General features: G+C 36.9%; 1 protein-coding gene across 4 annotated transcripts; it reads right to left on the minus strand.

Annotated features, from left to right (window-relative positions):
• Nucleotides 1-627: 627 nt before the first annotated feature.
• On the minus strand, nt 628-99,657 carry LOC121368954 (kinesin-like protein KIF12). Of its 4 annotated transcripts, XM_041493723.1 has the most exons (20): nt 98,741-99,657; nt 68,386-68,463; nt 66,907-66,985; nt 61,286-61,407; nt 59,259-59,334; nt 48,415-48,552; nt 47,055-47,190; nt 31,541-31,699; nt 30,096-30,179; nt 21,592-21,710; nt 20,335-20,439; nt 19,560-19,640; nt 17,245-17,332; nt 15,847-15,901; nt 14,555-14,662; nt 12,968-13,124; nt 10,199-10,335; nt 9,234-9,337; nt 7,733-7,783; nt 628-1,433 (listed from the first exon to the last, which is right to left on the minus strand). In XM_041493723.1, exons 1-20 carry the CDS (start codon nt 99,088-99,090, stop codon nt 1,303-1,305), a joined length of 2,358 nt encoding a protein of 785 aa, XP_041349657.1. In that variant the 5' UTR covers nt 99,091-99,657; the 3' UTR covers nt 628-1,302. The 4 variants fall into 4 exon arrangements, with proteins under 4 accessions (XP_041349657.1, XP_041349655.1, XP_041349654.1 ...); XM_041493722.1 differs by lacking the exons at nt 47,055-47,190; nt 48,415-48,552; nt 59,259-59,334; ... (2 more) ...; nt 68,386-68,463; nt 98,741-99,657 and adding exons at nt 6,802-6,872; nt 38,382-39,965 and having other exon boundaries at nt 1,332-1,433; XM_041493721.1 differs by lacking the exons at nt 47,055-47,190; nt 48,415-48,552; nt 59,259-59,334; ... (2 more) ...; nt 68,386-68,463; nt 98,741-99,657 and adding an exon at nt 38,382-39,965 and having other exon boundaries at nt 12,980-13,124.
• Nucleotides 99,658-130,301: the final 30,644 nt, after the last annotated feature.

Genomic DNA, 130,301 nt, shown 5'->3' on the forward strand with positions numbered 1-130,301 from the left:
CAGTTACTTTCTGCACCCTTGTTTTGGCTTTGTATTCAACAAATATAACATATCCAACGGTAATTTTTGTATATGATATATTTGACAAAAGGTACTTTTTATTTCTTTCATCTTTTAAAATTTTGACAGGGGTCAAGGTTAGTAGACCAGTTTTTATTTTAATGTAGTGAAGCATTGTAATAATACAGCTAATTATGAATTTAAATGACGTCAGTATTCCAATGATGTCACTTTGCATCTCCTTACAATAACAATATGTCGTTTCCGTTTTAATACTGGGAAAATTACAATGCAAAATTGCTGTTGAAAATTCTTTGATTGAACATTACTAATGCATCTTAATGGGTTTGAAGAATATCTTGTGATTAAAAAATTGTGCTATTTATGAAATATGGACTTCAAGTGAAATTATGTTACAATAAGTGAAAGAGATGTTATATTTATTGTGTACGAAGACAAAAGAAGGAGGTGAATAGTGACTATCATCAACCTTAGCATTCAGTCATTAGATATATTTTAAAACAACTTGTATAATAAATGGTATCCAATGGCCACTTATGTAGTATTTTCTGTATAAAGATGCCCCCCCCCCCCCCCCCCCCCCCCCCCCAGCACTAGGGAGCAGTTTTCACCCCACCAGCTCCTGTCTGATAGGCTTATGTCTTCAGAGTTACCCAAGAGATATATCCCAAACAAGTATGATCAATTCTGGATCAACACTGCCATAAGAGGTGATACAAAGAGCAGTACATTTAATTGTATCGATGCATAGTTCAGAAGTGAATGCTCTAGGAATATGTTACTCTTAACTGTGTGCCTCTCTGGTACAGCTTCTTGTGTGTCTAAACTGAACACCTTGACCTTCCTTTCCACTGGTGGGTCTATTTGTATTTTTATAAACATACCAGCTACATGTATTTAAGTATTCAGACTGGCACAAAATTATGCATAGAAACCATCTTATTATTTCAGAGGGTAATAAAATGTATATATCCATGTCCATTTTATCCATTTTTGTATGTTTGAGATTTTTTTAAAAGTTTTTTGTAGGGATGAAAATAACCTTACACAAAAAAAAACCTTTAAAACTTTGCATAGTCTTGAACTGTTTTCATTCAAGGAGAGAAAACATTTCAGGGTGGCATGCAGATTTATAATTCCAGAAAAATGTGGAAGATTTTAATCTCTGCTCGTGGTAATGCAAATGTTGGAAATGAGTAACAAATGCTGGAGTATTTTGAAAGATTTGGGATTTTATAAACTTTCAACTGTGAAGAGTCAGTAGGGATGCAGACATTAGGGTCATCTGATAGTTCCGTTTTGTTGTTGCCGCGGAATGGAACGTCGTTGTGTGAGTTGATGCTGTTGTTGAATTTCCCCTTCCAGCTCAAGCACTTCCAGCCTGAGTCTCTCATTCATATCACGGATTGAGTCTAAAATATTGAAAATTGAATATGTATTGCAACAATTCATAATTCAAATTTCATGTGCATCACACAAATGGAACATGAAACATTTATTTTTAGACCGTATTATTGAAATGATAATTTTTATAAAAATATCTTTAATATGGAAACAAATCAACCAAAAACTAATTTTATTTATAATAAACTGAATGGTACATGTACATTGAAACCCTTCAAAATTTGACACTCTGTAAACCAGAATTCCATCAAAACTGGACGTTTTTCACAGTCCCTTTATAACAATCAGTACAGAACAGAACCTGTCTAAACTGAATATCCCTTAAAAACTGACTTTATATGTGGTCCCTAGGGAGTCTTGTTTAAAGGGATTTCATAGTATATCATCATATCAATTGAAACATTTTTTTTTTTTTTTTTTACAAATTATTTACATTTTTTTTTTTTTTTAAACAACAAGACCAATTGCTAAATATTCTTTTACAGAAAAAAAAAGCAAATATATTAAACAAATCAATATTACACTCTAAGATGCTTGATGCAAAGACAAATTACTACTTTGACAGCAAAGATATTTGTCTATTTGCTATATTCTATAGTTACAAAACTTGAATCAATATTACTTACGGTTACAAAACATATATACATGTATATATATTTGTGTAACATCAGTGCAGTGTGAAAGTGTCCTCAGTACATTTAAAATGTTAATGTTCTAAATTTGCTATATCACCTTGCTCATCTGCATATCAAGAAGAAATATTTAATTTTCTGTTGTTTATGACTGATATTTCATTCAGTGAAATTTGCAATCATATGACATGAATTGCACATGTGTGATGAGTGTTGTTTGAAACTGTATATTTTACTTAATTACGAGATAACCATATGGAGTTTTTAGAGTTGTGGGTATTATTGTCTATTTGATTCCACAAATATCATTTTTGACTGAAGGCGTTAGCCTGAGGTTAAAAATGAAACATTTGCGGGCATCAAATAGACAATATCACCCGCAACTCTAAAACCTCCATATGGTTATGTCCATTGTAAACTGAATTGATTTTCTATGAAACTAACTGTATATTTGGTATTTCGTGAAAAAAATACCTAGCTACAATCTAGCTGTAGACCACTGAACCATCAACTTGGCCTGTTCCAATTTGCTAATGATGTCAGTTTCTAATGACGTCATTAGCTTTCCGGGTGTTATTTTCATTTGATCCCAAGAAAAAGAATGTAATTAACCAATCACAATAGAGAACACACTCGCCATCAGTTTACAATATATATTAATGAGATTTGACTGAAAACATAAAATATAACTTTTTTTTTCAATTTGCATTATTCTCAAAAACCTACCACTAGTTTACTGCTGCCATTTTAGTGCAAATTATGCGATGTCAATGATGCCAAAGCAATGTCATCTACAGTGGTGATAACACTTTTTACAAAGTTGGTAACACCAAAACTCGCTAGTCATTAGTACCTAACACTATTATTCAAGATAATTTAAAGATATTTCACTATATGTTTTAATGGAAAATTAAAGCTTGTTTTAATGATCTTAATGCAGACAACGACAGAAGTATATTTAAATAAATAAAAGTGCGTGTCTTTACAAAGAAAGAAAGAAATGTTTTATTTAACGACGCACCCAACACAATTTATTTACAGTTAAATGGCGTCAGACATATGGTTAAGGACCACACAGATTTTGAGAGGAAACCCGCTGTCGCCACTACATGGGCTACTCTTTCTGATTAGCAGCAAGGGATCTTTTATTTGCGCTTCCCACAGGCAGGATAGCACAAACCATGGCCTTTGTTGAACCAGTTATGGATCACTGGTCTGTGCAAGTGGTTTACACCTACCCACTGAGCCTTGCGGAGCACTCACTCAGGGTTTGGAGTCAGTATCTGGATTAAAAATCCCATGCCTCAACTGGGATCCGAACCCATTACCTACCAGCCTGTAGACCGATGGCCTAACCACGAAGCCACCGAGGCCGATCGTGTCTTTACAAAGTCAGGGAGTTTAAAACAATTAATTGCAGCTAGTCAAGATTACAGCCAATAACTTGTCTGGGAATGGTCCGTAATGTTATCTGTAACTAAAAAAGAAACTCTTGGGACATTATTAACAGAGGATTCTAACTACGGTAATTATATGTTCAAATTAGAATATTTAGATCTTAATTCTTATGTTAATGTTACATGTATATGGTGAAATCTCCCTTCAAATAAGAAGTCACCAACTGGTCAGTTATTAAAGTTGGTTTTGTTTAACGACATCACTAGAGCAGATTTATCAATCAATCATCGACTATTAGATCTGAAACATTTGGTAACTCTGACAGTCATAGAGAGGAAACCCGCTACATTTTTGCATCAGTAGCAAGTGATCTTTTATATGCACTTTTCCACAGAAAGGAAAGCACAGACCATGGCCTTTGACCAGTTGTGGTGCACTGGATGGAATGAGAAAAAACCCAATCAGTTGAATGGATCTGACGTAGGTCGATCCTGTGACGCAAGCACCTCAAGCGAGCATTCAACTGACTGAGATAAACCCCGCTCCCTGGTCAGTTATCTGCCAGCCAAGTGACAGATATACTTGATATTAGCATTATGATGACTTAAGCAATAAAGCAAACTACAATATCTAATTTTCCAAATTTTAGTCCATCTTTATTTCAACTAAAAATGTTAAATCATTTTCAACAGACTAATAAAATATTATGTACATTCCTAGTGATTAAATAACTATAAGCACTAATGTATAACAAATATAAATGCTTGGACTTGTTAAATAATTATAAACTTACTGCTAAATATTATATCCTAAATTATATTCTGTATTTGTAAAAATAAGTAAAATTTCTTATTACAAAAATTCTCAATTTACTGTAAAACATGATGAAAAAAGTCAAATTAATAACACCTATGTCATAATTTAAAGTAATTAATAAATGTTAAATATCTAAACTAGGTATAAAAGTCATGAAACTATACTGATTACCAATAACTTAGTGAACCTGGCCGCGGTATCCTGTAAAACAACATATGCTGTATAGTGCTGTGGAGTGAACTACATGCACAACACATGACTACAACCCTCTACATTGCGACCGTTTTGGTTGCACATGCGACCATTTTTTTTTTTGGTGACTAAAACATTTCAAACTATCTATATAAAAAATAGAAGTAGGTGCTATCCTTGATGGAAAAGTTAATGTAGAGGGCTGGACTACTGACTCCCAAGAAATAACATATTTCTATTGATGTTAACATATTTTCTCACTGATCTGTAGTTATAGATAGTTTCATTTTAATAACAGACAATTACATTTTCTATCTACTGTTTAATTTTTTTAAGGCAAATTATTGCCCACCCACCCCAAGTTTTTAATCCCAAAAGATTGTTTGTACATGATCCCTTGAACTCCCATTGGTCATGCAATTGCTGGTATGCTGATTCTGCTGCTGGTTATAGTGAGTTAACTATTTTTATGGATAAAGTAAAATTCTGGGTTACGTTCAATGATGATTCATTCCAACAGCCTGATCACATGTATATACCCAGCAAAAGAAGTTAATTGGTTAATGGGAGAAAATTAACATGTGGCCACAAATATGATTTTGTCACAGACTGGGTAATATGCACCCAAAAAGGGGCTTTTATATCATTTTGTCACAGATTAGATAATATAAACAATGACCTTTGACATTCCATTCATAAAGCAAAGCTTTAAAAAAAATATTTGCACTTCAGTCAAATACTGTACCACTGAGTAACATCCCCTCCAAAAACTTGATTATAAAAGGATGCAATGTCAAACCTAAAGTCTCATTTCTTAAACTAAATATTAAGCTTAATTAAAAAACCCATAGTGGATATTAAGATACTTTCTTATTCTTTAAAATGCTTATACCATAGAAAAGACCAGTCTACAATATTAAAATATAGCATACTTTTAATACCATATTTAAATTCTTATACCAGAAGACCAGGCTGCCATATTAAAACATATAATTCTTTTTACCAAGTAAATCCTTATACCAGAAGATCTAGAGACCTGTTAGTATTTAAATCTGTATAACACACAGAAGACCAGTCTACCATATTAAAATATGTACATTTTAAAAAGTATATTTTATATCCTTATACCATGTAGAAAACCAGTTTATTAAAAAAACCTTGTGCTCAACTAAGAAAATATACTTCAAGTAGTGATGAAAGGTTGTCAATTAGAGAAAAACATAAAATGATGCAGCTGAAATACAGTGTATATGTGTGTGTCATTTAAAGTTGTGGCTTGAAAGAGCTGAAAAGCAAAGAAACCCAATAGAAGACCCTTCACAAAATCCATCAACAAAAGTAGAACATGCAAGTAACATATTTTGCTGTGAATTTCCATCATTTCTGATTTTTGAAATTTATTCTTAAAATGTTTGGTTCATCATACATAATTACTTTAAAAAAAATTCATCAGATTGCTAGATTTGTATGCAAATAGAAATTACATATTTATGATCAATTATTTATAATAAACTAAATATAAATTATAAATATAAATAAATTATTTCTTTGTGTGTCAAAATACCCTTTTGACTACCTTGTGCAGAGATACAGCTTTAATTACAGAAAAACTTTTTGTCGTTTAAATTTCTATCCACTTAAGTTTTACTCTGCACATTCTTCTTAAGGCTAATAGCTTAACACTATATCACCATGGCCAATGTGTGATTAATTCTCTAAATCAATCAATATATAATATTATAGAAATCGAAGGAAGCCCCTTTCTCTACATGGACTACCAGTACTGCTACTGATTAAAAGATTTCTTGGATGCACTTTTTAGACAGAATACCATATCTTTGATATACCAGTTGTGGAGACCTTGTAAAAGGTCTACAGCACTTGGTTTTCACAGACTTGTTACACATCTGTTTGTACTATAGTAACACAGTCCAAAGTGTTTTTACTCTGGGAGCAATAACTGGTGTTTCAACATGTTATACACTTATAGTCAAATAAAATAAAATAAAATTAAAAATTAAATAAAGTCAAATTAAAGAATCTTTCTCCCCCTAGTTTTGGTATGCTTGTGAAAATAATTACCCTCCTCAAAGCATTTAGGTTTACTGAAAATAACCGGACCATCTTTTAGTGAAAAACTAGTTATTCCTGAGAAATCTGTAGTCCATTTTCATTTTTTTAAAAACCCATAGAAAATAAAAATATTTTTAGCAATAAATGAAAAATAAAAAATGTCCAAATGAAACTACATATTCTAGAATAAAAAATATTCACAGTAAAATATGGTACCCATGTGCCATGCATTGAAATACATCTACAAAATCCCAGTCCTGCTCACTTGATGTTCATGGCAACGCTTCCTTAGAATCCACTAGTTTCTATTTTTATTTTCTCGTTTTTGTTTGTCACCTTAAACATGAAGAATTATTGAATATGAACCACAAATTAAGTGTAAAATCTATCACTAGTACTATTACAGCAATCAAACTTGTCAGAGCGAGTCTTGAAGGGACCAAAATAGGTTAATAGTACTTGATGCCATTGATACCAAGGCAAATTCTGACTTGTACAATACAAGGCTGTTAGCCAGACCACACTTCAATACCAGGCACATATTATCAAAGCTATTTTAGCACTATGTCATAAAACTGTTATAAGCGATGGTGCTTGTCATAGTAACACCATAGTCTACACTGTCTTTATATTATTGTAGCCCTAAGATAGCTTCGAAAATATATGGTAATGACATGTATATATATGTACAGTTTTAATAAAATAAGAAAGTCAGTATTTGTATTTTATGATTATTCCCATCTTTCATTTCATTTTTTAAAAAACCCAACATTTTCCTTATTAATTTCTGACCTGCAGTTTAACCTCTATCAGTTTAACCTCCAGAAATATATTTAGCTTTAACTTAATCTTAATTTTAAGGTCAGTCTTAAATATATTTTAACAAAAAGTAGAAAGTTATAGGAATCAGATTTCTGTCACCGGATGCAAGAAACACAATAACATAAATAAACTAATAGAAAATAAAAGATAATATAGATGTTTTTTTTAAATCATGTCATTGGAAGATTATTTTTCACATGCGAGCTACAACAACTTATGTACTTAACCAGCTAATGCTAAAGCATTTTTTGTAGCAGGTACAAATAAAGTAAGCTTTTAGTTTTTTTTACCATGCTGCCATTCTAGTAAAACTGTTCATGCCATAAAATAATAACCACATTTCATTAAAAAAAACCCCAGAAAATGTATTTTACCTGAATTTGAAACTTGTGAAACTCTTCTGTCCAGTGGTCGAGTTGGTGAAACTAGAATAAAAAGGTTTAAATCAATAATAATAATAATAAAATTTTTTATTTAATGAAGGTAACACAGTTAGCAAAAGCTAATATTCCCTGAGGCCCTCAGGTACAAACAATACAGAATTACAATGCATACATTTATGAACAAATAGAAAATACATACATGGCATAAACATACGTACAAATGATATTATTTTAACAAATATTTCTTGAATCTATATTTAAAAACAGCAGTATTGGCAATGATTGGATAGCTTTAGGTAACTGATTCCAAAGTAATGGTCCAGAGTAACTGAAATCATGTTTAAATAAAGACATTTTAGGTTTTGGAATAAATATATTTCCATCCTCTACATTTCTAAGGTTATAGGGATTGTTTTCTCCAACATATATTAATAAGTTTGAAAGATAGTTTGTTGATTCGTTGCATAAGGAAATGAACTTGTAATAAACAAACAATATTGGACTGTCTTGTCAGGGCTAGCTCTGGCACTCTCTCCAAATTTGCCAGTTGTGAATTTTGAAAACATTTGGCGAATTTTATTTTGATCTGGCAAAATAATTTTATGTAATAATTGATATTTTGTTAGAAAATAACTGGGTTTCTGCAGTTTATTAAGTTTAATAGATAATTTTGCAAAATTTTCTACTCACCCAGATGATTTAGCAACAAATTTAAAGTTTGTTTTGTTTAACGACACCACTAGAGCACATTGATGTATTAATCATCAGCTATTGGATGTTAAACATTTGGTAATTTTTACTCACAGACATCAGAGGAAACCCGCAATATTTGTCCACTAGTAGCAAGGGATCTTTTATATGCACTTTCCCCACAGACAGGATAGCACATACCAGTTTTTGACCAAGTGTGGTGCACTGGTTGGAATGAGAAAAAACCCAATCAGTTGAATGGATCCACCGAGGTGGTTCGATCCTACGATGCAGGCACCTCAGGCGAGCACTCAACCGACCGAGCTAAATCCCATCCCCTTCATTTAGCAACAACTGCAATCCGACATAAATTTTGTTTTTGCTCATTCTGAATGACAAAGAACATTTGCCAGAGGTGTTTTTGTCGTAGGATCGAACCACCATAATGAACTCATTCTTTGATTGGATCTTTTTGTCCCCATCAATAACCCCACAACTGGTATATATACCATAAGGTTGTGGTATGTGTTGTCTCACTAATGGAAAAAAGCAGCAGCTTTCCTCTAGGACTATTTCAGAATTATCAAATGTTTGACATCCAACAGCAGATGATTAATAAATCAATGTGTTCTAGTGGTGTCGATAAAGAAAACAAATTTTAACTTTTTGAAGAAAAAAACCCCCTAAATTAAATATTTTCAATTTTAAAGTGACAGTAACCTAATATCCCAATTATATTTTTTGCAGTGAAATAAAATTAACAGTTATTAACAAAAGAAATCACGCCAGGTGATTAACTGACTTTGTCGTATATGTGCATTCGGTGGACCTTGTCCTATTGGTCTTCCTATTCTCTGGGGAATTCCACTGCTGTCTGGCCCTCCATTCGTTACAACTTCATATGGCCTGGGAAGAAAAAGAGAAAAAATTATTTTAGTGTTAAAACTAGAATTAACAATAACTCATGAGTATATTTTTTAGAGTTAAAACTAGAATTAACAACAACTGATGGTTATTTTAGCACAATCTAAATACTGAGAGAAAACAGTTTTCAAATATGCTACACCTACATGTACATGTAATGAAGCGGCTTTCCTCTCTCATTATTTGTGTGGTCCTTAGCAATATGTGAAATGCAATAAAATCATAAATTAAAGTGTTGAGTGCATTGTTAAATAAAGTAAAACAGTTCTTTCTTCCTTCTTGTAGTTGACTTTTTTCTGCATTCACCCCTATGTGTCCAAATAAATTTGCACTCTTTACTTACACACTAATGGAAAAAAAGAAGATAAAAATGAAAAGAGTTGGTCCCTTTTTTGTAGGTTCCCAGAAACAATTTTTTTAAACCTTATATATTTTATTTGACTAACTGAAACTAGAATTTGGCAAACGTTTTTCTGACAAAATTTAACCATTTGGTAGTAAGGTTTGTTGAACAGCTTAAACTCTGAAGAAGTACTGTCAATAAAGTATAATAATTCTTTATTATCTACATTATCAATATTATTATTTTTATGAAAAATGGACCATTTTAAACATATTTAGAAGGGGACGACACAACAATGTCATTTTCAGAAATGACGTCATTTTGGTAAGTGATTACATATCACTAAGACTGAGGAAGGCGCATTATATTATTACATAGCTTCCCAAAATTACATCATTCATTGTGCGAAATGAAATCATTATGACACACGTATGTCATACTGGTTATATTTCCCTGTGTACTTCGAGCTATGTGGATAATAAGTTAAAATATCCTCATACCCAGGAGCAGCTCTGATAACAGGTTCCGACAATCTGTGAGGTGGTCTCATCGGGTGTGGTGGTACACCTGGGGGCAGTGCATTCCTAGGAGAGTTACCTGGCAATCGACTAGGATCAGGATGTGGAAAGTCCTGTGCCTGAAAATGGTTTTTAAAAAATGATATCCATTATCAATGTTATTAAAATTTTAATATTTCAGAAATATTTTGAAAATGTACAGAAAATGATGTGGATTAATTCACATACATGTATATATGAATAAAGTAAATTATTCATGGTACAACTGAATGATGGTAAAAAAAAACTAAACAAAAAAATCTTAATACTGACATTTATAAGCTGGCCTATTGACAAACATATTTTTATTGTTTTTAAATACAAGTGAATTGGGTGCAAGTTTTGTAACTTATAATAGGCCTTTTCCATAAAACATCTATTATAAATGAAAATTATATGATATTTACAATCTGGAACAAGAACAGAATAGAATATTTCCCAGTGGGGAAAAAGAAAAACAAATATAATGAATTTGGTTATTTGAAAGAATTTGCCTCAAACATATTGTATAATAAAGTGCAACCCCCCCAAAAAAAACCCATCCCCTCTTCCAAACCTGAACAAACCATATGGCATTACACGTATATGTACATAAAAATTAATGTCAACTAATTAATACATTTATATTACTTTTAATAAGATATAATCTTGTATTATAATTATTATGTTTTAACTTACTAACACAACAAAAGCCAAATACTGTGGAACACTTTGAAGCAAGTGGACATGCATGTGGAATTATTTATTAATGCTAGACAGCTGTGTTCAGTGTGTGTGTATGTGGTGTTTGTAGGGTAGAACACAACTCTTGCTATATACTGGCAAACACAAGGGAACATGGGATGGTGATGGCAAATTTGCATTTAATATACATATTAGCCAACTTACTACTGTTTAATGTTGGGTTTTGATCATCCTTCAATGACTTGAGTGGAGATTGGAATGGGCGGTCACTATCAGTTATATGACCAAAAGCACCTGAACTAATACCAAGCTACACCTCACTCCTAATGTCACACAGGGTTCTTGATTTTTAGTTGGTAACTTGCAATAATAAAGTTTAAAGCTAAAATTTAAATCAGTTTATTTTTTGCTTAAGCGATGACATGGTTGGTCGCAAATAAAAGTGGTATAAGGAAGAACTATTGTCATAAAATAATCAAAGATTAAAGAGGTTTTGTTATCCTTTCCGAGAACTGATCCAACTGACTTTCTTGATCTACGTCATCAGTTCTGACATACTGGTTTCTGTTCTTGTAGACAGCTTATTGGAATCAGGCTACAGATCTCAGCTGAATCTCAGCACTTCATTTTGACATGATGTTCCACACCTATCTATTACATTTTATCACAAACAGGCTTATTTATTTAATATTCCAGTGTCAACTCAATTAATAGATTTTCCATACATTGCACTTTGTTCCTGATCCCAGTACTATATGTTTTGAAACACAACATTATACTTATATGACGAGAAATCGTAACTTTTCAGTGTATCTTTTTCCAGATGCTATAATGAAACCACTCTATTATCAAGATCTTTTCTGCCTGATTTCTGTTTTAACAGCTTCTTTTTCATATATCTCATCATATATTTCACCAGCTGTACATTCATAATCACTTGGTTTGGGCCAAACAAGAAACCTGCTAGCGAGTGACATTATTGCATACACATATCGTACCGTCATACAATTTCGATCGACATATGTTTTTGATACTTTGTTTGTAACTGCATGTATCGTGAGATTATGCGATATATTACATCACTATCAGCCTGAACATAAACAACGAAGTGTCTTTTTCCTCACAATATTAAAAATGCTTCAAGTCAAGCTGCCAACTTCATGTTTTAATTATAATACCATAAATAGTGTGCATGTTATCAGTTTTTCGTAATGCAATATTTTGGTACTAATGAAATGCTTCACATAGAGAAATCCAGATATCACAAATCCCTGCAAAGTTATCGTCTGTAACACTGACATCTGACCTGCCAAAGTTAGACGATATACCACGTGATCATTACACTGAACAATAAAATTTATGGAAGGCTGGTTGGGTTACCTCTTATGTCATTCACAGCAACGTTCTTTTCAGTAATTTCTGGTGGGGGCATGTTTACATGTGCATTTAATACAAATAAAGGTGGTTTGGTGGAATTAGATTTTTTGAAAATATATAGTTCTGTATCTCTGTCAGAGTACTTAAGGTTACAATCAGAATTTTGGTGCCGTTGATACGTATAACAAGAGGATTAGACATTAGCCTATGACGAAAACATAATGTAAATATGTTTTCAGTAAACACTGTCTATTGGTCTGAAGATTATTCAATATTTTTTACAAGTTACAAACATTTTATGATTTTATTTTCAAATGAAGATTTTAATGTAAATTATTGCATGGAGTATAGACCCTTCACTGCCATAACAAGGACAGAAATAGACAGCCAATGAAACTATCGAAAACATACGACGTTTGTGAAAATATAGCGGAAACACCTGTACGACTTAGCAGCTAGTTTTTTTGGAGGAAAATTTGGCATTCATGGTTTTTTATAATAAACTAATGTGACTTGAGAAAGGTAAAGTAGTATTGTATGTACGAAGTATTGTTTTTATTATATTTTATTTTTTTGCTTATCGTATCGAAAACATATGACGCCAGGATAATATTATACTTAGCAAAGCAGTGCAAAACAGCAAGCATATACCACAGTTCTCACAGGTAATCTTGGAGGCACACTGGCTTTGCGTGGGTTACCCGCCGGAGACATGCGAGGTGACGTGATGTCCGACTGTCTGTAGCCTTCATACTGGGGGTGTGCCGCAGCTGCTTGTTGCCAGGTCGACGGGCTCTGTGACACAACTCTGTAATCAAAGAACTTAATGACATGAACATGATACACAAAATATGTAATTTTATTCCATTTTACAATCCAAACTGCAATTTAATTACATTAAGTTTAAAAAAAAAAAGTTTATCTTTAATTGTTGATTATATTATGAGGGTTAGTATACCTATTTTTTTTATGTAAAACATTTTTAATGAGTCTAAATAAAAAAAATATTGTTAACTTTTTAGTATGCCTACAACCAATATTGCATACTACTATATGTACGAAAGCATACATCACTAATTAAGAGAGTGACGAAAACTAAAAATAAAGTTTCTTTTATTAAACGACGCCACTAGAGCACATTGATTTTTTATCTTATTATCGGCTATTGGACGTCAAACATATGGTCATTCTGACCGTTTTTTTGAGGAAAACCTGCTGTCTCCACATAGGCTACTCTTTTATGACAGGCAGCAAGGGATCTTTTATTTGCGCTTCCCACAGGCAGGATAGCACAAACCATGGTCTTTGTTGAACCAGTTATGGATCACTGGTTGGTGCAAGTGGTTTACACCTACCCATTGAGCCTTGCGGAGTACTCACTCAGGGTTTGGAGTCGGTATCTGGATTAAAAATTCCCATGCCTCGACTGGGATCCGAACCCAGTACCTACCAGCCTGTAGACCGGAGAGTGATGAATTTACTCACCTTGTAACAAAAATGTCAATACATTTTATTTGAAAGTTCATGTGATTGCTCGCCTAGCACCATTTAAGGGAAGTGATCTTCAGCTCGCCTTGATTTTGCTCATGACAAAGATTGTACAGAGTGCATCAAGTTGTATAATTGTAAACAGGAAAACTAGACAGCAGTGGTGACTGCAATAGCCACTGAAAATTGTCACATGTCACCCACTAATGAAAATTTAGTTTGTTTTGTTTGATTACACTACTAGAGCACATTGATTTAGTAATCACCGGTGACTGGATATCATTTTGACTCATATAGTCATCATAGGAAACTGATACATTTTTCCATATGCAGTAAGGGATTTTTTATATGCACTTTCCTACAGACAGGAAAGTACATACCACGGCCTTTGACCAGTTGTGGTGCACCGGTTAGAACAAAAAAAAACCCCTCAATCAGTTGAATGGATCCACTGAGGTGTTTTGATCCTGTGACACTAGCACCTCAAACGAGCACTCAACCAATTGAGCTAAATCTAGCCCTTTTATATGCACCATCCCACAGACAGGATAGCACATACCACAGCCTTTGACCAGTTGTGCTGCACTGGTTGGAAAAAAAAAAAAAAAAACACCCTCAATCAGTTGAATGGATCCACTGAGGTGGTTTGATCCTGTGACGCAAGCTCCTCAGGGGAACGCTCAACCGACTGAGCTAAATCCCACTCCTCCTACTGATGGACACACAGCGTGGATAGATGGAATAATCTACCTTTCCAGTTCCTCCACTCTCTTCATCAGCTTCTCATTCTCTCTGTACAGAAGCTGCTGTTCTCGGCGGATTCTATCCCTTGTTGAATGCAGGTCGGAATTTTCACCTCTGTAAAATATAATATTATTTAAATTTAAATGAAGAAGAAGAACAAGTTTGTTTTGTTTAACGACACCACTAGAGCACATTGATTTGTTAATCATCGGCTATTGGATGTCAAACATTTGGTAATTTTGACATACAGTCTTAGAGAGAAAACCTGCTACATTTTTCCATTAGTAGCAAGGGATCTTTTATATGCACCATCCCACAGACAGGATAGCACATACCACAACCTTTGATATACCAGTTGTGGTGCACAGATCGAAATAAGAAATAGCCCAATGGGAATTGAACCAAGTCTAATAAAAGACATTCAAATAAAAGACATTGTTTTAAGTTATACAAAATTAAGATAAAAATATTTTTCTGTTTTGCATACAATGTATTTGGAGCTACTACAAAATTTTGGATGACCAGAAAGATATTGAATTTGACCATTTAATGAAGCAGTTGTAAGTATTATATAACTGAACTGTAAGCAAGATGTGACAGATAAAATTATTTTTGCACTAGGTTCATTGCTGTTTAATAGAAAAAACATCATATAAATAATCTTCTACAAACGAAAGATCATTTGTCATGATACACATTCATATTTTCAGGGTCTAAAAAGTAGCTAGGTATAAATAACACATTTCTTGGACAAATGAAAAACTGAATATAATAAGTGTGTTGTAACACTTAGTTAAATGGACTATTCTGAGTTTCATCCTTAGCGTGACTTCAGTTTGTTCATCCTAACAAAATAAACACACATCCTGCTTTTTCCTGATTTTTAAAACACTGTCTTACCTTAAAATTATTTAAATTTAAATACATTTGGAATGACCTTTGGTAGAATTATTTCAAACTTGATTTGACTGTCCGGTGCTAGTTTTGATTTAGTCTGATAGTAGCAGTCCTCTTTGTGGCTGTGCATGAGGAATGTAATCTGCAGTAAAAGTTTCTCCTTGGAGTGGCTGTCCTCCTATAGACAAGACACTAGATAGAGATTCATGGAATCAACCACCATTTTTCAAATGCCAAATTGACTCTACACTGTGCAGAGATTCGGCCTGATCACGTATTACGACTTTGTCGTTCAAATTAATCATGTAGAAATATTTTATTTGCCAAAAACCTTTTAAAATGACTACAAACTTGAAATAGTCCCTTTAATAACAGCTGATTGTTTTATAACATGCAGTCACCTCAAGGCTTCATTTTCCACCATGTATTCCTGCAGCATTTCATTCAGACCACTCTCTGAAAAAACACAAAAACACAGAACATTTGATTCAAATGTCTTTCTTTCTATATCAGTAAATTTGTTAAACTATCTAGAGTAACTACCAGTACAATTTAATGTTCCTTAAATACTGTAATTTTATTTTTATAGTTTCATGTTGACAAAAAAATCTGTGACAAATTAAATGCATGTAATTCGAAGCATTACTGAATTTTGACAGAGAAAATTAATTTTTTTCATTTTAAATATATTGACAGGATGATACTGATGATTTTCACAAAATTAACAAGCATTCTGAGAGTACTGCTAAAGCAATACATGTCCCCTACTGGGCTCCACAAATATTTTACATATCCTATGTTCAAGGACCATAACTCTGTCAAAATTGAGATTAATTCTATTTTTGACAGAGCTATGGCCATTGAAAAAATTATCATGAAAGTCAAACTTTAATCTGGCCATTGGCCTCAGTGGCACAGTGGTTAAGCCACTGAACTATAGGCTGGTAGGTACAGGGTTCGCAGCCCGGTACCGGCTCCAACCCAGAGTGAGTTCTTAAGGGCTCAATGGGTAGGTGTAAGGCCATTACACCCTCATTTCTCTCACTAACCACAAACCAACTAACAACTAACCCACTGTCCTGGACAGCTCAGATAGCTGAGGTGTGTGCCCAGGACAGTGTGCTTGAATCTTAACTGGATATAAGCAAGAAAATAAGTTGAAATGAAAATGAATGATCTGGCCATAACTGTCAAAAATGGGTAAATCATCCATGTAAGTCAAACTTGATCTGTAAAGCTATATAGAAAATTTCAACTCTGTATTTTGAGGCATTAAAAAATATATGTGTGGGACAAACAGACAGAGAGACAGACAGACAGAAGGACTGAAATGCATCCTATAGTCCCCTCCGGTTCCTCTTACAAAATTGTGCAGTAACTAACACTTTCTTGCTTACAATATTTCTTTCTGTAAATCCAGTGTATTCTTGGCGTGAGCCAATATTTATACACAGTCAAGAGGATATGCGTGTTTGGTGTGCCAAACTTTTGTTTTTGAAGTATTGTTTACAAATGCATCCTATTGAATCATCAGAATGTTTCAAAATTCTTTGTCTGGTCACAAATATAAACATGTACTTGTTTTTCAATATGATAATAAAACAACTTTTGGCTGAGAAATGCTGAAAGAATTTATAGCCGGTTATGCATTCAATTTTATGCGACCAAATGTGAAGAATTTAATATTTAAAGCAAGAAGCTAGGTTTAACCAGAAATATCCTACACTGATGTGATTGGAACAGGTAGTTTCAACTGTTTCAACTATTATAAAACTAAAAAACTAATTATCACTACTCACCTTTTTGCTGTTGTTCTTTTATAAATTTCATAAACTTCTCATCATTTTCTTTCTGTAACTGTCCTTTTGGCTTGGCTGGAAATTCCAACTACAAACACAATTAAACCATATTTGTCGGTGTGGAATTAATAAAGTAGTTCAGTACTAGAATGGTCGCTTGATATGTGATGGTAACACCCACCACCACCACCCCACCACCCTGCACCAACCTATGCCATTCTCTGATTGTTTTTTCCCCATCCCAACCTATGCCCCATGGCTATGGTCATGCTACGTGCTGACCTATCTATGAAAACGTTAAAGTCAAAGTTTGTTTTGTTTAGTGACACCACTAGAGCTCATTGATGTTCTAATCATTGGCTATTAGACAAGTCTTCAGAGAAAACCTGCTACATTCTTCCATTAACAGCAAAGATCTTTTATATGCACTTTCCCACAGATGGGACAGCACACACCACAGCCTTTGATATATTTCAGTCATGGGACACTGGTTGGGATGGGGAAACAAAAACAATCAGAGAATGGGTCCACTGAGGTGGTTTGATCCTACAGCGCAAGCACCACAGGTGAGCACTCTAACGACTCAGCTAGATTCCAACCCATGTCTATGGAAAATGTATATAAAAGTCCAGTGGGAGTAGACTATGTTTTGTAACGAGCTACTCTCGGCATACTAAGTTAAAAAACATATGTAGCTCCCCTTTTTTAATTTTCGGTGGACCGGCCAAAATACAACCAATTTCCTTCAAACTGTGCACTTTTTCCCTTTGGCATTAATCCTACGGAACATTCCAAATTCCATAACACAAAAACTAACCCCCGGCCTGTTACTGACCCCGGTCAGGCTGCTGGTGCTCTCTTGCACCTGCCAGTGCAGGTGGTCCCCTCTCCCACCCAACCCAACCCTTTCCTGTCCTGGACGAAAGAGCTGGCTGAGGCCGTCACCTGCACCTATGACAGGCATGCACTACAACAGCTTACTTTGAATTTGCACATAAAACCCTCTGACCTGACCTGACCTGACCTGACTATGTTTGAATAGTGGAATTCTATGTTTGAATAGTGGAATTCTATGTTTTAATAGTGGATTTCTATGTTTTAATAGTGGATTTCTATGTTTGAATAGTGGAATTCCTCTCTCACTACCTAGACCAAGTGTTGAAATAGGCACAATGTTACACACTTACTAGTCATAAAGTTTATGTCTGGAGGTACTTGGTGTTACACAAATATTCATTTCCTTTTTTTTTAATGTCATGCCTGTTTATTAGGACCACGATTACTAGTTAATATTTTGAGAGAAAATCTGCTGATGCTATATAAATTACAGTAAGTATACAAAGATAATATATTTTTTTAGCTATTTGGTAAATATGCTTAAATAAAAGAAAACTCATGACTTACAAAATGAAATCAGACATTGGATTTAACTGATGCATCATTTCGTCAGTTTAAATAACAGGAAATTTTCAATACAAAATGAAATATGTAACTGTCACTTCATTGAATGTAGTTTGTGTTTTAAAGTACAATGCAGTGGTACCAAATTTCTAAACCTTTTTGTCCTAGTATATATGCTTTCCAGCACATATGGACTTTGATACACCAGGGGCCTTATTCACTAAACTCTTGGAACTTTGCGATCTCGCAGTGCAATGCTAAAAGACTTGCAAAGAGGATGCTTTGTTGTCTAACACAGCCTAAGAGACCTTTGTGAATTAGGCCCCAGTTGTGCAGCACAGGCCACCAACATAAGTCCCCCATTAGCATAGAAATGCACTCATTCTGGCTTGAAGCCAGTAATTGCACAGGAAACCCATACTTACTCACCTTGTGACATAACCATCAATATTCTTGGTCTAACGGTCACCTGTACATAATGGTCATCTGCCTGTAATGGCCAATATAAATCACCCAATGCATTTCCTTCCTTATTTCACCTGTACATAACGGTCACCTGTCCATAACGGCCAGCGGTCACTATTTTTCACCCAAAATCACAGGTATAACGGTCACAAGATGATCGTCATGAAGACATTTTTTTGGTTTATTTTTTGTCTCTGGTTATGTCTTTACTTTTTCAATCATGTTAAAAATTATAAATTAAATGTGCTTATATGGCCATGTCTATAGCTTTGGGTTTATTTTCTGTCAAAGTAAAGTTCCATTGTGATTCGCCAATCGAACCTGTATATAAGGGTCACCCTTCAATAATGGACACTTTTGTCAGGTCCCTTGGGTGGCCATTATATACAGGTTTGACTGTATGTCAGTACTGGGTTACTGAAACCATGTGGGAGATGATCTAGTCTTACCTGTTGTCTGAGGTAGTGATTTTCATTTCTGAGTATTTTAATCTCTCTCTTCAAACTCAGTATTAGCTTCTCCCTAGGATCCTACAATTAAAAAACAAATTGCAGCACTTAGATTAATTACAGAAGTGAATGCTATAGCCTTTAATGGGTTTGTTGCGTGTTAAATCAAGCGTCAGACCTATTCCCAATATAGCAGGTGATAGATGATCTTAAGTCATTAGGTTAAAAGCTGTACAAAAATTCAATAAGTGAGTACAAAAAAAAAAAAATCTCTATTGTGTTCTGCAAAAGGTAGCTGGGTATAAAAGATATCAGCTTTGAAGTGGCAACTATTTGACTGAAGTTGACAGGTGAGAGCATGTTGTTTGTAAACATGTATAACTTGTTGACATTGAAGACTTGTTTGTGGTAATTCTGGCCCATGCAAAAGTAGTGTTTTTTGTGTAAAATGGGTGTACTCTGGCCAGGTTTAGTGAGCGTGTTTGTTTAAACCAATATCCTGGGAGAAAGAGCTAGACAACAGGGGTTTTCCTTTTCAGGGTATGTTTTACCCATGCAGGCAAAGGTACATACAAAAATCCATGGGCCTGCTGATATTAATAAAAATGTTATATCCACTAAGGCTATATAGAAACATATATAGCATAATTAATTGTGGTCTGTGGCCTGCTTAGAACTTAGGAAGCCATTTTGTTTTTACCTGTTATTTTAATAAATAACAACAGGCCATATTTTACTTCCTGTTTTAGACCCTGTCTATTCTATTTCCACTTACCATTTTGATAGCTGGTTTTGTTTTGATTTTCTTGGCTCGACTGGCATATCTCAACGTATTCATTGTTTCGGTGACATTGTAGGACGATGGTGTTATACATGTTATCTGAAACATAAGACACATTTATCAGAAAATAATACATTATACTTAAGCTAACATAAATGTAGTTTAACAGTAATTGTTTCATAAACAGGTTACCGGTAATATTGCTCTAATATGAATAATGTAATGGAAGGCTGCCTTGAGAATTGAATCTGCTAAGTCTGAAATGTAAGGCGACTGATCACAATGATACATGATCATCTAATTTCAGTTTCAGGTAAATAAAGTGGGAGCAGGTCAACTCACCCCTAAACCAACTCGCCCCCCTACTAACTGACCCCAGCCGTTGGTCAACTTGACCCACACTGTTTACTCAACTCATATCATTACCGTTTTATTAATTAAATATACTAATATTTTAAGCAATAATGTGCATTAAATATTTTTGAATATGCACATGCACCAGTCGGAGTCCAAAAGCCTGATCATTCCTTTAAGGATATAAGGGACAAACTGACAAACGTCGTTAAAATAGGCTCGACATTTCATTGTAATTGATTATTGGATATCCTCAATATAAAACCATTTTAATAAGTGCTCGTAATAGATGAGTTTCACTGTAATATTAATAAATAAAATGACACCAAAGTTGTAGACGTCCATTTTTAATTTCGTCACAATTATTTACAGACAGTAATGTTTGGGACGAGTTGTCCAAACACTGGGGTGAGTTGGTGGGGGCGAGTTGGTTTTTGGGGCGAGTTGACCAGCATTCAATAAAGTTCACCCACCTAACTAGTAATAACCTGCTTCAAAAATAGTCTTCAGTGTCATATCATGGCAAATAAAAGTCATGAACATTACAGTCACATGTACTAAATTTGTTCAAACCATTTTCAGAGCTTATAAAAGTTAAGACTGAGATCTATAATGATTTCACAACACATGCAATTTGTATAGCATTGCCATGAAATTAAAATCTCAGATCTAGACTTTAACCACTGAATTTACAAAGCCTGTAAGCATATCATTACAGTAAATGCATCTATAATGGTTAAAGACCTGCATTAAGATATTAAAAAAAAGCTTTGTAAATTTGGCCAGGATTATTACAGCAGGTGTATCCATGTACATGCATGTGGATTAATTCCACTACTAAAATTAAAGAGTGCTAATGAAATACATGTCCATGTATAATACATGAAGATAAATTACCATCAAGGTAACACCATTGCCGCCCAGACTGTCTGCTAGAAGCTTGGTCAGTTTGCTGTCTCTGTACGGTATGTGGCCATGTCTTCTCTTGGAATCTCCTAGGTGAGAGATACAGTTACCTGTAGAGGAAAAAACAAACACCAATATATTAGTGATGGTTCGATTGTTTGGTCTAGGCTATTGGAAATTATTAACTGTGTTACTACAATACACAGGGCATTAAGCAAATTTTCTGTGACGGCTAGTGACTTCTTAAACATTTGTCAAACACTGGATCAGTTTAACCCCCCCTCCCCTCAAAAAATCAAAACATGACATACATCTTAATAAAGATAGTGCAAACCCTGACACTGTCATTAATCTGGGGATAATAAAGTTTAAAAATTAATGATAAAAAGAAATAATAATAAAAAAAGAGAGTGCAAACAAAGGAATGTAATAACTGAAACCTTGACTACGTGGTGCCCAAAATATTGTTATTTTGTCACTAGAGAGAGGACATTATTTGTTGACAAATCAATTGAGGGTGATCAGTGGCAAGACAATCCACAGTTAAATATACTTGATGTGAAAACATTTTCCCATAAAATGTCCTGTGCAAGATACACTATACTAATAAACGATTCTAGTCATAAATGATAGACAGATTGGACTAAAATGTAATTATGTACAGTATAATATCTGAAATATCAACCATGTTTCATAAAATGTTCAAGTGAAAAAACAGCTTGATCAGTTAGGATGTATATGTGTGTATATGTAATGGAACAAAATTATTTAATTACCTCTTTTGTTATGTACACCCCATGTGAAAACTATCACTATATTATCACTGTATTATATCTATTTGGCAAAAACGTGTTAAGAAACAAAACTGAACTAAGTTTCATGGCAATCTTGGATTTACATCAAGGCTTGAAAATGACAGAGTAGGCAGAACATGGTATTTAAAATTCACAATATGCTTTCTGATAATCTGTTTCTTAAGCAGTCTTGGTAGTTAAGCCATCGGACATACAGCTGGTAGGTACAGGGTTCACATCCTGGTACTGGCTCCCAACCAGAGCGAGTTTTAACGATTCAATGGGTAGGTGTAAGACCACAACACCCTCTTCTTTCTCACTAACCACTAACAACTAACAACTAACCACTAATCGACTGTCCTGGCCAGACAGCCCAGATAGCCGAGGTGTGTGTGCCCAGGACAGCGTGCTTGAACCTTAATTGGACATAAGCATGAAAATAAGTTGAAATGAAATAAAAAAGCAGCCTTTGCTTTCCATCTTATTTTTGACAATTAATGTTTTAGACATATTGAGAATTCCTCACTTTGAATAGCAGTAGTGTAACTTTATCCATGTTTGTCTCAAACATCCTAAAAAATGCCAAACACATATAGTGTTTTTCCTAGCTTGTTTTAGCATGGTGCAGCACCATGCCTCAATAGTCTGGCACCATCTTGCCTCATTCAGCACCATGCTGCCCTGAGATTAAAAAAGCCTTTTTCAATAATTAATTCTAAAATTGCCTTTATAAAACACCGAAAAAGGTATTATTAATTAATAAAATATGCCTTTTATATCTTTTGCGATTCATTTATTAAAGCAAGCACATAAATTACATTAATGTTTATTTTAATTAATTGTTTTTGTATTTTTAATGAAAAACAAGTGCCCCGAAAATGGTGAAAATGCCCCAAAAGTGTTTGGTCTACCATTCCTTGTCTAATTTCTAGGGAAATCACTAACATATTTTGTACTTCCCCCTCATTTTTACCCTTTTCCACATATTACTGAACCTTTCAATTCATCTTATTTTTGTGCTTATATTGATTTAAGGTCCAAGCACACTGTCCTGGGCACACACCTCAGCTATATCTGGGCTGTCTGTCCAGGACAGTAGGTTACCTGTTAGTCGTTAAAACCCGCTCTGGATGGGAGCCGGTACCAGGCTACAAACCGAGTACCTACCAATCTTATGTCCGATGGCTCAAACACGACACCACCGAGGCCGGTTATTACTGAACCTGCTATAAAAACACTTTATATACCAAACATAGTAAATATGCAGGCTTTGAAATTAACAATGACAATCAGCAGTACTGATTCAAAAGCTACAGTAAAATTGATTTGCTAAGTATTTAAATAATTATTGGATATAAAACTACATTGTTGTTTTTTGTACTAAACAGCCACATTGTCCAGTGTTCAAGGCCTGAACAAGCCTGGAGTGTATACAACAAGCCTGAATGCAAAAATAATGTCAACAGTAGTACTTACGGTTAGCAGTAAGTAGCTTATTCACTGTACCATAGCTAATCGTTAGGACTGGACAAACATGATACACTTATAAGTTATAGGTATAAATTTTAAAATATACTGAAGTAAAAAGATTGTTTTCCAAAATGTTATATAAAAAGGTAAACATTTAAACAATTTTTTTTTTGAGTGAATATTTTTACTATTAAATATTTTCTAAACATTAAAAAAGTTTATTTTCTGTGTGTTGTTTTGTATGAAGTTTTTGCTTTCTTCATCTACCAGTTATGTTACCACAGTAATACATGATATAAATCCTAATATACATATACAAATGTATCAGGCTGATGTATTTTTGAAACACATTTAAGTGGTGTAGGAAGGTGCCAAAAAGCGGAGGGGTGGGGTGTGTGTGTGTGTGTGTGTGTGCACACTTTTATATTTACACACTTTTACACTATTATAAAGCAAATATAAAGCAAAATATCTTAAAAGTGTGGGTAGGCACATGCCCCCCTTGCCTCCCCCCCCCCCCCCCCTGCTTCCTACACCAGACCATGATTATTCAATTTAAGCAAGAGTGCTACTAAAATGCTGATGTTGACATTGATAGCACATACATGTAGGGCTTCATTTTGAAATTTTTTAGAATGAAATATTTTATGTAGAAATAAATGTTGTTACTTTTTAAATGGATGGGCAGGACAAACAGCATGGTGTAACTATGCGCCCTCAGTTATAAACCATTCAAAACAATCACTCATCCAAAATCAGAACATGTTCAACAAGGAGAGAAGGAATTATAACATTAATACACCTGCTGAAGTTTTATTTCATTTACTATATACAAACTGAACACAGCTATAACATTTCACTTCAAACCCTCACCAACCAGTTAAATTTAAAAGAACAGACCCTAGGTTTTAAACACTACAACATATTTTTCACTAGTAGATCCGTTTATGATCACTGAAATCAAACACTAGTTACATTTTATTGTTTAGATTATCCATTTCCATAGAATCGAAGTGTTTCTGGTCATCCTGGTATTTCTAATATCACAAAATGCATTTTTCATATTTAAAAAAAATGCACATGCGTCTGAGAAGTAGCGGTTATTGATTCAAGTTCTGGTCTATTTTTAAGGATATTTTCCAGTTATAACGCCAGAGACTCTTATTTCACTCTGTTGTAACTTTATCCCAGTGTGTTACAGGTTTGTAGATTAACTAAACTTAGTGTCCATTTTCTACGTTTAAATTAGGGTCTGCGTCTTTAAACTATAACAGAAAGAGTATCTCAAAGACGATTGAAAAACTTACCATACCCAATACAGAAATATTTCCAAAGGAAAAAACCAGCTTTAAGTACTTCCTACTGAAACCACCACATTAAAAATACTACACTTTGTCAACCAGATATATTGGCATCCTCACAACAAGGAAAATAAACTGACTGAAAGGTGAAACTAGCTAAGAAATGTTTCTAAAAAAGAAAAAAAAGAAGAAAAAAAAAGAGGAAAAATCTTTTACCTTTCTATAATTTGATCCGTGACTCCATCAATAAGTATGTGGTTTGTTTAATAATAGGTCAGACTGGGTCTACAGTATTAAATTACCCAAGCTCTCACAACAGACAAAAGCCTTCTCGCCTGACCTGCAAATAGCTTTTTTTGCCCTGTTTGTTTTGTGTTTTCACAACCAATGTTATTACTGGTGACAATGCCACAAGGACAATGCATTATTTGCTTGAATGGGAAACATGCTTGGCTCCATGTTTCAGTACATGACTTTAGATATTAACCAGCTCTGCCCCGTCTTACATTAAAATGGGAATTGAAAGTTTAGAGTTTGTTTTGTTTGTTTAATGACAGCACTAGAACACATTGATTTATTAATGACCAGCTATTGGATGTCAAACATTTGGTAATTCTGACATATAGGTTTAGAAAAGGAAACCCGTTACATTTTTCCAATGCTATAGAAAGGGATTTCTTACATGCACTTTTCCTTTTTAACACTTTGTTTAAACCCTTTTAACTTCTTTGTAAATAAAGTTTATTTAACCATCAATTAAGTATTTTTAACTTTTAGAACTTTTTTTTTTAACACTCCCTCACCTCTCTCGTTCTGAGTACAGTTTCTGGCTCTAGTCAGAAATTGTGCTCGAAATGAGCATGCTTGAACATTAAATTGATATAAGCACGTTAATTCCTGACATCTGACCTGACAGTAATTTGTGGGCATACAAACATACATACATACATACATACATACATACATACATACATACATACATACATACACTTTTCCACAGACAAGATAGGTAGTGTTTGGTGTCCAACATTAGTTATTGTGATACTTGGTAAAGAGAGAAAAAACCTGCTATACCTTCCAAAATGCTGTGAGGGATCTTTTATAAATACAGTGAAAACCCTCTAAACCAATAAAAATGTCCGGTATTAAGAGGGATCCAGTTTAAAGAGGTTAAGTTCTGTACTGGATTTTTAAACAGGGACTCTTCAAAATGTCTGCTTTTGAGGGAATTCCGGTTTACAGAGGGTCTGGTCTTGAGAGGTTTCACAGTACATGTTTCCATAAACAAGACAGTTCATACCATGGCTTTTGATGTACCAGTTCTCGGGCACTGGCTAGGGCAGGAAAGGACAAAACCCCCCAAAAACCCCAAAAGAATAACCCAGAAATAACACACACTCCCACCCCTACATAAAACAGACAAACAAGCTGAATATTAACTAAGCCATCACCACTGCACAGTGATTGGATATATTTGAAATAAGTTCTTTTCTTTTACTGTCATATTTCTACTATCAATTTTTTTTCTACAGGAAAATAAAGGAAAGTAAAATACTTTGTTCCTTAATGTTTTGACTGGAATCACTTTGTATACTAATTCACTAAATTCTCGCAACTTTACGATCTCGAGTGCAATGCTAAATGACTTGCAAAGAGGATACTTAGTTGTCTAGCACAGCCTAAGAGACTCAGAGCTTTGTGAGAAACTCCAGTAATTGACTGAGGTCGCCATACAGTTGATAACAACTGTAAATATCTTATACAGACTAAGCATACTGCTTTTAATGTAGATTCAAAACATATCTCCCTTTGCAAAATCCTATACAGACTGAGTACATAACAAACACAGACTGAGTACACAACAAAAATTTCAATATATAGGCATCTATGGTAAAATGAGTGCAGGTTATGTATATTATGAAATTTCTGCCAGAAAGTGTCTGTCAAACATTGAATATTATACACTGAAGAACGTCAGTCTTTCTAGAACTCCTCCAGAGAAATTGACTACACAAACTGAGTAAGGACTATTATTCCAATAATTTATGTTTGGGATTTATTATATTTTTAAATCTTATATACCCGGTAGTCTGTTTGAGTCAAATGGAGCCGATGAAGTGACATTGAAAGTTGATATACTAAAATATGCTAAATCTCATATAGAAACATTTTATTAAGTTCTATACCAATACCAAAAATGTTATATCAATGTACATAAAAAAAAGTTTCTTAATTAACAAATTACCATTAAAATTGTATATGTAACATGTAAATCTTTTTTTTAAATACAAGGGTGAAGGAAAAATGCTAGAACAGTCAACTTAGGCAGTTACAACTGACTTGTTACTAGTAATTAAATGGGTAAACAAGACGTAAAGATTAAAACAAAACTACACAAGCAATTATTTTATCCTGTTTGTTCTAGCAGTTACCGTCATCCATTGATCAAGTTTAATAGTATATTTAATGCTGTACATGCGTGAATTACAAGTATGTATACCAGAATTTTAAAAATTAATTAATTAATTAATTTATTTATTTATTTATTTGGATTAAATATAATGATTCCCCAATTTTAAATATATAAAATTTCTCCCACATGTAAATATAAAGAAGCTGACGCCTAACATTTGTGCCACCCACCACTACAAGCTCATATAGACTGTATGCGGCATGTGCTTGTTGTTCCACTTCAATGAGAGTATCTAGACCATGAAGAGTGCGACCAGCCACAATGAAATAATTGTAAATGGTGTATATGCCTAAAACACAAAGCATCAGACGTGACAGTCAGACAGCACGCATTCACCACATCCAGTCTATATGAGGCTTAACACCATCACCCCCACCCCCTCCCCCACTATCACCCCCACCCCCTCCCCCACCTGCATCCAATGCCTGTAGGGGTGGGACGTAACTCAATGGTACAGCGCATGCTCGATGCGCGGTCGGTCTGGGATCAATCCCCGTCGGTGGGTCCATTGGGCTATTTCTCGTTCCAGCCAGTGAACCACGAGTGGTATATCAAAGGCTGTGGTATGTACTACCTTGTCTGTGGGATGGTGCATATAAAAGATCCCTTGCTGCTAATCAGAAAGAGTAGTCCATGAAGTGGTGACAGCAGGTTTCATCTCTCAATATCTGTGTGGTCCTTAACCATATGTCTGATGCCATATAACCAAAAATAAAATGTGTTGAGTGTGTCATAAAATAAAACATTTCCTTCCTTCCTTCCAATGCCTGTGATAACAAATTACATTTTTATTCTAGTAACCAAGCATGAAACTTTGGATTGTACATCTCCCATTGCAAAGAAGAATTGTCATAGTAAAATATTTGGACATGTTCTCTCATACCTGTTAACTAATAAATTCCTTTCAGGTGTACAACAACAAAGGCTTTATGGTTGTGACAGGTAAGTAATTACAGGTATTTCAGCCGTCTTTATTACAGTGCGAAGCTGAATACAAACATAAATATTTTGTGTTCCATGTTTTATCCGTTGGCTGAGCAATGCACTCAATACAGGGATACAGTGTAATGTGTACCAGGTACATAAATATTCATGATTCATTAATCTGTTGTTCACATCAAATGAACGGTCTCACAGACAATCTGCGGCTCAAACAAAACTGGTTATTTTATACCCTGTTACATATCTGCCATTATGTAAACAGATAAAACCACTATTAATTTCCAGTTAGTTTAACTTTAATCAGAAACTGAGTACTTCCGTTTATACATCAACTGAAACTATACTTATAAATACAATAGTTGGGGCTTGGGTTGTTTAGGTGGGTTTTTTCTTTTTCTTTTACAAATGCATCATAAAATAATTTAAAGTTGCTTAAATGTAACTGTTTTATGTTTTAAGGATTGACTTACATATTATGACTTTTACAAACATGTAATAAAATATTTCAAGTTTGTACAAACTGTCATATATTTTTAAATCAACTTTATCAACACAGAGTTGAAATAAAAATTATTCAGAAACACTAAAGGAAGGAAATGTTTTATTTAACAATGCACTCAACACATTTTCAGGAATGTGAGAGAGGCTGGAACAAAAAAGCATACTCTAGCCGGGGTCCAGAAAAATTGGTGTTTGCAACCCCTGGAACTGCCAAAAATTGCATTCATTGCTAACAAATCTAAACTGGTTATAACTTATAATATAATGAACTTATAATGTAATGCACACATAAACTTGAAACCATGAAAACATGCAAATGAACCTTGTGTGGTCAACAGTATTGAACATCATGTTTTTTTTTTTTTTAGACAAAATAAAAAAGCGCATTTCCGCGTAGCTCTCACATCCCTGCATTTTATTTACGGTTATATGGCGTCGCAGAAACACTAGAGTTCTAATTTACACTTGTTTTCACCCACTCCCCAAACCTAAAACAACACCCACCAATTTGAAACAAGGTTAAAGTTTCTTTTCGTGTAATGGCCCACTAGAGCACAATGATTTATTAATCAAAGGTTACTGGTTATCAAACATTTGGTAATTCTGAGTCATCTTTTTAGAAGAAATCTTCTACAATTTTCCATTAGCAGCAAGGAATCTTTTATATGCACTTCCCCACCGACAAAAATGCACATACCATGGACTCTGATATAACAATCATGGGGCACTGTTTGGGATGGGGAAAATAATAATCAGAGAAAGGATCCCCCAAGGAGGTTCGATCCTGTAACGAGCACTCTACCGAGTAAGCTTGATTCAGCCCCAGTTTGAAACAATTAACAACAAAATTGTCCAGAAATTTTTATTTAGTATGAAAAAAACCCCCAGTTATGCATTATTACTGTATTTTAAGTAGAAAGTGGTCCAAAAGAAGAAACATATAAATTACACAACTGTGAACTAAAATATTATACATACTAATTATGCCCACATAATTGTGTAAGATTAACTCACCTAAGACAAGCAAACTCTTGTTGATGCTGTTTGATTCAGACAAGACACCTGCCCCAAGGTTCTGGTCCTTTACCTTTTCACTGCCTGCAAAATAATAAAAGAATCCTTCATATGTGTCCATGTGGGACAGGGCTATTTCACCGAGGATACATAATTTGTTGTCAGGGACAAGGCTTGTCGAGTCCCTAACATCATATTATGTATCCGAGGGTGGAATAGCCCTAGTAGATGAAAAACAAGCATTTTGGGAAAATGTGAAAATACTACATTTTTTAAAAGTATAAACCAAAAATGATAGTATAATTTCATTATGACAGCAGGTTTTCTTGTTTTTATGAAATATAAAAAGCATTTCTTGCATTATTTTGCAATTTACGTGACATCACCCAAAGTTAATATCAGCTCAAACAACAAAAGTCATGTGGTCACGCAAGACCGATTTATTCCGCATGGGCTGAATATGCCATTCGGTATTTATGATAACACTACATGTACTTGTGGTAGTGTTGTTGGTATAAAATGCACCTACTGGCAGTAGCTAGTGGGAATTTCCCTATTAGCTCAGTTGGTAGAGCGCTGGACTCTCATACTAAGAGTTCATGGTTCGAATCCCCTCAGTGGAGGCTGATTTTTATCTGCTACACTTGCAGCCGACATAAGGACTGGGTGTGTTCTTTAATTTAAGAATATAATCATAACCCAGTCAAGACCCATAACAGTTCAGTTGCCTTTGGTCCAAAGCTCCCCGACGTAGCTTCATTTGAGGGGGGAGTATGTAGTAGAGTTGGTATAAAATGCTCCTACTGGCAGCAGCTTGTAGGAATTTCCCTATTAGCTCAGTTGATAGAGTGCTGGACTCTTGTGGCTCGAATCCCCTCAGTGGAGGTTGATATTTATCTGTTGCACTACTACACTAATGACACATATACGTGCAATAACAATTTAAAGACAGATGATTGGCTATTCCTAGGTGACAACCCGGTTGCAACAACCCTATAAACCAATGGAAAAAAACAACCCATTATTGAAATAGATTGATCCATGATGTATAGGTTAACAGTACATGAAAAAGGCATTGTGAAAAAAACCCCGCCCGGAAAACTATATATGGAACAGACAGACAGACAGCCAGACAGACAGACAGAAGGACAGAGATGAAACCTATAGTCCCCTCCAGTTAGACCGGAAGAGGACTAATAAGGTAAATTATCAGTAGGTGGGATGTCAGGTCAGGTCAGGTCAGGTCAGGTCAGGTCAGGTCAGGTCATAGGCTTTAACATGTACATTCAGAACAAGCTGCTGTAGCACACGGCTGTCATGGGTGCAGGTGTCGACTTTCGCCGGCTCCTCTGTCCAAGAAAGGAAGTAGGTGGAAGCCAGCATGTGCACTTTATACCAAAACTACAACAATAACGAAAAAGAGATAAAAGGACTACACTACGTACCAGCCAAATCGACAAAAGACAATTTCCCCCTCTTGGTGATATAGAGATTTTCATCATCAGGGTCGGGATACTCCGAGTCGATGGTGACGGTCAACATGCTGTGACTTCGACTGGAAAACTCATTCAGCCCATGTGACCCCGTCTGGCGATTACGCAAACCTAAAACACACACAGAGATTTGTTTTTTAAATAATAATATGAAATATCAAGAAGAAACAAATTAGTACACACATGTTTAATAGCACTGGGCAGCATTGAAATTTCAGGAATGGTTATCAGTATTTTTGGGTCGATTTATCTCAGTATCGGTATGGTATTGACAAATTAAGTACACATGTTTAATAGCACTGGTCAGTATTGAAATTTTAGAAATGGTTATCAGTATTTTTGGGTTGATTTACCTCAGTATCGGTACGGTATTTGGTGTTGACACAATATCAATACCAGTACTGAGTGGTATTTTTGGTATACTTGACTTTAAATGCATGCCCGAGTTAAGGCTCATCTGGGGGGTTTTGTCGATTCTGAGGAAGAACGATGTCCATCCACTCTTCTTTTCAGCCATTTTTGCAATCATCTGATATATTGTTAGTGCTTTACTAAATGGTAGGAAACATTTTTCAATACTGAAATTTCAGTATTTTGATATTTGCTTGGTACCGTAAATCTGTATTAACATACCCGGTAATACCGATACCAAATGGTATATACAATATACTACCCAGCTCTTATGTTTAACAATATAAATACTTACCAATATCTGTATTAAAATGAAAGTTATATTAATAATGACTACTAATTGTGCAAACATAAAACATCACACAAACAAAATCATTAAGAACGAAACATACTGAGAACTGTACACACTCAGTAGATAAATATTTTTTTATCCAAATTTAAATAATGCAGATACAGATACCTATCATTGCAGTGGTATTGGTATTTTATACAAAATGACTAAGCTATACATTATATATATATATATATGATAATTTATTATTCATCTATGGTTCAAAATAAATGGTGCTGTAAATATATGTCAAGCAGGTTATAAAAGCATTATATATTGTGGACAATGAAACATTATTTGTTTTGATGGACATCCATATTCTAACATATGCTGGGGTGTCGTTAAACATTCCATTCATACATTCGGGAGGGGGGGGGAGGGGGGGAGAGGGTGAGATGTGGTAAAGCACGGTCGGTTTGGGATCGATCTCCGTCAGTGGGCTCATTGGGGCTATTTGTCACTCCAGCCAGTGCATCACAACTGGTACATCAAAGGCCGTGGTATGTGCTATCCTGTTTATGGGATGGTGCATATAAAAGATCCCCTGCTGCTAATCGAAAACTCTCCACCTGCTACCAACCTTGATTGGACTGCTGGTGCTCCCTTGCACCTGCCAGTGCAGGCGGTCCCTCCTTCACCCCCCCCCCCCCCCCACACTTTCCTGTCCTGGACTGTGCCCAAGACAGGCATGCGCTACAACAGCTTGCTCTGAATGTGCACATTAATTCTTACTCTACTCTCTACTAATCGAAAAGAGTAGCCCATGAAGTGGCGACAGCGGGTTACCTTCCTCAATATCTGTGTGGTCCTTAAGCGTATGTCCGACGCCATATAACCGTAAATAAAATGTGTTGAGTACGTCGTAAAATAAACCATTTCCTTCTTCATTCATTCCATATTCTAACAATAAATATATCAACCCAATAATTGGCAATCAAATGTGTGCTGTGTGGAATTGACATAACATGCTGAGAATTGTATTACTGACTAAGTGAGGGCAGTTTGCTTTTACATCTACTCTTATAAAATGTCTATATACATGTGGCCTAATAATGTATTTGATAAACATTTTGTATCTAGTGCTCGACTGGATAAACTTAATGAACACTTCAGGAACCAGTCAAAATTAAATGTTAATTACAGCTAAAATCACGCGGTAGTCAAGATAAGTGTTGGTAAGACTGAAATAACTTTTGACTGTTATTTTGAGTGCATAGAAATATCCCTTCATGCAAGTTCATCGAAATAAAAATATACATGCAGTCGAACTTCAGAATTGTTATCTAGTTAAGGTAGAACTATGTCAAATAGCAATTAGGATAAATCAAAGTAAAAATAATCCAAACAATTAACTCAGCAGTTAATACATGTACCGGGTACTACCAATCCAGCTATTGGTGATAAATGTGACAGTGGTTATTGTTAAAGGAACATTATTTCATCTGGGCAATCAATGCATGCAATTTTATTTGCTCCATAGCCAAATTTTTTTATGCTAGAAACACATTAAGTATTTATATAAAAGTAAGCACTAGGTGTGTTATAAGAGTCCTGTTATATTAAAAATGAGCCACGTAACATTCCACTTTCTTCAGTTAATACTCTGTGGGAGTATTTATCATTATGGTTCATAGTTTGGTTGATACGTTAGCTAAATTTATATTTTAACACCAAACATGTGAACTTTGTCGTCTATTGGGCTCTATTTGGTTTACTGGGTAACCAGTGTTCAAGATGAACGGTACCCTGATATCCCGGGAATACCAGAATTTAATTTTAGATACCAGACTTCAAGAACCCAGTATCCCACCGGGATGCCATATAAGACTAAATTCTCAGGTAGGATACCAGATTTTGAAATGTTAGTATCCATCTGGGATACAGTCCAAAAGATTTAATCTCGAACACTGGTAACCAGAAGCAACAATTCTTGCCTACTACAGATACATGCACTGTACACGAAATTGCTAAATAGAAGTTGCCACTTTTTAATATTAACATACATGTAGGGCTTAAAGGGACAGGCCTGAGTTTGCTACAATTTTTAAGATGTTATCGACTATCGAGTAATTACATATCAAATATATTTTTCTACATGAAATATTAGTGACTGTATATTAAATGTGTTTCTGATCGTTAAGTATTTATACTAGGTTAAATTTCATTTTATTTAAAAAAGCTATTTTTTTTTCAAACATACAAAATTATTTGAAGACAAAATCCAGTTTGGACTTCTTACAAATATTAAGACGACCAGAAACACATTGAATATACAAACACTGATATTCTAAACAAGAAAATATATTTAATACATATTTTTTAGACGTTAAAAGATTTTATTAGTCGGAAACATCTTACAATGCAGAAAATTCAGGACAGTCCCTTTAATATTTCTGCTGTACATACCAGTTATATTTAATACATATACACATATATGATATTTAATATATAATTCACATGTACACCTACGAGCATAATGTTTATTGACAACCATGATACGAATCCTGAAATATTCATAAGCAAAGCACTTAGATGGTATTAAGTGCCTCTTGTGGCGATACTGACCCACATCACAGCTAGTTCCATAAACCATTAATGGCTTATGTAAATTGTGAGCACTCCATTATTGATAGGGGCAAAATGGATAGTTATTTAAAAGATACCCGATACTGAGCTAATATGATCATGTGTACAGGCTGAAAAAAGGGCATCGAAAGGTATACATATGCTTCGTGATTTCTCAACCTAATTTTTAAATCAGTATATACACTAAACAAACATATATTGTGTTCATTGTGGAACATAGTATAGAATATACAAGTGAGGAAACCTGCTGCCTCAATATACATAATGTATATCAAAGGCCGTAGTATGTGCTATCCTGTCTGTGGGATGGTGCATCTAAAAGATCCTTTGCTACTAATAGGAATTATGTAACATGTTTCCTCTCTAAGACTATATGTAAAACTTTACAAAGTGTTGACATTCAATAGCCATTGATTAATAAATGAATGTGCTCTAGTGGTGTCGTTAAACAAAACAAACTTTAAGTTTTAAGTCACTGGACTTGAGGCTGGCAATAACTGGGCTTGCATTTCCCATCTTTGATACATCCACCAGAAAATTCCAAGGAAGTGGCCAAGACAGACATGCTTGAACCTTCGATGGATGTAAGCGTGTGTCAAATGGTTGATTGATTGATTGGGTACTGCCACTAACTGAGTGAGTCTGTATTATTAGCTGTGTACAAAATATTACTTTTAAAACTGGCCTCAGTGGTGTTGTGGTTAAGACATCGGACATAAGGCTGGTTGGTACAGGGTTCACAGCCTGGTACCGGCTCCCACACAGAGCAAGTTTTAATGACTCAATGGGTAGGTGTAAAACAACTACACTCTCTTCTCTCTTACTAACCACTAACCACTAACAGCTACCCCACTGTGCTAGACACACAGCCCTGATAGCTGAGATGTGTGCCCAGGACAGCATGCTTGAACCTTAATTGGATATAATCTCGAAAATAAGTTGAAATAAATAAATAGATTTTTTTTTTTTTAAATCTGTTTAGACTAGTATTAAACAATTTTACTTACCAGTAGGTTTAAAGTTATGATTCAAATTAGATCTTTACATTTTAGTATTACCCTTTTAGTTTTAGATTTACTAGTATGAGTCTATAAACAGAATAAAAAACAAACACACACAAATGAGTGTGTAACTGAATTTTCTGATTCAGTTAAAGTTTATTTTGTTTAACATCACTACTAGAGCACATCGATTTATTAATTATCAGTTATTGGATGTTACATATTTGGTCATTTTGACATATAGTCTTAGACAAGAAACATGCTACATTTTTGTATTAGTAGCAAGGGATCTTTTATATGCACCATCCAGAGATTTTGCTAACAATATATTTTTTTTGTACCTATTCATACATGTAGTTCCATAAACTGAAAAGAAATATATAATGGCTAACCCTTAAATAAACTTTGTATGTGTATATAAACCTAGTCCTTTGCAATTATGGTTATTAGCATATTCGATCAGCTATATGGCTCATTGTGGCTGGAAAATCGGTCATATTAATTAGAAATCCATAAAGAATTTTGACAGTTACTAACACCGATCTGCCATAATACCCACATTGTGAGTTTGCCAAAACTGAAAGGATTTGTGCTAAATAAATGTTAATACAGTAAATATGGTACATGTATATTAATAACAGTTGATAAAACACTCAAGTCTTACTATGCCCACTGGCATGTATATATACATACAAGTGGGTACAGTTATATCTGTATATATATCTAACTATGTAACTATAACCATAACTGTTTAACGTTTCTTGAAAGAAGAGCAGTAGAAACAATACATGTTAGTGTACAGAGCTTCTAGAATTTTTATAAAATCCATTAACCATGGGATCAGTTATTTAAAAAATTTACTAGCCACAATTAAAAATTCACTAGCCCTACTTTACTTTAAGTTAATACAATTTTACTAAATAATAGTAATAATCAGATATGTTACCTAAAGAGGGAGATAGAGCTTAAAAACACTAACATCGGTGGGTTGGGGTGGGGTCAGGATATTCATATTTACAAAATAAATTTAATTGCTGCACCATTTGACAAAAAAAAAAATTCACTAGCCGTTGGGCATGGCAATAGTAGTTATTTACTAGCCCAACATTGCATATCACTAGCCATGGGAGTGGGACTACCATAATCTAGAAGCCCTGCATTGGCAACTCTTTTCAAGTAGCATTACCAGGGTTCAATTTATTTATTATTTAAATATATGTACAGTCAAACCTGTGTTAAACAGACACCTATTGAAGTAATGATGTATAAAAAGTGGTCTCTTAGGACATTGACTGTTTAATACAGGTCAATACAAACTATATTAGCCGATTTTGGTCACTTAAGACAGGTGATGACTTGACCTGGTTTGGCAGTATTTCATTAACTCTATAAATAATAATAATTAAAGAAAGACAAAAGATGAAAGAGACTTGGGAGAGAAAGCTGTCTCTCTTCCATTTCTTTTTTCCTTTATCTGTCTTTCTTTTGCTCACTTTTTTGTTTTTGTTTAATGACTAGATCACATTGATTTCTTAATCATCGGCTAATGGATGTAAAACATTTGGTCATTTTGATGTAGGAAACCTGCTACATTTTTAGAACCACATAAATCACAAAACGCTATTCTGCTGCCTTTCTCCCATTTCTGGAACAGTTAACAGATAATCAAATGTATTCATTTCATTTGAACTTATTTTCGTAGGCTGTCTGTCCAGGACAGTGGGTTAGTTGTTAGTTGGTTAGTGGTTAGTGAGAGAGAAGAAGGTGTAGTGGCCTTACACCTACCCATTGAGCCCTTAAGAACTCACTCTGGGTTGGAGCCGGTACCGGGCTGCGAACCCTGTACCTACCAGCCTGTAATCCGATGGCTTAACCACTGTACCACTGAGGCCGGTTCAAATGTAGTACCGAGATGATAGTATATAATGATGTGAGTATAGATTGTAAGACACTTCAGTGAGATTAAACCCCAGCTGTTAAGAGATACAACTACATAGGCATAAAGTGGGACAAGTAGCTTTAACAATTGTATTGCTTTTGATAGGGCTAATTGGTGATGGGTAAGGAAGATATATATAAAAAAAAAAAATCAGTTTAATTACCAGTAGTTTAAAGAGAAATCTTTCTTACTTTTTAGTTCACAAAAAACATGTATTCAATAACGATATTTGTGATTTAAAATAATGTTTAATATCACTCTTTATATGGATTTATGAAGTCACCAATAAACCACACTAAACAATTATTTTAATTTTAACAAAATGTTATCATTTAATGCAGTAGCTTAATTCCTTGAATATTTTAAACATGAAAGTGAATATATTTAAACATATGGGCTTATTCTGAAATAAATTATTGAGTTCACTAATCATTTTAAAGTAATAAATACTAGACATTTCATATATATATATAAAAAAATATAAAAAAATCCATATTGCAGTCCTGACAATAACTAAAAATTTACCTTCTTCATCCTCAGTAGTTTTGGTTTGTTTCATACCAGGAAGGCCCATTTCAATATCATCGATATCCAACCGCATGGGCCCAATGGCCGCACCACTTTCGGTAACCAGGTAACACAAGTAAATATCTCCCCCTTCGTACTCCTCCTGAATATTAAACTCATCGAAATGATCCAACAGCTCATCATCAATCTTCTGTCTGCGTTCGCTGTCACTGGACGTGTTGCGTGATGTCTGTGATGTCGACGATGGGTGCCGTGAATCGGACCGCGTCTTAATAACGTACTCCGTCTTTCCGTCCGTCATGTCTTTCCTCGGGTCCCACCTGTGGCCAGTCTTCAACACGTGGGACTGGACATTCGCGTCGGGTAGCGTGGCCCTGCGCAGTCGTCGTTTCTTTTCCAGATAATGCTTTGCACTGAGTTCCTTGAGATCGTCTGTGTCGAAGTCTCTTTTCTTTTCATTACTGCCTTTCCACTTTGAATGGTCTCGATCCAACTGCTCGGGTGACTGGTCTAATCCCAGAGATTGCGGCTTGTCTTGCTGTGTCTCCTGGGCTTGGTAATCACTTGTGTTTGTTTGCTCATGTCCTCGCTGGTAGGTGGAAGCCTTTCTGTTGGTGGCCTCACCGCGATACACACCCCGAGTCGCCACCGACGATCTCCGTCGGTTCTGTACTAAGTTAGGATTGTATAACTTACGCTGTTCTTTTTTATCAGCACTGTCATTATCAACACCAGTTGAGTGGAAGTCGTGTCTTTTCGCCTCATTGTATCTGGCCAGTGCATTTAATGGGTCAGTTAAATCAGCTGAACCTTCGTCAGACAGATTACCGTCTGTTGTTAGAGGACTTGTCACCTGAATTCCGCGGTCACAGATTGGTTTAAATTTGTCAGCTTCCTCGGTGTCCCTGTAACTTCTGCTATTCTTCATCTGACTGGGAGGGGTCTGGGGGTCGACTTTCACAAAGTGTGGTTCCGTGTAGGTGTTTGTAGAAGCATTAGCGGTCTTGGGTTCAATCTCTCTGTCACAGAATCGTGGATCCGTTCCAACACTGATGGTCTTCGCTTCACCAACGTCAGATTTTTCTTTTGGCTCTTTGTCATCATCTAACTTCCAATCGAGATCACCGAACACAATTCTATCATTGTGGGCGTAATTAGTCAAAGGTCGTGGCTTTCTTTGTCTCCTCTTCAAATCTGATGGCTTAATCAATGACTTTGATCTGTCCAACTGCCCAGGAATGGACGCATCATCTGGTTCTGGTGAGAACAGAAATCCATCTGGACCAAAAATCAACCCAGTAGGTGGTGAATAGTCATTCTTGCCACCAGCGGTGTCTTTCCTTGGATACAAAACTTTTGACTGACCATAGTTCGGTTCCACAAAGTCATACTGTCCTGGGTAGATAAATTCTGGGTACACAGAATGTCCGGCAGTGCCTCGTTTCCTGGGACCCAGGTCCCAGTGGACGGTTTGAGAGTGAGTGTGTGTGAAAAATGACATATCGGTTGGCTACACGTCAAATGAGGCTTGGCAATTAGGGAAAAAAATCAATGCACATCACACTTTGCTTTCTGCCTGCTAAATGAATATTCAGTGAAGAAGAAAGTATACATCCTAGCTGCTAGATTTTCAAAACAGATTCATATTTATTGATGCGAGCCACAAATGGAATAAATGCATGCAATCTCTGTGACTGTTTTATAAATGTAGTTATTCAACTAGGCCAGTTGAGGTTTTCAGTTACGATTTCTCCTGGGTGATACATACATTGATTATGCCATGAAAATCAATCATAATATCACTATAGATCATACTTTTTTCTAATCTGCCATTCCACAAAATATCCATATTCTCTATGGTTAAATCGTTAAATTGTTTTTTATGTGGCCCTTTTTTATAGTAATCATACATGTACTTCTGAAAATTATTTCTCAACAGAAATTATACATAAGAGTAAAACTGATGTTTGTTAAAAATCTAGTTGTTCTAATCCATGTTTTAAATACTGTCTTTTAAAATATCAAACATTTTTATACATGTATGTATTTGAATACTAAAATAACAGTAAATGACATAGGACCTGACATTTCCACATGATTAAAGATGTTGTTTTGACTTTTCATACTTTTCTCGCACTCATTTATAGCCTTATAAAGTCTATATTGATTTGTAATTATCGGTGTAAACACTGAACCACAAGATTATTACAATCCAATAATACCCAGGATCAGCAAATATTGTTTATTAAAACAGACACATTATCCTGAGTATTAGAAAACCATTCTTAAAATACTCCTGGGGTCAGAAATAACTGAATAGCTGGAATATTTTTTTTTAATCCTCCAATCAGAAGTTATACATGTGGCATTTTTTAAACACTCAAGCATAATCACAGAATATGCAACATTGTTCATCAGAATTTTAATTACAATTCACAGAATTTTCCCAGAATTTTAATCTTCTCAAAATCCTTGAAACATTTTGGTAAGAATTCTTCAAACATTCTATTCTTGTCAGAATTCATAGAATACTTGCACAATATTTTAATCCTTCAATCACTAATTACAGCATTCTTAGAATATTATAATTTTGTAGGTGTATAATCCAACAAAATGTTAAGACATCCTCTCAGTTTAAAATGAATTAAGAATTTAACCAGTAAAATATTAAAATGAAAACTCCACTTCACATAAATGATACAAATGGCACCTTCCAAACTTATTAAATGTTTCACTCCCACTCCCGTAACATACACACATGGAATAACAACTAAAGATACAAATGTGATCAAAACAAAATGTTTTATTACTGTTAAGTGGCCTATCATATTAACATAGAGTCCTAGTCAGCTGAATGAAATGGATTTAGACTGGATACAAACAGATCTGTCTTCAACTGTGGGCAGCACACAATAGGATCACCCTAGGTGTGACAGAGTGAATTGAAGGCATGCATTTCTCTCAAACTTAATGTTCACGTTTTGTATAGTGGTCTCTTCACAATTGTCACTATGGTACACTGTGGTACAGTATGGTAATATACAGACATAAGTCTGTAGGAGCACAACATTCACAAGCACCTGAACAGAATATCTTTGAAGCTGTATTTATTTATTAGTCATACATCAAGGGAAGAATATATTTTATATATTACATCACAATGAAAATAATGGTTACTAGCCAATAACCTTTCTTTTTTTAAATACAACTTAATAACAGATGGTATATTTAAAGCTTATTGTTATCAGTGCTCAGTAACTGGTATAGCAAAGGTCATGGTATGTGCTGTGTTAATGAATATAAGTTTATAACAAAATCATAACTCCAACTCGTAAATAACAGTACTTTATGCAGGGCGTGACTATTTATTGCATGGCATAATGGGAATTCTGGTTACTTTACCAACATGACCAAGCTAATGCTCCAGTGGTAAATTATCAACAGCCATCTGTTAACATTAAAAATCTGTTATCAGTGCTCCAAACAAATACACAGTACAGAACAGACTGTTTCGTAGGGTGAATCCTGGCACTGAAATTACCAACAGCTGCCTTTCAGACATTCTCGTTTCACTAACAAACACTTGAATTTAGTATGAAAGTATCAATAGTACTTGGCACTACACAAGGGGTGGGATTTAACTAAGTGGTAAAGTGCTCGCTTAATGCGCGGTTCGGTCTGGGATCGATCTCCGTCGTTGGGCCCATTGGGCCATTTCTCATTCCAGCCAGTGTACCACAACTAGTACATCAAAGGCTGTGGTATGTGCTATCCTGTCTATGGGATGGCACATATTAAAGATCCCTTACCTTAATGGAAAGATGTAGTGGGTTTTCTCTGTAAAATTAACAAATGTTTGACATCCAATAGTCTACATGTATGATTAATAAATCAATGTGCTCTTGTGGTGTTGTTAAATGAAACAAACTTTTTCCTTAAAAATCTTAAAAACAGACTGTTGCACGTATTGGAGGGTGAATGCTGGCACTGAAATTACCAACAGCTGCCATTTCAGACATTCTCCTTTTGTTGACAACACTTGTTCATTGAAAAATTGGAATAGATTTGGCAACTAAGAAACCCCATTCCAAAAACTACATATATCAGGGTATTCAAAAATATACCCTCAAACCTTTTGGGTTTAATAACCCCCCCCCCCCCCCCCAGCTCTTGGACTAATTGTATTTAGTATGAAAGTATCAATAGCACTTAGCACTACACAAAGTAAATTGACTAAAAAGACTGAGCATGCCAGATCACCTTTATTTTGTAATCTGGAAAGTTAAAAGTTTGTTTTGTTTAACAATACCACTAGAGCACATTGATTTTTTTTTATCATAGGCTATTGGATGTCAAACATTTAGCAATTCTGACATATTCTTAGAAAGGAAACCCTCTACATTACAGTAGCTAGGCCCCTTTTATATGCACTATCTCACCACTTCGATATACCAGTCATGGTGCATTGGCTGAAATGAGAAATAGCCCACGAACAGGAATCGATCCTAGACTGACAGTTTATTAGACAAGCGTTTTACCACTGGACTATGTCCCACCCCTTTGTAATCATGAATGAACAGAGGGCAGACTTGGTGTTTTTGAGTCAAAAGATGCGTGATTTTTTGGTGAATATGACATGAAACCTAGTTCCATGGCTGACATTACATGGTATAGGTAAAATGATTGTCATTCTAGGAATCAACAGATACAGATTTTGTGGTGTAAATGTCTTCTTTTAGTTAATAACTATGATTTTTAGCAAGTGGGAGTCTGTGTTTGATTGACGTTTGTTTCTGACCTTTTCTAAACATACAACACAACACAGCATAGTGCATAGGCATCAAAAGATGTTGGTAACTGGAGGTGGGGGGGGGGGGGGGGATGGGTGACAAAAACAATATACATAAATAATTTAGAATGCTTGTAAATCAACTCTCCTCTCCTCCTCTCTTCCTCTCTCTTCCTCCCTCCCTCCTCTCTCTCTCTCTCTCTCTCATAAATAGTCTTTCTCTCACTCTCTCTCTCATAAATTGTCATATTTTCTAACATGGAAATTATGAACTCCATTCTTGTGAAATATCAGGGTAAAACAATATTAATTGAAATCCATATAAATTTGAGATCACCATTCAGGCTCAATGGGGCCCATGCTTCAGACGCCTATGTAGTGCGTTTGACTGATTTCATCCAGTACTAACTCCAAACAAGACCTGAATGTTTATCTTTACAGCTCTATTTGTACTGAACATTGTAAATAACAGAATTGTTTTATAAGCCTGATTTGTGAATTACAGTACTAACTGCAAGCAAGACCCAAATACCCGTGTTTACAGCACCATTTGTATTGAACATTATGAATAACAAAAGGTTTTATAAGCCTGAGTCCTAAATTACCGCACTAACTCCAAGCAGGATCCAAATGCCCATGTGTACAGCACCATTTATTCTGAACCTTATGAATAACAGAATTGTTTTATAAGCCTAAGTCATGAATTACAACACTTAACTTCAAGCAAGACCCGAATGCCCATGTTTGCAGCACCATTTGTTTTGAATGGTATGAATAATTAGGGTTGGGTACCGCGAAAAAAACCGTACCGCGGTATACCGTGGTTTTTTGTAATGTACCACGGTATACCACGGTAATGACAGCATACTAATCACTGTGATTCAGTGATACAATAATTGCTCAACATACAATGTCATTTATGTGCCTTTGAACTTAGTGGTCAAACACATATGACATACTACAATGATATACCTACCAGTAAAGATTTTGACTGATTCAGTTTACACTCTATTTTCTCTAAAGTTGAGTAAGCATTAAGCAGGACTAAAAATCTCATTTAGAGAATAGCCAATACTTATAGGTAGAACATAGTTGTAGAGCCTTGTTGTATTTTAAGACCTTATAATGTAAATGAAATAAACATAACAGATGAATAAATTCCCTAGTTATCATTTCAGTGAACTGGAAAAATAATGAAAATGACAAAGTTTAAACGAATGTATTCTTTTATCACCATTTTAATTATACCAGCAGCTATTAACTACCAGTAACTTTTATATAGCTACTTTTATTTCAGGAGATGACCCAGGCAAACAGGTCCCTTTATGTTTTCAGTTTTCTATAATTATTATTGTTCAAGTTAGTTCAAGTTAAATCGTCTTAACATCAATTTAGTTTTAAGAATAAAAAAATTCATAAACCTATATTTGTCTGAATAAACCATGTAGTGTGTCAATTTCAGTCATTATTATATAGATTACTAAATATATTTTATGTTCTTGTTTACAAACATTAGTGCATTAGTGATTAATATGTGAAATATTTGTTATCGCGAACTCAAATATTATCAATGTAATGGTATTTAACGTCAAACAAAGAATTATTGTGGTATTAGAGTGGGAATCTTTGCCTGGCCGGTGGTAGGCAGAAATTCTGTGTATTTGTTATCTCCGACTGAGAGAGCGGCTGTAACTGTCCAAATGTCCGTCTAGCTCTAGAACAGCAGCGTAGGCCTTCTTGGGCTAACCACTTATGATGGAATGAGTTACTTGAGAACAGGTCCAACCAAACCATCACTGCCTACAGAGTGACAATCGGACATTTGGGACATACGTTTTAAGGTAAGTTTACTAGCATAAGTATTTCAAATCGATTTATAATAATTGTTTTGTGTTTCCAACTAGCTATTACTACCTACGTTAATATGTTATGGTTAAACAGTGTTGCCGTTACATAGCGTTTATGACAAAATAAATAAATAAATAATAATAAAATAATTGTTTTAGTAATAAAACATAGTGTTTTACGTAACGCTGTTCAGTACACTTACCCACCACCTGTAATGCTACAAAACGTTTGGACATACACCCACCCACTCCTCCAGCACTACGTAATATTTGAATGGCCCTTGATGTCTAGGCCGGGCCGTAGCCCAGTGGTAAAACACTTGGTTGGACACGTGGTAGGTCTAGGATCGATCCAAGTCGGTGGGCCCATTGGGCTATTTCTGATTTATGTATGTGCATCACGACTGGTATAGCAAAGGTCGTGGTATGTGCTACTAATGAGAAAATGTAGTGGGTTTCCTCTCTAAGACTATATATCAAAATTACCAAAAGTTTGACATTCAGCAGTCGATGTTTTTGTTCTGCTCTATATAAAGAAAAAAAATGTAACCTGTGCCACCCCACTAGAGGCTCTGCATACGTCCCCAACCCTCCAGATATCGTGCCAATTCTACAGGCCCAATGGGCCATATATATAAGCTATGTGCTATGGGTCTGTATCTTTAATCTCTTTGGTAATTAATTCATGTTTATAAAAGAAAAACAATTTAGAAACAAAATAGCCACACTGGCAGTATTTTATTTTATGAATGCAAATGAGATAGGCTTTCGTAGTGTTTTTTTAAAGTACATAACTCCCTTCCTCCTAACTTATATGTATGTTTTAAACTGAATACTGTTTATAATTGTTTTCGTATCCAACTCAAGATTATAGCCAGTCACCCAAAACAAAGACAAAGAAAACGTCATTATATGTTATTGTTCTCAAAACATTGGCGTGTGAGTCTTTCAGACTTTCACAACTGGAAAAAAACGTTTTCAGTTTCATAAATTCATTGCAACATGATCCGAGACTTTTGTATGTTTATCTACCAGGGGCGGAGGGATTATCATGCCTGTCCTAATATTATATAAGTAGACATAGCATCAATAAATTATAATTCCCCCACTGAATATGTTTAACATTAAATCTGTAAACTTTGAAAATTTCAACTAATAATGATTGTGTATATGTGAGAAACAATATGTAATCCTCATCAACGCACCCACTTCAGTAAAATGAACTCAACCACGTGACCTAGATTTTACAACATTATCTGATACGACAAAACGCTAGAAACGTGACAAATAAAATGTAAACCTTGATGTAGCTAGTAATAAAACATTCAGTATCAACAATGCAACATGTTTTGAACAGTATTTCTTATAATTTGATAGCATTTTGTACCTTTATGAGAAGCAGTTCACTATTGAATAGTAGACTGTCACCCGGACATGCAAATGGCACTTATGCATACCGCGCGGCATATCTGTCGAACAAAATTGGTTGAAAGCATGTTTGGTGACTAAAAATCGACATTATAAAACTTTCTTAATTTTTTTTCGCCAAATTGAAAATTCTTTTACCAATTTTTATAAATTTTTTGTAATTTGCGACTTTGACGAACAACAGAGCGAGCCCTGCAAATGACCAATATCGCACGTGTGTTGCACGAACAACAAACTCGTCATCTACCATGTTTTTGTTAGTGACAACGTTTTGAGATTCTAAATACTTTGGGAAATACCGTTATTTTTTCAAAGATTTGTTAATGGAACACAAACAATCATTAACATTGGATGCTTTTTAAATAATTTCTCGAAATTATGTATTTTGTTTTATGACACTGATAATTTATTTCTCGGAAGTTTCCGTAAAGTCATCGTCCACGGAAAGTCCCGAAGTATACCGGTACAGTAAAAAACGTACCAGTACGTACCACGACAGAAAAAAATACCGGTATACCGGTAATACCGCACACCTCTATGAATAATAGAATGATTTTATAAGCCTGAGTCGTGAATTTTGTGTTCAATACATTGTGAAGTACTGACCTTCCTCTAGCACTGCCATCAGATCGTCGAGGGTCTCACACTGCACCTGGAACAAGTTCTCCACATAGAAGCCCTTGTTCTTGGACCAGCGCACGGCAAGGTAGCGTCGGTGGGACGGGTTCAAGAGATCAATAACCTGAAACATTTAACAAATGAAGTTAAGAATCTCAAACCTGTTGTTGGACATTCACATTCCAAAACAAAGTCCAGATATAACTGGGGGAAAGGGAAAAGTTAAAATCTGTGTGTGTGTGTGTGCATTTAAATGAGAGAGAGAGAGAGAGAGAGAGAGAGAGAGAGAGAGAGAGAGAGAGAGAGAGAGAGAGAGAGAGAGAGAGAGAGAGAGAGAAAAGAGAGAGAGAGAGAGAGAGAGAGAGAGAGAGAGAGAGAGAGAGAGAGAGAGAGAGAGAGAGAGAGAGAGAGAGAGAGAGAGAGAGAGAGAGAGAGCAAGAGAGAGTCTGTATGTCCGTCTGTGTATGAATTACATACATGTTAATTTTAAATTTAAACAAAAATTATTTGCTAAATCCTAAATGGTGTAGCCACATTGTTATAAAATTAGTAGTTGGCTAATCTGGCAATGGGCTGGGAAAGTCCTATATCAAACCTCATTATGCTAAACAAATACATGTATAACTATATATTTTTGTAAATGAACTGTCCTTGAAGAGTTGTCTCCCTTGAAATAATTTAAATCCCAAGATTTTACCATCGTTTATGGTGTAGCAGGGAACATGTGGTTTTCAAAATTGATTAGCAACAAGTAGTTAAGGTTACAGAATGGTGTAGTGATTTCCCAACCATGCAATACCAGTATTCAGTTGAATTAAATTTTCCCTCTGTCAAGCTGTATCCTAACCGGACGAGACTGACGCAAGTGATGTGAATGATAATTATTTTTAAAATCAATGATTTCTAAAATAATCACTCGTGTCTGGTTAAGATACAGCTTAAGGGTGGTAGATACTGGTTCACATCCAATGGCTTAATGGGGAGGACAGACGGCCCAAATAGACGAGGTGAATGCCCTGAACAGTATGCTTGAATCTTAAGCATAAAAATTAAGTTAAAATGAATTATATAAAATTAGTTAACAATTTAGTTTCTTCTAGAATATCGGATACATAATATACAGATATTTAACAGAGCAGATTCACAGATCACTAAATATGTCTTGCTCATCCAGTATAATTTAATAATCTAGAACTGTAACTAGATTATAAGCACAAAAAGATACTGAAATTAAATTTGTCAGTATATTCGATAGTATACTTCTGAACAAGACAGAAATGAAGGGTCATTTCACATGAAATTTTAAAGATAAATGAAATTTGTTAAATCATAAAGCCATCTGGCCTACCTGCTCATTGTAGACTTCAAGATACGAGGCCCTGAGGACCTTGTTCGTGCCGATTGCCTTCAGCTGTTTATACAGGTATCGGAATGATCTCTGAATCAGTCCAAACATCTTAGGGTTAGGCTCCAGTCCATCTAAAAACTGTAAGTCAAAACAAACAAAATGTTTCAAATATCAAACATTAAAAGACCTACAAAAAAAGAGAGAAGAAAACATAGCAAAAACTTCACGAATGAGTCTAGTTTTAATTGTCATATCTGTATCCTGCAGTTGCTCTTTCTATTTCTATCTGTTTCTCTTCCCCTCTCTTTTTCTCTCTCTCCCTCTCTATCTCTCTCTTTTTCTCTCTCCCCCTCTCTCTCAATATGAAATAATAATTTCTTAAAAATATCAGCAATATAGCAGTTACCAATAATATGTTTTTTTAAATTTCCCATTTTTTGCACAGCTGACCATTAAGGTTGACAATGGTTACTTTTTGCACCTTGTTTTGGCTTCGTACACAATAAATATAACATATCCAACAGTAATATTTTGATATGATATATTTAACAAAAGGTACTTTTTATTTCTTTCATCTTTTTTCAACTTAAAGTTAATATTTTGCCCAGAATTATGAAAAATATTCCAATGACATCACTTTACATCTCCTTACAATAACAATACATTGGGTACATGATATTTTCATTTTTCAGAACACTGGAAACATTCCAGTGCAAAATTGCTATTGAAATATTTTTGTTTGAACATTACTAATGCACCTGGATATGTTTGAAGAAAATCTTGTAATTAAAAAAATTGTACGATTTACAAAATATGGATTTCAAGTGAAATTATGGTGAGATATGTTATATTTATTGTGTACGAAGCCAAAACAAGGGTGTGAAAAGTGACTGTCGTCGACCTTAGGAGTCATTTATATGGCGGACATAATTATACAGATATATGGGAAAGTTGTGTGATGATAATGAAAATTAGTTATCTGCAGTTTAAAACTTACAGATCATGAAACAGCAGACAAATACTTATTAGGACAAATAATGGACAAAACAAATGAACAAGTAACATATTAATTTTTATACAGTTACATTCAATTTGCATGTAAATACATAATTTCACTAAGCAGCTAGTTTGTAAGAATAAAAAATGCACAAAATCTTTCATTGTAAAAATAAATTTAAGTAACTGAATACGGCCATTCAAAATGCCCAAAGCGACCCACAATCATTATTCTACAATCAAAACACATATTATCAAGGCAAAAGCTATGACCATCAAAATTCATAATATTAGTATTGGTTTCAGATTTATAGCAGACAGAAGACAAGAATAATAACCAGTATCCATCAAACAGAAAACCCCAAATCCTTAGCAATCTATGTGACAGATGGGCTACACGATAATATCTGAATTAAGTATGAAATACTACAAAATAATTTACTTGAACCTGTTATTGAAGGAAGGAAATGTTTTATTTAACGACGCACTCAACACATTTTATTTACGGTTATATGGCGTCGATCATATGGTTAAGGACTACACAGATATTGAGGGAGGGAACCCGCTGTCACCATTTCATGGGCTACTCTTTTTGATTAGCAGCAAGGGATCTTTTATATGCACCATCCCAGACAGGATAGTACATACCACAGCCTCTGTTACACCAGTTGTGGAGCACTGGATGGAATGAGAAATAGCCCAATGGGTCCGACGGGGATCGATCCCAAACCGACCACACATCAAGCGAGTGCTTTACCCTAAGGGCTACGACTAGCCCATCCCCCCACCCCCCCGTTATTGAAGAATCATGTGAATATCATTTATAAATGGTAATGGATGACTTCATCAAGACCTTAACTAGCAATGAATTCACCTTTTTCATTTCATTTCAGTTGTATTTATTTTCATGCTTATAATTCATGCAAGGTTCAAGCATGCTGTCCTGGACACACAACTCAGCTATCTGGGCTGTGTGTCTATGACAGTGGGTTTGCGGTTAGTTATTAGCAGTTAGTGAGAGAGAAGTCGGTGTAATGGTGTTATACCTCTCCATTGAGGTGTTCATGTATCTGATGTGTAATAAGCAAAATAAGGTATGGAAGCAAATTGGTCCAACAGTACAATTACCTGTATACATGTATGAAATGAACTAAATTACCACGACAACGACGTTCCTAGATGTACCAACTAGAGTTCTTTGTGAACTCATCAAACAATGATGCTTTACTTAATTAAGCTGGATTTCAACATGTTTACATGTTCACCACTCACAGATTTCCAGGGCTCACTATAAAATATTTGGTTTGTAGCTACTTTTAAGACATTTTAAACGTTTGCATGAAACAAAAAACCCCAAAAAACCCCAAAACCCCCCCAACAAATCTTGAGATAGGTTAACGAATGCAAATTATAGTTTTTAGCTGTATGTTTAAGAATTAGCAGTTGGCTAAGTTATTCAAATATACAGAGAATTACCCAGATTTAAGAATTAGCACTTAGCTTCTTTGGGTACTGAGAAACTGAACCCTAGGTGTATAAGATCAGAATTCGACATATACATGTCCTACACAATGAACAATGAACAATGAACAATAGACAATAAATGTGCAATGTGGACATCAATGGAGTGAAGTGCTGTGATGACAATATGTTTAACATGTGCTGTTGCAACTGTAACCATCAAACACTTGTGAAATATAAAACAACAGAGAAATACCAGAAGTACTACAGTCGTCATGCACTCACTGAATTCTAGCATGCATATTTCAGTTGACATTTGAGACATTTCAAACATTTTTAACCAAAAAAATTCTTGATAGAGTGTGTTATGTGTCAACAATTTGGTAGATACATTTTTTTTGTATGTATAATATATTTACATAGGATGTTATGATTAAGTTTTTGCAATGATTCCAGTACCAGTGTCACTTGAAGTTTTTTGGTGTTAAATGTTTGTGGTGGTTGATTTGGTTTTCTTTGTAAAAAATTTTATTGTTATTATTATTTTTAAAATTATTTTTAAAAAATTTGAAAGAAGAACAGAATAAGTTTTTGCAGTAAAGAAATGAAGGGGAACGTGTTAGAAAAAGAAAAAAAAATCTCAAAAACTTTCAAATATTTAAAATATACCTGGATATATAACCTCCAAAACTTGTACAATCTTTAGGACATGTACAATGTCTGTTAGAGTAAATGTTATTTTCTTGCTCCACATTTTTTTAATTGAAAGAATATGAACTATACTGTTTTCAAATATGACATGTTTAAAAAGTCCACACAAACTGAGTATCTATAAATGCTAATCTAAGATTTGTTTTTTTGATTTTAAAAATTCCATTAAAAAATATATGATAAGACTGGGTAATGATTAGTTTTCTAAAATGTAACCAAAGAAAACATAATTTAAATTTTGTTTTAATCTGTCTGTGTACAGGTGTGATTCAATGACTTATAGTCCTTCCCAAAGAGAACACCTTTTTCATTCTATTGAATTTACTACCAATTTTTCAGCAGATTATTTTCTACATTGCACACAAAAATAGGTGTTTTTTTGTTACTTCCAAAACACTTTTACTTTTCTTCTTACATCAAACCAAACTGAAATTATTTATAAAAAACATTTTTGTTTGAGGATACGACAGACTATAGTTTCTATATATTGTTTGAAAGAACTCCCTCCCTACACCCTCCAACAAACATCCCAAAACCATTGGCGCAGCCTGGATTTTATATCGATGGGAACACCCAAACAAACCCCAACCTTAGTAAGTTACTATAAGGATGGTAAAACATGTGAATATAGATTTAGTGGAGAGGGAAAATGTGATGGGGAGATGTCATGTCCCCTCCCCTACTACACCAATGCGCAAAGCAGATGTTGATGTTTTGCCAAGTATAATTAATAATTCAAATAAAAAAAATCACCAAAACAACTAAATAATCCAATATGATTATTAGTGCATGTTTTTATTATTATAATTTAATTTTTATCATTAAAAGAAAGAAAAAAGATAAAACTAAATAAAGGCTTTCACAATGTAGGTGCTATAACAAAATCTAGTACACAAAATCATCTCAGATTCCATATTCTTTTTAAAAACAATGACATGACAAACAAAATCAAGTACTATAACTTTACATACAAATGAAACCTTCACACGTATATTAGAAATAAAAGGATAACGTCCATAGCAAATGATAGACATGCAAGGAGAGAAAAGTATCAATGACAGGATCTTCAAATTATCAACAAGAAGTATGAGTGACGAAGACTCAAAAACTCAATTACCTCCCCCTTTTCTCGAGCTATTACCTTGAATAAAAGCAAAATAGATCAACGGTGTAAAATCTTATCAAAATGTGTACGGGTATAGGCTAGATATGTATTCAGATATTTATTGTTAAACAATGTAACTGGTACAAACACATTTTCCATAAAACAAGCAACAAAGCATATATATATATATATATATATATATATATATATATATATACAGTTGAACCGGTCTATGGCGGCCACTCGTGGGACATGACAAAAGTGGCCGCCATAGAGAGGTGGCCGCCGTATGCAGGTCATATATAAGTCCAAATTTTTAAAAACAATTACACGTATGTTGCAATAGAACTATTAAGGAGCCATATACATGTGCAAAAACGTTAACGCGATCGGCTTACTGGGTTTAGGTGGCATTTTGAAAATAAATATCAGAAATAAACTGCAGCAGTATTTAATTCCTTCTAGAGTTGACACGTTTAACTCCAGTTGTTTTAGGCTAGATACCCTCTTATCAACTGCGTTTAATGACCACCGCCGATGACTAGTACATCGCACCGTTAATCCAGATTAAAAACACTTGTTAATTAACGAACACAGCTAAGCGACCGACGACCTTTAAAGGACCGCTGTTTATCAAGCCAATTGGTTATATCAACAAAAACATCTTACGTTTTTTTTTACGATTGCCGACATTTCTTTATAACTTGCACTAAAAACAATTGTGGCCGCGATAGCAGGTTCATTTTCGCTTTTTTATGACAAAAGTGTGGCCGCTGGCCGCGTTGAGCAGGTGGTTGCCATATAGAGGTAAAATATATAGTAAAATTCATTGGGGGGACCTCAGGGTGGCCGCCATGGACAGGTGGCCGCCATATGGAGGTGGCCGTGAAGGCAGGTTTGACTGTATATATATATATATAAAAACATTCTGTTTGATCCCTTTATTGCTTGTAATGCTTTTATCATTACCTTTATGCCCACTCCAGGAAGTCCAGCCTTCTGGTTTTTAGCTTAGAATAACATGAACACAGCTTTATTGACATAAATAGGTAAATAAAGAACTGTTTTATTGAATGATACACTCAAGACATTTTTATTGAAGATTAGGCCTATATGGCGACAGACGACCACACAGATAATGAGAGAGGAAACCTGCTGACACCACTCTTTTCAATTAGCAACAAGAAATCTTTTATATGCACCATCCCACAGACAGTACAGTTCATAACATAGTTACATAGCTGCAGGGAACATTTTGTTTTCAAAAGTTTGATTAGCGATATTTTTGGTCAATTGAAAATTGATTAGCAACTACTGTTTAATGTTTTAAAATGGTGTAGCAATCTCTAACACTTGTAAAGCGAATAGCAACGCGATACTGAACAAAATGTTCCCTGAAGAGTTCACAAAGAATGCTTTCTGAATCCCCACCTCATATTTTCTCAGTGGGAAATATTCTGCATTGTTGTAAAGTACACTAATTTTGGACGATTCGACTCTTACAAACCAATCACCGTGTCAGTACAAAATATAACATCATCACGATTTGACAAAACACACAAAATGACGTCACATATTTTAAAGTGTTTGAGTTTATGATGACTCTTTCTCTTTTCAGTGTTAAAATGTGTAATAAAATGGTAGTTTAATGCAATTCATTATAAACTGTTTTTAAAGAATAAATAGAACCTTGGTTTTTGAAAATTATCTGTGAACAGTGATTAAAATACAAAGTTAAACAATACCCAGAACACTGTGTAAAGTGGTTTACATCGTTTCTATTATATATATATATATATATATATATATATATATATATATATATATATATATATATATATATATATATATATATATATATATATATATATGGGCGTGTAGCTAATGTATATTAAAATAAGGCTACTATTTAAAAAAGCAAATAGCTGGGGTAATAAATAGAAACAAACTCAGTACCAGCTATTATCAAATCTATGTCCCTCATGAACTAATTTTCAATTGTCACTCGCTAAAGCTTTGACAAGTGAAAATTATTTTACTCAGGACAAAAATTTTACAATAACTGGTAACTCGTTTATTATCCCCTATGAACTAAATGGATTACTGATTTCTTGTCTGAATGTTAAAATCAGTGATCAGGCATTGATAGCGAAATATGAAACGGACAAAAAGTATCTCCAAACTTTGTTTGGTATTTAAGACAGCATGACAGCTTATATTTAACAAACATTTTCTTAACAAAGTATGTCTGAATATTTAAAGACCCAACAATGCTCCATCAAAGCGTAACTTACTAGTAACCTTTATGAACATGTCAATTAATAATTACAGGTATGTACATTTGCTGATTAACATAAATACATATCATTTATGATCACACTAACATGATCCATGATTTTGTTTTGCTTTTAAAGGTAATTTAGACTACTAAACCATATACATATGTACATGCAGGTAACTGAGAATTGAATATCTGCATAAACCATTTATGATCACACTAACATGATCCATGATTTTGTTTTGCTTTTAAAGGTAATTTAGACTACTAAACCATATACATGTGTACATGCAGGTAACTGAGAATTGAATATCTGCATAAACCATTTATGATCACACTAACATGATCCATGATTTTGTTTTGCTTTTAAAGGTAATTTAGACTACTAAACCATATACATGTGTACATGCAGGTAACTGAGAATTGAATATCTGCATAAACCATTTATGATCACACTAACATGATCCATGATTTTGTTTTGCTTTTAAAGGTAATTTAGACTACTAAACCATATACATGTGTACATGCAGGTAACTGAGAATTGAATATCTGCATAAACCATTTATGATCACACTAACATGATCCATGATTTTGTTTTGCTTTTAAAGGTAATTTAGACTACTAAACCATATACATGTGTACATGCAGGTAACTGAGAATTGAATATCTGCATAAACCATTTATGATCACACTAACATGATCCATGATTTTGTTTTGCTTTTAAAGGTAATTTAGACTACTAAACCATATACATGTGTACATGCAGGTAACTGAGAATTGAATATCTGCATAAACCATTTATGATCACACTAACATGATCCATGATTTTGTTTTGCTTTTAAAGGTAATTTAGACTACTAAACCATATACATGTGTACATGCAGGTAACTGAGAATTGAATATCTGCATAAACCATTTATGGATTATGCAAAAATAAATTCAGGTAACCACCATTTTCTTTTTGCATAACCAGTTGTATCCATGTAAATAACATCCTAAATTTAATGTGTGAATGGAAAATAAGTTAGGCTAAATTAGATTTGTATGAATGATGTGCAAACGAAATGACCATTCTCGCAACTTTCAGAGGTCTGACACATAGGAAACCATAATCCTGAAGTTTTACCACCTACCTGTACTTCAGACCATAATCGTGAAGTTTTACTGCATACCTGTACTCCAGACCACAATCCTGAAGTTTTACCACATACGTATACTTCAGACCACAACACAATATGATTATGTGAAATACATGTATAGGCATAGGCAGGTGAAATATTTGATATATATTACAACATTTATATATATGAACATGTGATATAGCCCAGATATGTGTTGCTGACAACATAAATGTGGCCCTTTATTATATACATGTACACATGGATATTATATATCTGTGAAATACTCTTGTACACACATTTTTCTTACCACATGGTGACACAACTTACCACATGATCAGTGTTATAAATTTTGACTCCATTTTTCTTTAAAACAAAAAATTTGTATTTTATCAAATATAAACTATATGGACAAAATTAAAAGTAATACATGCAAGGTTACCCAACTTATCAGGATTCTACGTCTATCTTAACCAGTCACCAATACAAGTGATACATACTTTTTTCTTACTGAATCGGGTAAAGTTTGTCCCTAGCGCTAACAATTAATGAATTAAAGGGACATTCCTAGTTTTTCTGCATTGTAAAATGTCTCTGACTGATAAAATATTTCTACGATTAAACTTACATATTAAATATATTTTCTTGTTTAGAATATCAGTGTCTGTATATTCAATGTGTTTCTGGTCATCTTAATATTTGTAATATAATATTTTTTTTTAGGAAATAAAATAAAATTTAACCTAGTACAAATATTAGAACGATCAGAAACACATTTGATATGCAGCCACTAATATTTGATGCAGAAAAATATATCCGATATGTAATTACAATCATTAAAAAGTCTTTGTTAGTCGATAACATCTTAAACATTGAGGGAAATTCAGGAATTATTATAATTGACTATTTGTAATGAGTAAAAATCAACGATTTGTGTACAAGTATTTTTTACATTATTTCAATAAGGTATGTATCAAAGGTCAACATGTGGATAATAAAGAGGTTAAAAAATAAGTTTAAACATTAGTCTTTTGTAATATGTATTGTATATTTCTAAAACATTATTTATTTGGTCAACAATACAAACCTGAAAACACAATGTTAAATTAAAATATTTGGTTACGGCTATTCAAATATGTGTTAACCATATAGTAACGTAAAAGATAAATGGTTTTCTCCACACATAGTATGTTACATTGTTTAAACGTTTTAAAGCGACAATCCTGAGTGCACATTTTGCTGCATTGTAAGATGTTTTCAAGTAATAACATTTTGTAATGACTAGTATTACATATTAAATATATTTTCTTGCTTACAATATCAGTGTCTGTATATTCAATGTGCTTCGGATTGTCCTAATATTTGTAAGTAGACCAAGCTGGATTTGGTCTTCAAATAATTTCGTACATATAAAGAAATATATATTAGGAAATAAAATGAAATTTAACCTAGTGCAAACACTAGGACAATCAGAAAAATTAGAAAAATATATTTAATATGTAACTGCAGTCATAAAAAGTCTATGTTGGTCGACATCATCTTAACAATCTGATGAAAACTCAAGGCAGTCCCTTTAACAATTTTCTTTACAGTACTAATACATTACTGTCAAACTTTGTTATCTCAAGGGTCACACACTTGTGACCACAATATGTTTTAAGGTCTAGTGCTGGTCCTACAATCTATTATCTGTGTAAAGTTAGTAAACAAAAGTGAAAACTTAATTATCTCAAACTTAACTTGACATTTATGTCCTTTGGACAATGGAATATAGCTGGTCTTGTCATACATCTTAAGGTGGACATACACCATTAACTGCTCAACATACCGGTACTGTACAGAGTGCATATATGTGAGCAGATTCAAGCTGTTAAGATTACTTCCAATTGGCAATTATCCAAAATGACACAGCACAGTAAAAAAACACTGGTAGTATAAAGGATCTATTGGTTTTTTCTAACACTAACCCTGGAAGTCCATTTAAAACAGCCCAGACAATAAATTTTTAATAATAATACATTTCATTTTATTTCTATTTATTTTTGTGCTTATATCCAATTAAGATTCAAGCACGCTGTCCTGGGCACAGAGCTGAATTATCTGGGCTCTCTGTCCAGGACAGTGGGTTAGTTGTTAATTGTTAGTGGTTAGTGAGAGAGATGAGGGTGTAGTGGCCTTACACCTACCCACTGAGTCATTAAAACTCGCTCTGGGTGGGAGCTGGTACCGGGCTGCGAACCCTATACCTACCAGCCTTATGTCCGATGGCTTAACCACGACGCCACAGAGGCCGGTGAACAATAATACATGTACTTGGGTGAATATATTTAATTTTGGATATTAATTAATTATTAAAATACACGGGAGGTTGATCTGGCATATTTATTTTTTTAGTGAATATATGTGGCATTGTTTCAAAAAAATTTCTGGGCTTAATTTCAATAACCAATAGTTTATCTTGAATTAGTGACCTAGTATAGGGTATATTTAAGACAAAGAAATTTCAGTTGTTCTAATTTTGATTTTGATTTTTTAATACCTCTGTCTCCTAAATCAATGCATGCACTGGCCCTGGCTATACATGTATTTCTGTATTTAAAATAAATATTAAAACACTGAAAATTTGAACTTCCAAAGCTTGAGTAATCTGATTAAAAAAAAATTTAAAATGCCTCAGCTTATTACTTTAACTGATGTTTGCCTTCAACAACCTAAGTGCTGTGTAACTGTCAAACTTGCTTTCCATTGGTAATAAAAAGATACTCCATAGCCTGATTACGTAAAGTAAAGACTCCACCATATCAAAGTACAACGGTATGTAAAGACATTGATTATTTTATGGAATGGCATACTTTTCAAACTTCTCAATTTATCTATGTTAAACATAAATCACTTTTCATAAATATTAAATACTAAAAATTCCAGTTTGCACTACCATATACAGTGAAACTCCTCTAAACCGGACACGCTCGGGACCAAGTAAAAAGTCTGGTTTTAAGAGGTATCCAGTTTACAGAAGTTCTTTTCTGCACAGATATTTAAAAAGGGACCATGAAAAACGTCCGGTTTTGAGGGAATTCTGGTTTACAGAGGGTCCGGTTTTGAGAGGTTTCACTGTATAACAAATGTTTTATTATTATAGGATAACACAGAGAAGAAAGCAAATAATTCTTACCAGTTGTGGGGGACCAGTCATTGTGTGAGTTTTACCAGATCCTGTCTGACCAAATGCCATTGCTGTGCAAGCATAGCTGTAAACAAAGTTAACAGAACAATTCAATTATTAGGTACATCACATTTCTATATTTTGTTTGTTTTTCTTATGCAATTAACTGATATATGTGTTTATAAAACTATTCAATTATGCGATATATTTTGTATTGGTTTAATGCTAAAAGGTTCTGTGCAGCAGAATAATATGCAAATAACCAGTTTATGCTATAAACTGATATGGAATTAAGTGGATTTGACTATTTGAAATTTGAATCTTTATTATTAACAGAAAGATACTTTTTTAAAATTAAATCTTATTCTTATTTTTCCTGTAATAGTGAAATGATGTAAAGTACATTAATTAGGTTCTATCTTTAGTTTAAGTCAGTACTGGTATATGTAAATTACAAAAAGTTTATTTTAACTATAAAGATAAATCCTATACATACTTCAGTAGCACAGTGATTAAAGCTGGAATATGGACTCAGACAATGCAACTTTAACCACTGTGCTACTTAAGTGTATAAATTTACATTTAGATTGTACAGCTCCAACCCAAAATGAGAGCTCAGCTTAGCAGAACGGTGTGAGACTGACAACTACATTGTAATCTTATTGCAGCTTTACATCTTGGACTGGCCTCAGCGGTGTTGTGGTTAAGCCATCGGAAAAAAGGCTTGTAGGTACAGGGATCGCAGCCCAGTACCGGCTCCCACCCAGAGTGAGTTTTAACAACTCATTGGATACGTGGTAGGTGTAAGACCACTATACCTTCTTCTCTCTCACTAACCACTAACCCTCTGCTGTGGACAGACAGCCCAGCTAGCTGAGGTGTATGCCCAGAAGAGCATGCTTTAACGTTAATTGGATATAAGCACAGAAATAATATGAAATGAAAATGAAATTAAATTTAGGGTCACAATTATTGCTGAATTCAAAGACTAGGAATAAGGTTAGTTTTAAAAGGTAAATAAACTTTCTGAAGTACCTTATATTCTAGGATGCAATGCACAGTGGAAAATAATTACAGGCTAACTCAAAATACCATACACTGAACAACAACAAAAACTAACCATGAATAATTAGTTTTCTTTAATTTATTCAAAATGATTCAGTTTGAATTCAATAAATATTTGTGTCTATTAAAATTATCAATTTCTTGTGAACATTTTAGGCCCGTTTTAACAATCTATTTATATTACTGAATTAATTATGACAAAATATACCGTAATTGCTTAAATTTAAGCCCCATTTTTAAGCCCATGGACTTTATTTCACGTGGGCTGCTTTAGTATGGGAAATCCCAGTATATATAAAAATATTTGTATTTCTGTTGTTGTTGTACAGTGTATGTTAACCACACTGACTCCTCTCACTTACCACTAACCATTAACCCCTAGCTTGGACTTAATCTGTTCAAACAGTTTAGATAAGTGCCCAGAAAGTCTGCTTGAACCATAAGATATTATATAGAGGATATTCCCCAAGTGTTTTGTGATATCATAATTTATCAGCACGAGTTGATAAAAGTATGAAATCTGAGGCTTGCCGAGGATTTTATACTTTTATCAACGAGTGCTGATAAATTATGATATCACAAGACACGAACGAGGGGGGTATTCTTTTTATCATCCTTATCATTCTTTTCATTTGTGACAGTTGTAAACAATGTCAGTAAGGTGGGTTGAATGTCAGTGGTAGACTCGTTAACTAGCAGAATGGCAGTGGCGTGACGTCACAAATAGTTGGTTTAGCACAGAAACAAACACAGTGACGTAACAAAACATTGTCTTGTGATGAAAATTTGACTAGTCAAGATTATAAGAAGCGGAGATATTGCAAATTATAGTGCCAGCGATATCTCCTACAAAAGCCTTTAATGGATGATAAAATCATAGAGATAAATTAATCTCCATGAAGCTCATTCATCAAGTTAAATATTGCTCCAAATGGTGACAGTCCGTACAATCATGATTATTTTATGTTTACCCATTAAGTGCCATGTCCACGAGATGTATAACCCCAGACTGCTCAAACAGATCCTCCTGTGTAGCATCAGGTGCAAAGACCGAGTTAAAGTAGAAACTGTGTTCAACACCTTGATTGTCAACCTGAATAAAACAAATACACAACTTAATACCTTACATACAAACAGTGTAAATGAAAAAAAAAGCCCACAACCCCCCAAATTTTAACAGCTTGACTTTTTGTATATAGAATGCACAAAACTTTCATTTCAGATATTAAAAAAATAATCCCAGCAATAATTCAGTTACTAACATTGTTTTCAGTATTTTGAACTGGGACCTTATTAATTATTCCAGGAATGAAAATCAGGAGTGGATAAAAATTCAAGAAAACTTTGTAAGATCTTACTGAAATTAGTAAAGTGTGATCATTCACCCCCCCCAAAAAAGAAAATAGAGATTATTATATGAACTTGTGTCCTACTGATTTTATGAAATGAGTGTCAGGATTTTTGTATTGTCCGAGCGAGAGCCAGGGTAATATATGAATCCTGACACGAGTTTCGTAAAATCAGTATGACTCACACGTGAGTGTAATAATTTCTTTATTATCCATATTATTATTGTTGTTTTCTTTATGAATAACAAGACCCAACTAAAAATGTTTCAGCCACAACTAGGAGACGACGAAATGACGTCATATTTCAAATGCACAGTCTGAGCTAGGACTGGAGAAGCAACGTCATGTTATGACGTCGCTCCCAAAATTACGTCATTACACTTGTTATTACATGCATGCTTCGTATGATTATCATTAACTCGGTTATGTTGAACCATATGGATAATAAAAAAGATTAAGTACAATTAGTAGTAACCTACTATATTTAATGGTTTTTAAACTATATTCCACAGCTCATTTCACTTTATAGACTGGACTACTGGTGAAAGAAAGAAAGAAAACCCCCCAAATAAACTATGTTCCAATACAATAGAGACATTTATGATTTAAATATAGTCAGTTGTCAATTAAGTTACGGTAAGTTAAACATATAATTTATTTGCTAATATAGCTAAACAGCCAAATTTACAAAGCCTGTTTTTTTTTTTAAACGAACGTGTTTAAGCATAGTAAATGTATGTAGTTACACGCCAGCGTTCAAAATAAGCACTTGTCCGTTTGTCCTGATAAGTGTAAATCTATTCGGACAAGCAAAATGTACCTTGGTGGTTTTCCTGTGGACAAGTGAAAATGTTCAGTGAAGTTGAATAAAAAAGATCGACCTTGTACTTGAATAAAACAAATCATTTATGTGGACAATTGAAAATATTGGCAGACAACTAAATTTCTAGATGTATTTGTCCACTGGACTAGTAAACAAATCTGCTTATTTCTATCACTGCACGTGTGTAAGTCTACAACAGGCTTTGTAAATTTAGCTCTTTATGTTATACTAGGATTGAACATTGTTTACAACACTGATGTTACAGTACTGTAGACATACGATATTATAATTTGCTAATCAGTTTAATGGTGATTCATGGCCATTACATAGATATTTATAGACTCTAAATCCCACTGTCAGTCTGTATAATAGTACTTCTTATCGTTTGTGTCAAATTGTTTTTTTTCACACATGATTAATTGAGCATAAACATCTCTGAAGCAATATAATGCAGAATAATTCCATGACTGTTTTAGCATGTTTGGTTAATGCCATGGAATGTTCAGCATTATTGCAGTACAAGTTACAAATCAATAAACACACACATCTTCCACAGTTTCTCCAGTCACAAAACAAAGGTAACCAATGCATTGAACATCTATATATATAACCCAGACATTATTTTGCTTAGTGATGGGCAATAACAGCAAGAAAATTTTTCTTTCAAAAGGTAGTAGGTCCTAGCTCTTACAACACTGCATGGAATTTCTGACTAAAATATTTAGTTTCTTCCTTTAAACACTGATTTCTTTGTATTTGGTCAATGTGAAATTTATTTCTGTGGGACATAATCATCTTCAAATTTGTCAGACATTCTCCAGCATGATATTTTCAAATCATATAAACAACATTTGTTTGTTTTTCTTTTTAACAACACAACTAGTTCATACTGATTTATTATTCTCTCATCCTCAGGTAGATGTATATGGAACAGAGCTATCTCATGAAAGAAAGCCATGTAAGAAATTTCTATCTTACATGGGATAACAAGACATCGCTGGTAATATATGACATCATATTAATGTGAGATGGTGACGTGAGGTCATTAGACAGAGTTTTAAATTAATATACTCTTCAAAAGAAGAAACGCAAAATCACATTGTCGTAACATTTGGAGAATTGATTTAATTATTGAATGGTGAGTCCGATAATTACCAAATGTTGCAGGATTGTTCACAATTCACTCTAGTCCATTGTGAGTAAGTGATAGGACACACCACCAAGGTCAAGGTCATCTGGAGTCAATACCGGGTGTGGCCTCCGCGTGTGTTGACAACTGCCTGGCACCGCCTGCCCATTGAAGCAACCAGAGTACGGATGACGTCCCGGGGGATGGTGGCCCACTCGGCCTGCAAGGCTGCTGCCAGCTCGGGCAGGGTCTGGGGCTGTGGTTGTCGCTGCCGGAGGCGTCGGTCCAACTCGTCCCATAGATGCTCAATTGGGTTCAAATCCAGTGATATCGATGGCCAAGGAAGGACATTAATGTTGTTGTTCTGTAGGAAAGCCGTTGTGAGACGTGCTGTGTGAGGCCTGGCGTTGTCATGTTGGAACACTGCGTTGGCGTTGGCCATAACTGGAACGATGTGTGGCCAGAGGATCTGGTCAATGTAGCCCTGTGCATTCAGGTTGCCCTGCACGTGGACCAGGTCAGTTCTGCCAGTGTGTGAGATGGCTGCCCACACCATGACACTACCCCCGCCGAATCTGTCCACTTCCTGCACGCAGTTTGCCGCATAACGTTCACCACGACGCCTATACACGCGACATCTTCCATCATGACGTCGGAGCAGAAATCGGGACTCGTCACTGAACCACACCTGTCTCCATCGCAGTTGAGGCCATTGTCGATGAATCTGGCACCACTGCAGTCGGAGTCGACGGTGTTGTGGTGTTAAGATGACACCTCGAACTGGACGTCTGGCACGAATTCCTACCTCACGTAGGCGGTTCCGTACGGTCTGGTCGGATATCCTGCGCAAACCTGGTATTGCTGCGGCTGTGGAGGTGGCAGTAGTCAATCGTTCCCGAAGGTGGCGTACCCGGATGTAGCGGTCCTGCCCGGGGGTAGTGACCCGTGGTCGACCGGATCTAGGGAGGTCACGTGTTGATCCATGTTGCTGGTAACGGTCCCACAGTCTGGAGATGGTGCTTGGGGACACATGGAATGCCCTGGCAACGGCCGTTCTGGATTCGCCTGCGTCTAGTCGGCCGATGGCATTGTTTCTCTGCGGTTCACTGAGACGTGGCATGTCCTGGATTGTCAACTGTCGGCCAGATACAGAGGCCAGGCAAGCGAACACCCTGCACTTTTTTACTGTCGGTGTTCATGTTGCACGTGCAGACAACGCACGTGCAGTGGTGACATGGTTTGCACGTGGCTGCGTTTTTGCGAATATTCACATTTTGGAACTTTATTGTACAGTAGCTGCGTTTTATCGAATGTAACCGTGGGAATGTGTTTGGGACATGCAATGACCTTATATTCACAAAGCATGAACCGGTAGGAAACATAAAATCGGAGTTATAACCCATTTGTACCCTTTTGCGTTTCTTTTTTTGAAGAGTATATTTTGTTATTAAAACTGTCATTTTAAAAGCTATCTTGTTAATTTGTAGTGTTAAATTTTATTTAACACATGAAACAAACACGGCAAATACGATACCCTCGGTGGTGAAAATTTCGACCATGGGATTCGGCAGTCGAAATTTTCACCACCTCTGGTGTACTTTTTCTGTCCCACATGACCGCATATGATGGAGTCTTATAATCATCGGTTACTGGATGTTAAACATTTGGTAATTATGACTCAAAGTCTTAGAGGAAACCTGCTACATTTTCTCATTAACAGCAAGGGATCTTTTATATGCACTTTCCCACAGATAAGACAGCACATAGCCTTTAATATATATAATACCAGTCATGAATTTTCTAAAAATGAAACTATTCCATGAAATTATTCCCAGGACCATTGCTGTGTATATGTATGTATGCGTGTGTGTGTATATATGTACATGTGTGTGTGTATATATATGTGCATCGATCGTTTGTGTGTGTATGTGTGTATCATGTGTGTGTGTATATACACACACACACACACACACACACACACACAAAAACACACACACAACTTTTGGTCTCTACAGTCTTTAGACAATTTAAAATTATTTCCAATAAAAGTGTTTTGGGAGGGACAAAAAGCCCTATGACCATCTGAGGATTTTGATAAATATAATTTTTTGAACAAATGCTATTGTGTTTTGTTTGATGTTACATGTAACCTTTTGTAAGTTTATTAATGTTGGGTTTCTTCTTCCGTGTTCCAAGTTATTTATGCTCCTTAACATAAACATTGTGAATTTTACTGCCTCTATGAATTCCGCAGTCAGAAGCATATCATATATTATTTGCCTCAGTTTTTCTCGAATTGTTTTGGGTTGTGTGCCAGATGCTCTGGAGTTTGGGGTTCTATGTTACAGTGACACTGAGGTGACGTTACTGGTCTGAGTTTGTAAAGATGGACACCAAGTCTGCAGTGCAAGCTTGGTTTAAATTTAAAACCATACATGACCTTATCATTCACCTGTAAGGAAGGAAGGAAGGAAGGAAGAAAGTGGTTTATTTAACGACACACTCAACACATTTTATTTATGGTTATATGGCATCGGACATATGGTTAAGGACCACACAGATATTGAGGGAAGAAACCCGCTGTCACCACTTCATGGGCTACTCTTTTCAATTAGCAGCAAGGGATCTTTTATATGCACCATCCCATACACAGGATGGCACATACCACAGTCTTTGATGTACCAGTCATGGTGCACTGGCTGGAGCGAAAAATAGCCCAATGGCCCTACTGACGGGGATTGATCCCAAACCGACCGAGCACCAAGCAAGCGCTTTACCACTGGGCTACGTCTTGCCCTCTCACCTGTAAGGACGTCCTATCACAAACTTATTGTCCCTTCAGTCCAACAAGGTGAGTACTGCCAAAACAGTAACATGAAGATGATTGCTGCACACCAGAAAGTGGAAAAAGTGCCAGTTCAATCATCAGACTAGTAAAACAATTAATCATTTATTTGCTTTAATTTCCCATTGGACTGTATATCATTAGGTCTATTTTAATACTCATCAATGGTCAATGGTGAGAGAGCATTCGATTCATTGTGTTCTCACTAATATAAACAGTCAGATTATTATTTTTTAAAACTCATCATAATTTTTCAATCATCAGGAAATTAGCTATTTTTGAAAAACTCACTGTAACTTTAACATCTATTTCAATACACATCAATGGTCAATGGGGATACAGCATTCAATTCATTGTGTCTTCACTAATAAGCAGTTGCTGCAGAGCATTATTTTTCATCACAATATTCCAATCATCAGGAAATTGACTATTTTTGAAAAACTCACCGTAACCTTCCCATCACCAGGGAATTGCAGAGCAAACGTATCATGTCTGTTTTTCTCCTGGCTGTTGAAAGGTCGGACCCTGTAAAAGACATAATCAGTGAGTAAAGAAGAATGGTTACATGTAACATTAATGGCTGAAACGTTTTGAAAATAAAGCCTTGAAACAAGCAAATACATACATGTACACGTACAGGTACTTATATTGAAATAATATTTTGCAAAACTCTTAAAGGGATATTCTCATTATGCAATTAGTAGCACTGACTTGTTGCATGTGATCAAATCGTACTGTGAGAAGTTGGAACACCTAAATCGGAATGACTTTTGTGGTATATGTTCCGATTTTTGTAGAAACAATAAATCGCATTTGACAAGTTGGTCATAAATTACTCCTATCAAATAGCCATGAAGGATTTTTTAGTAGCTCTTTCCTGGATGGACCAGAAAATAACATGGCCTTTAATATACCAGTCATGGAGTCTTGGTTTGAATGGTAAAAACCTGATGGGACTACTGAGACCAAAGGAAGGAAGGAAATGGTTTATTTAATGACGTACTCAAGACATTTTATTTATGGTTATATGGCGTCGAACATATGGTTAAGGACCACACAGGTACTGAGGGAGGAAACCCGCTGTTGCCACTTTATGGGATATTCTTTTCGATTAGCAGCAAGGGATCTTTTATATGCACCATCCCATAGACAGGATAGTACATACCACGGCCTTTGATGTACCAGTCATGGTGCACTGGCTGGAGTGAGAAATAGCCCAATGGGCCCACTGATGGGGATCGATCCCAAACCGACTGTGCATCAAACAAGCGCTTTACCACCGGGCTACATCTCTCCCTACTGAGAACGATCATTCATACAACATACAGACTTCAGGTGAGTACCCTATCACTGAGATATGCCCATCCCTTCCCAATACAATCAATACTCCAGTCTCTTCACCAGGAAAGTTGAGTCATCACTCTCACCCCTCTCCATACTCAGCTGGAAAGTTTTAGGAGCACTGCAAATTAATCACCTTGCAATAAAAACTGTTTATAAAGAATTTCATTTGAAATTTCATGTCATTGTTCACCTGGAATCCTATACTTTAAGGAAAGTAATCTTCAGTTCATCATGATTTTGCTCATGGTACATCAAAATCTGTGGAAAAATGCATTAAACAAATCCTGTGCTATTGGCACAAAAAGTAGATGGGGGGGGGGGGGGGGGGAGGGCATAATTAGGCTTTTTATAATATTACAGTACTTAGTCAGTGCTTGGCATTAATATGCAAACTGTTGAATGATGAACCTTAATTGGATATAAGCACGAAAAGAAGTTGAAATGAAATGAAAAAAACAACATTATTTTCTTTAGCCGACAGGCAATGCTAAACTGATCATCATAATTACTGGAGGCGAGGGGGGAGGGGGATCTAGGTGGGTAAAAGCCTCAGCACTTTATAAGAATAATTTCATATTTACCTGAGTGCAACATTAAACTGGTCATCACAATCATCAGATCCGCCATCTGTTGCAGACGATGAAAGAGTCGTGGAACTTCTGCAAGTAAAAGGAAGGAAATGTTTTATTTCACGACGCACTGAACACATTTTAATTACAGTTATATGGCGTCGGACATATGGTTACGGTCCACACAGATATAGAGACCTGCTGCCGCCACTTCATGGGCTACTCTTTCAATTAGCAGCAAGGGATCTTTTATATGCACCATCCCACAGACAGGATAACACATACCACGGCCTTTGATATACCAGTCGTGGTGCACTGGCTGGAGCGAGAAATAGCCCAATGGGCCCACTGACGGGGATTGATCCCAAACCGACCATGCATCAGGTGAATGCTTTACCACTGGGCTACATCCCGCCCCTGCAAGTAAAAGATAAATATGAATGAGTAATGTGGTTTGAAAGTGCCAATAAAATATATATTAACTATTATATTTGTACGGTAATGATTTATCCTTTATTGTTACAGTTATAAGTTTTTTAGTAGGATTTTGTTTATTCCGGTTTTATAATGCAGGAAAATAAACACAAATTATCTTGAAAGCATCAGGAAATAATTTTAAGTGGGAATTTCAGTTTCATGCAATCTCAGAGATGCATATAAAGTTGACTTCCCAACAAAATTTAAAAAATTGTTTTTCAAAATGTAAACATTATAGTGATCTCAACCAGTATCTAGATAACACATACGATATGACATCACAAATCATTCTACATGCTATGCAATTTGGATTTTCAGGGTCAAGTTTTTTTTTATGACAGCCAGTCAAGGTCGGCTATAATTAGCAGTACCTGAATTGGGTTTGACCTTCAGTTTGCAAGGAAAACAGTGTGATCTGTCACAAGTCCAAAATGAGTCAGGACTCGTGGTGTCCATTTGAAAATGGTGGGGGTGTGGCACTGTCAGATCGAAGGCTTGAAGAAGAAATATTTAAGGCTACCAACCTATTAAGGGTATGAGGTATGGGAATTTCAGATGTTCAAACATGGCATTAAACTTTCAGACTTCTAAGCACAAATTAAGAGGGGAAAGTTTGAACAGTGGCGTATTGCGCAGCCTTCTAAATAACAGGAGTTCTGAATATTCATATAATCACATTCATATATTTTTTATCTGTTTTGTTGTTGTCATGGGGTGGGACGTTGCCCAGTGGTAAAGCATTTGCTTGATGCACAGTCGGTTTGGGATCGATTCCCGTCAGTGGGCCCATTGGGCTATTTCTCATTCCAGCCAGTGCACCACAACAGGTATATCAAAGGCTGTGGTATGTTCTATCCTGTCTGAGATGATGCATATATATATATAAAAGATCCCTTGCTACCGATGGAAAACTGTAGTAGGTTTTCCTCTCTATGACTGAACATCAAAGTGATGTCATTAAACAAAACAAAGTATTTGTTGTTGTCCTTTTAATTTTAGCCCATTGGGCTATTTCTCGTCCCAGCCAGTGTATCCCGACTGGTATCAATATAGGCCTATCAAAGGCTGTGGTATCCCGTCTGTGGGTTGGTGCTACCAAGTAATGAAAAATGTAGCATGTTTTCTCAATAAGACTATATGTCAAAACTACCAAATGTTTGACCTCCAAAGGCAATAGCCGGTGATTAATAAACCTATGTTCTCTAGTGGTTACGTTAAACAAAACAAACTTAACTTTTTAACAGCTATAAATTATGACTATTTACAAGTTGGTGGAATATTTTAATTAAAAAAAAAATCTTAATACACATTTCCCCAGTTATTGTAGTTTAATTTACTCATATGAAGACCACATTTCTTACAAAGAATCAAACAGAAAAGACATGAAGTCATTAATGATATGACAAGAAAACTGACAATGAAAGAATTCTACATCAGCCCGGCAAAAAACTTTTGAGTTATTTCCCTTTGGATATGCTATATTCTACTCTGGAATATGAACTACTCAGTCCTTTACGACCGACAACCGTTCTCTATCAAAATCCGTCATATACTAGTATCACTACAGCATATTTATCAAAAAAAGAAGCTCCGAGCGATCGGAACACAAAATGTAGGCGAAAAAAGTAAGAATTACTGTATGTTTTATTTTTAACTTTACATTATAATGGTAAGTCAAATATTGTATGTAGGTCAACAGGAACCAATTTAATACATTTGTATACGAAAAGTTTGTTCTGTTTAACGACTCCACTAGGACACATCGATTTATTAATCATCAGCTATTGGATGTCAAACATTTGGTAATTTTGACATTTGCAGTCTTAAAGAGGAAACCCGCCACATTTTTCCATTAGTAGCAAGGGATCTTTTACATCCACCATCCCACAGTCAGGATAACACAGACCGCGGCCTTTGATATACCAGTCGTGCAGCACGGGCTGGAACGAGAAATAGCTCAATAGGCCCTCCGTCGGGGATCGATTCCAGGCTGACTGCGCATCAGGCGAGCGTTTTACCACTGGGCTACATCCCGCCTTCCACACACCATTTGTAAGCGAAAGAACTAGATTTGACAAGACCCTGTGTGACAGTGGTCATTGTTGTATGCATGACGTCTCGTGTATTTCATTACAAATCACATGACTAATACTGAAAAACGGTTTCCTATAATCATCTTTTTTTTTTTTTTTTTTTTATTGCTTGGAAAGCTTCTAGGTATGGCATTGACTGTTTACAAAACATCTAAAAAATTAATATTCTAAAACAAACTCTACAAGACACAAGTTAAAAACCCACCCTGTATAACCTTAAAGAGAGTGGAACTAGTCAACATCCAATGGTCACCAAAAATAATGACCCCCCCAAAAAAAAACCCACAACAAAAACAAACCCAACCCCCCCAAAAAAAAACCTCAACCAAAAACAAAACAACCCAGTTGTCCCAAGAAGGGTGGCTGACCAGGTTCTTTAAAAGACGACCCGAATTAACACGTATTAGACCAAGACATATGGAACTGTATCGTGCAAAGTATGCTACACCCGAGGTTATACAACCATACTTGTCAGAACTGAAAAAAGTCAAAAATAAAATAAACAACTATTGTGAAAACCCTACATTGCATCTATATTGTTTATGGAACAGGCATTTTAACCTAGCTAGGTTATTGCATCCAAGGCCTACTGCTAGTACATCATTCAGATCGTCCACAATAACAGTAATTGATTCTAGATATGCAGTCAAATGCTGCCTTTTGTCATATTTAAAGGTTAAAAAAGAAAGGAAGAACGAAAGAAAGAAAAAATAAAGATAAAAAGAGAAGAGAGAGAGAGAGAGAGAGAGAGAGAGAGAGAGAGAGAGAGAGAGAGAGAGAGAGAGAGAGAGAGAGAGAGAGAGAGAGAGAGAGAGAGAGAGAGAGAGAGAAGAGATAATTACCGTTTATCTCAAAAAAGTTATCTACAGCAGGAACAGAATTCAGAATGTTAGTAACTTGATGGTCTAACACTGAGCTATTTACGGATTCTGAACGAAAATTGCTACTTTATTATAGGCATGCAAGACACATCAATATTGAAAAGATTCACTGGGCCAGGATTGTTTTGTTTGTTCTTCCAATAGGACCTATAAGATAGACATACACGCCAATAACTCGAGAGTCCACTAGACATCGTCTGTTTATATGTAAGGACACAGCTAGAGCACACTCTGTTACAAATGGTAAATGTTTGACAATCAAACGGTCGCAACGCACCGTGACTAAAATACACACTGTTTTGTAAAGCTGACGTCACGGTCCTTTCGTTTGCTCATTTGCGAGTTCACGCCTGTCAGTACGAACTCTACAAGAAGAAAACTGACAAGCCTTTCCCAAACGGCTAACTGAGTGTTTCAAAAAGGTGGAGGTTTTTTTTTCTCTGTAATATTCTTACTAGTTAATTTCATGATTTAACTAGGACATCATCAAACCAAAGGTCTGTGGTTTAAGATTTAAGAAACGTTTTGTACTTTAGATACAGTACTTGACGACCGGAATTTCGAAATTGATAGTCTGTGACACAGAGTGCCCTCTAGCCCTATATTCATATTAAAAGCAGTATAGGAATAGATGATTCTTACTTATAAGCAGAATATGACTAGAGTCTTAGAGACATATATGTGACACATAGGAACTTCTCTCATTTAACTTGATCCTAACGTTCTCTAGCCTATGTCCTTATTTAGTGGACCAAAACGTACTTCTTAGCCTTGGGATCTCCAGTAAACAGGATAACCCAGTGTAAAGTAGAAAATCATGTTATTATTGGACCAGCTAGTGCTGTCAGTTGAGCCATCAACATATTGGCGTTTCTTGGTGGCATTATTTTCTTGTAGCGGATATGACTTCCGGTGTCGTCTTTTGAGCTGGAAATAACTGATATCGGCGACATGGTGCTGGAAATAATATGTTTACAATGCACTGTGAACATCGATATAACTATACAGGACAGAATGATGTCAAGATTTAACAAAACTGGTCATACAGCAGAACGATCAGCCCCTACATTGTTTTACATGGCAATTCGTTAAGAATGAGTGATGGAGAGAGTGTGAAAAAGAGATAGACTGAGAGAGAGAGAGAGAGAGAGAGAGAGAGAGAGAGAGAGAGAGAGAGAGAGAGAGAGAGAGAGAGAGAGAGAGAGAGAGAGAGAGAGAGAGAGAGAGAGAGAGAGAGAGAGAGAGAGACAGATGGAGAGAATGGAGAGAGACAGATGGAGAGAGATAGAGAGGCAGATGGAGGAAGATAGAGAGGCAGAGAAAGGGAAAGAAGGAGACAGAGAAAAAAAGAGAGGGAGAGAAACAGATAGAGATAGAAAAAGCAACTGCAGGATACAGATACAACTGTTAGAAATTTACTCATTCCGAGAAGACCGGGGGTGGGGGTGAGATATGTATACTGTCAGATACATATACAGAAACTGGTATTCAAACGATTATTCCAATCGACCATTTACACCACCTCCACCCTTTAACCATTTTTAGAACAGACTGAAGCATATATAGATTTCAGAAAATAAAATACGTTGTACTGGAAAATATCTGGTAAATGTCACTGCAATTATCAGAATAATTGCTACTGATAATGGAACCAGACGGTTAAACAACTATGTCAACAACAATTGGAAGCGGCCCATTTCCTAATCTGTTCGATCATTAATGGCAAAAATACCACACGACAAAAACAAATAATAAAAACAAAAAATCACATTAATTTGTATGGTATAAACATGCCCAGTTTCTAATCATCCACGTACTCTGGCCATCAGGCTATTTTATATTGGCATTAATTTGCTTTCTTTACCTAAAATGCTAAACGGTGAATTGAAGCACGTCAGGTATTGTTCGATCAAAACCGACATGTTCTGCTCAATTTCCGTTTCCTTGTGAATGGTTATTATTAATTAATGTACTGATTGACGAACGTGCCTTGAATATACAGGAATAATATCTTCACTTAGCGTCTTTGTTTGTTGAAATATTGACACATTTATGATAACCTTTAACTTGACGTTCAGGTATTTGGGAGCTTCTGCTGAATTAACCAGCTGGTGGTTGTTTGAGTGCAGGAGGTGACTGATGGTTTAACAGACTGACTGACATTTTGAATATAATAGCTGTATTAAATAGCCAATATTATGTTTTTGAATGACCATGTACATTGTAAACATAGGGTCCGGGGAGGATAGCAGTCGTTTAAATACCCCCCCCCCCCCCCAACCTTTTCATTGCACACGCGCCTGAATGAACTAATTCAAGGTAATTTTGTGACAAAGATTTCAAACAAACTTTAAAATTGGTTGTAAGAGGTTCTTGACACGTTTGCACACTTAAATTTGTATTACTTGAATGTAAGTGTGATTCAGTCGCCTACTTTAAGAGTACAGTGAAGTGTTTTTTTTATGAACACACAGTCCTCTGCAAACTGAAGTAGGGTGGCTTGGAAAGTAGGGTGGCTTGGTTCTAACCAATGAAAAACGTTTTACGAAATCGCAATATTCAAACTGGCAGCAAGCATTCTTGGTATAAAAATATAATAGTCTAGAATATTTATAAGTTGATTATTAAATGTGTGCCACTTGGTTTTGGTAAGTCCTCAATACTTGTAGTGACACGAGATAAACAGACTTTTTTCTAAAACAAAATATTTTTATTTAGGATTTATATTGTTTCAGTCATTATGCAAACCAAAACAAACGTTTACCTGCATAAACATTTTTAACAAGCTGCACACAGTATTAAATTCGATTGCTGCGTTTGCTTTTTCCTCTGTTTGCACATCGCACTATACTGGTACAGGTGATTTGGATTAAACTTATTAATTGCTCTCTCTCTCTCTCTCTCTCTCTCTCTCTCTCTCTCTCTCTCTCTCTCTCTCTCTCTCTCTCTCTCTCTCTGCGTACGCATGTGCATGCGTGCGTGCGTGTTTATGTGTCATCAACTAGTGTCCATTTCCTTATTCTCAAACTATAGGTACTTTAGAAGCATTAAATCCACAATCTTCAATTACAACTTACTCATATTCACTCAGTCACAATCTTTATATCTACACAGATGGTGGCAGTGATGATGTTGATAATGATGATGGCGACAACGATGATGATGCTGATTAGGATAGCAGTGATTTAATTACCCTCCGGAACCCCCCTACTACACACGCGCATGAATCAACTAATTCATTTTATGACAAAGATTTTAAACAAACTTCAAAATTGGTTGTGAAAGGTTCTTGACACGTTTGCACACTTAAATTTTTATTACTTAAACGTAAGTGTGATTCAGTCGCCTACTTTAAAAGTACAGTCAAGTGAGTGTTTATGAACACACTGCCCTCTACAAACTGAAGCACTTTGTGTGTAGAGTATTCATCAAGGTTTTAACCAATGAAACATGTTTTGTGAAATCTCAATTAAAACGTATCGTACCAAAAGAGACTTATTTTGTTTAGACTTACTTCAAACTGGTTGCAAGTATTCTTTGTTAACAAATATAGTCATCTAGAGTATTTACAAGTTGAAAGGTATTATGAAATGCGTGCCACTTTTATCATTCAAATTTGTAGTGACACGAGATAAACAGACATTTTTCTAAAACAAAATCACTTTATCTAGCATTTATATTATTTCAGTCATTATGCAAACCAAGACAAACATCTACCTGCATAAGCACTGATAACAGGGTGCACACAGTATTTTGATTTGATTTCAACTTATTTTCGTGCTTATATCCAATTAAGGTTCAAGCACGCTGTCCTGGGTACACACCTCAGCTATCTGGGTTGTCTGTCCAGGACAGTGGGTTAATTGTTAGTTGGTTAGTGGTTAGTGGGAGAGAAGAGGGTGTACTGGCTTTACACCTACCCATTAAGCCCTTAAGAACTCGCTCTGGGTTGGAGCCGGAACCGGGCTGCGAACCCTGTTGCGTTTACCCTTTTCTCTGTTTGCACAGCGCACTATCCTGGTACAGGTGATTTGGATTAAAGCTAATTGATTGCTGCTGTTAAACGATTAGGTCTTCCAAACTAGTTCAGGACATGGCTCTCGCTCTCTCTCTCTCTCTCTCTCTCTCTCTCTCTCTCTCTCTCTCTCTCTCTCTCTCTCTCTCTCTCTCTCTCTCTCTCTCTCTCGTGTGTGTGCGTGCGTGTGTGTGTGTGTGTGTGTGTGTGTGTGTGTGTGTATGTGTGTGTGTATATAATCGCTCGTGCGTATGTGCTTGGCATCCCACGAAACCAAATACTGTCATCTGCTAGAGTGTCCATTTCCTTATTCTCAAAACAATAGGTACGTTTTTGTTTCTTACCTTGGAAACACTCTCCCCAACCTCTCCGTGAGTGGCCAAAGAATTGAGAAATCCACTATGATATTGGGTCTCCTAAATAATCATAAGCATAATGTCCGCAACCTTCCAGTATGACATACTCATAATCACCCAGTCACCATCTTAATGTCTACAAAGTAGATGGTGGTGGTAGTGATGATGTTGATGATGATGATGGCGACAACGATGATGATGATAGTGATGATGATGGAAGGTGAATAGGGGAAGCAATATGATGGCGAGTATAATATTGGTGATGGTGAAGATGCTGAAATATTTTCGTGCTCACAATTCAACTGCCTAATCGTAACAGAGGTTATGTGGATTAAAATATGATATCCAGTACTTATATATCAACCAATGAATGCTACATATGAATACTACAGCAAAGTACAAAACTGAAGAATGTGAAATATTTACTGACTAATTGTACTGTAGTGCTTTGGCTTACTGGATATAATGACAGCATTGCATGCATTTAATGTTCATATCAAACAATTGTTTTGACACCAACCACTGTCATATCACCACTGTGTCATGGCTGCCGGTATTAACAGCTATATTAAATGAGTAATCTTGAACTATGGATACAGTTGTACCTAGAAAGGATTTTGGTACCACTTCTGCTTGTATATTATGTATACTTTGACACAGTCGATACAACACATACTACGGTCTTTGTTATAGTGATCATGGAGCACTATTTGAAATACATGTGAATTAAATCTTCCCTCTTAGCTTAGAAATGAAATTGTGGATTGCAGACCTTACTGGAATAGGAAGGTCAACGATTTAGCAACAAGTCTACGTGAACTCACCGTTGTCGTCGAGCCAAGTAACCTCCCCAGTCTGAGTCCGAGTCAGACGAATCCGCAGGTTCTTTCTTCTTTGTTCGTAATGACGTCATAGATCTAGACAGCCTTTTCCTGGCTTTGAAATTGACCTGGGCCTTGTTGCCTTGCTCACGAATCAGAGTCTTTGCCTTAGCATGATTCATTTTAGTCATATTTTCACTCATACCCACAAGCAATCCTTTTAGATTGAAACTGAGTGCGATGTCACGGTTAGTACACCCCGTCCAGTGTCCTAATATCCACAGAAACATTCATGGTAAAGTTTACTTATATTTTAAAAGCAGACAATATTATATTTCAATGTCTAATATCCATAGAAACGTCCATTGTAGCAGACGACAGTGTGCTCACACGTTATCTACTCTTATACGAGCTAAAACATAAATATAGCCGAAGCAGTTCAGATTTGACAATGTCTAAATTCAGTACATCTACCCTTGAAGGAGATCGAGCATATATTCAGCAGACGACTAAATTCGGACGACATCTGCATAGACACGAAGTAAAATTGACCATAATAGACATCATACGCAGACGACGTCTTTCATACAAGCACTAACAACAAATAACAACATTTGCAGACGATAGCTCTGCTCTTTGCACGAGCGAAAGCACAAGTTTGACAGACGTTAAGTCGAAAAGGCTTCTGAGTATGGCGTCAGTAATAGCCGATTAAGAACAAGAAGACACTTGCCACTGAAATGCACTTTCCTGTTAATTCCACGAATAGACAAATTACCACAGCGTCGAAATTAGGTGACGTTAACACCTCACAAGAAACAGAAATCCCGTTACAAAATGTTCTGTTCTTAGAATTTAGGACAAATCAATGCAATAAATAAATAATGTTCACATGATATTGCGCAAAAATGAAGATGTCATGATATATTGATTCTGGTACAATAATGTCGTTTACTACAGTCGGAATACAAACCTGTACGTTATGCTGTTTCTATTGAAAGGTGAACGACAAATCGCATTTGGTGGAAGTTGATTGTGTTAAGTCAACAAACCTTCCCGATAACAGTTTGAATCGTGTGATAAGAAAACTATTTTTCTCTCAATTTGTTTATTATTAAGCTATGCTCGTCTGAATGGCGATATCTGTCAAAGAAAGGAATGCGACCTACCCGGTTTAGTACCAGTGGAACTTAGTGAAGGTTGAATGTTTACTTAACTTGTATCTCGTTTTAAATTATTATTAAAGAACTGAAACACGTTAATCCACTGTCAGAAATAATATCACGGGAAGGTTGCCTGGTAGGCACCCCACCCTACCCCCACCCTCACCCATCACCAAAATAATGTCCTGGAGTTTCAAAGAATACACCTTTAAATCCTTACCTTGGGCTGATCGCCAGAAAAGATTTAAAACAGATATCACAACCAGTAGTATTTAAATTTAATTTAAACATCTCTCTCTCTCTCTCTCTCTCTCTCTCTCTCCCTCTCCCTCTCTCTCTCTCTCTCTCTCTCTCTCTCTCTCTCTCTCTCTCTCTCTCTCTCTCTCTCTCTCTCTCTCTCTCTCTCTCTCTATGTGCGTGCGTGCGTGTTTATGTGTCATCAACTAGTGTCCATTTCCTTATTCTCAAACTATAGGTACTTTAGAAGCATTAAATCCACAATCTTCAACTACAACATACTCATATTCACTCAGTCACATTCTTTATATCTACACAGATGGTGGCAGTGATGATGTTCATAATGATGATGGCGACAACGATGATGATGCTCTCTCTCTCTCTCTCTCTCTCTCTCTCCTCTCTCTCTCTCTCTCTCTCTCTCTCTCTCTCTCTCTCTCTCTCTCTCTCTCTCTATATATATATATATATATATATCGCTGTCAGTGAACCACGACTGGCATATCAAAGGCTGTGGCATGTACTACCCAGTTTGTGGAATGGTGCATATAAAAAATCCCTTGCTGCTAATCAAAAGGAGTAGGCCATGAAATGGCGAAAGCGAGTTTCCTCTCTCAATATCTGTGTGGTCCTTAACCATATGTCTGACGCCATATAACCGTGAATGAAATGTGTTGAGTGCATCGTTAAATAAAACATTTCCTTCCTTCCTTCCTCCCTCCCTCCCCCATCTCTCTCTCTCTCTCTCTCTCTCTCTCTCCTCCTCTCCCTCATCCCCCTCCCCCCCCCCTCTCTCTCTCTCTCTCTCTCTCTCTCTCTCTCTCTCTCTCTCTCTCTCTCTCTCTCTCTCTCTCGCTCTCTGTGTGTGTTTGTGCTTGTGTATATGTTTGTTTGTTTGTGTATGTGTGTATGTGTGTAGATATGTGTTTATGTGTATGCGTGTATGCGTATGTGATATGTGCATATAGTGCAGGGTTTAATATGTATCTAAAGTAATGCAAATATGGTTAATGGCCAAGTGACGTAACACCTGTCCACAACATTATATATGTGTACTGACACACATACACTTAAGTCTTTAAAACAACCAGGTATGCAGTTATAACAACCAGGTATTCAGGTACGCAATGAAATATTCTTCCAATAGTTCGGGATGACCCCTGGTGCAAGAAGTTACACAAGTTTGCTGCGTGCAAGAACAGGAATAAACAAATTAAGCACAGCGACTAAACTCTTTATGCGAAATGTTGCAGATTTAAACCCGTCCTGGTGATTAATTATGCGTTCCGATCTCTTCTTTGTAAGGACACACAAGAATATACCTTGGTTGCGATGGTAGTTTCGAGTTCATTGTGCCCCGCCACGGAGGTGTATGCATTATTCATAGCACAAAGATTTTAATTTAATTTAACATATCATATTGTTATAGTAAAGTGTATACACTCTGTGATTCATTACATTGCTGAATGACAAACCAAATCAAGCTGAATGGTGTTTACTTCTCTTCTATGGTTCAACAACTAGCAGGTGTCTGCCAGTTTGATTTAAAAAGATAGTGTTAAAGTGACAGACCCTAGTTTAAAAACATTACGGCGTATTTTTCATTATGAAAGCCTTTTTTTCATACTTAAAATCAGACATTACGCTTTGTTGTTTCGATTATCAATTTTGGTACAATCCTCAGGGTTTTTTCTGGTCATCCTGGTGTTTTTAATACCGCGAAATACAGTTATCATATTTTTAAAATGCACGTACCTCCGAAAAGTAACGATTATGAAGACGGTTTCTAGTTTGTTTTTATGGTTATTTTCCCGTTTCAGCGTCACACTTATTTAACTTTATCCAAATGTATTATAGTTTTGTAGATTAATCAAACTTAGTGTCCAACATCACATCATCATCATCGTCATCATCATCACCACCATCATCGTCATCATCATCATCACCACCACCATCATCATCATCACCACCACCACCACCACCATCATCGTCATCACCACCATCACCATCACTACCACCTTCATCACCACCACTATCACCACCACCAAAACCATCATCACCATCACCATCACCACCATCACCACCATCACCACCACCACCATCACCATCACCATCACCATCACCATCACTACCACCACCATCACCATCACCACCGCCGCCATTATCATCATCATCAGCATCATCTAATTAGGTGTTTGGTTCGCATTCCCGGACTATCTGCAACTATGAGTGGGTTTTAAGGACACGGTTGAGCGGTAAAAGGCGAATACACCGACTTCTCTCCTCTCACTAACCACTAACAACTAACCATGACCACCAACCACTGGCAGGGACGGAGCGTAGCTCCAGTGGTAAAGCGCTCGCTTGATTCTCAGTCGGTTTGGGATCGATCCCCGTCGGTAGGCCCATTTAGCTATTTCTCATTCCAACCGGTGCACTAGCTCCAGTGGTAAAGCGCTCGCTTTAAAAAAAAAAAAAAAAAAAAAAAAAAAAAAAAAAAAAAAAGTTGATGCGCGGTCGGTTTGGGATTGATCCCCTTCGGTGGGCCAATTGAGCTATTTCTCGTTCCGACCAGTGCACCACGACTGGTATATCAAAGGCCGTGGTATGTGCTATCCTGTCTATGACATGGTGCATATAAAAATATCTTGCTGCTAATGGAAAAATGTAGCGGGTTTCCTTTTTAAGACTATATGTCAACATTACCAAATGTTTTACACCCAATAGCCAATAATTAATAAATAAATGTGCTCTAGTGGTGTCGTTAAACAAAACACAGTTTTAACGTCATCAACCTAGGAAGACAATTCAGCAGATAACCGAGGTCAGTTTTGTGCCCAGGACGGCTTGCTTGAACCTTAAGAGGAATATAAACACGAAAATAAAACTATACTACAACAGTGCTTTGTTGAGAAGGCCGAGCGAATTGTTTGACTGGTACCATTGTCTTCTATCATATCATATTCATCTAAGGTCAAGCGCAAAAACCAGTTTTACGAGCGACCTCGATCGCATGCCTCAGAACAACTTGATCTAGACGTTAACGAAGAGTCTTGATTCCAGTACATGCACATGCATATGTGTATTATGTATTTTCCCATAAACAAGACAGACAGAACAAGTCACTGAAACGGGATCGTGTGTCAACGTGGCCAATCCATTAATTATATTATTACATGTAAACATTAAAGGGACATTCCCGAGTTTGCTGCAATTTTAAAGACTTTTTAGCGATTGCAATTACATATCAAATATATTTTTATACATAAAATATTAGTGGCTGTATATTAAACGTGTTTCGGATCGTTTTAATATTTGTACTAGGTTTCATTTTATTTCCTAAATTTTTTTTTTTGTACGTACGAAATTATTTGAAGACAAAATCCAGTTTCGGCTTCTTACAAATATTAAAACGACCAGAAATACGTTGACTATACAGACACTGATATTCTAAACAAGAAAATATATTTAATATGTAAGTTTAATCGTAGAAATATTGTATTAGTCGGAAATATCTTACAATGCAGCAAACTCAGGAATGACCTTTTAAATTATTACGTTCTGGAGTGTCGTGAATCATCTATTCATTACATTTCACTTCTGTTCCGCCCATTGGGCTATTTCTCGTTCTAGCCAGTGCACCACAACTGGTATACCAAAGACCGTGGTATGTGCTATCCTGTCTGTGGGATGGTGTATATAAAATATCCCTTGCTACTAATGGAAACATGCAGCGGATTCCCTCTCTAAGACAATATGTCAAAAATTACCAAATGTTTGACATCCAATAGCCGATGATTAGTAAATCATTGTGGTCTAGTGGTCTAGTGGTTAAACTGTAACTTTATTTCGTTCTTGGGTGTCGTGAATAATCTATTAGGTTCAAACACGGGTCACGGCACACAGTTGCCCGGTTACATGGTGGGAATAGACCCCCCGCCCCCCCCCCCCCCCCCCCCGACGACCGCCCTACCACTGGAAATCTGCAGCGTACAAATAACATAACGCTCTTTGAGTAAAACGCAAACCTGACAGTATAGTGAGAGTCAGATATAATAGCGATAAAAATGATCTCATACTGACTGGACCTCTTATACCTGTATAATATGTTTGTAAACCACCTCAGTGCATCACCGTTTGGTGATCTGAGTTGAATAAAGTTCTGTTCTGTTCTGTATATATGGGTCACATGATATTCTGTCGGGTTCATGTAGTCTGATCTCGTTGTGCCATTTTATCATAATCTAGAGAACCATTCAGTTGACTCTTGGGATCGATCATTTTCTATGTATTTAAGTACAAATAGTATTAGAAAAAAGCCCATTAAAGTCAACATTGATTATCTTTAATCCAGTTAAAGTCAACAGTGTGCCTTTTTGGAGTTCACTTTTGATAAACTAATAGGTCCATTAGGTTATATCCCATTCCACTTAGTGATCACAATTGATGTCTGATATATATATATAATGTCATATTGTATTATGTCACATAATATCATATTATTTCATATATCATATCATATCATATCATATCATACATATCATATCTTATCATAATTTATTGTTATATATGCACATATTAGTAACTGTAAAACAAATACATGTAAGAGGAATGAAGCTTCTTGCCATTGTGTTTTGTATTATGGTTTAATGAACCAAAGGTAATATAACTGCTATCTAACAGACACTCATTATAGTCCTTTGTAAATCAAATGCCATGCAATGTTGCCATTGGTAGGTCAACTGCCGACCAATTCTGTTTTAGTAGGGTCTGCCTATACTAGTGTAGTAAGACAACTATCCTGACATTCTGATTTAAACAAAACCGATGAGCCACTCCTTAGACGTGAGTTCTTACGTACGTTGCAAGTCACCTACTTCTTTTACATGTTTCCAAGTGTTTAAACGTAGATACATAAACACGGAACTGTTGATGTTCCATTGTTTCCTCCCGATTAAAATATATGCGGAAAGTCACAAAGCGGATATGGCATTTCCGGAGTTTAATAAATAAATATCATGTTGTATTATTTATTTTGTCGCCGAATAGACGCCAATTACAAATGTGCTGAGGTGTTGTTAAAGGAACGTTTCTTTCACTTTTCCAGGGGACAGCATTTCAAAATCTTAGGTAACCGGAAATCAGTTCACGTGAGTTTTACTTAGGTAACCGATTGATCGGTTACGTGAATATAGTAACCATTGAGTTAGGCCTACCTAATCCTCAAACACTTAAACTATGGTCCTGTGCTACATTGGTGGTTCATATGTATTTAAAAACAAACTGGTTTTCACTTTCATTACTGATATATGGTGATTTTAATTTTAGAATGTAATTGTTCACCACGTAACCGATTGGCGGTTCTCGTGATTTTAAAGTTGCGTAACCGACACACGAACAGAACAACGGTTCTCGTGAAATATTGTACCCTGCTTTTCCTTCGACACTAAGACTTTATAAAATCAGATGGTTCAGCAGATAACAACTATTGAGAGTTGTATACGGACCAATGTCTTAAAGTTCATGTGTAAACTGGTAACGTCCACTGTCGGGTTCTATGTCAACACACAATGTGTTCTTGTGTAAGTGGATTACACTACCATGAGAGAGATCTTTTGACGATCAGACACGGTCATAGATGATTGTGAATGCTGTGATGTATAAACCATATCAGGCAGCACTGATACAGTAATACGACGATTGAGGCATTTTGATATGTAAGACTCCTGCCTCCAGCCCCCAATTTTAATATTTTTTTACCCCCCAAAAACCCCCCAACAACAACCAAGCAACGAAATAATTATAACCAAGACGACCATGACTACGGCCACAACCACCCTAACAACAGCCCCACCGCCAAACAAACAGCCCAAAGAAACAAAAACAAACAACCAAAACAAACAAACAAAAACAAACAAAAAAACCCCGACAAAACAAAACATAAGAAAACAAAACAAAACAACAAACAAAACAAATCAAACAAACAACAAAAGAAAAGTTCTAAAACAGCAAAATAAACAAAGAACCCCAACACAAACACAAACACTATTTCCTTAGGGACTGGTGGTGCAGTGTTGGACTTCCAAATCAACACAAAACAGAATGACACCCTCCCCCCCCCCCCCCCCCCCCCACCACCCCCACCCCCTGCAATTTTTTTTAATAAAACCGTAAAATTAAATAAATAAATGCACTAAAAACATGTTTTATTCCATCAAGGTTGTCAGGAGCGAGGAAAGTCAATTACCCCCTCCCCCCCCCACCCAAAAAAAAACAAAAAAAAAAACAAACAAATATCCAGCACACAAACACACAAACATACACGTAGAAATACTCACACACGCACGTACACACACACGTATGACACACAAAAAAATTAGTTCCAAATCAGGTCCGAGTTCAGACCGAAGAGCATAAAAAACGCTAGCTTCTTTGTTTAGCTTCACTTTAAATCGAAATCATATCATTTCCAAACGTTAGTGTAGCTATCTACCTTGAACGCAAGTCGATTTCACGCCATTCAAATTTCACATTTCATATTTCACATCACAGAAAGTGTCAAGTTGCACAAGGGAATTTTTTCTATAGTAACTAGTGTGGATGACTACAGAAAACTGCTTATTCGGCAAAATTGCGCTGTAATTATAAATTATATATTGTCCTTCCATTTACACCTTTTGTGTTTATTCTTTTGCAGTATTTGGAACCTCGAGAAGCGCCATTTCCGCTTTGTGACTCTCATCATATGTTAATCGGGTGAAAACGATGGAACGTTAATAGTTCCGTGTTTATGTATCTACGTTTACACAATTGGAAACATGTAAAAAAAAGTAAGTGACTGGCAACGTACGTAAGCACTCACATCTAAAGAGTGGTCCATCGCTTTTGTTTAAATGCTTTCGAGTTTAAAGCAAAATTACTGGTGATTAAAGCAGAATTATTGATGATGAGCGTCATAACCGTCCAAATGTCCGTCTTGCTCTCTTACGGTCAGAGTACTCGGGTTATTGTCCTATTAAAGTCAGAAATGCACAGCATTTGACTTATTAAAGGCGGAATTGCATGGCGGTGTTGACCTACTAAAGGCAGAATTGCACAGCATTTGACCTACTAAAGGCGGAATTGCACAGCATTTGACCTACTAAAGGCGGAATTGCACGGCATTTGACCTACTAAAGGCGGAATTGCACGGCGGTGTTGACCTACTAAAGGCAGAATTGCATGGCATTTGACCTGCTAAAGGCAGAATTTCACTGCGTTTGACCTGCTAAGATACGGTAAGTCTAAGGCATATCCGGGAGGACCAGAGATCGCAGTCATTCGCTAGACTAAATTTTGCGTCTAACGTTAGATGAATGTAATATAATAGAAGACGACGGTACCAGTCAAATTATTCGTATACGCCCGGCCTCCTGAACACGCCACTGGTAAAACAGCAATTAAGAACTGTTACGTGTAAAGGGGAAACATCCCCGTTTGAACCGCCCCTCAAATCATGTAACCTACCTTCTCAAATTGAAACGTTCTCAAATATACCCGAGCTTTCGGGATAATTATTTACGAGTCATGGGTTTAGGAGTAAAACGATCAAGCTGTCAACTGATTTGTAATGTTTTGAATTTAACACTGTTGACACGAAGTGTTATGTTTACACCTGAGGTTTAAGGGCCATTAGCTCCAATCAATGGTCCCCTTAAAACGTTATTTCTTCACGCTGACTGATTCTGGCGATTACCGGCTGTGCGATAGGATATTATGTTATATCTCTCCAATAACATTTAGTTCGTAGATTACAGCGTACCGACACATTAAAGGGAGTGTCCTAATTTTAATAATCAATTAAAAAAAAATCACCGATTTTTCTGTGTACATCGAACATTATAAAATATTATTACAATGTTTTGACACATAAAGAATAATACATGAGTGGCCGTTGGATTCCATTTATCTCGCGAGTTGTTTTAAAATATATCTAAGGGGCGAAAGCGAGTTTGATACGTTTTTAAAAAACGAGTTGTGAGATAAATGGTATCTAACGGACACACATGTATTATTCTATTTCTTACATATCCTCAATGAAAAAAAAGAGGTTTTAAGCAAATTTTAACATATTTATCGACTAAAATATATTTACAACCCTTTGTACTTGTAGCTAATTTACGCGTCATAAACACATGATTGCCAGGTTAACTTTACGTCACTTTATAATCGATTTCCACCGTGCTGGTTTTTTATTTAGACACTGGTGACTTGGTCATCACCTAGCAGCAGCCAATCGTATGTCTTGAAATAGTTAACACGCGTATGTGTGTAAACAAATATGTGTTATAAACTGGTTGAAATGGTTAATCTTGTCTTGGGTTGTTTTACAGAGACTGTCATGAGTTTGCTGCAGATATAAAATATTTCTGACTCACAGGGCCTTTTTAACAACTAAAATTACTCTTTAAATACATTTTTTATTGTTCAGAACATCAGCGTTCTGATCGTGCATTTATTTGTAGTAGCTTAAACATCTTTTTATTTCCAAATACATGTATATATATTTTTTCCCCACGAAATTATTGGGAGAGAAAAAAAATTCCAATTCGGACTTCTACAAATATTAGGATGGCCAGAATCCAATTGATTGAATATACATACACCGATATTCTAAACAAGAAAGCACATTAAACAGGCAAAACCCAGGACAGTCTCTTTAACCAGGGCGTTAGGCTGGCAGGTAAACTAATAGTATGTTTTGCATAATGACACAAGCCATTAGAGCAGATTGATTAATTAATTAGAATAGAATGGAATAGATGTTTAACGGCGAAACTACATCAGCTATTGTGTGTCATTGATTAATTAATCATATGCTATCGGATGTCGAACATTTACTAACTTTGTTACGCAGACCCCCCCCCCCCCCCCCCCCCCCCTCCACACACACACCAAAAATAAATGAAAAAGTAATAGCTACATTTTATGTGCAGTTACCTACAGACTAGATATGACATACTACGGGTTTTTGGTATACCAGTCTAAATGCACTGGTTGGGACAGGAAAAACACCAATGGGTCCGATGAGGAAGTTTGATTTTACGACCTAAGCATCACATACGAACGCTCTACCCACTGATATCGTAAGTTGGATTTATGGAATTTATCTTCCAGTCAGCGCTCCATAAATGTGCTAGCTTTTTTTTTTTTTCTTTTTTTTTTTGGTAACAGGCATATTTCCCTTCAAAACTTCAAAACTAATCTCTCGTGGCCGTTTCTTATCAGAAAGCTACGCAATCAGCAAAAATAAGGGGGTTTGGTAAAACGTACCTATTACAAATCAATAATCATGATGATAATAAATATATATTTTTTGTTTTATCTTAGATATCGAACGAACAGCACGTTCTGGAAGATATGTAGCCTGACAAGGGATTAGGAGTATATATGTGAAATAGCAATAAGTATAAACATTGTTATGATGACTCGGCCATAACGTGAGATAAGACACAAACTTAAACAATAATACATGTCAAAGGTGTGCAGATTACGTCGATTATGTTGGCTCATTGCACGTGTCAGGAATGTTTTGTGGTCTCGGATGACCCAATTCTTGCCAAACAAAAATATCCGAGAGCTCTGCACGCAAAAAACCCCAACTAAGAATGCCTGACGCCAAGTAATGGATTTTATTAATTGAATCGAAGGACGGACTGTGGGAATGGAACATATCATATCGTTAAACATTACAGTACTGAATGTATGTTTCGTAGTTAAACATTTAGACTAGTTCATCAATGTTTGTGTTCTTGTGACGTGACATTCTTCAATTATGTCTTGTAGTCCTAATTTACATTCTAGGTCAACCGAGAGAGAGAGAGAGAGAGAGAGAGAGAGAGAGAGAGAGAGAGAGAGAGAGAGAGAGAGAGAGAGAGAGAGAGAGAGAGAGAGAGAGAGAGAGAGCGAGCGAATAAGAGATATAGAGAGTGAGAGAGAGAATTAGACACACACACAGAGAGAGAGAGAGAGAGATAGAGAGAGAGAGAGAGAGAGAGAGAGAGAGAGAGAGAGAGAGAGAGAGAGAGAGAGAGAGAGAGAAAGAGAGGGGAGGAAGGAGGGAGACACATACATACATACATACATACATACAGAGAGAGAGAGAGACACACACACACAGAGAGAGACACAGACAGACAGACAGAGAGAGAGAGAGAGAGAGAGAGAGAGGAGAGAGAGAGAGAGAGAGAGAGAGAGAGAGAGAGAGAGAGAGAGAGAGAGAGAGAGAGTCTACACTTATTAAGAAATAAATTCAAGCATCTTTTATATATGCACTTTCCCATAGGCAGGACAGGACATACCTTAACCTTTAATCTACCGTTAGTGGTACACAGTTCAATACAAAAAAATACTTCAAAACTCAGTCTGGTCAGTCGGTCCACATAACTAATAGACCTCGTAAATAATTAACGCTTTAGTGTATCACCTACATCATTAACGTCAGCAAAAAGCGATTATCAGGGATCAAAATCCACAGAAATGTATATTCTTCTACGTTATGAGGCCGCATCAAGTCCGCTCACATTATTACCTTTTAATATGACAAGCACTTAGTAAGCCGAAACGTATCGAACCGCCGTATTGACACATTCATCTATTCATATAATTTTTTGCGAATATACGTTAATAACTGATCCGCGGAGGCACTTTTTGTTCGAACGGAACTAATGCCGCGTGTCTTCTGAAAACAGCACAGGTTAGCTTAATCCTAGCGACAAAACCATCAACACATTCAAGCTCGCATATTCGTACTAGAACAAGTACAAAGGATGTTTTAACAAAGTCTTTGGCAGCCATATTTATATACAATATGGCGAACATATTACCTACTTTTGTATATGCACCGGTGGATTGGCAGCTCATTAAAATATGGGAAAAGGTTTTGGAATCATGGTTCTATGTGCCTTAGAATCCAAGATTTTCAAAACAAATTGTAACTTGTGGCGGCCATTTTGAAATTCAAAAAAGGCGGCCACGGGGGGGGGGGGGGGGGGGGGGGAGGGTATTAATATCTGGTTTTAAATTGACACCACCAAGCAATAGAAGATTTGTGTTAAGTTTCATACTTTTCTAAAAAGTGAACGATTCCATTGATATTTAGGCTTTATCCATTGGGCTATAATATTTTTTTTTTTTTCTAAAATAAATATGAATATATAATAGCACACGTAAATAGTAACAATATTGTCTAAAATGTTTCATTGGAGCTAATATGTTATATCTTACACTTTTAAATGTGATACAAACAGATGAAAAATAGTTAATTCGCGACCATTTTGAATTTTGACGTCACCTGGTCAATAGGGGTCACTGCCAAAGTTGGTCATATATCAAGTTTTACTCTACACATGACGACCTAACTGCAGGTAAAGTGGCATGTTAGTATCACATTTTGCAATATTATATCCTAACTTTATTACAATATATAAGTAACAGGTTATTCGGCCGAGGAAAGGGCAGCCACTTTCCAAGATGGTACACCCTTCCTACTTCTCATGTCTACAACATGGTTGTACAGTTAAAGTTTGTTTTGTTTAACGACACCACTAGAGCAAATTGATTTATTAATCATGGCTATTGGATGTCAATGGTTGTACAGATTCAGTTTTGTACTAACGTTTTCACACACGCATTACGGTATTCTCTGTTATTAATTACTAATTTTGACAGACAAAGAGACACTTTGTGTATATCTATACACATTTAAACTTGAAAATTAAATTTTATCAGTATTTAAAAACGCATTGGAATGATATCATCCTGCATACTAATACATGTACATTGATGTATGTTTGTTCTTGTTCACACAGTAGTGTCGTTAAAAAAGAAAACATTTAAGTTGGGGATTTTTTTTTTTACATTTAAAATAAACACATTTTACATTGATATTGTTTCTAACTTGATATTCGAATCGAGCACCACGTAATAGTAATATCAATACACAACGGCTAAGCTAACCCGTTTTTTTACATGCTCTGTTAGTCATGGAAAAATAAAACGGGTACGTTTTAACGTAGTGACTAAAAATAACTATTTGTAATGTATCGCTAATACACATGGACAAAACTGATATAAATAAATCTGTAATACTTATCTACCATTTTAACTAACATAATAGACATTTCTGTAATCGGCAAACCTTGAGAATGGACCTGTAACAATAAGACTATTAAACTGATTGCTAAAGGGTGTTTAAACTGGCTATAGGATTATTTAGCACGCATGGTCCTGTAATCAAATTGACGTACTCAAACTAATTATAATTTCTTATTTCTTAATGCTAGCAATCCATCAGAATGTTAACAAAGAATTCTATTCTTGTTAATGTTGGTTTTTTTCTCAAATTTAATTTAATTTGTTTTGTTTTGTGTTGTTTCGTGTTTTTTTCTTCTTTTTTTCTTGGTTCCTTAAAAAATGCATACATAAATAAAATTTTATTCTTGTATTTGTAGTCCAAGGCTAGTGTTTTTGAAGTCGGACTAGTCGTATACGCTAACCTACCAGCCCGATGGATAAAATGTTATTTATGTACTCTGTTCACTACTCATTAATACACCCGCCCCTCAAAACCCCCCACAAAAAACCCCACCCCCCCAAACCCCGAAAAAATAATGCATTAAACCCCCAGTTGGGTCGGCCCCCTCCCCCTTTTTTTAGGCAGAGTTCCCAAAAACACACACTGTTTTAGGCTTTAGGCTGCCTGTCCCGGATAAAGGTTACGGGTTAGCTGTTAGTGATTAGTGACAGCGATTATTGATGTAGTAGCTAGACGCCTCACGGGTTCTTGATTGCAACCGGTACTGAGATGCGATCTCAGCACCTACCGGCCTTAAGGTAAATAATTTAAAACTACCATCACACTGATATGAGGCTGATATCGTTACCAATAATTATGACTGTAATTAATCAGTACACCACTGATTTGCAGAAATATACGCTGATCTCTCTCTCTATAGTTTGAACTAAATCGATCTGTGACTAACACGATTCAGTGACTTCCACGATTCAGTGACTTCGCTTTATTTGTCTACGGATTGGTTTAACGTACAAAAAGCCCCCTTTCTGGGTCAATATTTATGACTATAATAAAATATCCAATATGTATAATTGTAGTGTGGAGAGTCATCAAGCAAACTAGCCAGAGTACTCTGATCGAGCAAAGGGGCGCGACGTAGCCTAGTGTTAAAGCGCTCGCTTGATGCGGTCGGTCTGGGATCGATCCCTGTCGGTGGGCCCATTGGACTATTTTTCGTCACAGCCAGTGCACCACGACTGGTATATCAAAGGCCTTGGTATGTGAAATGGTGCATATAAAAGATCCTTTGCTACTAATGGAAAAATATAGCGGGTTTCCTCTCTGTGACTGTGTCAAAATGACCATATGTTTGACGTCCAATAGCCGATGATTAATAAATCAATGTGCTCTACTGGTGTCGTTAAACAAAAACAAACTTGTTTTTAAACTGATCGAGCAAGTATAAATTAACCTAGCGGAGTTGGGCGGGGGAGATGGCAGGGAGGTCAGGGGCAGTTGAAACAGGTGCCCCTTTTTCAAGAATACTAATAAAAAAATTCTCGTTAGTTTAAAAAACCGGCTTCAGTGGTGTCGTGGTTAAGCCACCGGACATAAGGCTGGTAAGTACTGGGATCGCAGCCCGGTACCGGCTCCCACTCAGAGCGAGTTTTAACGATTCAAGCGGTAGGTGTAAGATCACAACACCGACTTCTCTCTAACTAACCACTAACCCACAGTCCTGGACAGCCAGCCCAGATAGCTGAGGTGTATGCCCAGGACAGCGTGCGTGAACCGTAATTGGATATAAGCACAAAAATAGGTTGAAATGAAATGAAAGTTTAAAATTACTCGTTTTCTCTAGTTGTATAAGACCCTATATTACTGGGGCTTTTTCTTTTTACTGCTCCCCCCCCCCCCCCCCCCCCCCCCCCCCCCCCCCCCCCCCCCCCCCCCCCCCCCCCCCCCCCCCCCCCCCCCCCCCCCTGAAGTTATTTCATGCTGGATCAAATATTGAACAAAGCTATTAAACGTAAACCCAGCTATAAGGCAGCGTAATAGACTGAATTTTTTTTTATCAATATTTATATAGCTCTTGATTTCGTTTTCTTTTAAATCATGGACACCATATAACCGTAAATAAAATGTGTTGAGTGCGTTGTTAAATAAACCATTTCCTTCCTTCCTTCTTTTAAATCACTCTATTCATGCCTGGGCGATTATCAATCGAAAATGATGTTTGAGGTTTGTATTCTGAGTTAATTAAACGATTAATGTTTAATATGGAGCTTTTTATACCTCGCAACATGAAACAAGGTGTAGACATAAACAGCTCTTTCTTCCGAATAGTTAAAAGTTTGTTTTTGTTTAACAACACCGCTAGAGCACATTGATTTATTAATCATCGGCTACTGGATGTCAAACATTTGGTAATTTTCGACATATAGTCTTAGAGAGGAAACCCACTACATTGTTCCACTAGTAGCAAGGGATCATTTATATGCACCATCCCACAGACAGGATATTACATACCACGGCCTTTGATATACCAGTCGTGGTGCACTGGCTGGAAGGAGAAATAATCCAATGGACCACCGACGCGGATTGATCCCAAACCGACCGCGCATTAGGGGGACTATTTACCACTGGGCTACGTCCCGCCCCTTCTGAATAGAGGAACACAATATTTTAAATGATTTTCAATATGAAATAAAATAATAAAAAGAGTATAAAGTGCATATATATATATATATATATATATCAATTTCGGAGAGAGTGAATATTAAATAGTTTCATATAAAACTATGGTTTATTCTATTTTAGTGAATGATTTTTTATTTTTAAATATGTTATGATATTTTATTGATTTGAAAATCACAGGATGGTAATGTGTCGGTGTCGATGTATCAAACTATAAAATAGTAATGTTATATGTTTTCGATTCCCGTCGGTGGGCCCCATGGGCTATTTCTCGTCCCAGCCATTGCACCACGACTGGTATATCAAAGGCCGTCTGTGGCATATACAATTCGCTTGCTACTAATTGAAAAACACGTAGCTGGTTTCCTCTCTAAGACTATATGTCAAAATTACCAAATGTTTGCCATTTAATAGCTGATGATTAATAAATCAATGTGCGCTAGCGGTGTCGTTAAACTAAACAACCGTAACAACTTTTTTTCAATACAATTTCTTTGTCAGAATAAATTCTGTGAAGAATAGGACACGATCGATTGTTAGGATATACAATATACATGTAGGTTGACCACAAAACCGGCTTCGGCGGTGTCGTGGTTAAGCCATCGGGCATAAGGCTGCTAGGTACAGGGTTCGCAGCTCGGTACCGGCTCCCACCCAGAGTGGGCAGGTGTAAGACCACTACACCCTCTTCTCTCTCACTAATCACTAACTAATTCACTGTCCTGGACAGACATCCCAGATAGCTGAGGTATGTGCCCAGGACAACGTGCTTGAACCTTAATTGGATATAAGCACGAAAATAAGTTAAAGGAAGGAAATATTTTATTTAACAACGCACTCAACACATTTTATTTACAGTTATATGGCGTCAGACATATGGTTAAGGATCACATAGATATTGAGAGAGGAAACCCGCTGTCGCCACTTTATGGGCTACTCTTTTCGATTAGAAGAAAGGGATCTTTTTTATATAGACCATCCCACAGACAGGATAGAACATACCACGGCCTTTGTTACACAAGTTGTGGAGCACTGGCTGGAACGAGAAATAGCCCAATGGGTCCACCGACGGAGATCTATCTTAGACCAACCGCACATAAAGCGAACGCTTTACTACTGGGCTACGTCCCGCACCGAAAATAAGTTGAAATGAAATGACTACAAAACCTTTGGGTTTTCCGGCCTCGGTGGCGTCGTGGTTAGGCCATCGGTCTACAGGCTGGTAGGTACTGGGTTCGGATCCCAGTCGAGGCATGCGATTTTTAATCCAGATACCGACTCCAAACCCTGAGTGAGTGCTGCGCAAGGCTCAATGGGTAGGTGTAAACCTCTTGCACCGACCAGTGATCCATAACTGGTTCAACAAAGGCCATGGTTTGTGCTATCCTGCCTGTGGGAAGCGCAAATAAAAGATCCCTTGCTATGCTGCCTGTCGTAAAAGAGTAGCCTATGTGGCGACAGTGGGTTTCCTCTAAAAACAAACAGTGTCAGAATGACCATATGTTTGACGTCCAATAGCCGATGATAAGATTTAAAAAAATCAATGTGTTCTAGTGGCGTCGTTAAATAAAACAAAACTTTTTTGGGTTTTCCACCCTTAAGCCGGCGTGCCGCCTCATTTTTCTGTATGTAAGTGGCAACATATCACATGCACAGTTGTCATGATTTAGTAGTAAAAATAACAAGTAACTTAAAACTGGCGGTGTCAGAGGTCGGGTCCAGGGGAGGGGGGCGTGTCTGAATCCTTTGAGGATAGGGGCACGTTAATAGGTTATCCGCGTCCGTATCAAAGCAATGGGTTGTTTAAATACTATAGAGGTCATCATAGTTGTAATCATCAAAGAACGATTGAAAAGATATTTTAGTGTTTAGTGACCCCGAAAAGCTGATAACCCTACTGAATAATGAATTGACTAAAATGTATGGGGACTGTGATTTTTTTAATTTCACACTCATTACTAAATGGATTTTTGCCACATTTGGTGAAAATTGTAGGCCCATCTAGGTAAAATTATGTTAAATAGCTACTGATTCAAAATTATAAGTAAACAAAAAGTTTTTTTTTTTGTGTTGAACAACATCACTAGAGCACATTGATTTATTAATCATTGGCTATTGGATGTCAAACATTGAGTAACTCTGACTCGAAGTCATCAGAGGAAACCCGCTACATTAGCAGAAAGGGATCTTTTATATGCACTTTCCCACAGACAGGAAACCACATATCAAAGCCTTCGACCAGTTGTGGTGTACTGGTTGGAACGAGAAGAAACTAAGTAACAAATACAAGTGTCAGGTCTGGTTTGGTCGAGGGATTTAACGTGTACATTCAGAGCAATCTTTTGTAGTGCACTCCTGTCATGGGCGCAGGTGTTGACTTGCGCCGGCTCCTCCGTCTAGGACAGGGAAGGGTTTGGGGTGGGTGGGAGGAGGGACATCCCGCGCTGGCATGTGCAAGAGAGCACCATCGAGTGAAGTTTGTAATCATATTAGAGTCGCGCTTTTCTATTTATTATATAACTTTTGGCAATTTACCTTTATTTTTAAAATGCCAGCAGCAAAAGAGTTCCGGCTTTCTTACAGTGACTGATAACACTTTTATTTCATTGATATTTTAAGATATTTCACTAAATGTTATATAATAAATTTTGTTAGTGGTTACATATAACGTTATTTAATTTTCTTTCGAGGGTATAGGATATACTAAACATTACCTCCAGTAGCAATTACGCTGAACACCTTAAAATACAGAAATTGCGCCACAGTCACTTTAATGAAAATAACGACGCAATTTGATAGGGTTTCATTCTGATGCTAAAATATAACTGTATAACAATTTTCGTGGTCATATCCAACTGAGACCCACTGATAGCATATTGCCGCCTGAACTCTATACATGAACGAGTACAAGCCAGTACTCCACAACTGGTGTAACAAAGGCCGTGGTATGTACTATCCTGTCTGTGGGATGGTGCATATAAAAGATCCTTTGTTGCTAATCGAAAAGAGTAGCCCATAAAGTGGCGACAGCGGGTTTCCTCTCTCAATATCTGTATGGTCCTTAACCATATGTCCGACGCCATATAACCGTAAATAAAATGTGGTGAGTGCGTCGTTAAATAAAGCATTTCCTTCCTTCCTTCCTATCCATGAGCGAATTTTTATAGATGAATCGCTCGACTGCAATGTATATTTTTCCATGGATAAGAAATACCATATGCCAATGAGTTTTAATGATAGCCACCCTGATACCCAAGCACAGCCTCATGTTGTTATTATGCAAGTGGCAGAATACCACGTGCACACTTATCAGTTAGGACTAAATATAACAAGTAACTTCATACCGACGGGTTACTTAAATACTACAGAGGTCAACTTATTTGTAATCATAAAACAAAAACAGCAACAAAAAATTCCAACAAAAAACCCCAACCAACCAACAAACAAAGAAACAAAAAACTCTCAATAATTTAAAAGGGATATCAGATTTAATATATTTTGTTTAATGAGAATCTATTTCCTAAACCGGACTATTATTAAGCTGCAACAAAAAATAATAGTCTAGACTGTTATGTCATGATTTTGAGGTTTGCTACATTTGGAATAACTATATTTTTTATATTATTTGTATTCCATAGAAACATAAATCCATTGTTGGCACCTTTTTCCTTCATAATTTTAGCAGCCATCTTGAATTCAAGATGGCGGCTATGCTAAATCCATATGGGTCAATATTTGATCTTGTTTGTAACTTTTATATTCCTCTACCTATTGCTGTAAGGTATTAAATTAAACGTATGTGTCTAACAAATATATATATATATATATATATATATATATATATATATATATATATATATATATATATATATATATATATATATATATATATAATCATAATAACAGCTATAAAGATGTTATTATATTTATAAGGCCTTTTTTCGTAAGAAAAAGTGATAAATCTTCCTGTTAATTTTAAACATTTAATATCAATACACTTCATGTACAACAATATGTACAACATTTAGTCACTTGTATGGACCTAAATATCTGCACATACCTTTCCTGCAGTAAGGAATAATACCAGTTGTTATATAAACTGAATTGTCATATAACGACGCCACAAAATGCTGCCTTATGGAAGTGCAGGTTTATTTCACAAAAATAACGTCTACTGACGTCTACTAAGCATATACGACCTATCGCATCTCAAGTTGATTCTGCTGTTGAGCGAAGTTGCGTTCCTGACACCGAGCTTATAAAACTTTTAGAATCCAGACTCAAGATTCTAAGGACGTCTGAGACTTTAACGTCATGGCAACACCATGCACGTTTTCTTTCTTTCTTTTTCTTTCTTTCTTTCTTTTCTTTCTTTCTTTCTTTCTTTCTTTCTTCATTTATTTCTACGACACTATGTACTCCTATGCCATTGCTTAGCGAACCGTGCATATCACTAATACTATAAGGCAACATGTATATCACATTATATTATGTTTTTAATCACGGCATACATGAGCGACCCAAGGTTAGTTAGCTGTGTGACGTGTATTTCATGAGTTTTGCTACTTGCCAAACCTGACAACTGAAGAAACAATGGATAATTCGTCAACACACCATCGCGAACTTTAGAGTGTGATATTAAACTGTATTAGCAAAATTTATAAAACCCTTAATAAAATTGCAGTTTGTCTACACATTTTGGAAATATAAGAAATGTAGACACATGTATGTACGTATGTACGTATGTATGTATGTATATATGTATGTGTGTGTGTGTGTGTGTATGTATGTATGTATGTATGTATGTATGTATGTGTGTGTGTGTGTGTGCACGTGTGCATGTGTGTGTGTGTGTATGTGGTATGTGTGTGTATGTATGTATTGATGTATGAATATCTATATATTGTATGTATGTCGAGGTTGACTATTACATACATAGATATTAACGCACTGGCGCAGGGGATAATTAAATCCTTTCTGGCCTCAAAAATTGTCCCATGCCGTTGCTGGGACTCGAACCTGTGGCACCGATTCGCCCGCAAATTGCAAGACTAACCACGATACGCTCTGAGCTATCGAAGCTTCCATAAAAAGGAAGTTTCTTTAACTCAACCATATGCATGGGGCCTACAATCCACGCGGTCGATCCCGCTTACGTGCATGAAACAGTGGGCAGACCTGGCACTGGCTAGTATGTATTGATGTATGAATATCTATATATTGCATGTATGTCGAGGTTGACTATTACATACATAGATATTAACACACTGGCGCAGGGGATAATTAAATCCTTTCTGGCCTCAAAAATTGTCCCATGCCGTTGCTGGGACTCGAACATGTTCACCGATTCGCCCGCAAATTGCAAGACTAACCACGATACGCTCTGAGCTATCGAAGCTTCCATAAAAAGGAACCTGAGGCACTGAATCGCCTGCAACTTGCAGACTTGCCACGATACGTTCTGAGCTATCGAGTCATGTATGTGTGTATGTATGTATGTATTGCATTTATGTATGGATGGATGAATGAATGGATAAATACCATAAATACCATCATGGTGGATAACTCTTACCCGAAAGCGTTTTTGTGTGGTTTGTGGGAGAACCGTTGCTTTTTGCTCCTGTCTGGAGTCCCAGCAGGCGACAACAAACTGCCCGAGCTGCTCTGTTTGACGGGAGGGAAACCGGGACTACGTAAAGCGTTTAAAGAGTTCTCCTTGCTGATCCTCGCCAACTCCTGCTCCTGTTCCTGGTTATTGGTCGGCGTCACCTGTCCGTCATCCTGCTCCTTCTCCTCCTCCTCCTCCTTCAGCTCCTTCCTCTCCCCCTTCTTCTCTAACTTCCTTATTCCCTTCTCCTTCTCCATTATGATCTCTTTGTTCCGTATATCGTTGTTGGTTTTCAGAGCCTTTTGTGAATCCATACTGAGTATAAAGACTATCTCTACTCCTTCTCCACTTTGGTAGAGTCTCTAATCTCTGCTTATCTAATCCTCAATTGGTATTGGCGTGTCTTGTTTTGAGGGTTGTTCTTTTTTTCTATATGTCCCGAATTATTGTTTGTCCGGAATTTATGTTTGTAGAAATCCTTATGTTCTGAATTGCGGGAGGTTTTTAAAAAATAGATATTCCTCCCCAACAGCTTAATCTAGATCGGATCAAGTTACCCGATACATCCCATAGTGTTGTGTCTGGTATAAATACTTGTACGATATGACCAGTTCAAATTTCCGTATGAGATACACTTGAGTTTAAGTGGATTGTACACAACCAGGGATCTCCAATAGCTATGCCACTTGTGTCTCAGAAAATTATCCAAAAGCAATAAAATAAAAGAACGAAAAAACTCTCCACACACCCTCAAACAACAACTTCGACCCAAGAGACGATTTTGATATACTACTAGATTTCTTGAAACTATTTCGAGTGTTGGTTATTACTCTCCTCCGTTAGCTGGAAACAACAAGTTGAATAACAGGTGTTATGTTTATTACAGGTATATATTATGTATAGTTTGACAGCAGTGAGTGCTGAAGTCTGGTCTTAATTCGTGCGAAATACTCCAGTTAGTAAACAAATCACTCTACACGTCTGACCTGGATACACGAAACACCGTTAAACAGGACAGCAAATTGTCACAAATAATTTTAGCGTAAAATGTTGCACAGTTCACAAAGGGCAAACGTAAAAAAAAACCCATAGAGAAGCGCTTTTGAAAAGTCTGCTTAGCCAGATCTAAGTAAATCCTCGGTCGATGCGTAAATAAATATTGGAGGAACGTCACAATGGAAGAAAATGAATGAGTAAGTAATATACGTATATAAAATCCTGATATATATCTCCAGAATCCTCAAATCTAATCCATCCAGATAACAGAGTTGGGGCAAAGACAGAATTTAATCTGCCAACTGCATTCTGGTTAACGTAGGCCCCGTAAACACTGGCAATATAGACAACAAGTTTAATAATGTATGATGGAATTTAAAAGATTCTAGCGAACTCAAAGGAAGGACGTGACGATAGACAAAGTTAATGGAAGCTGGCACGAAACGACCTCCTTAATAATTAAAGACAATTACCAGTGTCGTAGTAACTTCTGTTATTCTCGATAATATTTGGGTAAATATGTCTTGTAATATCAGGCAACCAAAGATACAGCGCGGACACATAAAAGAGTTTGAGAATGGTCATAGTCCGATCATTGAAATATTACATCTTATTAACGCTTGTTGCACTTGACGTTCATCGAGATGTAATGAAAATATAATACAATTATGATTGTTAGCATGATAGAATTTTCTTTTTTCAAGTTTGAGTTATTTTCGAAATGTTGCAAGATAAATCTTCACTATGATCCCCATCTCTGGCTGCATTTTATTACCAAAAGTTTAGGCTATACCAGTATGCAAAATATGCACAAAAAGAGACATTTTTAAAATGTGTAAAGTTTCGCCCAAAACAATCCACAAAGCAGACTTGCGCACTAAAACCTTTCAGTTTTATTGTTCTTCTGTGCATACACCTTCGTTTGATTGCATATCACTTCTCAGAATCCAATTTCTATGCACCAATAAAAGTCACAATTCTGTTTTTTTTTAAATTTCTTCTATGCATACACCTTCGTTTAGTTGCATATCACGTCTTCTTAATGCAGGTTATGAGCACGAAAAGTCCCCAACTCGTCCACAAATTATGATGAACCGTAATTTCCAATTGTTATACTGTAAATAATAGTCCCCACTTCGCGCGTCAAACCTCGCGGCACTGGGTAATTGTTATAGTTTTATTTGCTTTAAGCCTTAACGGCCCCTCCAACTATAAATCGATTCCCCCAGTACAGTCACAGATAGACGCGTTGTGAAATATGCGCATTGGTTATCAACGTCGATTGATCCTGATAACATCGGCACGCCCGAACTGTCCAGCAAAACATTTCTAATTGGTCGCCTGGCAGAAGCGTTTCCATCGGCAAACATTACACTGTTTACTAATTCGCAGTGGTGGTGGAGGTAAATGGGAAATTACTAACAACAAATTGACACTGCTGTAGCCAATGACTGCGCATCAACGTGTATAGTTATGCATACTGTTTAATGAACTGTATGTTTGGCACCGGTAAATGAAAAAAGGGACTTGTTGAAATATATTAGGATGGACTAAACTGCGTTGCAAAAGAAAAGCAATAAAAAAATGTTAAAAAGAAGATATATATATATTGTATCCGTAGCGACATTTTGTGTGTGTTTGTTTGTGTTGGGTTTTTTAACCTGTAGTAATATGTATGGGTATATGAACTCTTTTTATGTGCCCATATCCAAAAAGAAGTTCAGGCACACCCATCCCTTATCTGACGTCTGACATCGACAGTGACCAATTTCGAGATAAGAGTGGTAGTAATATGCAGATTACTTTTTACTACTGATAATGTGTTATTCCTTACGTGTACGCTTTTATGCATTTTTCTTACGTTTTTTTTTTTTTTTTAAATCTGTGATAACAAGTAGATAATTTTACAAGTTATGCTGACAATTAGATATGCCTCTGGTGTTATGTATTTTTCTTACACGTGGCGATGAGGAACTCGTTTTTTTTTTTATTTGTGGTGATATGACGATGTGTTTTCTATCAGTGACGACTTGCAGGTTTTCTTTTCTTTTTTATCTGTAGTAGATTACGCACCTATCATAGTTTGACACCCAGTAGTTGATGTAATTTTCGTGCTGGTGTGTCGTTAAACATTCATTCCTTCATTCCTTCATTCCTTCACTCATTCACTCATTCATTCATTCATTCATTCACTCACTCACTCACTCACTCACTCACTCACTCACTCACTCATTCCTTCCTTCATTCATTCATTCATTCATTCATTCATTCATTCACTCATTCATTCATTCATTCATTCATTTGTACATCCATAGTATTATGTAGTTTTTTTGTTTTTTTTTTCGATTCAGCGGTAATAATTATGTAGATGTTTATTTTGTGTTTTTTTTCTTTCTTTCTTTTTTGTATTGGTTGTTTTGGAATACTGTAGGCGCCATTTTAAAAGAATTGCACCCTCTCCCTAAAACAACCCCGTGTCTGACCCTATCACATGACAAACTGCTAGTTTCGAAATACAGTATACTAATAATACATGCCCAGTCCCTGTTACCTGTGGATATCTAATCAACGAGCAGCGGGCGGTTATCATATTACAATTCACGAGTAGTCGCTACAAAATAATTACATATTTACAACGCACATTCATTACCCTCGTCACTGAGAGGTCGTTGGTCTGGGTCAACAGATCACCGAACCATGACAAACCAGACAATACCGTACCTCACTGGCAAGAAAACAAACCCCAACCCAGGTACACACGTGTGTTCAATAGAAAATGACTTTAAGACATGCCGACTAATTCAAAAGAGATTTGTGACCAACAATAATGTAAAAACAGTTGTTTTCAGATACTAGTTCTTGCAAGAACGAAATGACAATCAATAACTAGATTACAATTAAATTAAAATTTAAAGTTTGTTTTGCTTAACGGCACCACTAGAGCACATTGATTTATTAATCATCGTCTATAGGATGTCAAACATTTGGTAATTTTGACAAATAGTCTTAGAGAGGAAACCCGCTACATCTTTCCATTAGTAGCAAGGGATCATTTATATACACCATTCCACACACATGATAGCACATACCACGGCCTTTGATATACCAGTAGTGGTGCCCTGGCTGGAACGTAAAATAGTCCAATGGGCCCACTCATGGGGATCGATCCTAGACCGACCGCGCATCAAGCGAAGGCTTTACGACTGGACTACGTCCCGCCCCAGCACTTAAATATGCGATGTAACAACCGTAGACGTTAACTGTAAAGATCTCACAACAACAATCGGTTACAGTTGTTAAATGTAACTGATATTCGGTAAAGTCGCTGACCCTGGTTCCTGAGATACGTAGCTTTTTTTCGTATAAAATAAAACACCTGGGCTCCGTTCAGCAAGCCCGAACAGAAAAATGTCCGCTAGACTGGTTTATGCGCTTCACGGTAAATCAAACGGCCAAGTCGGGGAACCAATCAAATAGTTCGCGAAAGTTAGCAAAACGTTTGCTGGCTGAACTTTAAAGGCACTATTATAGAGTGTAACCGGCGCGTGCGTGCGGTCCCACTGTTTGCATCTAATGCGTCTGCAGCTTGCGGTTTGGGCATATACACCAACTGCGTTCCGACATTTTGCAGACGCACGCTTCCCACGACTCCAATCGAGACGTTTTCATTGAAACTAATACATTTCGAATTTTGTTTTAGCCGACCGCACGCACGCGCTCCCTCTAGTGTATATGAGCCTTAAGTCAATAAGGTCGATAGCAGAACTTAAAGGGTCAAATATTATATTGACTGGATGCGGCGCGTGCGTGCTAATTTTTCTTTTTTTTTAAAATCGAAATAAATTAGTTTTAGTGAGAGCGTCTAGACTAGATGTGTGCAATGCGCGCGTTTGCAAAATGCATGCGGCCAGCCGCAATGAACTAATTGTATATGGTGTGTATGCCCATAACGTAAGCAGCAGACGCAACAATCGGACCGCACATACGAATGAAAGAAACGTTTTATTTAACGACGCACACAACACATTTTATTTACGGTTATATGGTATCGGACATATGGTTAAGGACCACACAGATATTGAGAGAGGAAACCCGTTATCGCCACTTCATGGGCTACTCTTTTCGATTAGCAGCAAGGGATCTTTTATATGCGCCATCCCACAGACATGATAACACATACCACTGCCTTTCATATACCAGTCGTGGTGCACTGGGTCCCACCGACGGGGATCGATCCCAGACCGACGGCGCATCAAGCAAGCGTTTTACTACTGGGCTACGTCCCGCCCCCCCGGACATACGCGTCACATCTATAAGAGGCTAAACCTTTAAAATAATTTTTGTTTAACGACACCACTAGAGCACTTTAATTTATTAATCAACGGCTATTGGATGTGAAACATATGGTCATTTTGACAGTCATAGAGAAGAAACCCGCTACAGTTTTTTCCATTAGTAGCAAGTGATATTTTATATACACCATCCCACAGATAGGGTAGCGCACATTGTGGCCTTTGGTAATATGAGCCTTTATATTAGTGACTTAAGATGATTTTAGCGCTAAGATTGCTCAAGAACTTCTAGAAAACTTAAAATTGCTTGCAAGTGAAAAACACCGAATGAATTACAATGATTCGTCCTCGCTATAAAACTGTTTCAAAATACAATGTACATATGTATAGTAGATAATACAACATTGACACGACAGCAAATATTCGTCTACAGTTTCGATAGACAGAGCCATATTTTCCCATTCAGTACAGCAAGCGAATGAATAAATCAATCAATCGACCAGTCAACGGATGGATGGATGTGTTTTGGATGGACTGGTAGGTAGGTAGGTAGGTAGGTAGGTAGGTAGGTAGGTTTATGCTTGGATAGGAGAGTTGATGGGTGGGTGGTTTCATATATAGGTGGTGTATGGATGGATTGGCAGGTAGGTAGGTTTATGCTTAGATGGAAGAGTTTATGGGTGGATGGTTTCATATATAGATGGTAGATGGATGAACAGTGTTGGCCAGAACAGTGTTCTCGGATGAAAACCCCCAGAGAGAACCTGACATTCCGTCTAAACTGATCTCGGAAGCACGCCTGTACAAAGATTAGATTGATTAGTAATCATTTATTAATAGAACTGGAAAAGCATGCGTGTTTAACGACTCCTTAAAATATTTTAAACCACATCTTAGATGGTCTGTTTGGTGTCTAAAATATGGTTATTGTGGCACTTGGTAGAGGTGGGATACAGCTCAGTGGTAAAGCGGTCGCTTGGTGCAAGGTCGGTTACACATACAAGGGCAAACAGGACCCGAACGGCCGTGTACTTGCCCACACACACGACAGCACATATTACGGACTTTGATATAAGTCTTTTGCCTGCAAAACCCCTTAGGGAATCGAACCAATGACCCATCGCAACTCAAGCAACCCCCCTTACACTAAGCTACCCCATCCGGAGGGTTATTGAAGATACAAGTCCGAGGTCGGTGCACAACACCCCAGGCATGAGCTCTACAACTACAACCCACCCTGTGTATTAAAGTTTTATTTTTGTTTAACGAACCACTAGAGCACTCTGATTTATTAATCATCGGCTATTGGATGTCAAACATTTGGTAATTTTGACATACAGTCTTACAGAGGAAACCCGATACATGTTTTCCAGTAGTAGCAAGAGATATTTTATATGCACCATTCCACAGACAGGATAGCACATATCACGGCCTTTGGTATAACAGTCGTGATGCACTGGCTGGAACGAAAAATAGCCCGATGGACCTACCGACAGGGATCGATCCCAGACCAACTGCGCATCAAGCGAGCGCTTTACCACTGGACTACGCTCCACTCCTTGTGTATTAAAGTGCCCCACAACAAGTTAAATCACCCCCCCCCCCCCCAGTACTACCACCTAACCTTACGAGGCTTACAGAACACAAGCAGTGTCATTTATTCGCGTGGGAATTAATAATAATCAATGCATATATATTTAAAATAATTTGGTAACTCGTTAATGACATGTGAATACCATACGCCATGAGACTAATAACAAAATAGACTTCCGGTCACTTTATTTAAACTGTGGTCAAATACGCAATTACTGCATGGGCGGATCCAGAATATGAGGTCATCAGCAGAAGTTTGATTCAAATTGTAAAAGGATCCACCCTCTCTCCGGGGAACTAAGATGTTGAGGCATATTAATTGAATAATAATAAGACGAAATTGTTTTGTTAAACGACACCACTAGAGCACATTGATTTATTAATCATCGGCTATTGGATGTCAACCTTTTTGGTAATTGTTTTTATATATAGTCTTAGAGAGGAAACCCGCTACATTTTCCATTAGTAGCAAGGGATATTTTATATGCACCATCCTACAGACAGGATAGCACATATCACGGACTTTGATATACCAGTCGTGGCACACTGGCTGGAACGAGAAATAGCCCAATGGGCCCACCGACAGGGATCGATCCTAAACCGACAACACATCAGGCTACGTCCCGTCCCATTAATTGAATAAGTAATAAGTTTGATTATTAATGCCACAATATACATGTAGTAGTATATCTCATTTGTAGGATACATGAAAATACATTTTACTAGATAGTTAATGGGGAGTGCCCCTCCTCCCCCCTCCCCCATGTGCTGCTGGAGCCAATTTCACAAAACATCACATATACACCTGTCGTATTTTTTCACGGAAGATGGGAGACGGAAGATGGAGCATTGTAAGGACGAAAGAAAATTAAATAATATGTATAATTCAAACTATGTTAGTTGTACTGTTAGTAATAAAACGGCTTGTGGTTTAGTCGTAGATTTACGTGGTAAAAATCACAAGCGTATGCGACAGGGCTGGAGAGGACCTAGTACGTTGGCAAACTTGTGCCCAATCCTTTTGTTGTTTATGCAATAAAATATGTTTTCAGTCAAGGGCTGAAGCAAATCCTCAAATTCGGGTTTAACGATTGTGATATTCGGGCAAAAATTAGCTGGCCTGAAACCTTTTCATCATGTATTTATTTCCATCATCCTACCCACAATATTCGTTGTAATCCATGCAAAAATGCGCAGTGATTCGTTTGCAACCCTATATAGCCGTTTTACAGTAATACTAATAAGAATAAATACTGTTATCCGGATTCAGGCATTTTCGTTTAATTCGGGCAAAAATCAGCCTGCCCCAAACCCCCATCCACTATATAAATGGGAGCCCGTACGCAAATGAGCTCAAAACTGCGCCAAATTTCCTCAATCAAAATTGCGCACCCCTTTCTCTTTGGCATTAACGGCTCCATTCAAAATTCCATAGCACCACCACCACCCCCACCCGCCTGCTACCGATTCAATCGGGCTGCTGGTGCTCCCTTGCACCTGCCAGTGCAGGCGGTCCCTCCTCTCCCCTCCCCCACATTTCCTGTCATGGACGGGCGTGCGCTACAACAGCTTGTTCTGAATGTGCACGTAAAACCCTATGACCTGACCTGACCTGCAAATGAGCTGCAAAATTACGTTTATGGTGTTTTTGGGCGAGACGTAGTCCAGTGGTAAAGCGCTCGCTTGATGCGCGGTCGGTTTGGGATCGATCCCCGTCAGTGGGCCCAGTGCACCAGCCAGTGCACCACGACTGGTACATCAAAGGCCGTGGTATGTGCTATCCTGTCTATGGGATGGTGCATATAAAAGATCCCTTGCTGCTAATCGAAAAGAGTAGCCCATGAAGTGGCGACAGCGGGTTTCCTCTCTCAATATATGCGTGGTTCTTAACCATATATCTGACGCCATATAACCGTAAATAAAATGTGTTGAGTGCGTCGTTAAATAAAACATTTCCTTCCTTTATGGCGTTTTGTGAAATTTGTCCCTGGTTTTCTCATCTGATGCGTCATACGTAAGCACAAATGCAGACTATTAGTATTAAAATGTATACTTTTTTTCACAGTTATAAAGTGCTCCCTAAATTATTTTGAATAGTATAAGGCTATATTTTCATAACCTGTTTTATTGTACATGTTGCAAACACATATCTTACTGACACGCGTGTTTTTACGCAATATAAATAAAGAGCTTGTCGTAAGTAACAAATTACATTTCGTGGCACTTCATGCTACTTCGTATGGCCTTTAAGTAGACGACGAAATAAAACTAGAACAAGATAAGACATGACAAGAATTTTTATTATCTACTACATCGAGTGAAGTATGGAGAAAAATAAGAAGAAAATAGAGTTTTTTGTTTAATGAGTGTGGATTGATTGAAACATATTATATTGCTTTTTAAAGAACAAATGGATTAGGCACACGTTTCACAACCCATAGGCCTTCTCCATAATACATACATGTCACGACAGTAATATATTTTTGCAATTTAAATATGAACAGAAAAAAAATACTGAAAAAGAGAAAGTAAGAAAGTCTTAAAGGAAACAGATAAAAAGACACAACCAAAGCATTGCAATGATTACGTAATGACTACAAAAATAATAATAGCAATGAAATAAATAAAAAGTAATAATTTTAAAAATCCTTACTTTATTTACTAAGTGAGGGAAACGTTTTGTTTAATTTTTAAACTTATGTACATGAACAAAATTATTTCTTTATTGTCTTCTTCGCTTAGAGCACTCTTGTCATTTAAAACCAGTTGTAAATCTATTGGCTGAAATCTTTACAATGAATTCCAAAGAGTGTGTCTTTGCCTTTTATATAAAATGCATTCACAGAAAAATTATAATTGTTTTCGAAATTATATCCACAACACACGAGGAATCGGTGCTAAGACCATTTCGATATACATCTGCTTTTAAATCACTACACCTGTGTCTTAGCTTGGTATGCAATACATTTTCTCTTCCATTACCAAATGAATAGTATGGTGCAACGCATGGGACATCGGGTTTTATTGCTTTTTTAAATGAAGATATGTTTTGACAATTTCGAATTTGTCGAATGGATAAGTCATAATTGAAGTAAATTAGATTTAATTTCCCATATTATAGATATTCAACAATATTGTATTATGTTAATACACATGTAATATATATCAAGATATTATTATTACTATTTCCATATAATGTATATGTGATGATATTTTGACATTGTACGGTCAAGATCCCAACCTTGGCATGGCCATATTGCTCTGGGGACAATAATAATAATAATAAATTTAATTCTAGCGGGGGGTAAAGAAATATCATTCCGATTTCTCAGCATGTAAGGGGCTCTTTGTCCAACTGCTTGTGGGATACTGTGTTTTCTAAAATCAGAATCCATACCTTTATTTTAAACATTGTACACCAATTTACGCCTAGAAGTAAGTCTTGCTAATCCAGTTTCGTAATACAAAGACTTTCTAGCTGCAAATGTAGGCACACCTGTGATTAATCTGGCGGTTTCTAATTGTACTTTTTCAATATTGTCTTCCTCGACTAAAGAACACCCATGCCATACTTCCGATGCATATTCTAATATTGGGCCGATAAAAGTTATATATATTTTCAATAATGTTTGTCGATTTAATAAATATACTGAAGCCGAGTTACAAATATTGTTAATATATATTGTCCATTTAGCATTTGCTGAAAAAGTTAAACCTAAATGTTTATGAGTCTCTGTTGTGTTTAATGTTTTGGTATCAAATACAAAAGTTAGGTTTTGGCTATATGATTGCTTTTGTAAAAAACCCACAATGCTAGTCTTATTTTGATTAAAAGATACAAGGCATTTTTGGGACCATTCGTGAAGCTTTAACAAGTTCGAGTTAAAGTTGTTTTCAATGGAAGAGATGTCATTAGATGAAGACGTTCTGTTGGTATCGTCAGCAAATAGCAGGCCCGTAGCCAACATTTCGAGTGGGAGGGTTCGACTATGTATTAGTCGGGACCTTTTGGATATGAAGTTGCTTGAGGGCGCGAAGTGCCCGAATTTTGTTTGTGTATCCAGGGCCATGCTCTTCCAAAAAATTTGAAATCTCTGAAAGTGTAAAATGCGTTTTCCTGGCATCTGGAACTTAAAAATGGATAATTTAAAACAACGATTTTCGATTATTTTCGTTATTAAAGTCATTATTAATTTTTTCTCTCAAGATAATGAAATTCTAGCACACAACAGGAATTAAAGATACTAACCCGATGTATTAAGCCAAGGTACATGTTAAATATTTTCGGCAGTAGCTTATTATAACCTTAGTAACAGAAAAGGTATGTGTACCTCAGAACTGTGATCAGTTCCTTTAATAATGAACATATTTATGAAAAACCAATCACATCACGTTCATAAAAATTGTATCATCACCAATCATCGCCAACACATGTATCCCCTGGTAAGAGTACAGCTGAAGTCCTCAAACGTTTTCAGCAAAAGGTATTGCATAAGGTATAGCATCCCATTTCATATCATCAAAATGGCATCTACATAAAACATTTTAAGTACTTGGAAATTACCTTCAAGAAAATACATTTTCTAATTGGCCTTAATCCTACAGGACATTTTCAAATTCAAGAGCACCAAAACCAACCCTCTCTCCCACCCAAACCAAACCTTTTCCTGTCCTGGACGGAGGAGTAGGCGAATGTCGCCACCTGCGCCCCCATGACAGGCGTGTGCTACAACAGCTTATTCTGAATGTGCACGCTAAAACCTATGACCTGACCTGACCTAGCTGGATTACTTTCTGTTGATAACATTTTATTTCTAACTTTGGTTGATAAATCAATGCAAGGTGAACTGCTATCATTGTCATGTAATTATCGAATGCTACGAGGTCATCAAAATAGCAGAAAGTACAATTTAACATTTTTGCTACATGTACGTTCATATTTTAAAAATGTTTTACCCGATTAGTTAGCAATTCTAAATCATGTACACTGCAGCTTTGGTAAGGGGATTGGTAAATGACGAAGACAAGGAAATTTAGTTTTATAGGAGGGCTGCAAAAGTTACAGTCAACTATTTGTGCAATATTAAAAACAGAAGAAAAAAGTGGACCTTAGCTTTTGCGGTAGGGTTCGGACGAACCCCCCGACCCCCCCCCCCCCCTAAATACGGACCCGAATAGTCTCGTTACACAGATTAGGTTATCTGCAATATCATTAATATAAATCAAAATTAATAATGGTCCTAATACTGAGCCTTGAGGTACTCCGGCCATTAAAGTGTCTGAATTTGATAGAGTACCATTTACGAGTGTGGATATACTATATGATTACTGTTAACCCTGAAGACCGACCCACTCTATCAACCTCACGATTAGCTATGTCAAAGACACTGGTATATGCTATCCTGTTTTAAGGCAAATGCATCTAAGACATCCTTTGCTGCTAAAGAAAAGTGTAGCGACTTTCCTCGAAAACTACATGTCAAATATGTGACATACAATAGCCGATGATTAATAAGCCAATGTACCCATTAAACGATGTCGTTAAACAAAACATTAAAAAACCCTTTGTCGCTGACAATTTGTAAATAGCCGCAATTTACATATAAGAGTGACGTCGTAGTTGTGAAAAACAGAAAATGTGTTTTACGTATACTTATATCGGAGACTGGTTTAATGCACACTTGTTGTGGTAGCACATGTATATATATATATATATATATATATATATATATATATATATATACACACACACAGACACCACACACACACACATGTGTGTATATATATGTACGTACGATATATATATATATATATATATATATATATATATATATATGAAGGGTCCACGGGAATGTGATTTCACAGTCTTAGTTAGGTGACATTTTTCAACATTACAATTACAACATTACAACATTTACAATTCTGTAATCGTTGAATATGTATGCCTAAGAAAGCATAATTTACCAACGACTTTTTATGGCCTACCATAATTATAGGTTTTTAATTTAACATTATGACCTTGGCATACACGACCGTTATCTTTATTAACTACCTGTTTGGACATCATAGGTTATTCCCATGGAATGTTTGTTATTGTTATTGGACTATATATGCACAAGCATCCTGTAATATTGTTTATATAATATTGTATGAATAATAAATGATAATGTGATTTTATGTTTATTCATCGAATATTATATATACAGTTATATATATATATATATATATATATACGATTATATAATTCTATATTGATTAATCGTATGGCTCGTGTCAACTAGAGAGATAGAGACATACATACATACATATTGTGTCAACTGGTAAAATTGAGGTAGCGACATACACACATATTGTGTGATCTAGAGAGATACAGGTAGACACATACATACTGGGTCAACAAGAGAGCGACAGAGGTAGAGACATACACACATATTGTGTGGTCTAGAGAGATACAGGTAGACACATACATATTGGGTCAATAGAGATATATAGGTAGAGACATACACGCATATTTTGGGTCAGCTAGAACGATAAAAATACTGGATTTGACTAGAGAGATAAAGGTAAAGGCACACACATATACAAATGCCGGGTCAACTTGAGAGATAGAGATAGGCATATGCACACATACGATAAACTAAAGAGATAAAGATAAACATATACACACATAGGGTCAACTAGAGATATAGGAAGGAAATGTTTTATTTAACGACACACTCAACACCTTTTATTTACGGTTACATGTATATGGCGTTGGACATATGGTTAAGGACCCCACAGATATTGAGAAAGGAACCCCGCTGTCGCCACTTCATGGGCTACTCCTTTCGATTAGCAGCAAGGGATCTTTTATATGCACCATCCTACAGATAGGATAGCACACACCACGGCCTTTGATATACCAGTCGTGGTGCATTGGATGGAACGAGAAATAGCTCAATGGGCCCAACGACGGGGATCGATCCCACACCGACCGCGCATCAAGCGAGCGCTTTACCACTGGGCTACGCCCCGCCCCTAGAGATATAGAGATATGTGTATACACATATTGTGTCAACTAGAGATATAGAGTTAGGCATTTACACATATTGGGTCAAGTAGAGAGATAGAGATATACATATACATATACATGTGTATATAATCAACTAGAGAGATAGAGATAGGCATATACACATATAGGGTCAACTAGAGAGATAGAAATAGGCATATGCACATTTAGAGTCGACTATATACACATATATGGAGAGGAAAGACGAGACAGTGGGTAGAAAGGATATACATACAGAGGCGTGGATTGACAGGCACGCGCAAATGTTAAAGAGGAGATCAGGTTCCTCCCTTTTGAGCCTGAACCCACAACGAACTAAGCAAACTCATATATTGGATATTGACTTAGAGAAACGACATACATACATACATACATACATACATATATATATACACACACACACACACACACACACACACACACTGAGTAAACAAAACAGAAGCAATCTACTAGTTTGCGGAGAAGGCAAATAAATGTATCATTTAGTTAAAGAACTATGAATCCACTTCTGTGATATTATACCGAAGCCATATAACCGTAAATAAAATGTGTTGAGTGCGTCGTTAAATAAAACATTTCCTTCCTTCTGTGATATTACCTGCTTTAAAGGCTAATAAATAATAAAATTTCCATGGATTAATTGTTATCGCAGGTAGATGACCCACGCTATGTGTGTCACTATTGATGACATAAACGGTGCATTACCTAATGATTTATAATGGATATGCATGCGTGCCGTTAAAGGGCGATACTAAAATATTTAAGGACGATTAATGCATTGAAGTATCTCTGTTAATCAGAACAATTGTGTTTCTTCCTTGCTTACGTAAGAAATAATTCAATGTTCATTGAGTGAATTCGAACCGCAAGCCTACGGGTGTTCTGCTGACTGAATTATCAAGTAGAAACTCAAACATGAACAGTATACCTAACAACAAAAGACACGGAAATATTTTAATATTTATGTATTTTCGTGATACAATTAAAGGAGCTATGTCAAAGTTGCAATAATGGCAGATCCCGCCAAAACTATTTATTAAGTTTTCCTTTGAAACATACAGTCTATACGAATGTTTGAATGTTTAACGACACCCCAGCACGAAAAATACATCGGCTATTGGGTGTCAAACTATGGTAATGCAAACAAATAAAGTGATGATCAATATCAATATAAAAATTCAAGATTTGAATAAAAACAGTGTAAGAGAACTGTGCAGAAATACAAATATCACAGAAAGATACTGACTTTTACTCAAAATTTAATTGTATCTCGAAGAAAACAAGGGGATTTGTGCTGTATTGGCCATTCTCAAACAGAATGTTACACGCCTGCACCACGGCGAGGTTACAGCACGCGCAGGGGCATACAGCCTAGATACCTTCAGCTACATACCTATAAAAAAAAATTACAATCAAATAATTCCGTGTACTAGTAGACATTTTAATTTTATTTTAGGGGTGAATCTTGAGAGTTTTTCACAAGCATTACCTATTGACCTCACATCATTTATTCGTACACATTCAACACACACTAAGTGTACCCAGTATTCTTTGCAGTCAACTGACAAAAGAAACAAAGATGGTGGTCATGCTATAGTTAGCCACACATTATTCCGGAAACCCCTCCTGTCGTCCAGTGCAAGGTTTTAAAAATGATTGTTCTAGAGTTAATTATGAAAATATTTTGCGTGGGATCGATTAATTTGTAGTTATTTCTTATAAATCAATGTGAAAATAGCGAAATATTAATTTTTTAAATGTCAAAGGTTGACGTACCGTGATCCACAAACGTCCGTAGGCATATTGTATTTATTATACATGCTGATGAACTGTAAAACGTAAGGTAACAAATAAACGTGAAATTTGGAAGATACCCAAAACTAGTCAGTTAGTCTGCAATAATTATAGATAAATAGCAGCAATCAATATTATTAAGAAAATACATGATATTATCATCATAAACGCTATATACACTGCTACTGTTATGTACCCTTCAAATAGGACTGGCTCTCCACCCCCATCCCCCCCCCCCCCCCCCCCCCCCCCTTCAGGCGAGGGAAAAGAAAATTGATGCCTCCAGAAGTTCTTTCCTATAACAAATACAGTCCAACCTCAAGTTCAGCCAGCGAACGTTTCCCTAACGATCGCGAACTATTTCATTGGTGCTTGACGTTGCCATTTAGTTTACCGTAAAGCGCATAAACCAGTCTAGCAGACGTTTTTCTGCTCGGTCTGGCTTAACGCAGCCCTGATGTTCGATACGCATGGATATTCTGATCAATAAGAATATCCTCAACACATTAAACTGTCCATAGTGAAGACAATTGCTGACCCTACATATAGATGTCGCCATAGAAAAATATATCAGTCCCCAGGCTTTATATTCTAAAATGGACAAGACAATTGCTATCATTTGAAATAAATCTATGTTTTTCTTTTGTTTGAAATTGTGACTATGGCACATTGCATCCTTGAAGAATGGAAGTTAAAAAAAAGGCGTTCAAAGGTACATGATAAAAACCAACAGAATTGTGCTTAAGATCGATTTACTAGCATCAAGTACGCCATGCGTATAATATTATATGGATTTAATACGGTTCAGACACGCTGTGTTGGACACACGCCTAGGGTATCTGGGCTGTGACTATCCAACTTCGAAACAATAACCGACAACAGTCAAACCAAGTGAAAGCTGTCCTCCATAACCTTGCAATTAAAGAAAAGAAAGAAATGTTTTATTTAACGACGCACTCAACACATTTTATTTATGGTTATATGGCGTCAGACATATGGTTAAGGACGACACAGATGTTGAGAGAGAAACCCGCTGTCGCCACTTCATGGGCTACTCTTTTCGATTAGCAGCAAGGGATCTTTTATATGCACCATCCCATAGACAGGAAAGCACATACCTTTAATGTACCAGTCGTGGTGCACTGGCTGGAACGAGAAATAGCCCAATGGGTCCACCAACGGGGATCGATCCTAGACCGACCGCGCATCAAGCGAGCGCTTTACCACTGGGCTATGTCCCACCCCAAAACACCATAAACGTAATTTTGCAGCTGATTTGCGTACGGGCTCCCATTTATAGTGAGTGGAGGTTTGGGGCAGGCTGATTTTTGCCCGAATTAAACGAAAATGCCCGAATCCGGATAACAATATTTATTCATATTAGCGTTACTATCATTACCCCCTTGCAATTAAAGCCTGCGTCCCTAAGGCTGGTAAGTGCTGGATTGGAACCCCGGTACCCGTCCCCGCATAGAATCGACTATTGAATCTCTTCATTAACTACTAACGTTAATCTCTGTCCTGAACAGACTGTCGTATATGCTCATGACAGCGTGCTTGAACCTTATTTGAATATAAGAATTATAATTTACTTAAAATAATAAAAGAAGATGTGAAAACACCGCTGAACTCGTACTGCCCATACTGCAAACCCGAATATACAAGAGCAAACCACAGCGCTTGCTCGATTGCGGTCGGTGTGGGATCGATCCCCGTCGGTGGGCCCATTGGGCTATTTCTCGTTCCAACCAGTGCACCACGACTGGTATATCAAAGGCCGTGGTATGTACTACCCTGTCCATGGGATAGTGCATATAAAAAATCCCTTGCTGCTAATCGAAAAGAGTAGCCCATGAAGTGGCGACAGCGGGTTTTCTATCTCAATATCTGTGTGGTCCTTAACCATATGTCTGACGCCATATAACCGTAAATAAAATGTGTTAAGTGCGTCGTTAAGTAAAACATTTCCTTCCTTCCTTCCTTCGAATAACAACAAGCTTTATTCGTAGACAACGAATGTACACATAAAAAAAACCTTACATTCATGTAATATTAGTAATCTCCTTTCCATAGTATAAGAGACCCATTTGTGAGATGGATGTACTCTAGATCAAATGTCGAAATACCATACATTAGAACCAAATAAACGTGGTTTACAACGTGCTGAGGTATCATTAAACATTTTATTTTCCTTTTTTTTTCTTTCTTTCTGAGTTATCCCCCGTAGACGTATGACAGCAGTCTGTTAGTACAAAAAAATTTTCGGCTGCGTGTTAACATTCATTCAAGTACAGGGGAGACAACCATAATACGTATATATTTCACGCGAAAGTTAACTTACTGTCCTTAGCTCTTTCAAGTATGTCTCTCATTACTTAATTTTGTTTTCTTTATACTACTGATGTCCATATAGAACGTTTCATTTGCGTGGAATATTGGTATCTTCACGTGATAAATTACACTTATATTTAAAAAAAAGAAACATCAAAACTGGTATTGGGTAACCCCTTGAAGTAGTATATATTTTAGAGAAAAAAACCCCACTAAGTCCAATTTCACAAAGCATCTTAAACCTAGTTTAGCATGTAAAAGTAAATACAACTAAACTACAATTGTTGTACTACTAACAATACAACTAATATAGTTTGAAGTAGACATATTTCATTTTTGTTCGTCCTTACACTGTCCCATCTTTCGCAATGATGTAATTGTGTGCGTGAAATAGACGCCAAACACATGCAAATGTACGACAATTATATTTGCTAGTCGCAAACGTAAATTTAGGATGTTTGTAAAAATTGGTTCCAAGATCGTATCGCTTACTAGGAATAACAGTCATGGGTTGGGGTGGGTTAGGATTGAGAAAGTAAAAGGTATCGAAATACGAACGTTTTGAAGCGGTGTTGACGGTGATGTAGTTGATGGCACTAGCAATGTCAATTATTATTAGTATTTATTAAAAACATTACTAGTGCAATCAACTACATTACCGTCAACAACACTTCTATTTGAAACGTCAACAGTAATAACAACGGCTGCTACTGACAGTGCCATCCAAGTTTCCATTGATGTCGTTGGTGCTGCTTCTTTCACTCCATATGGTAGTCAGGTAGTTTAACGTACACATTCAGAGCAACCTATTGTAGCGCACGTCTGTCTTACGTGCAGATTCTGACATATGCCAGCTCTTCCGCCAAGACAGGGGGACAACTGGGGATTAAACAAAAGGGATCGCACACTCAAACCGACAAGCACAAGGGATCACAAACAGCCCTATTCGAAGGCCAGAAGAGCACGTGAATGAATACTGCTGATAATGATTACAAATGTAATGATAATGCTTCTAGTATTGTTGGTTATATACTCAAAGGCAAAAGTTATTGTGACATGGATTATTTGGAGTAATAAATTTGTGAATGGATTTATGGATGTAAACCAAAGAAAATGTGCATGAAACAGCTCGAAGAAATGCAACCAAGCAGTTGTTACAGTGATTGCATGTTTTGTGCCAGAAACATGGAATATTCGGGAGAAATCCTGTCCAGTGTTCACCTTAAAAGGCCAGACATTCAATCACAAATCATTGCCACTCTGTGCAGCCTTCAGAAGTCCAGAAGTAAGAAAAACACCATCAGTGAACTGTTTGATGGAATTTCGTCTTGTCACGCCTCATAGGGATGCTTGAATCTGGGACCTCGTAGCGTTACGTCGCACGTCAATTCAACGTCCACGAAAACACCATATGGCTTTATGGCAACGATATCAACAAAACAACCAGGTCAGGGATCGTCCCCATAGCGGCCGACCACCCGTGACAAACCCTCGCCAAGACAACACTGCAGGAACTCCGGCTGATCCATCCTCAGATCTGGAATGGCATTCAATGAGACGATGGTGCCAGGCCTGTATCAGTGCTCAAGGTGGACACATTCGCTACTGACTGTGTGAACTTCGCTCTGGATGTGGCTCATTTGCATATGCAGGTGCGCCCTTTTCATGGACTATTGCTCGTTTTCATACCTTCGGACATTTCTCTTTCCATGTTATAACGTTTCATACACGGCGGTAAAAACTTATCATCAATTACCTTTGTCATTTGTGTGTCACAATAACATTTGCCTCTTAGTATAGTATTGCCATTGTTGCTACCACTCCTGTTGCTGATTTCGCAGCTGTGGCTGTTGATGCCTTTGCTGCTGCTGATAATAATAATAATAATAATAAAATAATAATAATATTGATGAATTATACAGTTAACTTACATTTTGTTGACATCGCCGGCTTCATCCTCTTTGTCCACTGACAACGCCCGCAGACGAAAACGCTCGATCCTCGGCGTGTGAACTTCACTGCGTGAGTCACTTCGTGCTGAAGAGTCTCCCACAGTATCCTTGGGACTATCCTTTGCGTAGTACAGTTCCCTGACGGGATACTGTCGCAGATTAAGAGGCGTCACGGGCCTCCCAGGCGATACCAGGACGTTGTGTAACCCACCCTGGTGCTGCCTGTATTTCGGGGTCAGCTGGTCCGCCGCCCTGTTGGGGTTGTCCCACGGGGTCGGGGAGTCGCGGAGGTTCAGTTTAGGTATGTACGGACACTGTTGGCCCGTGGGAATGACCTTGAACGGCGTGGAGCGGGGAGTGGCGCGAGGTGAGACACGTGGCGACGTCTTCAGTTTTTGTAGGGTGTCGTGACAGTCGGTCCACGCCATCTTCATGGGCCTTGGCGACGTGGTGGATGTGGGAGTAAGGTTCATCATCATTTTTGGATTGTAGACGCGACTCACTGGAGTTGGTTTTTGCATCATGGGGTCTCAGTTTTTCAAGTTTGATCTCAAGGTTTTATTAATGATGAATACGATTTTAAGCAATTTCCTTTTCACAAATATAGTCATTCTTGTTGTAATGGGTTATCTCTGGACTTTACTAATGATGAATAAGACTTTGAGCGATTTTCTTGTCATAAATGCATCACACTTGTAAAGGATACCTTAGTCTCTAGGCTTTATTAAGGATAAATAGGAATTTCAGCGACTTCCTTTTCACAAATATATACTTATTGTAAAGATTACCTGATGTAGAAACCATCTCTTTATAAATGACACTTCATAGGGTACCTGATAGAACAGCCACCTGTTTATAAAGGAATTCATCAGTACACTATTGACCGACATCTATTACAAAAGACCACTTCTAGTCAGCTCCTTGGGTGACCTTTGTAAACAGATTTTATATGATACGTTTCTGAATCCTTTATTATTCAATGTTCATGGAAGCAGACGACACTCATAACCAAACACAGAGAGGGCCTACACTAAGAAATATTTCCAAGTTCACTTGTAATAAAATTAACTCCCGCTGCGAACTGTATTTGAACAAATATAAAAACACGACTAAACCATAGCTCGTTCTTCAGGTACCATATTTATAGTCGAGCAAGACAAATTAATTATCTTGCTCGAGGAACGAAGGATCCCACATGGTGGCTCGTACTTCATGGCAAATAATTTCCAATATCCACATCAAAAACTATTATACATACCAACATACAGCAACCCAGATTTAATCCAACGAAGATTCCGATTTACAGAAACATCCAACTCCACGAATAGAATAAATAGACTAGGTAGGATGACGATTGCACATGGCGGACATTTGTGATGCATAAAACATAAAAATCTGTCTTCAGTATAGCCAAGACGGAAAAAAAATCAAGTACACACCATGGCTAGGCTTATAGACCATAGAGAAAAAAAAAGCACAAAAAAGGTGGCAAGCAAAATCGTGGGTCTTATTAAGGTCAGTGTAGACCGAGGTTCATGGCTCATAGAGGATTAAGTCGCTTACAGGTTTCAGTGTGGGTATGGCGAAAAATTGGTATAACTGACTGTTCAGATAATCCGTGTTAGAGAGATTAGTCGAGTAACATGAAAGTCTCAGTCCAGCATACTGTCTTACGTAATGTGGCCATAAAAGACGACACAGTCGCAGTGCAGTATATAGAGGATTCGTCACGAGTGTTTTTTTATATGTAAAATATCAACCGAGTCTATGTTAATCGGTATTTGTCGAGGCTCTATCGAGACAAATACCGATTAACTAGACGAGGTTGATGTTTCACATATTACAAAAAAAACCACACAAAAAAACACAAAAAAAACACGAGTAGCGAATTTTATTTATCCTATATCACTTCTAAATTAACATTTTAATTCAATTTTTAATAAATCACACTAAATCTTTGAAAACATGTATACAGGTCTTGTTGGCTTGTAAGCAAATGACCCATCCACAGCAACACATTACCTAAAGACCTTGCAAATTTTCATTCCATTATTAATCGGGTCACTACACAAAATTATCACATAGGTTTATGGCATGGATATCATGGGTAAGTTATAGGATAAACTGGTTAACGTAACGCAACCATAAAAGACCGCACAGTCTGAGTCCAATGTACTGGTTTACGTAACGCAACCATGAAAGACCACACAGTCTCAATCCAATATACTGGTTTACGTAACGCAACCATAAAAGACCACACGGTCTTAGTCCAATATACTGGTTTACGTAACGCAACCATAAAATACCGCACAGTCTCAATCCAATATATTGGTTTACGTAACGCAACCATAAAAGACCACACGGTCAACCATAAAAACGCAACCACCACACGGTCTTAGTCCAATATATTGGTTTACGCAACGCAACCATAAAAGACCACACGGTCTTAGTCCAATATATTGGTTTACGTAACGCAACCATAAAATACCGCACAGTCTCAATCCAATATATTGGTTTACGTAACGCACTCGTAAAAGACCACACAGTCTCAGTTCAATATACTGGTTTACGTAACGCAACCATAAAAGGCCACACGGTCTCAGTTCAATATACTGGTTTACGTAACGCAACCATAAAAGACCACACAGTCTCAGTTCAATATACTGGTTTACGTAACGCAACCATAAAAGGCCACACGGTCTCAGTTCAATATACTGGTTTACGTAAGGCAACCATAATAAAAGACCACACGGTCTCAGTTAAACATATTGGTTAACGTAACGCGCCCACACAACATGTAAAGACATGTACATCCGCGTGAGGCGCAAACTTCATTTGTTCGTAACCCACACACGTAATCCGTAACAATCACTTTTTATACAAATGGGTTGAACAGATATCATTTATGCGTCTCCGTACGCATGTGCGTATTCGTCTATGTATCCGATCACTCTGTGCTATACGTATGGACAGATGGAATTTGCGCCTTAAGGAGGTTATTCCAGTATTATGAAAGATTCAAAGGTTTTTCTTTATGTAATATGTCCATAGAGAACGACGCGCGCGCGCGCAAATACAATCACACACACCTTAAAAGAGAGAGAGAGAGAGAGAGAGAGAGAGAGAGAGAGAGAGAGAGAGAGAGAGAGAGAGAGAGAGAGAGAGAGAGAGAGAGAAAGAGAGAGAGAGAGAGAGGGGGGGAGGCAGGACAGAAACAGAGGCATAGACAAAGATACAGAGAGAGACAGAGAGACGGGGGGGGGGGAGAGATAGCGAAAGAGACAGAGAGAAATATATACAGATATCTACACATTTTGTACTAAATGGTCATTTATTTTTATTACAAAATGGGCCTAATTTTATTACAGAATTGGCACCTGCTTTTATTATAGAATAGGTAATTTGTTTATTTCAAAACTGTCTGCCATTTAAGGTCACTGACAGCCACAGGAAGTTTAATGACGACCATATTACGGACGCGGACAACCACAACATGGTATTAACTGTCTTTCATATCACGCCGAGTTACTATTATATGACAGAGTGTCTTTAGACTCGTGCTGATACAGTTTTAGATTAACCCATCAGTTTTAACCGTCTTCCATACCAAGATGAGTTAGTGCTATATTACAGAATGTCCCTGGACTTGAGGTGATATAGTTCCAGACTTAACTACCAGTTTTAAGTGTCTGCCACATCAAAATGAGTTAGTGCTCCATCATTGTGTATCTATAGACTCGAGTTGATATAGTTCCAGACTGAACAATCAGTTTATCTGGATCATGACGTCCTTGTTGGTTTGCCTTTCCAAGAGCGTTAATTTCCAGCATCTCGTCTTATTATACTAAGTTTAAAATGTTTATATACACCAATGGAATTTTGAAGATCTACAAAGACTCATAAGTACAAATATCACTCTTCAAATGCTCAAAAGTATAACCACAGCAAGAGTCTAGACGTCACACTATTGTCCTTTTTTGAGATCAAAAATTAAATTATTAATCCCATAAAATACAGATACATAATTCATCACTAACTTATATATTATTTAATACATATCCTACACCCTGTATTGAACTTAATGACAAAAGAGTTAAGATCAGAATCATATCTCTGCTCCCTAATAACTGGCATCATAACGTAGCTGACCATCATTAGGTTTTCTGTATTTGTTTGTTGTTTAGTATTAATACATATTTGATCAAAAAACCCCATAATATGTAATATCAGAAAACAACTGACATGCCTGTCTGCATCTAAATTATGAATAAAACGATACATGGTCTTTAAAACGGTAACTACGAATACCCCCCCCCCCCCCCCCCCCCGTAGTATTTTAATAGATGAATGACACCTTCCCCTAAAGCATTATACAGCTGCAATGCAGTTTCAAATTCCCTGAAAGTCAGACTATTTCCTCGCCCCCTTCAAGATCGAGTTATCGAAGTATAGTGTTGAACAGTCTCTTCATGTACTGCGTATTCTAAAAGTAGTGCATGTCGAAAATTCCAGGGCAAAGCGTTCACCATACCAGGTAACATGTTACTCCATACGTCTAGGGATATAATTATATATCTTGGATTTATGAGAAGAGTGCTAAACAGTTAAATTTAACAGCAACAGTTCTGAAGACTAGCTCTAGTCTATTTGTTAAGGGGATTTCCCCGTTTCAATGTCACAGACTCTTACTTCACTCTTGGGGCGGGACGTGGCCCAGTGGTACAGTGCTTGCTTGATGCGCGGTCGGTCTGGTATCGGTCCCCGTCAGTGTGCCAATTGGGCTATTTCTCGTCCCAGCCAGTGCACCAAGACTGGTATATCAAAGGCCGTGGTATGTACTAACCTGTTAGTGGGATGGTGCATATAAAAGATCCCTTGCTGCTAATCGAAAAGAATAGCTCGTGAAGTGGAAGCAGCGGGTTTCCTTTCTCAATATCTGTGTGGTCCTTAACCATATGTCTGACGCCATATAACCGTAAATAAAATGTGTTGAATGCATCGTTAAATAAAAACATTTCTTTCTTACTTCACTCTAATGAATTGTAACTTATGTTACAGGTTTATAAATTACCCAAACTTGGTGTCCATTTTGACGGGTTGAAACTAGGCTCTGCGACTTTAACAACGCCCCAGGTGATAACGGAACGCAACATTTTGACTAGTCACGAAATTATGACATTACACAAATCTATAATTCGCGAACGAATTCTTTTGTATGTTTATTACGGAAGTAATACCCATTACATAGTTTTAATTACACTATTACATGCTTTCACATGTTGTTAGTATTTATGACAGGTTTAACACAATAAACTATGTAGGAGCGGGTCCAAGGGATAATGCCGGGGCGGACTGTTAACAGCGCTTACTATCTCCTCCTAGTTTTAAAGTCAGCACCGTACCTAGCCTAAAATAAGTGGGGTGACAGTGCAAACAAAAGGGGGCCATATCCAAGTGAACGTGAAGGGAATTTTAAATAGGTACAAAAGGGAAAATTTTGTAAACATTTATTTGAGGAATGTATTTCCCCCCTTGCCCACTCAATGGGTGCGTCCCTGAAAGTGCATATTAGTTTACTTTGAAATACTGTACTATGCACGTTTTTACGTTGAATTCACTCCCTCAAGCAATTACTCTGCAGCGTCTCTGCTTATAGATGACTTCAGACGTTTCCTATTTTGATAAGGGCCAATGAAAGAAAAAGAAAGAAAGAAATGTTTTATTTAACGACACACTCAACACATTTTATTTACGGTTATATGGCGTCAGACATAAGATTAAGGACCACACAGATTTTGAGAGGAAACACGCTGTCGCCACTACATGGGCTACTCTTTCCGATTAGCAGCAAGGGATCTTTTATTTGCGCTTCCCACAGGCAGGATAGCACAAAGCATGGCCTTTGTTGAACCAGTTATGGATCACTGGTCGATGCAAGTGGTTTACACCTACCCATTGAACCTTGCGGAGCACTCACTCAGGGTTTGGAGTCGGTATCTGGATTAAAAATCCCATGCCTCGACTGGGATCCAAACCTAGTACCTACCAGCCTGTAGACCGATGGCCTAACCACGACGCCACCGAGGCCGGTAAGCGCCAATGACTACAAAGCACAGTGCGATGCAATACGTTCTTGAATCTTGAATCAGTAATACTTAATGAGAAATTGTTACAAATACGAAAGGGGAGGACAATAATATACATGACATTTTAAAGTCAATATATTTAGAGTCTAACATATATAGTTATTTCTACATTAACTTTGGTCTATGTCACGGGGATTCTATAATTCCCGTAACTGAATAGAACACGATTATGAAAATATCTCTCCTAACTGTATATCTATTAGATCTCTCTGTAACAGGCTGTTAAACCCTAGTATGGCTCGTCTCTAGGTATGATCAGAGATACGATCACAGGCGAAACAAATTAAGAGCATGTACCGTGACACACCCCCACCTCAAAAAGGATATTTCCTCTACTCTAGGAATAGGGAAATATACTACATTAAACCAAAAAGGTGCGTTAACCGACGCATACGGGCATTTATAACACATGTAATAATAAGGTGACTACCAGTAATCACACTGAGTCTCTGAGTCCCTGGTATACAAAAATATATATAAACAAAACAGAAATAAAGAATGTCACCACATTATCATAACGTTCAACTTCGGGACAGGGCATCAGCGATTACATTGGATGTGCCCTTGATACGTTCACTGGTAATTGGGTATTCTTGCAGAAGAAGACTCCACCTCAAAACTCTCTGGTTGGTGGCTTTCATTCTGTGAATGAAAGTAAGCGGATTATGATCAGTAAAGACCACCACTTGGTGTACTGCCGATTTCACGTAGATCTGAAAATGCTTCAGAGCTTGTACCATGGCCAAAGCTTCCTTCTCTATAGTGGAATAGTTCACCTGGTGTTTGTCAAACTTTTTCGAGAAGAAACTTACAGGATGGTCCAGTCCATTTTCGTCTTCCTGGAACAGCACAGCTCCCGCTCCCACGTCACTTGCATCCCCAGCTAGCTTGAACGGCATTCGGTAGTCTGGTGCTGCCATCACGGGAGACGAGGAGAGCATCTGCTTGAGACGGTTAAATGACGTCTCGCATTCCTCTGACCACTGGAACTTCGTTTCCTTTTTTAGCAGAGAGGTGATGGGGGCCGCTACCGTCGCAAATCTAGCGCAGAAACGACGATAATAACCGGCCATGCCAAGGAACCGGCGAACTTCACGACGGTTGGTCGGTGCAGGGTACTGGCTGATGCTTAGTGTCTTGGCCTGCAGTGGGGGGCGACGCAACCATGTCCGACAGTATGACCTAAGTAGGTCACTGAAAGCTCTCACGAATTCGCATTTGCCCAGGTTCACCGTCAAGTTAGCTTTCTGTAGGCGACTGAATATTAGTTGTAACCCGGTTAAATGTTCATCCCAAGTGTCGGTGGCTAACACCACATCGTCCAGATACACGCTGACGTTTTCTAAATCAGATAACACCTGGTTCATCATCCTTTGAAAGGCAGCAGGAGCAGTCTTCAAACCAAACGGCATCACTCGGAATTGGAAGAGGCCGTCAGGTGTGATGATCGCCAGAATGTCCTTAGCTTCCTCCGTTAACGGAATGGCATAAAAACCCTTCAGTAGGTCCAATTTGGTGATGTACTGCGCGTGTCCAACTCGGTCGATGCAATCGTCAAGGCGGGGTAGAGGGTAGGCATCTGCCTTGATGAGTTGATTCACGCGACGTAGGTCAGCGCACACCCGGAAACTGTTATCTCCCTTTTGGATCAGAATAACAGGTGATGCCCACTGACTGTTTGATGGTTCCAGAATGTCGTGTTCCAACATGTAATCTATCTCCTTTTTTAGTGCCGCGCGTTTTACAGGATTTATCCGATAGGCATGCTGTCGAATCGGTGTAGCGTTGGGTTCCAAGCGCACATCCTGGATTAAGATATTGGTGACCGTTGGAAAGTCCTGACAAATGGAAACATTGTCTTGTATCAACGTAGTCAGCTTTGCTCGCTGGGGGCTGTCAAGGTGCTGTAGATAAGAACTCAAGTCTGCAAGAATCTGGCAGTTGGTTAACTTGATCTCAGCAGTCTTGACGTCATCACAGGAAATTGAGTGACTCTCAATTTGGACAGGCAACACTGGAACTATCGGCAGTCTGTCAAAATAACCTTTTAGCAAATTGATGTGACAATACCTACTTTTCCTAACCCTATCAGGAGTGTTTATCACATACCCTGTCTCATTAACCCGTTTGTGCACAACATAGGGACCGAAATACCTGTTCTGTAATGAACCCCGTTTAATGGGAAGGTACAGCAGCACTTTATCCCCTGGTTTAAATTCCCGACTCTTAGCCTTCCTATCAAACACTGACTTTATTTTGCTCTGAGCATAGCTCAGATGCTTCCTAGCCAGTTCGGTCGCCTGCCACAACCTATCTCTAACTCTCCCTACATAAATCAGCAGGTTTTCGGCATTATCCTTGTCTAACCAACTATCTTTTACCAATTTGAGAGGGCCTCGGGCTGAATGCCCATAGACCAACTCAAATGGGGTGAATCCTAAGGATTCTTGCTTAGCATCCCGTGCTGCGAACAACACGAAAGGAATTGACTGGTCCCAGTCAGTACCATTGTCGAAACAATGGCAGCGGAGCATACTTTTCATGCTCTGGTGGAAACGTTCTATGGCGCCCTGGCTCTCAGGGTGGAATGCAGCAGAACGAATCTGTCGTATATCTAACATAGACAGTACTTGCTGGATTAACTTGCTCATAAAGTTCGTACCCCGGTCGCTTTGAATTTCACCTGGTAACCTGTGTACGTAAAGTACTTAAGCAGCGCACTAGCTACAACCGACGCAGTAACCTTCCTTAAGGGAATCGCCTCTGGAAAACGCATAGTTAAGCACATAATTGTTAACAAGAATTGGTTGCCTGAACGCGTTTTCGGTAATGGCCCCACGACATCTATCAACACTTTTGAAAAGGCTTCCCCAACTATGGGAACCTTCTGCAGGGGATATGGAGGAATTAGCTGATTTGGTTTGCCCACAACCTGACACACATGACATGACATACAATGCTTACTGACATCTGCAAACATTCCCTTCCAATAAAACTCTGAGGCAAGTTTACTATGAGTTTTATTCCGCCCTAAGTGGCCAGCAAACACGTCCTCATGTGCTAACAATAACAATGACGGACGGTACTTAGAGGGCACCACAATTCTACATCTTGCCACACATTCCTCACTACCAGGCACAACCTTTTCCATACTCTTATTCATTAACACTCCCATGTCCATATAATACCCTGACATCTGATCCTTCATCTCACCCTCAGTGAACAATGTAGTGCGAGCTGCCAACAAACTTGGATCAGACCCCTGCTCTAGGATTAACTCTTGTCTATTACAAGGTAAGTCCCCCCTATCAAACATGACTGGTTCATTTCCCCTCTGCGGGAGATCAACAGGTTCCACCACATTTAATTCCTCAGTTGACTTATCTATCATATTACTGATAACCTCATCCACTCCAATTTCATGGCTAACACACGTATCAGACAAATCACAAATATCCACTGGGTCTCGTGCTAACCTACTGGCCATAGCCCTAGTCATTACACACGCAGGATATCTAGTCTCATCAACCTCACACTCTTCTATGGGTAAAGGGCTGTCTTCAATTAACAATTGGTCACATTGCGGCTGACAACATTGACTAGTCAAATCATTACCCAACAAAACTCCTATGTTTTCAAAAGGCAAGTCCTTCACAACACCCATAATGACTGGTCCCGTCACAAACTTCGAACACAAGAAAACTTTATGTAACCTGACAACCATATTTTCTCCAGTAACCGAGGTTAAGGCCAAACTACGTCCTATGTCTGAATTTTCAATACCAGCTAAACACTCTTGCGTGATCAAACTCTGACTACACCCGGTATCTCTATAGATTGATAGAGCCTTAGGACACAACTCTTGTTTCACATCACAAACCATACCAGTGGACACATACGGGTTTACTTTCTCTGCCATGGGACTAACCATTAACTCTCTCGCTAACGGAGCTGACCTCACTAAACCGACCACTTGCGCATTATCGCGTTTCCTTTTAAAACAATCCCCGATAAGATGGTTATCCTTTTTACAGTAACTGCAATGTGGACGAAAAGTTCGTGCATTGGCTGATAATGCAGGTCTATCCTTACTTTGCCCACCAGGTGCATTCCTTGCCTGACTAGCTGACCAACTAGATGACTCTCCCCGATAGTTACTTTCCCGGGAAAAACCTGGCTGAAATTTCTTCTTATCACCCTGTTGTAAAGAGCTACCCGGTACTGCCTGAGCTTTGTGTATTAACACGTAATCATCTGCCACTATGCCTGCCTCCTCTATCTTTTTGACATTACGATCCTCTAAATGAATACGTAAGCTAACTGGTAATCCATTTTTAATGTCCTGTAGGATCAACAACTCCCGTAACTCGGTATATGACTCTACCTGATGAGACACCACCCATTTATCAAACATCCCTGCCTTCTTAGCCACAAACTCACTATAAGACTGACCCTGCGTTTTTCTCAACTCGCTATACCGTAAACGATAATCCTCAGGCCGTAATTCATAAGCCCTCAACACTGCAGCCTTAACTAAGTCGTACTGACTTGCTCGCTCATCACTCATTGAATTATAAGCTATACTAGCCCTCCCCTTAAACTTAGACACGGCTAACAATGTCCACTTAGACTGCGGCCAATTTAGTTGCTTAGCGGCCCGTTCAAAACGTTGAAAGAACATGTCTACCTCCTCATCGTCAAATACAGGCACTGATCTATAAGCCTCCGACATGTTAAAACCATTTCCTGCCTCACGTCTAACTTCTTCAGTATTCAACTTTAACTCATGTTCCACTTTTAATTTTTCTAACTGGAATTCTCTATCTCTATGTCTATCTTCTCTATCTCTCTCTTCTCTTTCTCTCTCTCTCTCTCTCTCTTCTCTTTCTCTCTCTCTCTCTCTATCCCTATCTTCTTTTTCTCTATCCCTATCTTCTTTTTCTCTATCCCTATCTTCTCTTTCTCTCTCCCTCTCTCTATCTAATGCACGTTCTTCTCTTTCGTACTCAAGCTTTTTAAAAGCTAATTGTTGTTCCACACTTAACTCATTTATCTCTATCTCTGGAACAATCTCACTGTCTTCCATAACAGGCCTATCACCAAAAACTTCCTGGATAATAATTGTCTTTATATCACCTAAGGTTTTAGCTGATGTTAAATCAATTTCTCGCTCACCCGCGATTTCAACTAACTCGGCTTTACGTGCTCGCTTAATCTCCACTACACTGAGCGTAGGCCTATCCAGCAAATTCTTATCCATGTTTAGATATGACGCACTTATTATTAATTAATTTTCTAGTGAACAACGTGCTACTTCTGTTTAATTTGTAAAATTAATTTATAAAGCCCCCATTTACAAACAATACTTTTTTA

The sequence above is a fragment of the Gigantopelta aegis genome, chromosome 3 (assembly GCF_016097555.1).
Source record: "Gigantopelta aegis isolate Gae_Host chromosome 3, Gae_host_genome, whole genome shotgun sequence".
Taxonomy (NCBI): Eukaryota; Metazoa; Mollusca; class Gastropoda; order Neomphalida; family Peltospiridae; genus Gigantopelta; species Gigantopelta aegis.

Excerpts from the sequence above, each read along its gene's own strand:
- LOC121368954 (XM_041493720.1), bottom strand. The coding sequence starts at position 39,885 with ATGTCATTTTTCACACACACTCACTCTCAAACCGTCCACTGGGACCTG. Across the intron at positions 19,641-20,334 it reads CAAAACCAGCTATCAAAATG|GATCCTAGGGAGAAGCTAAT; the intron begins GTAAGTGGAAAT and ends TTTTAATTGTAG. Across the intron at positions 14,663-15,846 it reads GTGGAAAATGAAGCCTTGAG|AGGTGAAAATTCCGACCTGC; the intron begins GTGACTGCATGT and ends TATATTTTACAG.